The 121,896-nt window shown below is 40.9% G+C and overlaps 1 protein-coding gene across 1 annotated transcript; it reads right to left on the reverse strand.

The window, feature by feature from the left end:
• Positions 1–33,933: 33,933 nt before the first annotated feature.
• CD109 (CD109 molecule) lies at positions 33,934–120,591 on the reverse strand. Its single transcript, XM_050894440.1, has 33 exons — positions 120,515–120,591; positions 119,997–120,157; positions 102,822–102,850; positions 98,893–99,123; positions 98,622–98,747; positions 89,747–89,786; positions 89,020–89,104; positions 86,692–86,788; positions 85,483–85,618; positions 84,488–84,597; positions 82,534–82,773; positions 82,080–82,181; positions 81,923–81,985; positions 80,245–80,421; positions 77,218–77,370; positions 76,389–76,463; positions 75,883–75,943; positions 75,197–75,332; positions 74,316–74,433; positions 71,445–71,558; positions 71,013–71,231; positions 69,290–69,434; positions 66,144–66,320; positions 61,944–62,025; positions 59,802–60,030; positions 59,164–59,329; positions 57,839–58,029; positions 54,117–54,272; positions 53,965–54,030; positions 46,578–46,714; positions 42,221–42,377; positions 41,701–41,803; positions 33,934–39,241 (listed from the first exon to the last, which is right to left on the reverse strand). Exons 1-33 carry the CDS (start codon positions 120,589–120,591, stop codon positions 39,051–39,053), a joined length of 4,350 nt encoding a protein of 1,449 aa, XP_050750397.1. The 3' UTR covers positions 33,934–39,050.
• Positions 120,592–121,896: the final 1,305 nt, after the last annotated feature.

Below are 121,896 nucleotides of genomic sequence, written 5' to 3' on the forward strand. Positions count from 1 at the left end.
TGACTTCATTCCTCTAACAATATTTACTATGCAGATTTAAGACAAAAAGATAGAACACCAGAAGAGTTTTTCAGCATGTCAAAAAACCATTTTTCCTGGTCCTGCAAGACATTACAACGCTGTATACAGCACTGAGGCAGGTATCAGTTTATCTTGTGGTTGGCTGGGAAACTGGAAAAAAATTAAAGAGAAACTCCCAAATCTGAAGGAAACTCACAGAGTATTATTCTCTCACCTCTAACTAATTCTTCTTTTCTGTAATACTAATTTGGCTGCCTTCAACAAGTAAAGAAAACTTCAGCAAACTGACAGAACATTTAACAGAAAATCCATGGAAAGCTGTCTTATGCAAGTGGGCAGTTCAGTTTCCTCTCTGTTAATGCTACCTGAGGGAATCAGCTGCTTACTATGTTTTGACCTCATTGGATTCTCATGCAGTCGTGCTGTGAGAGCCTAAAACTTTAACATTGCTGTTCTTAATGGGAATGGCTTGTACTATATGTTTGTTGATGAATAACTACATGTAAAAACTAATGAGATCACAGAGCTATAAAATAACTTCTCTAATGGCAAGAAAAACAAAATTCAGTTTTGCCAAGTTGTGCATCTCACTATCTCAGATAAAAGCCTAAAGTATTTTTCATTTCTTATACAGTAAGATTCACTAAATAATGTCACTTTGAAAATGCAGGCACCTGACAACAAAAAGCTGTTAACAAAAACAAACAAACAAACAAACAAAGGCAGAGCAAATTTAAGTTTGCAGGGTTCAAACCCTGCTATTGTTGTACAAAGCAAACTCATCCTTCCTTGATTCTGCTAATAGCCTTTGTGAAACACATCAGCTTTGCAGGAGTTCCTGGAGGGGTAATGTCCTTGCTATGAAAACCTTTATCACAGTTATTTACCAGCTGCTGCCAGTCCTCCCATAATCAAATCAGAAGTCTGACTAAGCAAGGTTACACACAGGCGTGAGAGAGGAAAACAGCCACAAGAAGTGGAAGCGGAAAGGAGGACTGCTTAGAGGTAAGGACTGGGCTATTCAGCTCTCTTGGTAAATAAAGGTCAAAACATGCTTGTGACAAAGCTTGACCTGCTGTTTAGCCTTGAACAGTAGAAGGCATATTTCATAACCATTGCACAGCCATATCGTATGTATAGCCCTGATGCAAAATCCCAGTTGTCTTTGTATTGTAACTCTCCCAGCAAAGTAAGTACAGAAGATATAACTCCTAATTTGGACGCTGCAGATCTCTTAGTCTGCAATGAAAGAGGTTGGAGCTTTACTACAGTAACTTAGATTTGCCACAGGCTTAAAGCACATCCACAGAATTACTGTGGCTCAGCTGACTTGTAATAACTTGTCAAACTCCACCAATTTGGTTGCTTGTCTAAACCCTAAGGCTGCTCTGCTGTGACTTACCTAGTCAGGCACACAGCTTGGGAGGAGCTGCCACACCTCTCCTGGCACAGTTGGAAGGCCATTACTCAACATGAGCACTAAAAAAGGGGGGGAATACAACAACGTTTTGATTTTTCTTCCATGTTCCAAACAGAGCACGCTGAGAAAATCCCCTGCATAAAAACACAACTGACATACTCTATGAAATCACTTGGTATCCTGCTTACTTCTGATTTAATTAACTCAGCTGGACTTTGCCATCCAAATATGAAAAAATGTTGGGATTAATATGTTGGAAAGTGAGAATGAAAGCGGATGAAAAAGCAATGATGAGAACGCGGCAAAGTGCAAGCAGACATTGTCCAAACCTCCCTGCTCTGTCCCAGCAACACTGACTTGCAGCAGTGTGCCCTGAGGCTATCAATAATGATGAATTTTGGTATTCCCCTGTTATTTTCATATGGGCAAAACAATCCCATTCATTTCTTTTTGTGACCTTCTTGGAGCTTGTCACAATCTCCCATTCTGAAAAATCTCAGAAGGTACAGTTGATTCCTGGAGTATGTTCATAAAAGATAACCTTGCTAAACCTTGCCCCAGCACTGTGTTGTGGTTTAACCGCTGAAAGCAGGAGACTGTGGAAAATTCATCCTTAAACTCTTTATTACCCCAGACTACTATTATCAAATGATAATATATTCTTATTAAATATAATCAATATGGATAATCAGTAATACGGATACTACACATCTCATTTCAGGCCACATCTCAGACCTGAATGCTAACTTATATTCACACCTTGAAGAAGAATCATATTTAGTCTGCCAAGCATTGCTTGGGGTAAGAACAATGTTTGAAAAATCTCTCAACTTTGTCTTACATCTCTTAGGCGTCTTTGATGTTCAGACACGAAAGCTTTCCCTCTCAGCCTGACTTCAACAGAAGGTTACTGCTAGTCAGCCCCTTTTATGTTTCTTTCCAGCTGTCTAAAGGCAGATTGTCCTGGCAGAGCAACTTGTTTCATTCTTAAACATCTATCCAGATATTTCTACCTCCTTTTCTCAGTAAATTGATTCAAAGGGGTTTTGTAGTTAATATCTTAGCAGTGTATTACTGCTTTTGCACAAAATGTTCCACTCAGCTCCCCCACCTCTCCTTTCTGTCTCTGCAGCCTGCAGTATCACAGTGTCTGCCTGCAGGTACATGGCATTTCCCTAACCTCAGGCAGCACCAATTTGTGCTATTAGTCTGTCCAGCACCTCTGCAGAGTGCTCTGCCATCACACTCCCCCATCTTCCCTGTTTTCTGCACTCTCCCTCTGTTATCATGAACGAGCCGAGCAGTGCAAGCATGGCGCTTAGGACCTACTTGAGCGGATCAAGTGTTTTATTATTGTCTCTCTCAGCAGCTGCTCCAGCTCTCCAGCGATACCGTCCCTGTGTTTCCACCCATCTCTCATCTTTTTGCTATATGTCCTTTGTTTTATGCAGCCTTCATACTGGTTTTCTTTCTGGAGTTGATCTGAGGAACTGCTGCTTGTTGTGGCTGCTTTCCTCTCTCACACACCTATGCATTACTTTGCTTATTCAGACTTTAGATTTGATCATCTGGGGACTGCCAGCATTTACTGCAGAAGTATAACAACATCCGTCCAGTCCTTAGGGGTCTGGCCATTTTATTTACCATCCCAAGATGGCCCATCGTGACATTTCAGACAGCCCTGAGGTGGGGTCCTGGCACTGCGACAGGATTTTCTAGAGTGCCCAAACAAGTCTCACAGGTCCCCAAAAATACATAATGCAGCAGAGCAAAGATTATGTGTCCCGGTTCAGGCTGGCACCCAGTCATCTGTGTGTTCTTCAGGGACAGCTCTGACTCAGGCTTTCCTGGCCTCAAAAAGAGGGTCTGATGGCCAGCAGCTTCTCCCTTAGGAGCCCTCTTGACCTCTCTTGGTCTCCCAGTTTATCACACCAAGTCAAGATGCAGCATCTCAGGGCAGTGGAGTTCCTCCCCAACTTCTCTTATGGAGCAGATACCATTCTTGGGGCTTTGCAAATCAGCTTTTTAACTGCTGATCTAGTCTCTTCATTCACATTGTCTGCCAGTGCGTAACATTTCCTAATTGTCTTTTTTAAGAATGGTTTCAAGAATGGAGAGAAACAATTAGCTGCTAATTGGCTTCCACTGTAGAAGTGGCATTTCTCTCTCAGAAGACATAATTAATATTCCTCTTCACGGATGCCTCCCTAGATTGATTGAAACGTCTTCCCTTTTTTTTAGTCACTTTTTATCACCTTCCAACCAGCCACCTTTCCTCGGTGCAAGGGCAGTACTATACCTTGGCTTTCATTTCTGGACCACTGTTGTCATTGCAGGCTTTGTACTAACATTTTGGAGACCTGTTCCTATAATTTGCAACAGATTGCTTTGTCTTAGACTTCTCAGTCTTTCCTCTGCTTCCCAGTGCCTGTCCCAAAGAATTCTTCCACAACAGAGTCATTTTTAAATAAATTGCTACCTGCGGAGACTACATCCCTGGGCTGAAACACTTCTTGGGTTTCTGTACAAGAACATGATGATGGTTCATCTTTCTATTCACAGTTTGAAGGACCAGTGGGTCCTTCAAAGAAGGATCTTCACCTGACCCTTATTCTTTCATCTAAGTTGAAGTGGCCTTAGCATGAGGAAAAACCCACACCACATAGTTTCTAGGACTGTGGGAACATATAAGCCTTCCCATTATTTCAAGGACACCCTTCAGGGAGAGGGGAATCAGAATAAATCCTAAAGATAGGTTACATAGAGGGATTATTAGCAATATATTTTCTAGAAGATTCTTTTGATGTGAGTGGTCAAAAAAATAAAAAAAGCCTTGTATTTTTTTCTGCTTTTGTTATTAGGGAGCATTTTCAGAATGAAGTAAACTTTTCTGTACTTCCTAGCCCCAGAGCCAAATGTAAAAGAAAATGATGTAAAAGGAAGCAATACATTTTTGGTTAAAGGAAGAGCCCAGAGTACCTGGGTTGAGAAAGTCTTCTCCCAGATGATTTTACATGCAAAGCCTAACCTTGCCATCTAGCTAAAAAGGAAATGTGGCTTTGCAACATGTTGAACAAACTTCGAAGCCAAAAGCACTATTATTTCCCATCTGCTAGAGGGACCTGGACTATTAAGGGAGAAGAGTTAAAGCTTTCTGGTGACCCTCTAAGCTAGGGCTCGTGCAACAGTGAAACTGCACAGGGATAGAGCAGGGCTAGGTTGTCTCCCTTGTTGTTTTAACTGGTTGATTACTGTGTGTTCCCAAAGACCTGGGAGAAATAATTGTCACCAGCAGACAGTCTAATGATCCCAGACCAGCTGAAAAACAAAGAAGACCCACCTGAGAGGTCACAGCTCATATAAACTGTTGCAGTTAGAGGGAAAATCCCACTGACGGTTTGAAGGTAAGTGTTAGGCTAGAACAAATCAAACAACAGTTTTCCAGTGAACCTCTTTAAATACGAGTATGTTCCAACTTACGAATAACTACAGAGGACCAAAGGTGTTGTATCATATCTTCCAGCATACATCATGTGTTAAGTCTCAATAGGCAGATTTATCCAATTTTGTTTGATCTTTGCTGTCTGGAACACACTACACCTGTGAGACAGACTCCATGTGCAACGCAAGACTTGTAAATGAAAGCCAAATGTGGCTTGAAATAGTGCTTGCAAGTCAGAACACGTATTTAGCTAGTGCTTTCTCCCAAACTTTTGCTGCTGATTTCTTTAGGCTCCTTTTGAGCGAGCTATATGTGTATGGCTTCTCGTGTCTCGTTACTTACAATTTTCTTGGCACTAACCTCCAGTCAACACCAAGAGACTCAAACTACCTATTTACACCTCTCTGTTATGCCAGCCACTTCTCTTAGAAATAAAAACCAAGTTTAATTTGTACAGCTCAATCACAGCAGCTTCTTGGGGGAAGATGAGGCTTCAGTACTTGTAATCAAATGTGTTCCTCTCATTACCAGTATAAGGCCGGTGGCCACCCAAAACTATCCCTTGGTCTCTCCCAAGACCATTACTATGAAGCATGACTTGATGCCCACCACCTAGCAGAACAGGAGGGTATTTAATATGAGAAGGTACATTTCTCAATTCTCACTCCTGTATTCTGTAAGGAAGGTGAGGCTTTGAAGTTTTGTGACTGAGAGGGCTCTTTTTTTCTTTCCTATTTTGTCCAGTCTTGCAAACACAAACCTGATGATACACACATTTTTTCTTTTGCCAACTGATTATCTGTCTCCCAGTAATCCAGTATTAAAAAGCGTAGAAGTTATGCAAGCCCACGAAATTCAGCAGCCAGTACTGGGTGAAAATTAATTGTACCAAAAAAAAAACCTTCTTCAGAAAAAAATTTATAACTTTTCTTAAGACATAGAGTTTCTTCTAAGCATGAAGGAATCACAACTGATCATCAAGAAAAGACTTCAACCCAGATGCCCTAGCAGATTTTGTACTTAAAATGTTGCCCAGGTATCTCTGTGTGCTATTCAGAAAAGCTGGCTTATATACAAAACCCTCCAAATCTGAACTGCCCTTGTTACTATAGTTGTATGTACATGTGAAAGGGAGTCTCGATCTTCTGAAAATTCAGGTTCTAATTCGGCAGGGGAACTATGTGAACAAGCCTCCTAAAATTATAGTTTTGTAGCTAGGAAAGAAAGTACCATTCTGATCTGGCGTCTAAATAATTTCTCCTATTGTATTCCGTGCCAGAGGTAAATCCTACATATTTTTCTTGGAGCAGAATCAATATTGAAGAAGGCGCAAACAATACTGATGAAGATACAAGCAGCAGAATATACTGAAACAGCCCACCACCCAGACCACAACTTTTAGAAACTGATGGCCACATTTTCTCATGATACAACTGCCACAAATTACACAGTAGTCAATTTGGGAATGAAAGTCAACACAAGCAATTTACAGTATCACAGCATTTGTCACGTGTGGTGGGAAGAATATCCTTTTCTGTAGACTTTATCTCCAATGGCTTTTTGGCCTTTGCTTGGAACACCTGCAGCCCAAAATGAATGATTGCTGAGAGCAGGACAATCACAGAAATTTTTTTAAAGTTTCATGGAATGAAACTTTAAAGTTTATTCCATGTTTCATGGAATACACCCCGTTTGTCTTCACGTGTTGGTATCAGAGAGAAAGGCATTTACTTCAGCTATGTAAAATATTGCAGAAAGAAATTTTTTGCTGTGTATCCATACCTCAGCTAAATAAGGTGCTTGTTTCTCTGTCTCTAGAAAATCAGTAACACCACGAACTGAAGGGGGAGGCATGAGGGGTGGAAGAGTTAGGGGGGATTAAACTCTTTTTATATGCTCTTCAGAAGTTGCTTAAAAGTTTTTAAAGATCCGGCAAATCAAAGGTCAGTCGGGGGTTAGATGTGGTAGTGGAAAAATATCTGGCTGGCATAGTCCATGGAATGTGTTGCAATCACTTTGAAAAACTCTGGAAATCTAAAGCTGAGGAATTTTATAGAAATTAAGGAGTTATTGGCAACATTTTTGACAGAAGACAGCTCAGTGGAAATATCCTCATCCTGAAAAACTCCTGATGACATTTCTGGCTCATTTGTTTTTATTGCATGGCAATAGACTGACATCTAGTGGATATGGTCCTCTCAGGAATGCTGGGCCTAACCAGGACAGGGGAGAAATTGTCTGATCTAATTTTTTTTTTATTTATTTTATAATGGAAAAGTACATTTTTGACTAGGCAAAACCTTTCCTGGAAATTTTTCTCTTGCGTTTTCATAGGAAACCACAATTCTTTCATCATGTGCCATTTTGAAGCATTTCCCCCCAACATTTGACATTTTTGGCTGAAACCTAACCTGCAGTTTTCTTTTTTTTTTATTAAATTTTAATTTTTTCAGTTTCACATTGAAATTTTCCAAGCAGCTACGTCCCTGATCTCTGTCCCTGTGAGATATCCATTGCTGCTCTACCGTGTAAATCCTCTTCATTACTCTGACGGTTCAGGGAAACAGAGCAAAGGTCTGCTCCACCTGGAGGAGTCATGGCTGTATAAATGATTGTTTGCCTTTGCTTATACCCGCAGGCAATTTTGGTTAATATCCTTTTGGCTTGGACTGAGGACGCAAGTCCCAGCCTGGGTGCCTGTGAAGAGGGTGAGGATTTATCCCCCAGGGAGATGTTCATGGGCAGAGCAGGACTACGGAGCTCATTTCTTAGTGGCCGGTGTGTGGTGGAGCAGTGCCAGGGCACAGCATCCCCTGCGTGATCTCTGCTTTGTGGCCCAAGAAAAACACATGAAAATTAAAGCCTCTGTTGCTCTCCCCCCTCCCAGCAATATGTCCCTTCCCCAGGTGCTGGGTTTCTCTCAGAGTAATGACTTTATGAATCCTCTCATAATCAAAGCCATCTTTTTCCTTTGTTCTGCGCTTCTGATCTGCCATTCCCACCCCAAGGTGTGATTAATCCCTTTGCTTACCAAATGGTTTTCCCTGTCAAAGCCCTCTCCTGTGGCATGGTGAGGGGCTTGGCTGAGCCCCCCCAGCTGCCCCGCTGCAGCAAGGCTGGACCACCCCTGTGGCCGCCCCTGGGTAGGAGCCCAACGCGCGCCGTGAGGGTGAAGCCCAGCTTCCCTGACATCTGTGAACAGCAATGGTTTGGGGTTTCTTGTTTTCCGGCGAACATTTTCCTGTGTTAAACCACGAGAGAGACTAGGCAAGAGAAAGGGAGAGGAGTCAGCACGGCTGCAAGGTAAGAGGCTGGGAGGTCTGCGACCAGCCATGGGAGGATATTCAGTGTGGGATGGCAGGAAAGCCCTCCTCGTCTCCATGCTCAGCTCTAAAATGGGGACTATAACTGGCTGCCAGCTGTCTATTGGCTTGATCTGCTGGGCTGATGAGATACCTTTGTGCCTGACAAAAGAACAGACTAGTAATGGTCATCCCTGAATGACTGAAAGTCAGTAAGTCCCCCTCCACACCAGGGAAACAACACCAGCAATGACATCCAGCTGTGGTGGTGGCTCAGCAACGCGGTTTCCGACAGTACAGGCCATGAACCAGAAGACCCGAGTGTCTGGGTATAAAATAGGAGGAAGGCTGGTGGGACTGAGAGCTGCCTGCCATCCCCTGCATCAGAGCCACAGGCAGCGATCCCCGGGCACAGCTGCAGCGAGGGCTGTGCTGCTCGTTGAGAAACAAACTCGCGGGATGGCTCTTACCGGCTGCTTTACTCTTTTCCCATTGCAAACGCCAGCAATCCAGTATTCAATTGCCTTTACTTCATTGGGATCTGTGCTTGAAAGAAATAATATGTTTAACGCTGGGGTTGTAAAATATATACTCTGTGGGCTCAGCTGTTCACAAAGTCTGAGCAAAAGAGCTTTATTCAGATAGGAAACTGTGAAATATTGGTGAGAAGTTTCACTGAGTTTCATTCGTCAGATTTATTCAACTAATAATTTTATTCGGCAGACTGATTTGACTATAAGCCTGTGTTGTTTAAGAGCAGCTGGGACAATAAATCACATCATGTATAAGGGTTACTGTTCCCTGCTTTAGAGGAGAGTACAAACAAGACCTGTCTTAGAAAAAAGCATACAGACATTATACCAAATGACATGGTAGTTCAACTGTTGTAGAAAAATGAGTCTGGAAGAAATAATGTATACATTGCCAATCAAATTTGATTTGATTTGAGTACAAACGCACAGAAATTGCTGTGGTTCATGAGGCTTTTTGTCTCCTGCTTTCTGTACTACAGCAAATATTTTTCCAGGCTTGTTTTGATGCATTTTTTATAGTGTTATTTCATTCCTGGAACTAGAGGAAAAATGAATGAGGAGCAAATTTCCAGCGCTGCTGCAGCTGGGAATTTCACCTTGACGGTGAAAAGCGGTTGGATCCGAGCTTGGACAGAGACCGGCAAGAGGTCTAACAGGTGCTCAGCCACAGTATTTGTAAACCTTCTTTTCTTCAGCCCAAAAAAGAAACAGAATCTGTCCTGAATGTATTTTAAACCATAAACAAATGTGATAATACTGGAACGTTGCCACTTTCCCATTACTCATTGGTCCTGATAATTCAAGGTAAACCATTATATTCATTAGAATTTTCTGTGCTAATTACTGTTAGTGGTAGTAGCCATGATAACAGTTTGGGTATCTTTTAAGTACCAGAAGATCAAAAGTCTCGGTTGACAAACCTTCTTAAAATGTCCCATCATTTTCTCAGACGGAGGCAGGCGGCGGTGGCTGAGCGGGTCAGCGCAGGCTGGCACACTGCCCAGCCCTGGGGCCAGACATCCCACTAGCACTCAAATTGTCCTCCTGGCATTTTCCCCCCAGCCTTCGGAGCAGAAACTCGCATTTGATTGCATTCAAAGGCAGATTGTCTTTGCTGCTTGGCCCCAGTCCCTGCAGCAGCAGAATATCCTAATTATTTTTGCAGACTCAGAGCAGAGCTATTTTGCCATCGCGGCAGGCCTGATGTCAGGCTGTCTGAGGGGCAGTGCATAGGTTAAATAAGGCTACTGTGTATGCCGTTTTCCTTTCTCATCCAGGAGTAACAGTGAACATTTGCGATCTCATCCTCCCTGAAAGCTCAGTGGCCCTTTCACTGGTGGCAAATTCCTCAACACCAGTCTCATCAGGATCAAACAGAAACAGAGCTTTCTGGGCTCAGAAGAAAATAAAGACCAAAGCCCTGCCAAATGCTGTGTCTGGTGCAGTTCCTCCCTAAATCCCCATGGGAACAGGATGGGAAATCAAGTGAATGTAATGCCAGTTTTTGCACTGTTACTCCATCCTCCATAACTGTAAAATACAGATAGGATCCCTGTTTAGAGAGATACATAAGAAGCAAAAAGCAGGAAAAGCAAATTTAATATTCTTTGTTAAAGTGAAAGTCTATAAACAGGATTTGTCTCACTTCTCTTGCCTCCAATGCATTTAACTACTAATTTTTTAAAAAATCCCATCCGAGCTGTGCTTAAATCAGGCACCTATTTCTGGCAACCCAGTCTGACATCTCCTTTGCCTGTGGACACATAGCCCTCCACAGAAAATGATCCCCTCCTGCTTAAATATCCAGGCTAAGCAGATGAGTCTCATCTGCTGCACAGCTCTTCCCTGGGCCACACTTCCAGCAGGATGCAGCTCTGGAGGGCAGAGCCCCCGCCAAGGACAGCACCAGCCCCTGGGTGTGCAGCTCTGGGACAGCCAGCTCCAGCCCTGCCTGCCCCGCAGGCAGCGGCTGCCACAGGGTCTGCTCAGACCCAGCCTAGGGGGCTTGGCAGAGCTCTGCTATCATCACAAGTTGCACCCCGAGTTGCAGAGAAAGCCAAGGAGCTCCCACCTGCCAGCCCGGCTCAAAAGGCAGACCTGTCACTCAGAGGACTTTGAAACAGGCCGGGTTGTTGTTACTGTTGACTGGAATCAGCCTAGCATTGGTTTCTTATCGATGGTACAGAGTGCAAATGGCATTGGCTCTCAGGCAGGCCAGCCTATCCGCCCCTCATCGGATATGAACTGGAAGCGCATTAGGATCAAGTCCAGAGAGGGTCTTGGGTGCTCTGAGCCTCCCAAGATCTAAGTTTTAGGCATCTGGCTTCGGTTCACCACACAATGCATGAGGTGAGCTAGGCACCTCAAGACAGGAGCTTCAAGAAAAATCCAGCACTGAGTGGGAAACCAACAAATCTCACCAATAGTTTCAAGACAGGGCCTTCTGCTCTTCCCCCGTTGCTTCTGGTACTGCACCTTGATTTTTAGGATTTTCCCCCATCCATTCAGAAGTCATAACCCTAAAGACAGGAGCCTAAATATTTCTTTTTAAAAAAAGGAGCAACGAGTCACTTGCTCACCCCCTTTACCTCTGCTCCTCATTCCTACCCCTTTCCAGCGATGGAAGAAATGAAACCCAGTTGCCTCCTCTGCTCCCTTCCCACCGCACTGTCCTCTTGCTGAGGATAGCACTCTCATAAAAGAGGGACCGAGGTGTTGCCTTGCCAGCATTATTCTCAGATATGTGGAGCATCCGCAACTCTGAAGGCCTCCAGACTGCATTAATGAACAACCATGGGATGTGGCGAGGGCAATATACCAGTGACGGTCTGCTTTAAAATCACTGTTCCACTGACCAGAGCTGTCAGTTGCATTACGTAGCATTTTGGGACACCACGGGTTGGCTCCGGGTAGGTGATACTGGCTGTTTGTGCCGAGCAGTAGGAAGAGCCGCGCTTTCCGCTCGTTTCCTGACAGGTGTGCGCCTGCCTTCTGCTGTTTGGTTTTGCAGTCGGGGTGTCTGGTCAGCACCTCAGCCGCCAGGCGAAGATTAGCAACCGCTATAGCAAAGTTTGCTTTTTTCCACTGACCAGATGGCTAAAGGATTGTGCCTTTTTTTTTTCTTTTTTTTTTTTTTATATGAAATTTGCAACTGTCTTTTGAGCCTGTGTCAGCTGGAGATGAGATGGCGGTGCTGTGCTCTGCACAGGGCAATGGTTTGGCTCTGTTTGGAGGCTGCAGCTAATCAGCTCAGCCTCCCACTTCTGATGAGGCATTTCCCTTCATGAAGATACCAAATGTGGGCTCTCCACAGACTTGCACTGGCAACAGGCTGTCTGCCAGACTGAGTTTTTAAAACCAGTCTTAGGAAGCCAGGCCTTTCCTAAGAGATGTCCTCTTTTCCCCGTGGCAGCTGGTCAGAGCTGCGTTAGCAATGTGCTATTGCTGAGCCCCACTGTTGTAGGAGCAGGAGCTCAGCAGGAAATTCTCTATTAGGGCTCAAAGTCTTGGAAATTATTTCCTCCCCGAGCCACATGCAATCATTAGTCTCTGCGAGAGAATCGTATTCCTCGCCTGCAAGGAGGTGGGTGGGGAACCAAGGGTCATAAAACTCTGCAGATGGCAGAGGGGTGGATTCATTTCCTTCCTTCTGATCTAGCTGTGTTTTGGGGCTATGCTCAAGGAAATGCAAAGTGATCACTTTAACATACTTCAAAGTCTGCCAAAGGTGCCAGAACATTGGGAGTGCTTTCTATTACGAGCATCTATATAAATAAAAAGTCATACATGAAAAGAAAGGAGAAGCAGGTTCTCAAGACTTTTGAAAAATAGGTTACTACCCTTGCTGCTACTGCGACTGGCAAAAACAACCTGCTTCTGAATGCCCAGGTGAGAAATTGCAGCTCTAATTTGCACCAGTGAGCTTTATGGAATGAAACTGTAGGGAGATATTGTTTACACAGGAAGGGTAAAACATATCCCTAGTTTGAACTGCCATCCCAACACCAGTTTCGTTAGGGGCACAGGATGGGAATTTTGGGGGGTAAGAGCCCCTGTTGTTAGGGAGCAGGAGTGGTAGGGAATTTTGGGGAGTAAGAACTCCTGTTGTTAGGGAGCAGGAGTGGTAGGGGGGTGGTTATTGAAGTGCAACGTTGGTTTAGCTGTGAGACCAAAGCAGCACGATGGCTGATGTGAAACTTTTAAGAACAGGTTAGACAAACATCTGTCAGGCATGACAAGTGGTCATGGAAGCAATGGAAATAATGATCAGCTAAAGTTCCTAGCAGCCCTGTTTTCTATCATTTCTGGGATGCTCTGTGATTCTTTGCTCAAGCACGTAAGCACACTTTTTAATTATGACTGTGACAAATCTAGACATAACCAATAAACCAGTTAGGATTGTAATATTAGAGCTGTTTGTATAGCAATTGGCTAGAGTAGGGCTGGGAAGTTATGTGTGTAAGGGAAATATGTGATATGCCGGGTGGTCTTTGCTCATCCTCCAAAAATGCCTTATGTTCCTAATTTGTTAACTACCTCTATTAATTATCATATTTATTTGAAACAGTTTTAAAAGCATAAAGCATTATGTCAATGGAAAAAGCTACTAGAGGTCTGTTGGAATCTTCCCATTTATGCCTCATCTGTAAAAATTACATCAGACTGAGGAAAAGGAAAATAAGCCAAACAGAAAGGCATGCACAACAGGTGAAGAATAGAGCAGCACACTACTGATCCCCTCTATCAGTTACAGGACACACTGCAGTGGGCCCTGAAGGTCTGTCCTCGCTGATCTTGGACCACAGAGGGGAATGGCACTGTCAAAGGTCTGGAACTAGTCAAACTGATGGAAAATGCCTTTCCGTTTTATTTCCATGGGGCTCCTATCCACCTGCCTTCATTGCTTACATCTCCAGCAGCATAGCAATAAATGGGGCAATGGTATTTCAGGTGGGATCACTGAATGACTCCAAGCTACCTGAACTATTCTGGAGCTCATTTATTACCCCACTGTTATCTCTAAAGTGCAATTGATGGAGTCTCCATGTTACAAGCATGTCTCTGCCTCTGAGCCACTTTCACTAGCAGGCACGTTCCCATGTTCGCAAGGGCAGCTGTCCCCCAGAAAGTGTGTTGCGCTGCATTCATCCTGTGACGGCATTGAGTTGATGAGATGGGATAAAGTGGCATCTTAAGAGAAGACTCACTTCTGGCTGGAAATCAAAAGAAAAAAAGTGATCATGACAGACAGCATTGTTTAATTATTTAGAAAAAACTGAGCATCCAAAAAAGCCAGTAAAACACGCCATTGGTGATCACCTGTTCTTGGAGTTGTCTTTTCTGGCTGCTTTCTGCGGCCTAGCCCATAAGCATAACTGATAAATTTAGGCTGGATGTTAGGAGAAGGTCTCTAACAAGCAGAACAATGTGGATGCAAATGAGATTCCCAACGCAAGGACTAGATGGAGTGGGGGACAGCAAATGAAGTGGGCTCCCAGACTGTTCTTGGAAGAGTCCAGTCAGCTACCACTTTGGATTATCTAATGCAGCTGGCCTCGGGTCAATGATCTGGAGAGCCTCCTCCAGGGCTGTGTCCCCAGTATCCTCTTGGTCTCAGCAGGATCACAAGGAGGACTCGTGCTCCCGCAAGCCTCCATGCGCCTCTCCCCAGGCAGATATGGATCGGGCCATCACCTCCTCCCACTCCAACAAAAGGCAGCAGGAGCTACAGCAGTTCAACACTCCTGGAAATCTGGTCTTGAAGTCACCTCTGTGACTTTAACTGCTCTGGAAGCCAGCAGGTGCAATGGCTTTCACCCCTTTCTCCTTCAGAAATTAATCGTTCTGATTATGTCTTACTTGAAAAGGGACTAACACTTATCCTCATGGGGTCTTCAGGCTGATTAGTATTTAAAAAAAAAAAGCACTGCATAGCTGACAAGTATTAGAATAAATGGTGTGAACAGTAGAACAGCATGTGCTGGGAAAGAGAAGCATCCAGGAGGATTTTCAAGTTGGCAATTATGCAACTTAGCAGAGGATGCCGGTGACAGCACAGTAATCATCTGGTCCTCTTCATAAAAACAAGAAAAAAAAACCACACCATTTCAGCTGGACAAGGGAAAAGGAACAGAGATATATACTGTCTATACTTTCCAAAACCTTTAAATCTGAAGAGGATAGACTGATCTCAATTGCTGTAGATAAAAGAAGGGAAGTGGAGAATTGTTACAGATGTCTACTGCAAAATGCTAAGGCTTGCATTGTCTTCACCACAGATGGCAAAAAATGAGGAAGACAAAAGCCATATCTGAAAGAACCTAGAGAAAATAAGGACAATGGTCATCAAAGCACTGGCTACCCATTGTTATTTGTTCAGAGTCCTTCATATTTCCAGAGTAGCAAGATGAGTTACAGAGAAAAAAAAAGTGCAGTGAAAGAGATAAACAAAGATATGCTTTCCAATTATGTTCTAAAGAGAGTTAGAAAATCCACACAATGGAACTCAAAGAAAAGAGAGAGAAGAGAAGGAGAGAATATGAACTGCTGAGAGTATGCCAAAACATTAGTCATCCCTTGAGTCTACCCTGAAATGTTAGTGTTATTTTTAAGAACACATTCCTTTAAGGAAAAGAATAATTTCCTAGCAGAGGTAATTTCTGGATGGTCATAAACTCTCTCAAGGGAAGCAGAAGCACCAGCAATGAAGTCAACAAAAGCTAGGCAGAGGAAGAGGAGGAGGAAATCTGCACAGGAGTCCTCAGGGCAACCCCAAGAGTGACCTGCTACTGGAAGGGAAGAGATACGGAAAAGCCTGGCAGAGAGCAGCTGTTGAGTAGGTGAAGATCTGGGTGGGAAAACGGCTACAAAGGCAGGCAGTAAAAAACAGGTATGTGCTTCCTAGAGATCACCTCAGGTTAGATGGCAGTAGAGAAGGCTGACTCACTCGTTTAGTTTAGGTTTGCTTAATTTGAACTATATGAGATTTTCATGGGGGTGAAGAAGGCAGGCCAAAATGTGGTCACCTACCCTGTGGCCCACAATACAGAATTTGTGAATTTTCAGTTTTGAAAAATTTTCAGGGTATCTCTAGCAACATTTAATGAACTATGGAGACAAAAGAGTCACCCCCTCTGGCTCCATACCAGACTCCCAGGCCAGCGTTTTCTCCAGGCAGCCTCAAGTTGCGCTGGAACCTGACCAGTTCAGTGAAGAAAACATCACTGATTCTGCAAGTTGGAAACACCTTTTTCTTCATATTTTAATTTACTGAAAGACTATGTGTTTCATTGCTCTGGAATTGTAAGTGGCAGCACGTTGCCCAGGAGACAAAGGAAAGCATGGTTCATGAGCTAGATGGCAGGTCTTATCCATCCCTGAAAGAAAATAAGACTGTAAACGGAGCTCATCAGTCTGAATAAGCACTATGCCAGCACCTCATCTAGAAGCCTACAAGTTTCTGAGCGCTCCTAAGCCCCTCTGACATGCCTGGGAGTTAAGGTGGCCTAGCATCTCTGGATGAACCTCTAAGTACCATGACAATGTGATCCTTTGTCATCTGGAGAACACACCACTCTCCTCACTGAATGGCAAAGGCTGATACTTGGCTCGCTGGGACCACTTAAAGTGTTAAACAAGTTTTATTGCCAGGCATTCTTTAAAACTGGAAAAAATTAATAGGCTCAGTCATTCGATATGCTATGAGGTAAAGACGCTGTTTTTCAAGGAAAGTGATGACACCTCATATGAGTTCAGGAAGGAAGAAAGAAATCCTGTAATGTTAGTCTATAAATTCAGTTTATCAATTCTAAGTAATGGGTCATTGCTATAATCAATAGACATAGAGACTCCTGAAACAAAGTAGTTGTCATTCATCACAAAACTTGCAGCTAAATTTTTCTAATGTGTTCAAGTTTCTTTTGCTGTCTGCCTTCTCAATAGTTAACCTTCTCTCAGTGTGTGTTTCAGTCTATAAACAGCTGAAGGGAGGTACTATTTTACAGACAGAGTACATAGTGCCAAGCCCATTTTCAGCACATTTTAAGTATATTCATTTTGTGGGAATCAGTGAGAAAATCTTCTTTGTGCAAGGAAATAAGCTCCATTGCTTTAGCTTAATCCATAGGGTCAGTCCTGAAATGTGATCCATGTGATTCCTAGCATGGATGGAAACATTTTGTTGTGTAGGGACTAACTGGGGTTAGAAGCTTTAATTTAACACTACCTCATTCATGCTCTTGAGAAGTCAGATCATGACATTGTGTGATGTTGATACAACAAGAGAATTGAAACCAATTTCTAACGTACAGTTCATCGATAGTCTGACTGGAGCTGCCTATTGATAGCAATGTATTCATCTGCTCATATTAAAGATGTTCTTCACTGTTTTATGAGTTTGGAGCCATGAAACTGGAATTTTAAGAACTGATAAACACATACTAGGCCAAAACCAGCTATTTCTCCTTGGAAGGTTTTGGGCTTGGGGTTTTGTTTTTCAGGAGCTGTTTCTTCTGAAGCAACTATCTCAATATTGCCCCTTACCAGAATCCAAAGCTTTGTTTTAATTTGAATGCCACTTCTTCCAGTCTTCTTATGACTTTGGTGCAAGTCTTGATTTCTTTCAGGCTTTTAAGGACAAAAAAAATTTTGTATTACCATAAGGTGTGACTTTTGGCTTAACAGTTTTTTACCCAGAGCTCAGAAATTTAAAGAACTTTTTTGGGGAATAGTGTCTTTAATCCTCAATTAGAGTTTCTGGTCCAAAGAAAATCAGTCCATAAGAGGATAACAACAGCCGAATCTTGAGGTATTTATTTGGAGATGCAGGTTTCATGTGATGTAGGTCTTAAAACTCAGCCTTTTACGTAACAGGTGTGTTTAGGGCTCCATCATATCAGACATTGTCTAACCCATAATAAGAGAAGTAGGCACTACCATAACTGGACTCTTCTAGAAAATACTGTGAGAAAAATAGTATCTTTTTCAATATTATCAAAAGGGTACAGGGAAGTGCAAATACCCTCCCACCCCCTGCCAAGTTTCTGAAATATCAAAGACTAAATCAGTCTTGAGTTTAAGGTATTTTTATTAAATGAGATCAGGAAGATCATTTAAGGAAAACTATCACAACTCAGTGAATCTGGAATATTTGAATCAAATCTGAACCTTCCAAGCTTCTGCTAGGTGAGTTAGACTTCACAATTTTTCTACAATTCCAGCAATGTTTTATGGTCTTTTCCCTAACTTTATGGTGAATTACAACTTTTACAGAATGAAATCATTGCCATAAAGTGCTGAATGATGATATTGCAAAGATATGTAATGCACTCATCGTGAAACACTCTCAAAACAGAAATCTCTCAAGAATATCTTGGTTTGAAAATTCACATTCAGCATCAAAACTGAAAAGAAGAGAAAGAGAAAACCAGGAAATTCTGAGAAAATTCTGCAGGTGTCTCCTGGAATTATATCAACATGATCAATACTCCTTCTTTTATCCCAATGCACCGGCAATAATAAACCTCAGGCCAAAACAGCCATCTGAGCCATCTTGAATTCTTGAAACTGGGCACTCAGGAGGCCCTTGTGCTTGCGCCTCAGCTTGGCAGGTAAAACATGCCTTCTGAATATGTATGTCTGGGGATCTGCATCCACTTGCTTAATTTTCTGTTGTTTCAAAATTCAACCCTTGCAAACAAATGCTGAGCTTTTGTAACACCTTCTAATGGACCTCTGGGCTTGTGAAAAAGTACATAATGATCATAGCACCAACTGTTTGTCAAAAATACTATCTACTAGTTCCAGATGTTTATACACATCACAGAATCATAGAATTGTGGAATGGTTTGGGTTGGAAGGGACCTTAAAGATCATTGAGTTCCAACCCCCCTGCCATGGGCAGGGACACTTTCCACTAGACCAGGTTGCTCAAAGCCCCATCCAACCTGGCCTTGAACACTTCCAGGGAGGGGCATCTGCAACCTCTCTGGGCAACCTGTTCCAGTGCCTCACCACCCTCACAGTGAAGAATTGCTTCCTTACATCTAATCTAAATCTACCCTCTTGCAGTTTAAAGCCATTACCCCTTGTCCTATTGCTACGTGCCCTTGTAAAAAGTCCCTCTCCAGCTTTCTTGTAGGCCCTCTTTAGGGACTGGAAGGCTGCTATAAGGTCTCCCCGGAGCCTTTTCTTCTGCAGGCTGAACAACCCCAACTCTCTCAGCCTGTCCTCGTAGGGGAGGTGCTCCAGCCCTCTGATCACCTTCGTGGCCCTCCTCTGGACTCGATCCAACAGGTCCATGTCCTTCTTATGTTAGGGGCCCCAGAGCAGGACACAGTACTCCTTGTGGGGTCTCACAAGAGCGGAGTAAAGGGGCAGAATCACCTCCCTCGACCTGCTGGTCACGTTTCTTTTGATGCAGCCCAGGTACAATTGGCTTTCTGGGCTGCAAACGCATATTGCCGGCTCATGCTGAGTTTCTCATCAACCAACACCCCCAAGTCCTTCTCCTCAGGGCTGCTCTCAATCCCTCGTCTGCCCAGCCTGTATTTGTGCGCATAGAGCTGTACATACAGCATTCTGAAGTACAGCCAGATGAGCACATATCTTTTTTACCTATACAAGAATGTATGTTACCCTTCGCTCAGATCCAAATATTTCCCAGTATAGCTAGCTGATAAAGACTTTCCCAGTCCTAAAATACTTTGCTTCCTAAGCCCTTGCAATGAGGTCAACCTCTTGGAGGCATAAAACTGTTGGCTTTATTACAGTCCTCAACAGCATGTGTGCCTGAGACGCAGGAGCTCTCTGGAGCTAACTCTGAACTGAGCTGCTTTATCATCTGTCCCCAAGCTGCGAAAAGTCAAGTATTAAATGACTGGAGAAATTGTACAGTTCTGATATTTCCAAATTTCAGGACAGAAACTCGGAAACTTTAATGAAGTTCAGGTTTGATTCAAATTTTCCAATGTTATTAAATCTGGAATTCTCCCTCTCTCCTCACCACCCCCATCGTTCTTCTTGACCTCCTCCATTTCTGAATCACCTTCTGCATGGCAAGGCAGTTCCAGAATACCGTGGTCATCCTTTCTGTTTATGAAGATGGTATTTGCTGAACAGGAGACGAAGCCAGCAATTTTAGGGTGCTTTTAATTTCTTTCATTTCTCGGTTTCTTGTGTGATTTTTCCACTCACCAGTTCTGCACACAGAGGTGGAGCAGCAGTTATCCAAAAGGGAGAAAAGCTCATCAGGGGAGTGTCACTTCTATTTAATTAACTTTTTCTTTTAAAAAGCACAACAATTACATCTGCAGAGCTTTGACATTCAATTACATTAAAAACCTACTCTTTTCCACGGAGAAAATTGAATGCAATGATGAAACTTCTCTTATGGGTAACATTTCTTTTTAATCCATTTTAATGATATTTCCAGAATAACTAGTTACATGGGGGAGTAATAAAAACAAAGGAAGGCAATTTTTTTTAACTTTTAAACCAACGGCAATTTGTCACCCCCAAATTTGCAATCACTTCAAAAGTTTATAGCTGAACTCAAGTCCCATCAGGATTCTTCCTCTGACCCTTAAAACCAATCATGACACCACTAAGGGTCCTAATCAAAGCTATCTTAATGATCTTTACATGCCTTTAAAGTACCAGTCATGCAAAGCAGCATAAGCCCCAATCAATTACACAGTTAAAGTAAGTTTATATTTGTGGATGCTTTGTAGCTTTAATGAGATTCAAAGAGAAGATGCGAGGATCTGGTCCAGAATTTTGTCTACACTTGGGCTCTACCAGACACATACTATGAATCAAGATTGATCTACTTGCTGCTTTGTAGTTGTCTCACTATTTCCTCACGTTCCTTCATCTGTCCACATCCTTCTGTGTCCTCCCTGTTTCATGTGTTGATAGTGAGTCTTCTGGAGTAGGGACCATATTTTTGCTCCATGATTGTATGATGCCTGGCATAGGTGGGTCAGGGCCACTGAGAAGGACTTCTTAGCTGTCCCCGCTAACAGTAACGATACAGTCAGTGACAACTGCATGTGCACCAAGTCCTAACCTACCTGAGCATGCTGAAGTGACAACTGCTCCTCCACCGCACTTTTTAAAATTGGATATTGTGTGTGCATGCCTGAAGTTTCACATGCCCCAGGAAAAAGAACATGAATCAGCTGTTTAATGATCTGACTAGAACATTTTTGGTTGACAAGTTTTCAATTAGGTTACACTCAGTGAGGCTGGACACCATATTCCATTAGTTTAGCAGCTGAAAGGCTGTCCAGAAGGTTGATCTGAAGTAGAACCTGGTTTCTGAAAATCTGTTTAGGAAATCAGTGCATCATTTACAATCAGTTACAGGAGATTTTTCAAAATGCGAATTTGCTGCTCATGGCAGCTGGGGACTAAACTGCTTCTTGAGCTTTTGAAAATCTTCTCTTTGTCTGCAAAATCTTTATGCTTTTATAAAATCAGCTATAAATTCTTTCTATAATTACACTTAAAAGAAAATCCTGTTTAAAAAATCTTTGGGTACTGAACTGCACATTCTTTCTTTAATTAGGGGATCTAATTTTGTATCAGGAGTCTACACAAGACTTACTGAAATACTTGTAGATCATCTGGAAGCTTGAAAGGAAACTCGGTAAGTTCCTGTGGCTTTGGGAATCCTGTAATAGGATGGTTTGGGCATAGGATCCAGTGAAAAATGACAGTGGCTGAATGTGCATTTTCTCTAAAGTAGTGGCATTTCCCAAGTAAGCTAAAAAACTGGGATTTTCAATCACAAATTATATATGAACCTCTTCTGCTTGAGCATCAGCCTCCTTCATAAAAGATGATGGTACATAAACTTTGTATGCTCTGCTGTAAATAATAAAAGGAAAAAACAAATCTAACAGCCTAGTCATTTGATCTTTCTACCTCCTTTATTTTCTCTGCCTAACTTCATGTATGGGAAGACTTGCACAAAAACTGACTACTCTAATAAAACCAGATAAAATCCAATACAGCGTGCTGAGGAGTAGAACCAGAGTTACACTGGGCTGTTTGTTGGCATCAGGAGAAAGAATATTGAAAAAACCTTTTGTCACCTGGTTCTCAGACCCTGCCAGGCTCACTCACTAGGCATTACCCAAGTTATGCCAATACTGTATGTGCAGATTTTTTCATTTTGACTATTGGCAATGTTTTTTCCAATGTGAACATACCAGTAAGCTCTTATAATCATAGTTAGGTCACCGGACAGCAGTGAGCTCATTTTCAAAGGAGCAGATCACTTACAGCTCCCTGGGACTCTGGGATTTTCAGAAACCAAGAACTGAAATTCATCTCCATTTCTGATTCTGAAATTTTCAACATAAGTACTTGAAGATGGCCTAAAGAATCAAAATATGTGCAGCTGGCAGCTGAGCATTACATCCACACTTTGAGAAGGTGCCTCAGCTGAGACTTATTGGTGGCCTTCAAAGAAAATTCCACGCCTGGCTCTGTCTGTGCTCCAAGTGCTGCAAGGCATGCACCAATTTGTGCTAATGTTTAGATTACTGCTCTCACAAAGAAATAATAATTTTTAAAAAGTTAATAACACAGCAGTCGATTTTTAAAATGGATGCAATCAATTGTTTCCCAGATGGTAAAGCTACAATGGCTCGAGGGCAGCAGTTCTGGTATTTGCTCTGGCCCAGAATTGTGGCTTTTTTCATGGGCATCTGCACCCCAGAAGAATGGAAATAAAGAAAGTATCTGATGAGTGTGTATACCTCATCAACACTCATTTGGAGATGTTGAGTTGAACTCCTGCCAGGATATAAGACCTACATCACTGGGGATTTCACAGATTTGGGAGGATTTCAAATTTAAACTGTTTATACATGCAGCTGCAAGCTGTAGAACAGAAAATAACAAACTTCTGTGCTTCTATTCAAGCCATACACATGAGGATATGCAAAACTAGTAACTTGCAGAGGTCAAAAATCTCTCCCTACAGTTATCGCTGCTCCCATGTAATTCTGCAGGTTGGGTTTGGTAGATTTCTGCTCGACAAGTGTGTGCTGCCAGCTACGTTCTCTGTCATTCTCTCAGTCGCTTGAAATGGTGACTAGCAGCTCCAGCAAGCAGTGTTGCTGAACAACCAGGATAGACTTCCTTCTGTAAATGTTAATGCTATATTTGAAAAGAGAGAGTGCAATGCCACAGAATTTTTCAAGAGCTAAAAGTTTAAAGATGTTGGGACATCTCTATATCCTTGCTCGTTCTCTCTCTGAGTTGCCTTTATGGAGGTAGTGAGTATTCTCACCAGGAAAAGAGAAACTCCCTATTTGTTTTATTACCCATGTCATCAACCTCCATCTTGCAATTGCGTCTGCCTCCCAAGGAACAGGAGTTGTTTCTGTTTTGAATAATCAGGCCAATGCCTGTCAGCTGTCATTGTCAACAGCCGTGTCTGGCAGCCAGTGTCTCCTACCTAGATTGATGCCCTACAGTAGTCTGTTGCACGGTTGACCCCTTCAAGGTTCAATCCTCAACACAATCTTTCCTGGAGAACCAGTTTTGTAGATAAATATGAAACAACCACCCATTATACTGCACTTTCCAGCACACCAGTGAATGTATTACATGTGATAGATATTTAGTCACTTAAATAAGGTGCCTTTTTCCCCCATCACCTCGGTGCCAGGGAAGAGCAAGAGCCGGGCTACTCACTAAGAAAGTTCATGAGAACTCCTAAGCCTAAGATACCCTAGATGGGCCCTGACTCTTGGGATCTTGTGTAGCCCTCGACTCCTAAGGCACTTGCACAGCCAGTCACAGCACTTAAAATGTGGCAAAACCGTAAGTACAGCAAGAAATATGATAATAGGAAGCATTAGGACCATGCCAGCCTCATCTATAGATGCATTTTAAAGGTACCGGGCGTAGAGCTGAGCTTCTGCCTAACAGCCTGCCTTCAGCACACACTTAATTCAGTGATAAATAGTTCGTTTGTTCACTATCTGTTTGGACAAGCAAACATGAGCTCTCGTTTCATGGAAAAGTGTAACTAAAAATCAAAAGCGTTCTTGTTATCTTGGTTATCACAATCTTGCTTTCTGTGAGTGTTATTATGTGCCCAAGGTATATTCAGTATATTTTTTCTGGTTTTGTAACCTTTAGCATTTTGATTTTATCCTTGGGGAAGAAAATGGTGAAGATAGGAAAGTTCAGCAAAAATATGATATGAAGGACAAAGCTTGGCACAGAATCACAGCCACTAATGAAAACACTCCCCGGATAGCTTGCTCATACTCTGTAAAACTGAATCTGCACACTGTAATCTAACAACACAGCTGTAACCAGCACAGTCACAAAGACATCATTTAAATCTCTTTATAATAATGAGGAGCTGGGCTTTGAAACCTATAAAACCTATGATATGATTCAGCCTCACCTTAGGAACAGCCTGGGAGAAAGGTACCTAGTGTATGTTTCTGCAACTCAGATCTGTAGTTAGGTTGCCTGCTCACATTTATTAGGCATAGACAACCCCTGAAAGACTCAGAAATTCAGATCACTGTATCTGATACCCCTTCTTATAGGATGCCTGATCCTATACTTTCCAATGAGGCATTTTCAAGAGCGACTGTTTCATTCTGCAAATAGTGTGAACCCTGTTATAAATCAGAAGTTCAACGTACCGGCGGTCCCACTGTGCTTTTGAGAATCAGCATTGACTTATGGAGGGAATTATGGGCTAGATTTTCATTTACACCACGTAACCCCACTGTAACTCCAGTGAATTCAAAGCAGTTTTTCAGCACTTACCTTAGCATCAGCAGAAAGTTACACCTTGCACATCTCAGCAGGTCTCTTATAAAAGCTGTCCAATGCTGTGTCATTGCAGCAGAGCTTGCAGACATCAGCTCATAACAAAACAGCACTGGAAAGGACATCAAGAGATTACTTATTCCATCTCCACCACCTAGACAGACTCGTACAGACCCAAGTCATTATTAGGAGATGTTTGTCTAACTTGCTCTTAAAGAGTGTCTTGCTGAAGAAGCAGGCTGTCTCCCACAACAGCCTATCCCACAGTTTGTTTGTCCTATTAGTAAGGTTCTCCCTGAAGTTTAAACTGAAACTTTCTTTCTGCAATTTAATCACCTGCTTGTAATCTTACCTCTCATGGTCACAACAAACAAATTATTCTCCTCAGCTTTTCAAGAGTTTTTGATATAGCTAGACATAGTTGACAGAGAAACATCTTATCCCACACCCCTACCTCCAGGGGCTTCAAGCAACCCTAATTCATTTAACCTTCCCGTGGTAGCTGTGCTTTCTAGACAACCTTTGTTGTCTGCCCCTGGGAGCTCCGCAGCCAGACCACTGGTTTCTTGTCACAGACCTCAACAAAACACAGCCGTGGCATTCCCAGTAGCTGAGAAGTGAAAGGGCGTCACGTGTCTCCCAAGTGTACTCTTGTTTATACATCAGACTCTGTTGTTTGCGTTTTTCCACTGCAGCTTGACGTTGTTGACTCTTGCTGGGCTTGTTTATGCTAGCATGTCCTGTTCCTTGACATCCTTCACAGAGTGATCCACATTACACATACACTGCACATGATGTAGAGCAAGAGATTCACGTTCAGGCCAATAAAATGCATCTTGAATACATGTAGGGATGTGTTTTGCAACCTGTAAAACAGATCATGTAATGTCAGCCTGAAGAGTCAGTTTTGCTGCCGCTAGCACAGGATAAATACTGATCTATACATCAATTTAGCACCAACAGTCGAACATCAGCCTGATTAGTTTTGCTCCTCCTCCCTCTCTTGCTTTCCTTCTTCCACAGAGCCAGCTTTCCCTATGTCTCTCAGACAGACTCGCATCCCATTGCCAAAGGTATTTTTTGGCCGGTGAGCAGGCACTGAGGCTGGCTGCTGCCCCGGGTGGGAGACGGCCACTCTCATGCCTGGGCGTTGGGGCAAGACAGTGTAAACAGCAAGCGCTGCCTGCCAGGCTGCTCTTGCTCCACGCAGCCACCTTTGCTCACTGCCCCTCTCCTTGTCACCCCGTGCCTGCAGGCGCCTGGGCTTGGGGAGCACAAGGTGGCACTTGGCTTCGCTTGCAGTTCACATAACTTGTTTTCAATCACCTCCGGGGAAAAGGGCTAGGTATGAACCTCCTGCAAGCCAGATGTGCCCCACCAGTTGCCAGGCGAAATGTGCTAGTCTAGAGGGACTTGGGGTTTAGGTTTGTGTTTGAGAGTGTTCCTGTATTTGACCTTGTGCAGAGTTATCCCAGTCCTACTTATTGCAAATGTGGAAGAATAAAGTTATTATGAATAAGTGGAAAAAGAATGAAACTAGAGAAGCGGCTGAGGCAGAGCTGGATAGGTCACGCTAGGCTTTCGTTTCTGTATAACACACTGTTAAATGTTTCATACTCCTTTGGTGAGAGGTACCACTTTGAGACCACACGTTGTACTTCCTCACAAAGAATTCACACCTGGGGTTTTTTTGGCTTTGCTTCTCCTGTATTCTGTAATAAAAGTCTTCTAGACTGTGGTTGGTCTCTGTGTATTGGAAAAATGGTGGATGGAGTCGGGGAAGGAACCATGAAAGCTGTAGCATCCCATTTTAAATGGAGCAAGCAGAATATGTAGCAATGGCAAACTCACTCCTTACAACTGTGTCAATATAATTTAATGTTAAACATTAAAAGTGTTCATATTTTTATTATTCTAACTAAGATCCAGTTAAAACCAGGGAGGGAGAAACAACAGACCTAAGCTGCATGTGAACAACTGACCAAGGAAAATGATCATGCACAGGAACGAGACACATTAATCATATTGACTCTCATCTAACATCCAGCCAACCCATTTATCTTTAAATGATCACTATGGTGACGATGCATAGTTCATTCCTGAAATCAAACTGCAAACTATAAAGGAAAAATCATATGGCACCTTGCTGATACATCCTCTTGTACTGAACTTAGAATGCAATGTACAGAGAGATCTCTGGCTTAATTAGCTGCCCACTGAGCTAGAGTTGGCTGCTATCTTTTTTCTCCATATGAAACCACAGAGCTTTCTCAGTACATTATTTCCACATGTGCTTATATTACTATCCCTGCCCCTTATCCAGCATTTTAATAAGCATTCATCTCTAAAAAAAATACAAAGAAATGTCTATCCACTTACCTAAAGTATCCCTCAGCCCAATCCTCCCTTTCCATCAACGTGAGCCAGAAGAATCCCCAGGGAAAGCCACAGAGTCTCCCTGGTAGGCGGCTGTTGTGAACCAGATCAAGCAGCTCTTTTTTATATCATTTTGTTCCTCTTTATTAGGGATACAATTTCTCATTCTTCGCTCCAAACGTATTAAAATCCTCTCTTACCTAAGTAGCAGTGCCTAAGGTCTCAGCTGGTTTCAAGACATGAACACCCTGCTGGTGCCAGACAGACGTGTGCTACATCAGCACAGGGAACAGGACACTGAGGTCTGAAAGCAAGCACCACCAACTTGTGCTTCCTCTGCAACTGGTAACAGGTATTTTAAAGGTGTCCATGGGTCAGAAAAAATGAAAAGAATCAATGCTTCTGCACCACTTACACATGCATCTGCCTGACACTCCCAGGACTGCTCGTGTAGGAAAAGACGGTATGTTTACACCAATATTTACACTTAAACTCAGGCTCTGGTTGCTTCTACGTTTTATGTAGTAGCCTGCACCAAAACCACATTTCTAGGAACTGGTCCGTAGTCTAAATGTCTCATCTTCCCAATTTGCTTTATTTAGGGCTAATATCAGTATTGAAACAAAAAAAATCTAAATATAATGCTTTGATTGACTGCCAAAGTTGATTTAAGATGTTGTTCCATGTTATATTTATACAATCGCTCTTTTTGTTCATTTTTAATACAAAAAATATTTTGAAATTAAACAATTCTTGACAAAATTGAAATTAAAATTTCCATATAAGTGACTCATTATGGAGACCACAGTACCAAGTACCTCCCATCAGCCTGCAAAATTAACTTTCTGTTATCTACCACCCTACAAATTTTAAACCATCTGAAAATTTAACTGTATATTAATTTCTTCTTATAATAAAATATATTGAATGGCATTGTAATAAACTCAGTGGGTTTCCCTTTTCTTACATGCTGTCATGAACAGTGAATCAGTTTTATTGCATTCTCAATGACCGTAACAAAAGTGTTGGCCTAGAAGATACACTTCTAAATTTATTAATCTGTTCATATATCAGCTGGGAGATTATGGCAGACAATAGTGCATAAAACTACATAAAATATATTATAAGGTAAAACTACAAAGCAATGCTTGTAGTCAGCTTGGAAGGAATCAGTGGTATGGATTTCATAAAAGACTTAAAATTGAAGGCAAATGAAGAAAATAAAACAGGATACCAAACGCAACAAACAGTACCTAAAATACAAGACAAAACCTAAATGTAAATCCCTGGTAGAAATATAAACACAAAGTAAGTTTTGCATCCAAATAGGCCTATTCTGCTATACAACTGTTTATTCAAGCGCTTGCTATGGCCTTATGGAAGTTAAGCCAATGATAGGTTTCTGGACCCAGATAAATAAGTGTCAGGGACACTAAGAAACCATGTCCATGCATGTCCATGAAATCATGTCCAGGCAGGACTTACAACAGCTCCTCCATGAACTCCCACACTGTCTTACGTCAGCCTTTGTTAGTCTGCCAGTGCAGTACAGGCATTTCTAGCTCATTTGTACCTAACTGTTTAAAAGCCCCACCATCAGACTTCGCACTCTTTCAGTTGTCCAGCTACAAGAGCTGGATTTCATATCTTAGGCTTCCATGATATTATTTAGCCTACGAGCTATTTTCAGAAACTTAAGTATTCAAGATCCTTTGACTCTTTTTATTAATATCTACACTAACTGCTCCTCGCTGCTATTTAAATCTCTGTGTTGGGTTTGTGTAGCAGGGGATGGGCTGCAGGGGTGGCTCCTGTGAGAAGCCGCTAGAAGCTTCCCTGGCTCCAAGTCAGACCCGCCTCTGGCCAAGGCTGAGCCCATCAGCGACGGTGGTAGCGCCTCTGGGATAGCGTATTTAAGAAGGGGAAAGACTGATAAAAAAAAAGCTGCAGTGAAGGGAGGAGTGGGATGTGAGAGAAACAACCATGCAGACACCGAGGTCAGTGAAGAAGGAGAGGGAGGAGGTGCTCCAGAGCAGAGATTCCCCTGCAGGCGGTGGCGAGACGGCAGGCTGTCCCCCTGCAGCCCACGGAGGTTAACGGTGGAGCAGAGATTCCCCTGCAGCCCGTGGAGGACCCCACGCCGGAGCAGGTGGCTGGGCCTGGAGAAGGCCCTGACTCTGTGGGAAAGCCCACGCTGGAGCAGTTTGTGGAGGACTGCAGCCCGTGGAAGGGACTCGTGTTGGAGAAGCTTATGGAGGGCTGACCCCCATGAGAGGGACCCCACGCTGGAGCTGGGGAGGAGTGTGAGGAGTGTCCCCCCTGAGGAGGAAGGAGCAGCGGAGACGATGTGTGACAAACTGACCACAACCCCCATTCCCGTCCCCCTGCGCCGCTGAGGGGGAGGAGGTAGAGGAATCGGGAGCAAAGCTGAGCCCGGGAAGAGGGGTGGGGGGAAGGTGTGTTTTTAAGATACGGTTCTATTTCTCATCATCCTACTCTGACTTGATTGGTAACAAATTAAATCGATTTCTTTTTCCCCAAGTCGAGTCTGTTTTGCCTGTGACCATAATTGGTGAGTGATCCCTCCCTGTCCTTGTCTCGACTCATGAGCCCTTTTGTTGTATTTTCTCCTCCCCAACCGCCGGGGGGGAGGAGAGAGCAAGCGGCTGCATGGTGCTTTGTTGCTGGCTGGGCCTAAACCACGGCAATCTCTTTACTACTTTTACCATTATCATAATAACCTCTATGATAAACTGTTGTCACATTAACCTCTGCTGCCTCTTCTGTAGATTAAACCACTGTTTTCCTTACCCTCTTCCTCATACATCTCATCTGTGAGGTCCCTGATCATTTCGGCTGCCATTTCCCTTTGGAGCCCCTTGTCACTGGAGTGCTGTGCCCACGCAGGAGCCGCTACTCCAGCTGAGACTGCAGTAATGTTGGATGGAGAAAGCACTGCTTTTCAGACAACACTCCTGTTTACACAACCCGGCATGTTTGCTTCTTTTGCAATAGCTTGACAAATGTGGTCAGATGCAATAGCTTGGCCTTCATTCAGTGAATGATCCATTTGCATCCCGGCTTTTCTTCAGCAGAATTTCTACCTTGTTAGTCATTCCCCAGTCTGCATCTGTACAGCTCAGCACCATCTTTCCTGAGCACAGAGCTTTGCTCTTATCTCTGTTAAAGTGGAACCGATGTTTTTAGAGCATTTCTGCATTTTGTCAAGGTCAACTTGAATTCTGGTCTCTGCGGTGCTGGAAGTCCCCCAGTCTATTGCTGCCTGCAAATTTAATAAAGCTCTAGCTTTCCAAATAGGACCCCAATGCATGCCTGTGAAACTTGACTCAATGTAACTTTCCCTTCTGGGGCTTCAGAAGATAATCCTTCCTCCACTGCAACAAACAGTCAGTTATTTTAAGGCTTTCAAAGCCCAGAAGAGGATCATAAGCAAGTGGCAGTTCTATCCAGGGATCCTTGCACCAGAAGGACTTAGGGATTGCGTTATAGCAGGTAACAGCAGAAACACATCCAGCCCAGTCGTGAAACCAGCAGAGGATGCTTCCAAAGAAAGGTATGAAAATTTAGCTGCACAATACTTTTTATTACATCAAATTTATTCCTAATCTCTCACAGTTCAAGGCTAGCTTAAACTCTGATGCATGAGGTTTTAACTTCTCCTTTGCCCAGGTAAGTACAGCTGTACTCAGTCACAGTATGCTCGGAGGTAAAATCAACCCTGGAAGTCATGGCTGTGTTAGATTGCATTTTTTTTCACATGGAAAATATCTTAACCACAAAGGTGGTCACTGTATGAAGCAGCTCCATGTCTCACGGGGTATGTCTCGCTCAGGGGCTGCTCTACCTCTGACAGAGTCCCAGGACTTTCTGTATCATGCCCGGGACTTGGGTCATTCCCAAGAGAAGCCAAAGGGTGCGCTGGTGGTTCGTAATTAACCGTGTCTTCCCCTTACAGGTATAGTTCATCTCTCCCCCAAACTTATTGAGCTTGATAACTCTTAAGATACTTTCACTAGGATATCCATCTCCTTAGGCTCCCTCTATAGCAGAAGTGCAATAAATAAATAAATAAATAAGGAGATAATTTAGGTGCTCTGACTTACCCTTTTCAGAAACCCATCTCCTTCCATCAATTATTTAGACAGTATGGGAAGATTCACCTCCTCAGTTACTCTCCTAAGGTCACAGTCCTGTCACCTCTCAGGATTGTGCTGTGTTTACTGGGACTGCAGCAACATGCTAGCGACAAGGAGTAAACTCAAATGAAAGGAATCAAAGGGAAAACAAGGAGAGGATAATTTGCAGAGCACTCAAGCCTGCAAACAGCATCCACCATTTTATATTATTAGAAATTTATATTCTCCACATTCAGCAGTCACAGCCTGCTGCAGTTCTCATCGCCGTTAAAGATTACCACTCCTCAGTCCATAACGTGCTAATAATGGGGAGAAAGGAGGCAGAAAGGGAGCAAGAACAAATGGCAGACATCAGGCAAACGTTGGCTTGAGCGTAAGGGAAAATATTTTTAGAAAACAGAAAAACCATGAAACCATCTTCCACTTTGGGAAGTGCTTTTCTATTAAAGGAACATCAGCATAAGTTATGTGTTAAGGATAAGAACACACAACTAAAACATATGGCAGTAAGATTAAGCAGAGTATTTTTATTGCTTTATTATCTTCTCATACTGGGCAAAAAAAATATAAACCCACAAACTTGCAGCTCTTAAAGCAGTTACACACATGGGAGAAAAAAAGCAAAAAACAAGACTGAAGCATTCTGTATCTTTTATCATCTGCTGCCATCTGGAAATAGGTGTATTTTCTACAAGGTCTGGGGATTGCAGGGAGAGCTCTAGGTGAGCAAAACAAATGATAGAATGGAACTTTTTTCAAAGCTAACTAATACAGTAACTTTACTTCAGTGGATTCTTGATCTGTACAACTGAGGTATTTAAAATTCTATCAAAATAAAGTATTTCCAAATTTATACTCCTAAGCTTTACTGTATTTCCCCATAAAAAAATTATTATTGGGACACAGAGTGAGAGACCCTATTGCAACAAACTTGTACTGACGCAGGAAAAGGCATGCTTTACCTCGATGGCGAGAGGCTTGCAATCTCACTAGAAGGGAAGACGCAACAGCAGATACACACAGGCAGAGGACACAAGAAACTGCAAGATGTTGGTCATCGCAACAGCTCTCAGCTCCATGGGAGCATAAGGCTTGTCAGTGCTCACACACACCGTCACATGAAAAATCACAGCAAAGGAGACCTGCTGGAGGGGTTTGCAGGTGTACTGACCTGGCTGGGATGGAGTTCATTTTATTCATAGTAGCCCATATGGTGCTGTGTTTCAGATTTGTGACCAAAACAGTGTTGATAACACACCGATGTTTTAGCTGCACCAAGGCCGCCTCCATTCCTCACGCTGTTCTAGCAAGCAGGCTGGGGGTGAGCAAGAGGTTGCAAGGGGACACAGCCAGGACAGTTGACCCAAACTGACTGAAGGGATGTTCCATACCATATAATGTCATGCTCAGCAATAAAACTGGAGATACTTTCCAAAGTAGCTATTGCTCAGAGACTGACTGCGCATCGGTCTGCTGGTGATTACCTTTGCATCCCTTGCTTTTTCTTTTTTTTTTTTTTTTTTCCTATTTTCCCCTTCCTCTATTAAACTGCCTTTGTCTCAACCCATGAGTTTTTCTCTCTTTGCCCTCCTGATTCTTTCCCCCATCCCACTGGGGGTGGGAAGTGACTGAGCAGCTGGTGGGTGCTTAGTTGCTGGCCAACATCAACCTACCACAGCAGGAAAGCAGCGATACAGCTTTATAAGTGCATATAAGAGCATGCAAAGCATTATGCATGTATCAACCCCTGGGGTACGCCACCAGTGACTGCTCTCCAGCTGGGCTTTGTGCTGCTGATCACAACCCTTTGAGTTCAGCTCTTCAGCCAGTTTTCAGTCCACCTCAGTGCCAACCCACTTAGCGCATACCTCATCAGTTTATCTACGAGGATGTTATGAGAGAAAGCCTTGCTAAAGTCCAGATAAACATCCACTGTTTCTCCTCATTCACGCAGCCAATCCTCTCATCATAGAAAGCTATCAATCAGGTTGGTTAAACATGACTTCAGCTTCATAAATCTGTGCTGACAAGTGCCAAGTGTCCTTTATCCACCCTGAGTTCAAGTTGATGGCTATTTATCTGTAAGTGAGACCGAAAAGGATTTTAGTCTTGACAGGCAACAAAAGCTCTGAAGGAAAGGGTAGACCTGTGAGACATCAGCACAGGGATGGTTGCTGAGCTCATGGGTGAAATCACTGAGAGGTCAGGGTAAAAGAGGTCAGCAAGGCTGAGCAGAACCTGACCTCGAAGCTGAAATGGGCCAGGCAGGCAGGAGGAACGGTGAGAGAATTGTGAGGAGAATTAGATGGAGGCCAAATTTCTAAAGCATGAAAAATGACAATTAAAATAGCAGTTCACCTGAAAAAAAAATAATTTGCACATCAATTCAATAAGGTTTTTTATAAAATACTTTGGTATAAAGATTACTTGGAGCTCTTTTACTGCCACTTCAGGTCCCATACAGCAATAAGCTCTTTATCTGAAAGGTTTGCTCCTGTTCACAGAAAGTACAGTTCCTGAGGTTCTCCGTGACCATAAAGGGCCTGCCTTAACTGAGTTCATCACATAATCTTAGGTATACTACTTCTGTTGACGTTAAAGGCAAAGCTTCCAATAACTTCATGTTGACTAAAATAATATGCTTTTAAAATGTAGTGACCCCTAGTCGGTAAAGTCCCAAACAATGATCTGTAAGGTCGTGGTTAGCAGCCTGACCATGGAAGTCACCATTGCACCACTTCAGAATACAAGCTTTAAAACACGGGTGAGGCAGCCTCGAATACATGCTGAGGATGGGCAGTGGTTGACACAGTACAGAAACTGTGATCTACTACAGGTGGCTATATTGTTAAACAAGCAAACACTAGACATGTATTATTAAAAGTCATCTTTAATACAATTTAAAAATAGCTATTGCAAACTTTATTTGAAGAAAAATAAATCAATGACAACTTCCCAAAATCCTGTGAAACAGTCTAGTTCCTTAACATTTGTTTTATTATTTGAAAAGACAGAAGCAATTTGCATAGCTGGCATGTTAGTTCACCTCTGTTTGCTCAAAACAGCTCATAAAAGCATTCTTTTTCTACCATTTCTGATTTGATCAAAAGTGGAAATGCATATGATGATCCTAAACTAGATCAAAATGGGTATCTATCTGACTACATCTCAAGGCAGCCAAGAATTTTAGTTCAAATTGCTTAAGGCCTGATATGGAAAAAGAAGAGATGCAACAGCCAGTAGGACAGCTAATGTATGGTACATTACACCTGCTTATATGATACTTCCTTTGAGACAGCGTTTTTTATATTTTCTTCCTCATATTAGTATCCCACCCAACCTAACAATACTAAAAACGACAACAAAAAACCCAATGCATAATATAACATCGTAAGATCTGAGCAAGGCTGATGAAGCTTTTGGGTAACCACTAAGAAATACAGAAATAAAATGTATGATTTGAAATTAAAGAGAAACCTTAACATTGGAGTTCTGGTGACTCAAATGTAGCACATAAGCAATTAATGCTCATACACATCTGAAAATAACGAGCTATCCATTAGCAAAAATAATCACTGGATTGATCTAATACAGCACACTGTCAGGCTTTATTGCATAGAATAGCATTAGTGCAATGATATTTCCAAGTGGCACACAAAAATACAACAAACTGAATAAGAAACAACACTGAAGTGAAATATTTTGACATGGGGAAAAGGAGAATCTAATAATAACTCAAAAGACCTGATCACATAACTGTTGTTATATTTTATGGATAAATTACTAGTGAGAACATCTAATTTCAAAATCTTCTGTGTATTTAGAGGACTAAACACATAAATATAGTTCACTGCATAAAGATTTATGGTAGAAGAAGAAAGGCTAGAACAGAAATATTATTGGCCATTAGAATTAAAATTGAATACTCTTTCTTAGTGTTTGAGATATAGATAGAAAAATTATGCCATTAGGTACCAGTTGCTTTCCAAATATAATCTTTCCTAAACACTTAACTGTATATTTTGAAAAACAGAACATCACACAATGTTGTTGGTTTGGCCACTTTGTGAAGATCTTGTATGTTTTTAATTGCACATACATTGCACACTGTAGTACACTGGAGCCTACACAATGGCTATGTATATACATATGCTTTCTGCAGGAATCTGCTTAAACCAAATATTGTCAATATTCATACCAACCTGAACAACACATTTGGAGAAATATTGCTAGAATAATATTTTGAAAACTGAATAAAACCAATTTTTGGATCTTAGGTCCGATTTTCAACACTGACTTTCAAGGCAAAAGAGAGGCACATAATGTTGGATCTTGGCTCTTCTGTTTCTCCTGCACCAGTCTGGCCACTTCTCCCTTTTATCACATGCCATTGATGTGCACAAGCCACAAGCTCCTGCTTGTGAAGTAAATGGGAGCATGCTGGTGCCACACTGGGAACCAAACCATCCATCGAGCTGGCCCAGCATGCAGGCTCCGAGGTGCTGTAAACCCCTTAGGCAGCACTCGTTCCCTGTTCTGTACAACAGCGTTCAGTATAGAAGGTTTCTAGATGACACCCACAGAGAAACCTGTAGAGAAAACCTCGGCTAAGATCATGGATGACAGCAAAGGTAGAATGTGAGGGGGAGATCTTTTAAAATGCATTATGTTTTTGTTTTAAACTCAATCCTAAATAAATGACTATTTCCTACTGATTTAATAGCATATTAATGGCCCTGCCCAGACCATGTCCATTGACAGCATGTGGCTGAAAAGGGCACAGAAGTACCAGAGAATACTCAGATTTCAAAGAAACAGCAACCACACAGAAATGTTCAGGCAATGCAACAGGAAGACTCCATCACAAAATACCTTTTCCTGACTGCTTTTACCACTGCTCCTTAAAGCTCCTTAAAGATCCTGGTCCTAAAGAGTTCCTAAAAATTTTTTGCTAAAAGATTTCCTAATAACTTCAGTGGGAGCATGGCCCCTCGAACATCAAAACCTGACTTTACAGAGCAATGGGAAAATTATATATGCTGAGCATTTGTGTAAAGGTTCCTATATAATAACGAGGAAAACAAAAAAAGTCACTATGCCACATAATATTCCCTTTCCTCTGTTCCATTCACTACCAACACACAATACAAAATTTATCCTCTGCAACTTATTCAAAGCACTAGCCTCAACTGAAGGCATTGGTGTAGGAATGTTAAAGCCCACCTGGTATAAACATTTGTTTGAAGTCATACGATGTACACTGTTCCTTTAAAATAGCTTAGTACAGAGGCAGATTTGGATGTCTGTAATGATATGCCTGCTGTATAGAAAAAAGTAAAATAAAAGAGGATGTTTGTTCACTGACTCCAACAATTTCCATGACATGGTGCATTATGACTGATGCTTCTTAGTAGGGTGTGCAAGGCAGCCAAGAGTCATTTAAAAACATGTGTTGTTTGCCTCAAAACAAATGTAAGGGAATACTAATAAAAGCTGCACTGTCTGAAATTAGGCTGAGCAGTTTAAATTCATTTTTCTGAAGGATATTCAGGAAGCTGGGACTGCCTGCAAAATAAAACTAATTTATTCCTACTATCTACTGCAAAGGAGTAGTTTATCTCCAGTACATCTTGTCTAGAAAATAAGCCTCTTTATCCTAAGATTAATCAGGTATCAATGTCCCTCTTAGAAGCTCTACATATAAGAAAAACTGAAAGTATGTGAGCTTTGGGTTCTCGAAATTATATTAAATGGAGGCAAATGACACGTCAAGGCTGCTGTCCCCAAAGGCAAAAGCTTTCATAGGTCACAAATAAATCAAACCCACAGCAAAACACACCCCAGTTTAGAGCATGAATGTTTTCCAGATCATACACTTGGCACAATTCAATCTATGCTCCCATACATGGGTAAAGGATTTGAGATGCAAAGATGTGTTTCAGTTTGTATCTTGGTTTCTATTAGCTTTGGACCAGTGTAACCAAGGGCATGACTGACTTACAGAGGGTCAGATCCTGCATGCTATTGACTAAGTAGTGCTTTGGATTTCAGTAAATACGGTTTTACTTCATGTGGGTCAGAGCAGCACAGGCACTCATATTAAGGCACTAATCAGCTATTCAAGGGGCTAGATCCAAAGTGCACCAAAGACAAGTGAAAAGCGTGAACTGAATACAAAGAACCAGGCCTAAGCTCTGCCAGAGAGACAGAACAGAACCCCAAGTTTGTGAAAAACATTTTAAATTCTAAATACAGCTAAAGTAAAACAAATAACCCCACCTAAACTAGCTTTGCAGTTAAAAACCTACACCTCAGTATTAGACGGCACTCAGTTCAGGAAGTTCAGGCCTCTTCCCATGCTATCATCCACTAATTTCCTTTGTGAACAAGAGTATAGATGAGCATAAAATACAAAAACATACATTTTGAGCAGTAGCAAAATTTGAATAAAAATTAGAAATTTCTCTAGGAAAGTGACTGCAATATTATTACATGTGCACACGTACACACTCCGTCTCAAAAAGGTATGAAAGAAAGAGAATCAACAGCCTTAAAATTTCTACCTCTGTTAGTCGGCATGACAGCTATTAACTTCATTTTAGTAACTAGGAATGTTATCAGCTTGGCTTCCTTATCAAAAAGAAGTAAGCATTAGATATCACAGGCAGTGTTCAGAAAGGATAAATTGGCTGCCAGATAGGGAAGACATTCATACACTCACTCAGGAGGGAAGAGCTCTCAAGCTCACACGTTTCCACATTCATAGAGACCTGTAATTCTCCCCATGTGCAAAGAGCAGGTTTGGGTGTAAAAGTGCCTGTTGCTCTTCACCGTCCCTCTCCTCCATCCCACTTCAGCAAAGCACTTAAGCATACAAGGATGTGCTTAAAGTTAAGCAAGCATGTCAATTGTTTTGCTGGACTGAATGCATGTGCAGCCCACACCTCCTAAAAGCCTCTCTCACCAACCAACAACAGGAGTTACATGCACAGATGGCATTCAGCTGACATGGCACAGAGAGCAGTAAACAGCTGCTTAGGGTTATGCCACTTAAATCGTTGACAAGATGACACTGCAAACGCAAGACATAAATGATGCCCCAGAGTGACGTTTCTAGAAGACTTCCAAAAACCAGAAAAGGATCAAAGCAACCTTCATCCTGCTGGCCATAAATATGCCAGTGGACACCAGCATTCTCACATGGAAAGAGAATTAGGTTTGTTTCTGAATAACCCTGGAAAAATGAAGCCTCAAACGTAGACTCCATCTTTGATACATTTACAGTAAAGCCTTTCAGAGTAAAATGCATGAGAACATCCTGAGGCCTTATTTTCAAATATGATTAGCTTATGAATTGGCAAAAAATCCACCTAGCTTCTCTGTAACGATAAAAAAAGACTGACAATTTTCTGGAGCGTTCAGCAGTTTGTGAATGCAGCACTTTTGGCTCTTGGATCTGCTCTGAAGCCAGCTCTTTTTATTTTTCATATTATTCCCCGTGAGAGCATACAGCGAAATTCAATATTAATGTTAAGTGTCATGTCTGCAGAACAGAACAAAGTGAGCTCTGATACCAAGCTCCCAGTGCTCTGCTTACCAACACCTCAACGGAGAAGCAGACAGTGTTTCAGAAAAGCATGGTAAACTAACATACAACCCTAAAAAACAAGCACAATTGAAAGCTGGGGTAAAAAGGGAGTGGGAACATGGAGCTAGGTTTGTATTTTCTCAGACTGCTTTCTTGGTAATTCTGTGCTTCTTCAGAAAATAACTTCAGTATGAAACTAACACTTGTAAAGTTTTTCCAGCAGACACTTAAAGAAGTTTTCTGGCACAGCCAGAAATGTACCATATGGGCCAGCCCAGCTCTCCCTGAACGCAGCAGGAGTTTGGTCACTGTAATCACTAAAGACAAGCTGGTATCTGAACATAAAATTTTCTTTGGATAATTTATGGAAACCTTAGATGTGAAACACAATCTGTTTCCTTTTACAGCACCCAACTGCACAGCAAGTTTACATGAAGGACAAACAGCACACAGAACAAGGAGGCCAATGAAGAGTGCTGAAGCAAGGCTGGAGAACCATCTCGGTGGCAAAGACTGCAATCACTTTCACAGAAGTCACAAGGAGTTATACTTTGCATTACTTCTGAATTGTAGCTTCTCACTGCTCTTCTCCCTGTTCAGAAAGGTTAGTTAACATTAGTTAATGAACTTCTGAGAACTCACCAACAAATTAGCTTCACAAAGAAAGCATTTTTAAAGGATGCACTAAACTCTGATGCAGATCTCGTCATACACTGCAAAATACTTCCCAGAGTGGGTGTTTAAGCCTAGGCATTAATCTTTGTTCTTCTCCCAAAACATCAAAATGTTCTCAATATATTCAGGCAAATGCTTGGTGAAAGGCACACTTTCATAGACTCAATCTCAACTGCTAGACCCAATCTGTTCACAAACCTCAGTCAAACATTTTAAAAGGAATTTTGCCACAACCTACACAGCAACCCCCATGACAAAGGAATTCGGATGCTTTACCTGGCAGGTTACTGGCTAAGACATTTAAGACCTAGGTCTCTCATAGCTGACGCTTTCTCTTTCACTATTATGTTTGGCAGCTTCAGCTTCCTGAATCTGGGACTGCCCACCTCACCTAGCTCCTGCTCCTTTATTTTGCTCCCCTGTTCCCTGAAGGGTTGCTGCAGAGCCAAACAGACTAGAAGCCTGGAAAATCATATTCATTTCAAAAACATCAATGCATGGTAATTGCTCACAGAACAAGCTTTTGCAAAGTTTCATTCCCATAGTGGGTTTTTTGGTTTGAAGGTAGGGACACTGCAATTTCTTTTTTTATTATTAGCATTTTTTAACTGAAATGATATTCAGTTTCCTTTCAAGCCTCAAGATATTAAAAAAATTTTTTAAAAAGAGGTATCTCTATGGGCCAAAACGCTTACTCAACAGTGACATCCAGCTAGCTCTGAACAAAGGCAGGTAAGAGAAGCAGCAGTCATTTGAATGTGCTGAGTAGCCGTGTATATTAACCCTGGCAGATCTCCTTGCTGGCAGTGCTGTATTGGCATCCAAGCCAGTTCTTATACTTATGCCAGTTGTAATATCTGCCACACAGACATAACTTTTTTGATAAATGCCAGAGCATGAGGACTCCTTAGACATCTCCTAGTTCTGAATATGACATGAATCTGACTGTCACCATCACATAAAATATACACCTGCAGCTTAGGTCACCAACTATGAGTGTGATGGAAAATAATAGATTAAAATTAAAGCACATTCCTGTATTAGATAGAAGGAGTTCTCTCAGGAGAACTCAGAATCATGGCATACATATATATGTTGACCAATAATATGTCTATGCTACATGGTAATAGGAATGGTGTCTTGTAAAGTAATATTTGAAGCAATCTTTTTCTTAAAGTCAAAGCTTTCTATTGCAGCACTGATTATGTCATACAAATTTTAATCCTTAAGGATATTAATTCATATCTTTAAATTAATATTGATTTATTAATTGAGAATTTATGGATACTAAATGTATTTAAATAGAATAAAAATATTTACACATGTGCATTTATCTGTGACTTTTTAATACACATATTCATTAGCCTATCTAACAGCATTCTTATAAAAGACTAGGTCCTGAGCTAGGAATTGAAGCATGTGGAAATTCGTTTTGGCCATAGATTCTAAGTGTTATGCGTTTGTCTCAAATAAAAATTGTTCTAATTTGTTAAGCGACTAGGCCTTAAAACATGCTCTAGGTTAATGGACAGTGTAGTTACAGCCACTAATTTCCTATTTTAGTTGAAAATTCTGTGATTGAACAAACATTTCAGCCTACATAGAGTAAATGTGATCTTCATCTAGCTAAAGTAATACACATCATAGCATATTTGGTTGTCTTTTGTCTTGTGCTAAAACAAACCAACATGAAGAAAATTGGCTATACAACTTTTTTATGCCTTATCTCAAACCAAGCCCAAATCCTTAATAATGTTTCAGCTGGCTGGTGTAATGAAAACCTCTCTAATATCTTCTCCAGCAGCTTGTAATCTTTCTTTGCTTTTCATTTTGCCCAAGAGCTTTGTACATTGCTGCCTTTCTCTAAAACATACTCTACACAAAAAAAACCCCCAACCCAAACAAAAAAAACTTTGAAATTGTTTTTCCCATGTACATCTTTTTTACAAAACTATAGAAATCAAAAAACTGGCATTTTCTCCAGTGAAGGACTCTTAGTTTAAACAAGAAACAGATGGAAAAGCTACTTGAAAGATAATCATTAACTTGGTAAGTGAACCACAGTGAAGTTCCTGCTTCATTTTGGTAATTTTGGGAGCACAGTGGGTCAGATTGAAGCCAATTTATACCAGCTGACAATTAAGTTATGACAATTCACACTAGCTGAGGAACCAACCCATTAGGACAGTAAACATATATATGGGAAAACACTACTATTTGGCACGTCAATGTCCAAAAAGGCTGCAGTTCAATGAAAAAAGTAAATTCAGTTCGATGTGGTTTTCTCTTCACTAAAATTTGTCCTATTTCCACAAAAAGAAACTTTCTTTTAAACTTCTGAATCACTAAGATCCATTTGGAATGACTGACACTTACTAGGTTCATAGTAATCCACTATAGTCACTGAAGCATCTTGGATATTTGCCACTTTGAAGTCTCTCACAGCCGGAATATCCACACAAACCTGTGTTTCATTTAGCTAGAAAAACAGAAGAGAAACATCCTGAGAACCCTGATGATGGTGGTTTCATGGAAGAGGTAAGGACTTCTAGCTCAGCAGTACTCCACTTCACTTCTAAAGACTTGGAGTCAGGATGCATATAAAGATGCTTATCTCATTTGTAGGCATTTTGGCCAAATTCCAGACTTCTTGAAATGTCTGCCTTCTTATATATGATTTTTAAGAGGCCTATCTAGAAACCCCTTACAAATAAAACTGAGTTGTACCTATCCAATCAGTCTCAAAAAAACAGTGGAACTATTCATTCAATGTGAAGAGCGGATGTTGATTTCCCCAAAGAATACAATCATAATGTCTTTCCAAATTTAAACCAAACAATGGCAGAGTCAAGATTAACATCACAACAAACAGATTTCTTTTTTATTTTCAACTTACAGAGTCTAAGTATAGGTTGACTTTTCCATTGTCCTTTTCCATCTTCTTAACTGTATTGTCTAATGGAATGAAATCTGGTGACACAGAGAAACCACTGAGTAAGCCAACCTCCATGAGGACCATACCACTACTGGGAGCTGTGCCAGAACCCAAGTACCTTTTCAAAACACAGAGACAAAGAAACTTTTAGTAGAAATACAGTAGTCCACTCTCCAAAGAAACTGATCATTAAATCCCAACCATGGAAGCAATAATGCTTACGAATACTTGAGAAACAAATGGAACAAAATGCCAACAAGAAAATTTCTAATGATAAAGAGAAAATAATTGATTTCCCTATTATTCTGCCTGATAATTTCAACCACATATGCAAAAGCAGGTTTAGCACTGAGAAAACTACAGTCCATAAATCATATGAGAGACTACACTGACACCACCATGCCATATTGGCATCTATAAGTACAGGTTTACATCACAAGTATGCAGGAGATACTGCAATTAAACACGTTTCAAAAGAAGTAATTAAGAAACCGCTGTAGGAACTCTTGAACTGAAATATACATATTTCCTCTTATGGATGCATTGTTTTGCTTTTATTCATTTTTGCAGGGTGATAGAAAGGTATACACCAAAAAAGTCTCCCAAACTTTTTCATATTTCCTTCACAGAGACTGATGGTTCCATTAACAAAGTCATCATCAGATTATTTCTCAAAGTTCCAGTTTTAAAATGCATAGCTATGTTATTCATCCAGTTTTGGAAAAAGAACATTTAATAAGTTCCTTCTTTCTTCCTAAATAATGCTTATTACTTCATCTTCTTCCAATGTGAGAATCAGATGCTGGCCTAAAAGACTTTGCTCTGTTGAGCAAGCCTTACATACTATGGTGCACAACAGAACTATCAAAATATATTTATGGTGTTCTGTGCTACAAGCGATACCTAAATGACCTGCAAAAGATTGTATTGCTTTAAATAGAGCAGGTGGCAGAAGAGTTTTCCCCCCCTTAGCATGGAGGGTAAATGATTATTGTTATACTAGAACAGAAGTGTCTCCAAGCCTCATTTTGAAGGCCTGACAGTAGTTGAAAGTAATTGAATAAAACTATTTCTTTGTAGAGCTGGATGGTTTAAAAAAAGGGAAGACTTGCTCTCAAAGCAATGCTGTTAAGCCTGGCAGCATGGCTGATTGAACACAGATATGACTTTGAAAGAAATACAGCACAACTGCTGACTTCAGTTGGCTCATGAGATTAGAAACAAATGAAACCATCTGTTGGATGATGTGCTGTGCCAAAGTAGCTGCTATTGAAAACAAGTAACTGAATTGGAACTGGATGTAATTATTTCTGCATAATTACCAATAAGAGGGGAGGAAAATACCCAAGCTGTCTAGCCAGCCTGGGGTGCTACCAAAATACCAACAGGTAACCAAACCAGCTTGGTATTGTCAAGAAGTGAATAAGAAATATCCCTAGAAGTTATGAGGATCTGGCTGTCTTAACAAAGAAGAGAGACAGCCTTGGGAGTGGCTCCTGGTATCATCTCTTCAACTCCATGGTCTCTTAAAAAAGAAAAAAAAAATCACCATGCAAGACGAATGACCAGTAAGAGAAAGAAAGAAGACTTGAAACTTGTACCTGGAGAGAACTGAGAATATTTTGAGTTGAATTTTATGTTTCAGCTCTTCAGTAATATGAGATATGTGTGAGACCCTCTCATAGATGATGCGAAGAGGAGAAAACAACACCAAGCTACTGTAGGCAGAAAGCATAAACAAGAGAGTGAGTAGAACCATCAGCGATCAGTTTCTCATGCCTGGAAATGGTATGCAGGCAACAAGACTGACCGGAGAAGAAACTGGCAGCCCTGGGTATTTGCCTCCCAGTGAGTTAGCTCCTCTAACCAACAATCAGTTCAATTTGAATGAGACATCATCTGCTCCAGTGTCATAAATGATACCCAGCTGAGATGACCATGGCCAGTCACTATCAAGCTGGTTGAAAGAAGGTGGAATATTCCGCAGATTAGAGAAAGACAAAAATTGCAAAGCTGCAGTCTCCATTACCTGACTATGCATACCCACAGCTAGCTAAACTGGTTGAGATCAGCAGTCTTTCTGTATTTGTCTACTTTGGTTTCTCTACCAGAATGTTACATCATGTTGTAAAGATTGTAAGTAGACCAACTTTAAACTAATTCAGGAATTTAATATAGATAATGCATATATTATATGCAATATATAGGGAAAAAAATTAGAGGATGACTAGTCTATCAAGCCAAGCAACCAGAGACAAAGTCTCAGCCTAAAGAATAGAAACACAGACTCACTAGAACTTATACCAGTCCACTTTCCATGATAAGAGTTGATGGATCTTATGTTCCAAATATTCTCCCGGGGCAGTTTTATAACGCCACTAGATTTCCCCCTATCCTTTGAACACTTTGCAATTAAAACATCATCACCCTAGAGCCTTCCCAGAGAGATGAAGCCCTTCCTGTCTGTATTCCTGAGCCAAAGGTCTTAGCTAGAAAATCAGAATGCTAAGCCAAGACTTATCCCAGACCCATCATGTAAGCCCTTTACATGTCAGGAGTTTGTGCTACACTTTAGAAGCTGTTGACACTTCATAGAAAACTTTAAAAGAGAACAATCTCATTCTATTTCAAGAGCTCTCATGTATTCTAGCGTCCCTGCCCACCATCTGTATCACTGAATTGGTTACCAGAAACACATAAAAACAGGGCTCTGGCTTTGTGCCTGCTGGCTATTTCCCAAATTAAATCAATCCTCTCTGTACTGAAATCATATTCACTGTAGCTGATTATTTGTATGATGGTGTCACCTAGAGGCTCCATCTCCAGTCACAGCTCCCTTGTGGTAGGCAGAGCATAAAAATAGTTCTAGGCGTACGGTGTTTAAAGTTTAAATTAATAACAAAAAGAGGTTGTGGAGGAAAGGAATGCAAGAGAAATCACGGTGGATCAGGTGGTACTTTGCAAGTCTTGCATTTACAAGGAACCCATTATAATGTCACAAGAAGAAAACTGTTTCTAGAGGAAGTATTCACAAACAGATTAAATCCTAAAATACAAAGAATGTAGTCATCTCAACATCCTTGTAGATAATAAAAGATTGAAGACAAAAAACATAAATATATATAGATACCACGTCGTATAGGGTTTTCTGTGAAATATGCAGCGCTCTAACTACAATAAGAAGTGCATACTGAAGAAACTGCCAGAGAACAAACATCTTCATATATTTCTTTTAAATACATGTATAAACACTTTCACAGCAAGTAAAAATGAGGCAGTAAAGCAGTCAAAGAAACAACTTGGTTTAATGACTGGCTGCCCTAGGAATATGCAATATGACTATTCAATGTCACCTGTTCTCATCTGATCCAAATTCTATCCAGGTAACACCTGGTGGCTGTTCTGTGGTCTCTGAGATGATACTTCAGTAGTCTCAGCTCAGTTCTTAGTAGGCGCTTACTGAACAAGAAACATCATCCCCGATGCACCTCTCCCCTCCCTTATTCAGCAGAAAGAATAGAATTAGCCTGTCCGGAAAACTCATCACCTCTTTCAACTCCAGAATGCTGCTTACGTTATATTATATTACATTACCAAATTCATAACTATAAGACATATTGGTAAATGAAAGACCACAAAGATACTTGCACAATAAGACAAAACCCCAGCTGAATTTATCATTATGTAAACATGGATTTTGACTCCTGCCAAAATTGTTCTGAGCAAAGTTTATTAATAGAGATGACCAAAGAATGATTACTTCTATTTCATGGTGTTTTCAGCACTTCAGAAGTTCCTTCTCTCTTTACAAAAAAAGAAGTATCTACTTCCAGATCAAAAGCAAAGCATTCTGTTCATGAAAGGTAATAGTAATGGGCACTTGTCACAGTCTGCTACTAGAAGTTAGAATGTGGAAGACATTGGTTCAATTTTCAAGTCTGTCCACAGTTCTCCATATAGCTAAGAACCACTTGCACCAAAGAAGCCTTTGAGTTTTTTCTTGTATTTCACACAAACTCTTCCATACACCTCTAACATTTAGGATACCACCATCTTTATGCATACCAGCAAAAAAATATCACCCGGCCAGCAACAATTTTGCACAAAAGATCTATCACTATTTATTGACTTATGAATTGCTTCTTAGTTTAACTACTGCCATTTTTACAAAGTAATTCTTTTATTCTCTTTAGTTACACATTTATATCCCATACATTAGTAAATCCATACAAACAAAAGGATAATTTAGCTCATTTTAAATAATGTAAAAGCTGTATAGACAAAGAGGTGTATCCGATGCTCCAATTGAATTACTTACCTTGTGCACACATTCAAGGTCAAATGGTTTTTATCATCTTTGTCATCCTTTACATCAACATTCAAGTCAAAGGCTTCTTGTTTTCGGACAGATCTGAGCCTCTGATCAGTATGTTTTGTGTTGTAAATAACATTAAGCTGTGGATTGCAAGTAGAGACATTAGATGACATATGTAAAGCAAATCTGTGTGGTTAAAACGCTAAGTTTCTAACAGTATAATGCCAGAGGAATGCTCACATGAGACAGGATACATGGCCTTGTAGCTGACAGTTGCACACATGAGATTCATAGGAATTCTCTGAATGAAATATCCTTTCTGAACACTTTGTAATGCAGCAGAACCAATGCAATTAGCAGGACACAATTGAGGCAAACACAAGGGAGCTTTAGGACAACCAGCAATTTTCTCCCTAGTTGTTGTCTGTTGGTTTATAATGTGTGCAGCTACTTCCTGACAGCATGAAATGGGATGAATAAAGGCAAACTTCAGAGACCGACACCCACTGGGTTAAAAGAGATAGGCTATATATGAAAGCAGAGGAAGAGCAAATACATAGCGTATGTACAGAATTTGTCTTCAGTCTTCATGTCACAGCATTCATACACTCAAAACAGATGAGGAATAGCATGTTACTCCAAGCTCAGAACAACACAGTCTTCTTGCAGTTAAGTAAGTAGTTTCATCATCTGGTTCATCTGCGTAAAGACAAAGCTACAGTCTTCAGTCTGCCTCAACAACAGAGCTCTTGCCCTTTCTGCTCAACAACTGCCAAGATCTGCTAAGTGAGCCAAGTAAGGAAGTATGACAGGATGTCCAGTGCAGGACAGTCACATTAATAAGCTCATCTGTTAGGCACAGTTTGAAGAGTTTCCCATTCTTCTAGTGTAGACGTGTATAAGATGCTTGAAACAGTGGTAGAAGAGTGGTAAAACCAGAAGCCCTTAACAGAGGTCTGAATAATTAGGAGATAGCCTGATTATCTCAATATCCTATAAAATTACCAATGCCAACAGCCAAAGCAGAAATGCTGGAGCTGGAACTGAGCAACCAATGAGTACTCTCATGTTATCAGCCATGACAGAAAATCATGCAGTAAAAAACCAGACTGTACTGCCTACAGAATTGAACTTGATGAGGTAAAGAAACAGCTGAATCATTACCTGCAGTGTTTCTTTAAAATTGCCTTAGTACCACACTGGAGGATGATAAATGTGACAGCAATTTTTAAAAGAGTACTGGGAGTCTAGGAAACTGTGGATATCAAGTAAACTTGGTATCTGTACCAGAAAACATGGTCGAAACGATAATAAAGAGTCAAATTAGTGGACAAAGGAGTAAATATGACATGTTGGAGAATAGGCTGTTGCGATAAACTCACCAGCTACCTGAATCAAATGAAAAAATGTGGACAACAGAGCTCTGTCTAGTATAAGCTACCTGGATGTTACATTGGCATGTAGCTCTTTAGGAAGATTACTAGCCAAAGGTACCGGAACAAAAGAAGCTGCCAAGGGATAAAGGGCTGTTAGAAAACAGGAATAGAGCGTGGGAATTAATGTTCATAAATGAAAGGAGTGGAGTCCTAAAGAAATCTGTGCTGGGTGACCACCATAAAACATATCCATACATGATGTAGAAAACAGGGTGAATCCTGATGTGATAAAGTTTGCTGATTACACTAATTAATTTGAGGTAGCAAAGATGAGGATTACTGCAAAGAGTTGCAGAATGAAAGAATTTTTATGTACATAATAATGGGTTTTGAACTGATTACTACCAGATCTGTTTACCATTTAAGAAATGGTAAAATCGATGAAAATTCAGCCATAAACAGGTAAATTGGAAGAACACAGTAAAGGTCTACAGAATAATGACTTGCATGGGAAAGATGAATAGGAATGCAAGATTAAATTGTGGAATTCCTTCCCACAAGATGCTGCAGATACTGAACTGTACAAGCGTTCAAGGGCAAAATAGACAACTTCATGGAACCAAAATTTTCTAAGCCCACAGAAACTATCTCCAGCTGAAGGTCTCGAATAATACATGGCAAGAGGTGGAAGACAGTCAGGTAATATATTACATGTATTTACCTTCTTACACTCTCTCCTGAGCATCCACCTCTGGCTGTTGTGGAAAACGGAACACTGGGCTAGATTGAGCTTTGCTCTGACCCAACAGAGTCCCTCTTATGCCTTCTCTCCAAATACAAGAACTAGAGGAGCAGATTCAAGAGGAGAAAGAGGTAGTGCTTCTTCATGCAATACACCATCAGCTGCAGAACTACTTGCCGCAAGAAGCTGTGGTTGTTAAAAGTTTAGAAATATTTTAAAAGTTACACATGTACGGAAGAAAACAAGATCTATCAAGAAAATGTCTACCAAGCCAGAGAGAGCACACAGAGGTGACCTGTGGATTGGGAAGGCACTGTGTTGCAAATTGGTGAAGGGCAAGAAGGTATACCAGTGAGATATCATTTCATGCTTGCCCTGTTCTAGTAGCCTTCATTGGTCATCCTCTCTCTGCTGGCCGCTATGGGATACAGGATAATGAACAATATCAGTTGTGCCAGCACATCAGCTCTAGCACACTCGTGTACTTATACCCAATAAAAGACACCAACAATGAAATTTAATTTTGAGAAAACATTCTAAGGTGCTTCAGACTGATTAACACCCGATGCGATGTTGATGGTAACTGCAGCATGCCTTTGCTGTGGCACAAACGGGACACCACCTCTGACAGAGGACAAGAGAATGGGTCTTGTCCAAGTGATGAAGAGAATTCATCACTTCAGTGTGATGAATCAGGACACTCAACTTTCAAAACCCTAGGATGACAAAATCAAATACAAGAAACTAAGGAAATATTTACTATCAAAGAACAGTTGACATTATTTGGCAAAACAGTGATTTTCACCAACAACAGAACAGTAAGTTCGCATACAGTTTTCACATACAAACTACTAATCATTATCTGTTCCCTTAGTCATCAAGATAAAACATATGGCAGGGCAGGGGGGGATCATCTTCTTTGATTTTGGTAGAAAAATAATCAGAAAGTGGCTCAAATAACTCCCCTTGCAAGACCCAAACATGCACTTTGCTTGGCTAAGGAAAAGGGAATGAAGAGTGCTTCTGGAAAATCATAGTCCCTTTACAACAGTTTCTGGCAGCAAATGGAAAACTGTCAGTCCAAATTTAAAGGTATGACAGGGGGTTGTCCAAGTTACAGGTTAGCAAGTCAGTTATAGGCTAGCAAGTCTGTGCAAACAGAGGAGTCTTTATTTTCAGGTTTTTCCTTTTGCTGCTACGTCTCTCACTCCTTGATATGAAAGCTATGCTCTTTCTTTCAATTTACACACATGATTCCCGTTGCGCTGCCCTGCATTGCTGAATTTAGCTTGCTGTATGAGTACAGAGCCAATTCTGTACAGGCGCTCAGGACAACTGTGGTGCAACAGTGAAGATTTATCTTGTACAACTGCTCCGAAGGAGAAAGCAGTACCGCGGATGAAGCCAATCCAGAAAGCCTGCCAGTTAAAGGCATGCAGAAAGTTTGGTGAAGACAAGCTGGCAGTGCCTCAATGATCTGTCATCACAGAAACAAAGCTGTTTTAACTTTTGCCAGAAAAAGCTAATGAATGGGAATTTACTGCCAATGCAGGATGTCTGAAACCACATACTGAACAGGTCAATCAGCTAGTATTTTCATGGAATAAGTTATCACTGTTACGGTCTGACTTTCCTTTCCTGATTTCTCATGACAATGAAGGAAAAATCTTTTTCACAACACAAGAGTTTAATTAAAGCCTCCTTCTTTATACACTCTTACTTTGGGGACAGAAGGCTATTATACAGAAACTAGCATTAAATCAACAAAACAAGTAACTGCATTTCCTCTTAACCCTTTTAAGAAGCAGTTGCCAAAGCTAAAGGCAGAACTGGTCCAGTCTTGTCATACTGCAGCCAGTTCTGGTGAGAGGCCCAAGAACAGAAAACTAAAAGCTAATCTTCTGCATGAGAAAGGTGCTTGTAACAGTATCTGACCCAATCAACTGCACTACGTTTCAAAAAACATGACTCATTTACAATGCCCTAATCAATGTCTGTTTCCCTACCCTTTTTGTTCTTCAACTAGCAGCACAAATGTGCATGATTGAGGGCATGAATTCAATGAAATCATCTCCAATATTTTTCTGTCCCTTTTTGACTACTTAGTATCCACTCAAACTGTAATGGAGAAATATGTGTACATTTCACAGCGTACCTTTCTCAGTACCATCACACTGAATAACATTCAGTCCCTTGCCTAAGTCTAGTAAAAATACGCTGAGTGGAAAAAATGCTCAGTGCTTTTCAGTAACAAGTAACAGGTGATTCTCAGTTTTTTCCTCATTCCCTCTCTATACAAGACCAGGAGTTCAAGGAGATCTTGTTCACCTATCCACTTTGCCCATACTTATCCTCCTTGAGCCTGCCACCCTCCTCTCATTGCTAGTCCTGGATTTCAGTGGTATCTTCCTTCCTTCCAGAAGGCATGGGCCACGCCAAATTTCTGAGGCATTTGCCAAGCCCAGTTCACAGTGGTTCCAGACAGCAGAGAGCTATTTCTTCCAAGACTTTCAGCAGGCCACCTAGGGGAGATCGCTTCTTCGACTCCTTTCTCTAGAGAGTGCCTTTCATATACCCTAACCCTACAATCATCCTCTCTTTCCTCTTGCAAAGTCAGTGTCTTAGGTCATCGATACTATGTGCCCAGATAAGGAAGGTACGAGCTAGGAGACTTTGTTGACAGCAGGACCACAAAGCTACAAGTAAATGTCTGCTTTTGCAATTATACTATCCAAAATAAATACATTTTATGAGATCCTGCAGGGTCAAGAGTGAATGCACTGCCAACTCGCACACACAGACAGAGAGATTTCACAAAAAAATAAGATTTTTTTTTCTAAGAATCCATTCTGTTGGGAAAGCAGCCTTTTCCATTAATGGACCGAATCTTGCGTTTTGTGATATTTAAATGAATTACTGTTTTGACATGCTACATTTGGCCAGAAAGTCAAATCCCAGAACAGTAAATCTCACCACTGTACTTTGGCGGGCCTAAGACAATGAAACTCAGCTTAAGAAATGTGATCACAATGTCATATGCTATCTGATTTATTAAATGCGACCCAGATCTAGCTTGTGTCTGGGAAAAAGAGAAATCTCATTCAAATGGCATCAGTGCTCTTTCTTTTAGAATACCAGACCTGCCAAAGGAAGCAGAAGGAAAGAATTGATCCCAGCAAAGAAAAGGTTTTGGAGAAAGCTACTCTAGTGTGTTAAGTACAATGTTTTGAATCAAGTCACAGCATCTCTGACTCAAAGCTGCAGGGAAAAAGGCAACAGCACAGTGACCTAAATGAAGAAGATAATCCGGCATTGCTTCCTGAACACCAGTTATTTGGGAGCACATTTGCATGTTCATACAACAAAACAGGAACTTAAACCATGGTGCTGTATACCCCCAAGGAGCCCTCTAACCATGGAGTCAACTACTGGCTATTCTGGGTGGAAGACTTCTGCTCAGTCTTCACCAGACACGCTGGTTTGGGTGTGAAATTTTCCTGCTGGCAAAAATGTAATTGGAACCAATGTGCTTCCACAAAAGGCATTCATTTCAACAAATCAGCGTCTTCCAGCAAGAAACAATTTGCTGAAAAGTTTTTGATCAGCTCGCCTGACAAATTAGTTGACTTAGTATAAGGGAGTATTTCTCAACAATGATTAAGGTTAAGTAGTCTTAACTGTTCTGGAGCCCCACTTTGTTACATTCCACATACACACACACACACTGAAACCACAGATGTGTGAGCGCAATCCTGCTGAGATGTTCATTCCTATCTTGGCCTGCAGGTCTGAAACTAAATAATCCTCTGAAACTTTTGAACTTCGCTGTAAACTTCATTTGCACCTCTGGGAATTAATAAACACAGGTCATGATTTATGGCACTGTGGGTTTTGCAAACTGGTGCTGAATGAATGAGGTGTATCTCAAGCTGCTGTTCACTGCTGGTAGGCAGCTATGAAAGTTTCTTTGTAAAGGTCTTTTATCCAAAGTGTATTTACCAACCATCACCATACTTTTTTGTGTCCCAGATGCATAAGAACACTGAAGTGAAGGTCAGGTTGGAAGGAACTTGAGATGGAATCTGACCTGGCATAAAACTTCGAGACAATTGAAGGCAGCTTAAGTTCAGTTTTCCCAAATACAACTAGGAGTCTAATAGGAATTCTGTCTGGTTTTGCAATACACTCAGCAATTATGAGTTTATGCAGATACTTCCAATAAAATGAGTCTCTCATGCCCCGAGACTAATATTTCTGTATTATCTGTAGCTTTTCAAAGGTCTTCTCTTTCACTTTTGTGCTTCTAAGCCAGTATCATGGACAGGGCAGCAGGGAAGAGAGACCCATTAGTGGCTATATCAAATCAGATGCATTACTGTCTTCTCATATGATATTTCTTATAGGGTTAGGGAAAATCTTGGAGGCAGAATTTCTTCAGAACATAATCTCTGTTATGGGGGAAGAGCAAGCAGCTGAAAAGGCTATTTACGGTTTGCTAGTTCTAAATATAGTATGCGCTGATCCCAGCTTAATTTGTTTAAATATAAGTAAAGATGTTTGAATTTATACTACCAAAACACAGTCTTCTGCAGGACAGGCAGAGAGGGGATCACTATACCTCCTTCCACTCTTTGCCATGACCCCACTTTTGGCTGATGCTAAGCATCTATTACTGTTGGCAGTTTGCAGGATCCCTTGACTCTGTCTTTCATGCTATTTCAGAACAGTGTAAAAACTGGTGGAGAACCTGCCCATAATATTTTATTTTTAGCTTTTGCACTATTGTTGTATTCTACTTCAATAAAAGGAAAATAACTCTAACAACTAGCAATGTAATCTTGTTCTGTACCGATCTGTGCCTTACCATGGTTTACCACACGTTCCCAATGAGGCATTTCTGCCTGGTCCACATGCCTTTTTTACTCTGATCTTTGTGCCTGCCAAGGTACCACTGCAGTTCTTTGTCTTGCAAATGGACAGTGCATTTCTGCAGGAGGACAGGGCTGCTTTGATATGGTTCTGGCCCATGGAAGTGCCCCAAAACTGTCAATCATCCAGCAGTACTTAAAAGGCCAGGCCATCGGACATAAACAATCACATGAATATGTCCATTCACACAATATTTGGTTCACAGCATTCTTCAATTAGTAAGGTGCTTTGGTACTGATTTAAGACATTTCAGAAGATTGTTCTTATGAACCTGTTTTATAAAGCTTCCAAAATATACCTTCCCAGAGAGCATATTTTTAGCAAGAATAACTGCATTGCGTACCTGAAAGACAGCAAATCCTGTTCCCTCTGCTGCCACTGTAATTGTCATTGGTTGTGCAGGGGCAATCTGAAAGAAAGATGAGTAAAACAGTATTTTCAAAGTACTTTCAGTCAGCAGTACGATACGGAAGTATTCCTCACTTTCTACAGTACCTCCTTGGTCTGAAGCAGAAAACGGTTTTGAGTATCAATTGAAAATGTTTCTGGCATTTTCAAAGAAGGTGCTGTCACTGTTACATCGATTTCTGTTTTGCTTGCAGTAGTGAGAGTTGCGAATAGACTCAAGGCTTGCAGAGCCACCACCGTGTCCTGTTGAGAGAAACAAATCCTTCTGTATTAAACAGAAGAAGCCTGCGCAGTGAACTGCCTGTGTACAGGCCGTGCCTTGGGGAGCTCACAGTCCCTGCATTGTCCCATTTGTTGATTATGCTGGAGTCTTCATGCAGCCACCTCCACATCTCCGCTGGGATTCCACTGGCATGAAGGATCCCAGCACAGAAGAGGGACAGCAACACAGGACAACAAGTTAGCTACTGTGACATGCAATGGAGAATGAGGTAGGAGCCAGCTAAGGAAGTTTTCCTCTTGTGCAAGGTATGTGGAAGACCTGACATGCCAGTAGACACAACAGTCAGAGTCATACACCATGCGGACAGTGAAGAGAAAGCCAATGAGCAAAGTAATGATACTGCTACTTTCTAGATTTATTTAGTGACTATGCATTAAATATCCAGTACAGCACAGGAGTTATTCAGGGTACTTTGATCACCAAAGCAAAAGCTATAGGTCTGAAAAACTATTAACATTTATTTAAAAAAACGCCTGCAATGAGTTTTTATCAGACCCCCGGCAACAATTTCAAAGGGGTTCAGCCCAGTTTTTATACTCTATATTTGATCAAAAGGTTTTGTGCAATTGTGTAACCACTGCAGAATATGCTTATAAACACGTTATCATATATATATCTAAAATTCGCTTTTGTTTATCTTTGTGTATGACTGCAGGCTTAGCTCTCCACGTTTTGAACACAAGAGGCAGTTTTTGAACATTTGGTCCAGCACAGTTTAGTGAACGAGAATTTTAACATCCACGATTTTCTGGCAAAACATACAGTAATTAATTATATGTCTCTAATGCTTCTCAGGGATTTTTGCTGTTTGTATAGTTAATTTTGCACTTATTTTTAACCAGTGACAGTGAAGGAATTGGCCTTGCAGGCTTGGCATACAAAGGTGTTTTACTCATTCTTAGGTCACTTCTAGTAACAAAATTCTAACGTAGTAGAAGCTCATTAACTATGACATGGTGACTGTGCCATACCTTAAGGTACCAGCATGTGCTGCCTATTCACTCTAAATGATTAGAAACCACTCTCCTTCCCGTGCCGCATCCTTGTCTGAGATGACCTGCTTCACTGATTTCTTAAAATCCAGAAAGATCAGCTGATTAACAACAGTGCTAAAGTTGCTGGTACGCTCAGCCACTACGGCAGGGATCCCAACTCCAGTGCTTAAGGTGGTGTGACAGAATAGATGCAACTAACGGGCTACGGGAACATTTAATAGTCTGGAGTAAGTGGCAGACTTTTTCAGTAGGAGGCCAATATTTACCCTGAAAGAATGTCTGCGATTACTCCTTTGCAGAAGACAGTGACAAAGCATCTGAATGACTCTGCCGTTACTCAGACTACTCATATAGAATCATAGAATCATAGAACAGCCCAGGTTGGAAGGGACCTCGAAAGATCACCTGGTCCAACCTTTCATGGGAAAGGGAACCTAGATAAGATTATCTAACACCCTGTCCAATTGCATCTTGAAAACCTCCAGTGTATCTCAGTTTCTGATGAAGATCTACGGCTTGGGAGCCCAAACTTACAAAACTTCTTTCACATTGCAGTGAATGAAAATACAGTGACCTATCACATCTATATATCTGATCTATCTTACCGACCTAAAGAGCTATAAGATCTTGTTGGAGAATCCAATTTTAATCGTCTGAAAGCAGAAATATGCCTGCCTTTACCTAACTTGTGGAAACCAAGGAATACCTTGAAGCGCCTTCTCCAAGTCCTTACAATTACATTTCTCACATTTGCATTTCTCGCCCTAAATTCAGAGAGAGTTCAAGATGTCTAGAAATGCTATCTGCCATTGCTGAAGGTGACTTCAGAGCTCTTCCACACTCTAGGCTCAAATGACTCTCAGAAACACAGGCGAAAAACAAGAGGGCAAAGAACCACCTACAGAGAAGACAAACGTTCTCCTTGGCATGCTCTAAAGCAGAAGGCATACCCAAGGCTTTTCACCAGAAAACATTCACAGCTGAAGCACGAGGTGCACGGCTCAGTACAACAATGCTGTGTCCAATACACACCCTGAAAAGTTAGGGAATATGGTCTCAAGCCAGGCTCATAGGCCCCTCTTGCCCAGCAACACAGGCTTTGCAGAATTTGCTACTCTTCCCTACCATTTAAATCTACATCCATATATATGCTATTTTTTGTACAAATTGTATTCCTGTATATATGAAATATGTACATTTTATGCCCAAACATTAAAAGCTTTATAAAGCAAAATATACTGACTGCAAAGTCATAGTAAGCTATACCATGTATACAAATTGCAGTGAGTTATCATACCCTAACTTACAAAACATCACACATGCAACTGATTACTTTCCTCCTTATTGTTTAACAATATATTAAGTTTCTAATGTAATAAACTCATGGAAGGAAACACTCCAAACATTTTTTTTAAAGCAGTCTTAGAAGTTAACAAAAATTATGGGGTCATTTCCACAAATTAAAAAAGGCATCTAGAGAAACATTGGAGTAATTTTGAAATCAAAATAGTTTAGACTATGGAAGAACAAAAGGATTAAATTCATTTCTTAACTTCACCCTCAGGGGTAAATGGTACACTGCTGGATTTTCAAACTTGCAAGTAAAAATGGTTTCTGGAGAATAGAGAAAAGCTTTTTCAACTCATTTAGTGCTTCAATCAGCCTCTTCAAAATAAGCAAGAATTAACACATTAGGAAAATACTAGAACCTCAGGGGAACCAGGCTGGTTCTTAAATTGCATTTTATTTAGTAAAACTAATTTCTCTCAGATTAATACCAACAAACACTTGAAGGATATGTACAGCTTGGTACCAAGCAGTATGATGAAATGTGACATTTTACTGTGACCAGCATTTGTAGTTAATTTAAAAGCTAGTTTAAACTAATGCAATCCAAAGTGGTATATAAATTTTCTGGATGCCAGTACAGCTTACAAGATGTGGTTTCAATAACATGGAAACCTCCTGGAGATAATGAAGATCTTCCAAATTTCATGGCCCATCAAAAATCTACGCAATAATGAGGACAAAGTACATTATTAAGTTAAGACTAACCGCCAACAGAGGCATTAGGTTACGCTGTTTCTCTAAAACCTACTCCCCTTTCTTATCTTAGTTAATAGTCTTTCAGGAATTTGAGGACTCACATATGGAAAGAATAGAAAGACATTTCTCTCCTTGGAAAGAAAGTAAGCACAGATATTTGCTTGGAAAATCTGATTAATTATTTTTCCATGGGCATGACTTCTTCTTAATTTAAGATCTTTTGTTATTAATATTTTATATAATCAAAGTGACCCTCTAATTCTGGTTTTTATTATACTTGCCAAAATACTAAAACTGGTAGTCCAGGTTTAAGATGCCAATATCGCAAAGAATGCAAGCTTGCACATAACCAAGGCTGTTACAGCAAAACAAAATTCAGTAATTATTATGTAAAAAAACAAATGGTCCTTTTCTTCTTTCTTTTTTTTTAAATATACAGTGCTCATTTAGAAAGTATAACAAAGCCCCTTGAGACAAGATATTACCTGAGTAGATGAAAATCCCCCAAGGTGATTTCTTTGCTGACTTAACCATTTCATAATAGGGATCCCCTCTGCTAATCTGTCTTGATGAAAGTGCGAAAGCAGAGCATACGCTGCGAGTTCAATATCGATGGACCGTGGCTGCCATGAATCAGAAATTTCAGAAGCAGGTGTTATCCAGAAACGAAATTCTCCTGCAAAAGGAACCAATAATAACCTCAGATCCACAGACTGAAGTCTTTGGACTTCTGGGAAAGACTTAAGGGAAACCTCTTAATGCTTACATATGGGATCTAGCAAGGTTCTTTAAAATTGTGTTAATGTTGAGGGGCATGTCCCGTAAAGGACTTACTTAAGCACTTCCTCAGCAGTGGCTGAATCCAGATACAAAAAACTGGAGTCCAAATAGTCACACCCATTGATATCAGTGAGCTTTACATTGATCCTTTTGTTGTCAGCTTGAAGTGCTGACATAAAGGAGCCCTTGTGAAAAGGCCACCTTGTTGCTGGGGTGCTCCTTTCTCTTCAGGATTAGAGAAGGCACCTCAGGCAGCACGGCTGCTCACTAGGCTCATTCTTGAGTGAAGCTTTCCAAAAAAGTTACTTCTTCCTTTCCCAAAAGTGACTGTCCAAAAGGCCTAACTCAGTAAACACAGAGGGACACCTAAGAAGCTCCGTTTCTAGGCTACAACATGAATTCCTTCAGATTTTTCAAGAGGACAGTTACTATTTTAAGCCAAAAACTTCCATTTCTTATACTCCATATGGTCTGTTCTTCCCCCAAAACAGGGAACAAAATTCAGTCGTGCTGAACTCAGAAGAGGTTAAACATGATGAGATGATGGCTCCCTACAGAAAATGCAACAGACCTCTGTATTGTCTTATGAAAGTCCAATCCTTCAACTCTTCATTCCGATATTGATTTTAACTAATTGCTACCCAACACCCTCCTGATCTATCCAAACCACTTTGGAATAGCTAACCTCATCCATCTCTCTTTAACCAGGCTGATCTTACAGTGCACATAATAACACGGGAAAACTGACAAGTAATGTTCTTCAACAGCATCATGGTACTCCCATCAGGATCACGGTAACTGAGACTGAAAGGCCTAGCTTTGTTGTGAATTGTCATTCATTTATGGACACTTTTCATTAAGGCTGTCTTGGAAGTTCTTAGCTTATTCTCTATATCATACTCAAAACAGATTTGAATTCAGAAGGATTCTATTCATCTCTAATTCTATATGCAGCTGTAGATACATGATAGGTATTTTTAAATTTGTCAAAAATCCATCTATACAACTGTCTAAGATAGCTGTGCAATACCTTGGTGTTCTGCTCTCTGGTTCAGTATATTCAGTGCTTCCTTTGCTTTTGTACTTTTTGCCCAGGACAATGCATACGTTACAAGTGCCAAAGTGTAATTATCCGAAATGCCTTCTTCTAATTTATCTTCTAGAAAGTTTGTAGCACTCTTGATGACATAAGCATGCTGGAAATTAAGATCATATTGAAGAATATACAGTAAACAAAATATATATTGAAATATTATAACTTAGAAGAAAAATTTGTACAGAAACAGAAACATTACTATCACCAAACAACAACCAAGAAATACTGAAAATCTTTTTCAGAGTCACAGACACGAACCTCAAAGGCACACCTTTTGATCTGGCACTGTCTTCTATGAATATGAGTAATCTCAATGAAATCAATTGGAATGACTTAACATCTCTAAGGATAGTTCCCCCCATAAATTTTTTTGCAAGTTCTTGGACTAAAGCCATGACAATATTCTTGCTAAAAGCACTGCCTTTAGATTTTGCAAAGGCACATAAAATTGAAGGGCCTAACAGCACAACTTTGTATTGGCTCGGGTAGATAAGGGAAGTTTAACAAAATCAGGTTAAATTTTGTCTCTGTTCAGATGTCCCTCTATGAATTCTATTTATGAATTCCAGTACCTGTTTATCTGGGAACCCTAGGAGGGATGACATGATGTAAGCTGTGAGAGTGACTGGATTATTGGTGCCTCCTTGAAGATCACTGTGTAACACTTTCCCAGGCTCATGAAATTCTCCATTTAATTTCTGATGCCGGACAATCCATTTAGCTGTATCCATGAGTACATCTTGGTCAATATCTATAAATGGACGAGCTTGAAGGAAACATCTTAATACAAAAGCTGATAACCTTGGGGAAAAGGTTAATCAAATACGACAAAATTAGCAATGTATTACAGCTTCTTCTGTTTAACATGATGTAAGAATACTGATGTGTTCTACACACACCTCCCAAGCACAGAGGAAAACACATGCCTCACCCAGACAAGCAAGCAGACTAAGCTTAAGCCACCAAAAAATGAAGCTATGTGCTTGTTCCTAAAGATGACCCCTTTTGCAGCTGTTATGTTTCAAAAATAAATACAGAGTATAGACTCCAAGTCTGCCAGCACATATATGTATGTATTCAAATGTTGCTCTCCTGCCTTCTGCTGCTAGGCTAAAGTGGCAAAAATCATAGTTTACAAAGTAATGCAGTTATGAGCGTGATGTTAATTATCTGTGGTGGGTTGACCCTGGCCGGATGCCAGGTGCCCACCAAAGCCGCTCTATCACTCCCCCTCCTCAACTGGACAGGGGGAGAAAATGAAACGAAAGGCTCGTAGGTCGAGATAAGGGCAGTTTAATAAAGCAGAAACAAAGGTTCCGTGCAAAAGCAAAGGAAAACAAAAGATTTTATTCTCTACTTCCCATCAGCAGGCGATGTTTGGCCACTTCCCGGGAAGCAGGGTTTCAGTACGCGTAGTGGTTGCTCCGGAAGACAAACGTAAACAAACGAATGCCCCCCACTTCCTCCTCCTCCCCCTAGCTTTTATACTGAGCAGACGTCACATGGTATGGAACATCCCTTTGGTCAGTTTGGGTCAGCTGTCCTGGATCTGTCCTCTCCCAAGATCTTGCCCGCCCCCAGCCTACTAGTGGGGGGGGATGTATGTCTCTCCAATGTTGGAGAGACAGCCTTGATGCTGTTGGGAGCACTGCTCAGCAGTAGCCAAAACACCGGTGTGTTATCAACACCTTTCTAGCTACCAATACAGAGCACAGCACTATGAGGGCTGCTATGGGGAAAATTAACTCCATCTCAGCTAGACCCAATACATTATCACAATCATGTTGTGACATCATTGAAACAACCTTTGTTGTTTTATTATTAATAATGCCAAGTTCTGCTTTGACTCCCTTCTTTGCCAAACGTGCATTCATGTAACCTGTCACTGCACTATTTAAGTACCAGAGTTGCCAGTACAGATAAATTATCTTCATTTTCCAATCCATCAATATTGAGTCTAAAGCAAATCCTGCTGATGTCAATGAAAAATGCTCACTGACTCCAGAAGGAGTGACTCAGTCAGTGGGACAGTAACTGGGATAGTTCTATTTAAAGTCAGCAGCATGTACTGAAATACGTAAGTATATTTAAACTAACTGAACATGGGTTAGCTGAACAAAGTTTTGGAACTTGCCTCTGTTATCTATCTGGCTTCCACTACTATGCTCACGATGCTTCTCAGGGTGGAATACAGCACTGAAAAGGCTTTTTCAGTTGTATTTACAGTCTCAAAAAAAGGAGGTATGAGAGAGGTAAGTAGCACAAATGTTTACCACCAGTAACTCTGTTCACCCCCTAGGAAATGCCTCAGTCAGTGTTCAGCCTCCAGTATGGAGAGAACTGAAAATCTGTTGGAAGCAATGATGATCACATAGCCCTAAATGGTTTCAGTCAACTGCAAGAATAAGTCATTTAATTATCATTCTTCATTCCTTTGAGGAAAGCAACAGAAAAACTTTCAGACCAAGCTATTCCCCTGGCTAAAATAATTCATCATTCATCTTTTGCAAAATTAAAAAGCCTTGCCCTAATAATGGCTTTGACAGCATGTTATCCACCAGAATGACCTCAGAGTTGGCCTAAACACCTAATGAAAACCAGGCAGAAGGCTAATAAGGCTGGAAATTTTTTACCAGCTTCACTAAAAATTTTTAGTCGCAGGGAAAATATCTAAAATACTCAAATTCCACAGTGAATCTGGCAGAACTACTTACCATGTGCTCCCAGAGGGATCTTCATTTCCAAAGGCACTAAAAGAGCCATCATCCCTCTGGAAAAGCAGCTCTCTCTGGTAGCCTGAAGTGGAAAAGCAGAGACAGGTATTGAACACTTTCCTCTCATGTGGGTTCCAGCACAAACTGTCTGCTGATGTGAAGCAAGGCACTTTCTAAGGCTGAGAAGGGCAGAACTTGAGCTCGTATTTCATAACAAATCTCCCAAATATGTAGGAACACACAAAACCGCACAGAAGATGACGAGAAAGCAGGCAGCAGTAACACGAAAGATCCATCTACAAAAGCAGAACCAGAAGCTCCTGCTCCCGCTCATCTGCCACCCAAACACGACAGCGCGGTGCAGAGACACACGCTCCCACATAACTCGGTGGCTCCAGGAGCACAGCAGCAAGCACAGAGCAGAGTAGCAGCTATAGTTCAGTGCTTCGTCACTTTGGGGAGCTGGAGTTGTGCACCTACAGAAACGCTCTATCTTTCCAGCAGAAGGAAGGACAAGCAAAAATGAAGTATTTTTCAACTGGAAGGGCAAGGGTACAGCAAAGCTACAAATGCTGCTGAAAAACAGGCCCTTTCAGTAGCTTGCTTTTGCCAAATCAAAGGACTAGCTATCAGAAAAAGCGTGCTGTTCTGAAACAAGTGAAAAATTTCAAAAGATCTGAAGATCCTGAGATCCTGAGAAGGATCCATTTAAAATGTATCCAAAGATTTTTCAGTATCCAGAACAAGTGCAGCTTTCTCCTAACTGCTGAACATCTGTAATAAAAGGGTCCCAAGGGCTCACTAGCTGCTCACAACCACCAGCAGCATCCTTACTCAATAGCTGACTTCAGTGCAGAACCAATGTTTGTTAATGTTAGAAATGAAGAGCTTCCTATGATATGCTACTCACTGTAGTTTCTGATATCTAAAGCCTTCCTTCCCTTACATTTTGCTTGCCATTTGTGTATCCAGAACAATGATCGTATCTATTTATAACATTTCACAAGACATCTTTTCTTCTTTCCCTCCACCTTGTCTTTTTCCTTGGCTTTACTATTTTGGCTGTTATAATTAAGAAAGTATATCCATTAGTCTAACACCTGACAGATACAGACACAATACTGAATCAGCCAGGCAGAAGGAAAACCCTCAGGCAACCATCATTAAGTCCTACACAAATGAATTTACAAATACATCCCATAAGGTCCATCCAGCTACAACCGTTCCCCTGCAAAATGTTCCTTGCTTTCACTGATAAAGGATTAATCACCTGCTTACATGGTATCCTGAATATAGATACGTAGTGAGTGAACCACAGCCTTAATTACTGAGGAACAAATAGCCTGGCCCCTCAATCTAAGTTACAGTGTAAGATGAAATCCCAGTCAGGATCTCTCTATAATAGAAGAGATATAAACATGTGAATCTGAACTGCTACAGTATACCAGTGCACCTTCCCATATAAACTCTTATCCCAGTAGCATCAGGTTTAGTTTTTGTCTCTTTAGAAGAGTTTGAAATTACAATTTCCACTTAAATATAGGGTTTTTATAATGTATTTAGCACAACGACAGTGGTTAATTACATGATTAAAACTGGTGAATCTTTCCCATACAGAAAAATCTGTCATCTCAGTTAATGATCTTGAGGAGTCAAGCACTCTTGAGTGGGAGGAAAAAAGAAGGAATGAGTGGTATTTCTCACCAAGGAAAGCAAAAGTCACTGTCAAAGTTTAATCCTTAAAATAATGTGCTATGAGGAACACAAATATATGTGTATATACAAATAGATTGCTTTCTCTTCAAAAGTATCTGACTGCAAGGCCTGAAAACTGAGGTTGTCATCTTCTTTGCAGAACAGGCAATATACAGCAATGAGTATTATAATCACCACCTCGCTGGCAGTGTAAAAGCACTAAACTAAGACCAACAGCCTGCTTAACAAAGACTGCTGAGCAGCCCTTACACAGGGATAAATTTATCTCAGAATTTGTTCAGATTGGGAAGGATCAGAAAGATGAGCAGAACCAGAGGGAGGACGGAGCGATCACTCAGCCATTTCCTACAGTCTGCTTGCTTTCTTCTCAATGCCAACCCCGTTGCAGTCACGCAAAAGTCTCCAAACACGAGTGTATCTAACACAGGGAAGCCTGCAGAAATGCTGGAACAGGGGACCTGGGGGCTGTGAACCACCACGTTTGTTCCAATGGACACTCAATCAGACATGAAAAACGATACTTCAAATGTCAACACATACAAGCAGAAAGGCAAGGAAAAGAAGGATCCTATTACGAAGATGTATGCTAGTACTCCCAGAGGACTGGCTGGAACCCAAGAGATGTAGGAGGCTCGCTGAGTAAGGCTGAAAGAGGAGTGCATCAGGATGGAAAGGACTTCAGAAATATGTGAAAGACTGAAGGGTCTCACATTTCAAACAGCTTGGAAATGCTGCTCAAACTCGTTGCTTACTTTGGGTCTAGCACCAAAGTTTTCAGACCAACCAGGATTTTTTTTTGTTTCTGAAGAAGTGATTTCAAAATGGGATCTGTCATTCCCACAACTGAAGGAATTTTTTTAAAAAGCAACTTTTCTTTTGCTTTGCCTTTGCTCTAGGTAAATAATAACTGCTAAAAGAAAGATCATATAGCAGTCTCTGCTAGCTATATGATCCTTCTTCTCACAAGCATTTAGCCTTAAAATTAATTATATTTCCTTCAGATTATGAGGTCACTTTTTCAAATATTTAGTGAATTTTGACATGTGAAATAAAGTCTGTTTTAAATTAAACTTCATGACAATCCTTTCAAAAACTGAGCTTATAAAAGTTACATCTCAAACTAAAGATAAATTTCAAATTTAAGATTATATTTTAAAAAAATCAGTGCAACAGCTGAAATGAATTGTTAAAATACAGCAAAAAAACAGAATATTTTTAGATTGTGGTTCTTTTCTATCTTAAGGTTCCAAATATTTCAGCATACTTACTGTTTTGGCTACTATAGTGTTAAAAACATGTACCTAAATTCAAAGCCCCAGGAGCAAGTTACGTAACACAATGCTTTGTATCTAAGTGACATTTAATCCTATAATTTTCACTTGCTTTGAAATAACTTTAATAAATCTGTTACTGGAAAACTTCAGAAAATTATGGTAGCAAAACTCAGGCTTCAAAGAGTTGTAGATTGCTTACAAACTTCAGAGCAGCTGTTTACATAACACATCTGTTCCCCCCCACCTTACTTTTCAACTAAACCATGTAGGAAGGGCTTAAAAAAATCATTTAACTGCTTTTGACAGAAAATTAGGATCTCGATGAAAGGAAAATTTATTTTGAGCTATGTCTTTTCCAAGGGAAATGTCAACAACTTAAAAATAAAACCAAAAACAAAGACTTACAGAGAGCAAACAAAATTTGAAAATGTCATCATGGTGCCTTAGTAGGGGTGCAGCTCACATGAGGATGGCCTCATTCCTCTCTGTGAACCAGGCTCTCAGCGTGCAGACTGACATGTGGCGAGCACAGTACATCGCAGTTAGACACTGCCTGATCCAAAAGGCACAGAGAAGCATAGCACAACTATGTTCTCCGCACTTTGTGATGCCCTGGAGTATTTCCCGATTAAAATATGCAACAATTTCCAACTAAAATTTTCCAGCTTTTGACTTCCAGCACAGAGTTCACTTCTGATCAAGTCTAAAACTTGGGTGGGCGAAAGCCAGCCACCAGAGCAAATGCCACTCCTTGAGCTCTACAAGGACATGGCAGGATGGGGATGGTGTCACTGAAGACAGATACACACATGGGATGAATACAGTTCACTCTGCCCACTGACTAATTTTCAACCTCTGTGCCTCAAGCAGAGGTCAGAAAAGTTTGCTCACACATGGTTTTATCAAAGGAGAAATAACAACCACCTAGGAAATCCATATGAATTACCTTCTAAAATGCATTTCTCATCCAGAAAAAAACTATATAAAACCAACGTTTTTTCTGAGCAAACTTGCCCTTGTAAACAAAATCATTTGCTCTTTAATTCTGTCAGCCCAGAAGAAAGAGGAAAAGAAAGAGAAGATGGGCTTTTCTTCCAGTTCTCATGACACCAACAGAGCAGTATTTCAAATACCAAATGCAGAGTCACAGATATCTTTCTACTAGTAAGAGTTCTTAAAAATCTAACATCTTTCTTTTAAGCATACAGACCTTTTCTCATAAATGATAGAGCTTTTGATTTAATATCCTCTCTCAGCTGCCTGGTTTTAGTCAGGTATTGCAAAACATAAACATTTGGAGCAAAATTGATCATATTCTGTTCACCGCAGCCGTAAGGCATCTTAATCAATGATGACAAACCATTGATAGAAGGCCCAAGTAAATCACCTGAAAGATAAAATTTAATGAAAATAAATTAAAGCTTATTGCAAATAAATGCATACCTTACACATAAAGAGTGGTATCATCTAAACTGGGAGAAAATATGATACACTAGGAACGTGTGTACTAAACACTACTAACCAGGCAGAAAAGATATTTCACCTTCTGATCAACCTTGTGTCCACTGACCCATCTCCCCACAGACCTTTCCAAGTACAGAGTAATTTCAAACAGCCACCATTTAAAAAAAACCCCAAACAAAAGATACAAAAGATATTTAATCCAGGAAAATGTTTCAGTAATAGTACATATTTGAAACTTCCTGTATTTCTTCTCTCACCCGCAGTTATCAAAGCCTAGGTGTCACAAGAAACAACAGTCAGGTTTTAGGTTTTATTCTGCAGACAAGCAGAATTAAAACAGCATACTAGCAAACTTTGCAGGACCTTCCTTATTAAAATCCAACTCCCTCTCTAACTCTGAGAATGGATAGTCAATACCATAATATTGTAAATTAAATAAATTAAAGGAATAACACAATCCATCCATAAGGTCTTCCTATGCTTAGTCTAACGCATGATGGTAAATTATTTTGAATTAATGATTCAATCTATTAATATAGCAATTAAATAGGAGCTCCTGGACAAACTCAAACACAAAAAGGAAGCCTACAGAGGGTGGCAGCAAGGGCAGGTAGCCTGGGAGGAATACAGAGAAATCGTCCGAGCAGCCAGGGATCAGGTTAGGAAAGCCAAAGCCCTGATAGATTTAAATCTGGCCAGGGACATCAAGGGCAACAAGAAAAGCTTCTATAGGTACGTCGGTGATAGAAGGAAGACTAGGGAAAATGTGGGCCCTCTCCAGAAGGAAACGGGAGACCTGGTTACCCAGGATATGGAGAAGGCTGAGGTACACAATGACTTTTTTGCCTCAGTCTTCACCAGCAAGTGCTCCAGCCACGCTGCCCGAGACACAGAAGGCAAAGGCAGGGGCTGGGAGAAAGAAGAACAGCCCACTGTAGGAGAAGATCAGGTTCAAGACCATCTAAGGAACCTGAAGGTGCACAAGTCCATGGGACCTGATGAGGTGCATCCGTGGGTCCTGAGGGAACTGGCGGATGAAGTGGCTAAGCCACTACCCATCATATTTGAGAAGTCGTGGCAGTCCGGGGAAGTTCCCACTGACTGGAAAAGGGGAAACATAACCCCCATTTTTAAAAAGGGAAAAAAGGAAGACCGTGGAACTACAGGCCAGTCAGTCTCACCTCTGTGCCCAGCAAGATCATGGAGCAGATACTGCTGGAAACTATGCTAGGGCACATGGAAAATAAGGAGGTGATTGGTGACAGCCAAGATGGCTTCACTAAGGGCAAATCATGCCTGACAAATTTGATGGCCTTCTACGAGGGGGTTACAGCGTTGGTGGATAAGGGAAGAGCACCAGATGTGATCTACCTCGACTTGCGCAAAGCATTTGACACTGTCCCGCACAACATCCTTGTTTCTAAATGGGAGAGACATGGATTTGACGGATGGACCACTCGGTGGATAAGGAATTGGCTGGATGGTCGTACTCAAAGAGTTGCCGTCAACGGCTCAATGTCCGAGTGGAGAGCAGTGACGAGTGGCATTCCTCAGGGGTTGGTATTGGGACTGGCGCCATTTAACATCTTTGTTGGTGACATGGACAGTGGGATTGAGTGCACCCTCAGCAAGTTTGCCGACAACACCAAGCTGTGTGGTGCAGTTGACATGCTGGAGGGAAGGGATGCCATCCAGAGGGATCTTGACAGGCTTGAGAGGTGGGCCTGTGCGAACCTCATGAAGTTCACCAAGGCCAAGTGCAAGGTCCTGCACATGGGTCGGGGCAATCCCAAGCACAAATACAGGCTGGGCAATGAGTGGATTGAGAGCAGCCCTGCAGAGAAGAACTTGGGAATATTAGTGGATGAAAAACTGAATACGAGCGGGCAGTGTGCATCTGCAGCCCAGAAAGCCAATCGCATCCTGGGCTGCATCAAAAGAAGCGTGGCCAGCAGGTCGAGGGAGGTGATTCTCCCTCTCTACTCTGCTCTTGTGAGACCCCACCTGGAGTACTGTGTCCAGCTCTGGGGCCCCCAGCCTAAGAAAGACATGGACCTGCTCAAGAGGGTGCAGAGGAGGGCCACGAAGATGATCAGGAGGCTGGAGCACCTCCCCTATGAGGACAGGCTGAGAGAGTGGAGATTGTTCAGCCTGGAGAAGAGAAAGCTCCGGGGAGACCTTATAGCAGCCTTCCAGTACTTAAAGTGGGCCTACAGGAAAGATGGGGAGGGACTCTTTATCAGGGAGTGTAGTGATAGGATGAACGGTAATGGTTTTAAACAGGAAGAAGGTAGATTTAGATTAGATATTAGGAAGAAATTCTTTACTGTGAGGGTGGTGAGGCACTGGAACAGGTTGCCCAGAGAAGTTGTGGATGCCCCATCCCGGGAACTGTTCAAGGCCAGGCTGCATGGGGCTTTGAGCAACCTGACCTAGTGGAAGGTATCCCTGCCCATGGCAGGGGGGTTGGAACTCGATGATCTTTAAGGTCCCTTCCAACCCAAACCATTCTATGATTCTAAATAAAAATCAATGCAGTTCCCTAAAAACCTATAAAGCAACAGCCATACTGGGCAAAATCTTGTAAAGGTCCTTCAGCAGGGTCTCTGAGAGAAGCTCTGGCAAATCCTGCTAGGGTAGCTCAGGTTATTACACACCAGCCTCCATGCTCTACTTGACAGTTTACTACTACTAGTTACTACTGGCAACTGCTCTGTTCTTTAAAAGCCACCTATGCCTGCAGTGCAGAAAATGCCAGCAGCTGGATTATGGGCACACATATCTTAGATACTGAGTTCAACAAAATCCCAGCAGGCAAAAAACTATTTAAAAAAAAAATATATAGCTGACCAGTAAATAATAAAGATGGAAACAGAATAAGATAATCCTTACCAACAGCAGTGATCTGCACTCTCTCACTGCCACTTACAACATCAGAAGGAAAAGTGAAATCCAAAGTTTTTGACACTGCTTGTGGTTTATTCCCAGTCAAATCCAAAAGGACTGTCTGAGAATACGTCTGTTCCAATCCTTCAGCCTATCAAAATAAAGACAGGATTATTGTAATCTCCAACAGTTTGTTGCTTTTAGGACAGGAGTTGTGTGCTTACTGTACTGAGTGATCTAAAACACTGTCAGGTATTTCGTGCTGCTTGCTAACACATCAAGAACCTGAGCTATTGGCCCATCCAAACTGACACGGAAATGTTTTTCTTATAAAGACCTACCTCCACTATTTGCTTCTCAAGACGACGTGTTAATTACAAAAATACACCCGCAAAGTCAATGAGAGCATCTCTGATTCCAGTGAGCTCCATGCCAAGTACTGAGCTCCATGGCCGAGCACATGCCAAGGCCAGAGGTGGCACCTTTCGTGCTGTCTGCAATCCTACAGCCTGCATACAAGGAGGACTTAAACTGAAGTTAGGTACATGACCATAAAGGTTTCATTTCCTCATGCATGCAAAATCCCTTGAAAAAAATCGTCCTTGAAGTAGAGAAAATAAATGGGTTTCTTTCCTCAGCCTACACCTTAGTCTAACAGGCTTTTATTCTTTTCTGCACAACAACTGAACTTCAACAGAAAGGGCAGTAAGTGGCTCCACCTGAAAACAGCTCATAACCCTGCAGGACAGTGGTTTTAAGCGGTCTAAGGAGAGGCTGAGAGAGTTGGCCCTGTTCAGTCTGGAGAATAGAAGGCTCAGGGGAGTCTCATCAATGTGTACAAATACCTGTGTATTTCGTGTAAAGAAGATGGAGCTAGGCTCTTCTCAGTGGTGCCCACTAGCAGAATAGGAGGCAACACACACAAATGGAAATAGAGGGATTTCCTTTTAAACATAAAAAAATACTTTTTTAACTGTGAGGGTGTTCAAACACTGGAATAAGCTGCCCAGAGAGGCTGTGAAGTCCTTGTCCTTGGGGATATTAAAAACCTGACTGTACATGGTTCTGAGCATCCTGCTGTAGTTGATACTGCCCTGAGCAGGAAGGCTGGACTACTCCCTTCCAACCTCAACCATTCTCTGATTCTATGATCTTAAGCATTTATTTTAGGATGAGGTGTACAAATGTCTACCACCTTCCACTGAAATGGAGCCTAGTGTGAATCAGACTTAAATGTTCAAAGTTAGGCAAGTCTTATCAGTTATCAAACTTTCTGGTTTATCAGGAAGTCTGGGGGCTAAATTTCCGCCACTAGCAAAATACAGAAATGTTCATATAAAATAGGCTTTGAACTAAAGCCAGGTGTATGGCAAAATTGATTGCACTTATCCGTAACAGTTATTTGGTCCACTCTCCACAGATTATTAAGCTAGCTGTAGCACCAGGGGTTCACTGATGCACAAATATGTTTCACCTTGCTTTCAGAAGCATTTGACACACTATTTGTTGTAGAACAGATCTATGTGTTCATTCCTGGAAGGGGATCTAAAGAATTTTAAAGGAGAAATTATTTTAAAAGAAGTGTTTTCTACTTAAAGCCACCTGACCCAAAAGCAACCTTACAGAGCAAGAGGCAGACAAGTAAATTGGTTTGCCTTTTTGCTGCACTCTGTTGTCTATTTTAGGGAACAATTTATTTCCGGAACAAGCGAAGCTGCAGACTGTTTACCTTTACTAAAACTTTCTGGATGATAGCATCAGAAGCAGCAGATGATATTGCTGTCACTTTGATAGGAATCTCTCCCAGCTGTTTCGGTTTGATTGGGAATTGGACAGTTTTCCCATCTTCACTTGGTACAGATATAGACTGTTGATTTTCTGTACCATTTATTTCATTGGATGTTAGAATAATTTCAAAAGCATCGTTCATATCCAGGATCACAGTAACCTGTAAATACAGTAACATTTGCAATACAAATTGTTAATTTTGAAAAACTGCTTTTGTAAGCTGCCACCTTTTTTGTGTATAGAGAAGTAGCTTTATGGTCCACCCACTGAAGAAAATATCGAAGTTCTCACAAGAGAAAGACGTGGTCTACACCAGTGATGAAAACCCTGCAGTGTCTAGTAACATTCAAGTACAAAGAGATTGTTATTTTACCTCAGCTTCTTCTTTCAAATAATTAAAGATGTTCACTTCCAAAATGAACTGCTCTCCTCTGATGACAGAGTATGGAAGGTTCAGGAAAATGAAGAAAGGTTGAAAAGCTTCTAGCTGCAAAACAAAATCAGCAGTGAAACCCTACAATCAGATACTAGCAAAAAAATGACTACACAACTTGTCTTCTGATCACTTTTAAATTCAGATGACAGAATATGTTTACTTGTACTCTACAGTTAACAAAATGTATTACTGCAGGGCTGAAGCAGAAGCCAAAGATGCTTCTGGTCGTTAGCACCTTTGTGGGAACTCAGCGACGCCATTCAGATGAGAGCTGCTGACAGCTTTGACAGGGCAAGTTCCAACAGAGGCACCTGAATTGGGACTAAGTCATCTGGCAAGTTTGGAAGCTGTGATCTGTCCTGAGATCTTATTAAGGTAACTGTGAACTGTTTTGAGTGCACAAGGAATGGATGATTAAGAATCTGTCAGTTGCCCTATCTCCAAGTCAATACAGAAACGCATGTTGGAATACAAAATAACTAACTCCCCCAAATTCTGTAGTTCACCAACACCTTAGAATGATGTGCTATTTTGCAAGATTAATCTAGGCAGAAGTTCTTAGTTATATTTCTAAAAATACATCTTTTCTTAATTAAAACTGCAGAAATATCCCAGCAAGCAGTTACTTTTATCTGTGAACAGAGGTTTTTGGATGAAGTCTTGGCTCTAAGAACTCAGTGGTAAGCTCTCATCAAGCTGAATGGGATCAAAATTTCACTGTTTATGAACATCTGTACAATAAGAATGGCTGAAGCATGATATCTTTTATTATTGAAATGTCAACTAAAAATGGTTTTAATTTGGTTTTCATTTAAAAAATTCTTCCAAGTGTTGAGTTGAGTTGCAGATCCAAAAAACCCCTCAGCTTTCTTTCTAGCTTGCAAATATTCCAACGTTTTCTTTTTAAAACTTTGAAAAGTTGTTTGCTAAAGCTTTCAGTGTCAAAAACTGTTTTAGATATTAGACATCAGAGAAGTTCTGATGGAGAATTTTTGGTTAGTTCTTAGTCAAGGTTTTCCCTATGTACCTATTTTCTTTGTCTTTTTTGTTTTGCTTTTCTCTAAAACTCTTGTAATACTAAAGTTTTACACTCAGGAATATTCTGGTATATTACAATAAAATACGATAGGGTAAAATTGTCAATGCTCTGTGTAGTAGAAGTCAAATAAAAACAAGATGCAAAGCAGTAAATGACATTAAGCACACAGATGTCACTTATTTATTTCCCCATTACGGTTTTCATGCATTTCTTTTATTTGCCTCTCTGTATGGTACTGATTAACATGTTTCAGCCATATGGAACTCTAAGTGCAATCTAAACATCTCAACAAGGGTGAAGTACTGAACAGTGCATGTGGGTGATTATAGTTAAATAATAATCTCAACATCTGTTCTACTTGCAGCCTTCTCAAATTTGAGGATGAGAGGCCAAGTATACATTTTCATACAGTTTGAATCAGAAAACTATTCCTCTTTCTGTCCCATCTCTGCCAAGCTGAGTGAAAGAAATGAGAATCACGATTCCAGTCTCAAAGGACCCTTAGCCGCAAAATCCAGATCGGGCTCCAAATTCTGTGGGGGAGTTATGATCAGGATGTTCAAAGCACATGTTCTGTGTCTGGTGTAGCAGCCAACTATGAAATCTGGACCTAGATCTTGGTTTGGATCCCTAAAGTTGCCCCTCCCCAAGAATTTGAGGACATGAGAACTTAAATGGGTAATTGGCTGTCTCCAAGCTATGCTTGCTGTAGTCCTGGCATCAAGTTGGAAACCCATGACCCAGTACTGCACAGTTTCAACCTTTCTAGCCTTAGGCACTTAAGTGGAGTTGTCTCAGTTATAGGAACATAGTTTCTCTAGGATCTTTACATAATGAATGGAAGGAGATAACTACCTTCAGAGGATTATTCAAAGTATATAAAATACCAGCTAAATGAGACTTCAAAAAGTAATTCCTATTCTAAACAGGCTAAATAACTCTCTATAAGTAGCTGTTTCCATGAATACAGAGTGAGCCTAGGACAACTGCACTTGTACGTTGGGAATCTCAGGTTAGAGATCTAACCTGAGGAGTGCTGAATTTAGCTTAAATTGCTAAACTCCCTGAACACTTGGAAGCACAAAAAGAGCCTCAGGAGACAGGAACTTGGCAGCAAAAAGCATCTCATCCCACCACTGGCTCTCAGTGTCCACTCTTCTCCTCAAGCTAAGTCACCCAAAAAGTAGCACCTATGTTTAGTCCAAGACTGGTTTTGACAGATAAATGAAAGCGAGGCCAGAATTTAGTCTTTAAGCAATTCTCCTGTCCTCCCTCCTGGGGTGTTAGCGGAGCAGCGCAGCAGCATGATCTTTCCAGCAGACAACATGCCTCTCCCATCCCAGCCACCTCTTCCCAGCTAGTCTGTGCAAACCTCCCTGCATGCACTATCAACTCATGGAAAGCCCTCTTGGCAGAGCCAAGAAAATATGGAAACACGCTGTCTTCAGGCAGTCATTCCCCCTTTCTACATACGAAGATTCTGAAGTGGGCACATCACGACAGTGCACTAACAAAACAACTGCTCCAACAGAAGTAGGCACCCAAGTGTCTGTGTAATGTCTGAGATATTTATATGAGCAGGAAGGGGGGGGGCAGATACAGTATCACATATGTCTTCAGTGATGATGTTTTCTTTACAGTTTGAATACAGATGGCGTCTCAATCACTTTATTAGTATAAGGAGATGGTTGCTGTTAGAACTAAAATACGCTTCCAGTAATAACCTACAGTGTTACCAGCATTTAAAGAACTGTCTAGTGCCATGGTACCTCCACCGGAGCAGTCGTCACTCCAAGCCCGCTGTTTTCAGACATCACAAAAGCACTGGCTACCCAGGATGTGATGGTATCAGGTACCATGACTTCCATTGTGGTGTCTGTGTCAGATCTGATGGCAGAAGGGGAGAGCAGACTTTCAAAAGCATCCATTTACAGACATCAGTAAGTGGACACGAATGTTTAAAATGCATCAAAAATTAAGTCCAAACTCTTGGCAGGAAAAGCTGCTTACTATCTGTTTTTCTTTTCCTAATCATTTAGAAATATTTGTGATGGGATCAAAATGATTAAAAAAATTTTAAATTATTTTAAATTCCATGAATTGAAGGTAATTACATTGAATCACATTACATGTAATCAACTTTTACAGATCCTTTAAAACAATCCCAGATGACGGTTGCTTCCCGAACTTCTCAGCAGTGAAAGAATACAAGATTTGTGCTTCACAACACAGGTCAGATTTCGCCATCATTCGACAGTTTGAACTGCCCATTGAATTAGGTGCAGACAGGAACAGATTTCCCGTTCTGGGCTAATCACCATCTTCTCAGGTACTGTAGAGAAAAAGACTGGGTCTACCTATCTGGTATCTTCCCATCTGTAAAAGGAGGAGAGTTTCTTTTGTCTCCAGGATTTTTATCTAGTTTCTATTGAAACTACAAGGCCTTCAGTCAGGCATTGCCCTGTTTTGTGCAGTTGTACAAAGCCTCATTTGGTGGGTCTCCAATCTCACTTGTGGCCTCTAGGTGGTAGTAGAATATAATACTACATTTTTAAGCAGTGTTCTTCAGCACCAGTGCAGAATGCTGCTGAAACCTACAAAATAACAATGGCAAGTGTAAATCAGTTTCCATTTGCTTCTAATCTTATACCTAGTTTTAGTGTCGATCCAAAGCCAAGTCTCTGGAAAATGTGTCCTCACGTAGAGATTACTGAAATCAGGAGGTCCATTTTTAGATACTGGCATATCATCACCGAAACCATCCTCTATGGGTATCATTCCACCATCTACAAAATAAAAAATATTGTCCTACCTATAAATATCTAGGTTTAAGAAAAATCAAATTAATACAGTTAAGAAAAGTTAAATTAATACAGTGTTTGGAGTATAATCTATAGCTGTGTAACATATGGTAACATTACTCCATGACATTAGGAACTATTTATTTTTCTTGCTTGTTTTTTTTTAAGAATAAAAAAAGTCTCACACAAACTTAAATTTCTACATGGCCTCTCTGGAGTGCTTATTGAACTGGTGTAATATGGCTACACATGACAAAGCACTGCAACATACATCAACTGGAACTACAAATAAAAACTCCATTCACCCTCAGGCCTTTAAGGGGTAGTGTCGCTCAGGACAGCAGCAAAAAGGAAGTTTTTAAAATACTAGTCATATACATTTTGTATGTCTTGAACCTTGGAAACAGTAATGGTCTGCAAGGCTGGATGCAGCCTGTACACAGTACAGTAAGAAGACCTAATAGGGGCCCTAACCCATGGACCTCCTTCCCCACTCAGTAAATTAGATTTGGCTACAGTTATTTTTATTACTTACAAAGAAAATGTTCCTTATCCTCCTCAAGAATTGCATCAGTTGATACCCAAAGGCTGCATTTCTGGATAAAATTTATACAGTATATCTCAATATAGGACATTCAGGACATCAACAGTGCTTATCTATTTTCTTTTTCTTTTCTTTCTTTTTAAGAAAATAAAGTCATCATAATAAAGCAATCATAGAACTAAAGCAAGTAATATACAGGAACCAACAAAACTAAGATCATCTGAATCTGAATATTGCCTTAATGACTTGAAACTTTTCAAAGGAAAGACAATATCAAGCATAAAGCAATCCATATTCACGAAAGTATAAACGTATTTCTTTGCAGAGTATTTACATATTGATAAATTCCACAATTCAAAACCGATATAAGCCATGAAAACAGTACATAGTCTACAGTCCCAAACTTTTAAAAGGGCATTTTTTTCTAGCAAGTGATGGGCAAATCACTAAGCAGTAAAAACCCCAGCTTAGAATTAAAAAAAAAAAAAAAAAAGTACCTGAAAGACACCAAAAGAACCTCTGACCAGGGGGAAATACTGCACTGTGCTGTATAAATTGAGCTCATGGAAGACCTAAGACAAGAAAAACAAAATCATCCAAAGAGTGAATGCAAACTCACATTTTTCAGAACTTTCACTGTTGTAGATGCTAATTCATAGAGCTGTACCTCAAGTGGTAGCTTGCTTAGCTCTCATGTCAAAGAGAAAAGAATCCATGACAGGATGAAGGAGATTAGGCTGCAGTGGTTTCATGATTAATGGAAGAGTGACCAAGACTATATAAGCCTAAAATAGGAGCCTACAGCCCACTGATATTCTATGGCACTTAGGCGATGTCATTTGAGCACTTTAGGAATGATGTATATTGTCAGCTCTTTCAAATTGTTGAGGCACTAGAGCTTCTGCAAGTAAAGGGAATTCAAAGAGATTAATAATTTATTCTGCTCTTCAAAAAATAAAATTCTGTCTTTATCTTATATCACTAATTTTAGAAAGCACAAAGCACAAATCATTAGGGAGTTTTTCTGACTTTTTTGTCTTTCCTGAAAGAAGAAACTGCCAAGTGTTAACTGAGCAGTTTATCAAATGGAAGAACAATAAAGTATTAATTGGAATTATAAATGCTGGGCCTATTACCTTGTAAGCCTTACAGTCTTTTCCGCTCATATTGATAAACTACTTGCAGAAGTAAAAAATATTTGCATAATTAAGGACTAAAAATCCTGCCCAAAGAACATTACTCGTTCAGCATATAAACTGTAACATTTCCATAAACATACATCTTTCATACACACACTAATGAAAACCTTTTTTCCCATTTACTTACAGAATCTTCTGTTATGTCACTACTTTCTCCTAGAAGCTTTGTACTTTTATCAACAACTGCAAGTCCAATTACTGATCCTGGTTCTGTTGTACTGATTTTAAGGGAGATTTTCTCAGATGGCTTGACTTTATCTTTGCTCCAAGAGATTTTAATCTAGAAAAAAGTAAAAAATAGCACTGGTTTAAATTATACAGTGATATTTACAGCCACGAACAACTCCGAGGAAATATTTTCTTAGCTTAATTGGCTATAATTAAGACTCTGGATTTGCTTTTCCTACCACCTTTGGGAAAATACTATGGCATTCATTTTGCTCTCGTGCTCTCCCAGCTCATCAGTTCCTTGGACTGATCAGTCACTGGAAGTCAGCATCAGGTTCTATTGTCATTTAAACCAGCTCTTAGTACACCAGCAGCAATCTCTTGAGCCACAAGGATACACCAGTTTCTACAGCTGAGGGCAGTAAAAGGAACACATTTGCTGTTTATCAATGCACAACACAGCATGTAACGTATTTAGGGAAAGATTATTTTGGGAAAAAATTCAGCCCTCAAAGATTACAACTAGGTGTTCCACAATGAGATCAATACAGAAAAGGGATATATGTAATAGGCACATGGGTAAGGAAGAAGGAAATAAACAGGCTAATACAGCATCAGTATGCCTTCCCCAGGGTACTGAAGAGAGGAAGGGTCATCTGCTGTAAGGTATTTCTAAAGCATCCCATCTCCACTGCATCAGATGACAATGCAGAATTTCTGTTTAAATGAACAATTTTACTCTTTTCCCTCATCAAAACACCACTACTGCAAAGTCTTGAGGTGGAATTCAGCTCCACACTTAAGTTACCTACATTTAGCTGTCCACGTTTCAGTTCAGTGTTTAAGCTCCCATCACACACGGAGTCAAAAGAAATAATGGAGACTACATAGCAGTTTGGCTCACCATGAAGCATAAATCCAAGCGGTGGTGAATAAAACAGTCCTACAGGCTCCACTGACTGTACTGGCTGCAGGTGGGATTCAGATGCATAAACATTGGCACTTAGTACCTTTTAAGACGTTCAAAGGTATCCGAGACATGCCCAGTGGTGCTGCCAGACAGGAGACATAACTTACCCTTCTGGAGCAGGCACTGAAGTCCAGGAAGAATAACTTCAAGCCACACTCTTTTGAGGCAACTGATTCTCTGGAAACTGAGTTTAGACACATAACTCACATACAGAGATGAGACTCAGTCACCTGAAGGCAGCTGGAACCACTTGAGATGTCCCACAGCACGCTGTCTGACCCTCAGCTTCCATTCCAGAAAGGGATAGGTCTCCCATAGGACCTTTGAAACATCCACCCGTCCCATGATGACATCTTGAATACCCTGTGGCCTCTTGGAGGACACTAGATGTCTGTGCTTAAGCAACTGAATCCTGACCCTACATGTAAATACACGTATTTAGATGTCTGAATCTACAGCCTCATCATACCCTTCCTCTGATAAATCTGTGTAATGGTATCTTCCAAGCACATTCAGTATGAAAATCACAAATCAACAGCAAACACACTAATGTTGCCAACATAAATGGGACTAGCACCATGTGCTTCACTGTCAATGGGCATCAGACGGATTCACGCAGAAAAATGGTTTGTTTCTGGGTACACTGTGGCACTGCAGCTCTGTGTATTTGATTTTATCAACTCATTTACAGAAATTCAACGCTTGGAAAGGCTAAAAATTACAGAGAAAGTAGCCTACCACAGTACTGAATTAATGTCAGTGGCTAGCGTTGAAATGGCGAAATGGAAATAGCTTGAAATTTTGAAGCCTTTGAGATCAGTTCTTTCCTTATCTTACATTTTTTCACTATCCAGTGAAATATAGTAAATACAGAAAGGCTGATATTAAATTCTCATCATTTATCATCTCACTTTTTCAACCTCTCTGTATATACACTAGGATCGTGTTTTTCATCCATAAATTACATTTAATCAAACTGGTATTTTCAAGACCAGGCCTTACCTCATTGCTACAAAATATAATGCGACCTTATTTGTGGACACTGCAATCAGTGGAAAGATTTCAATTTGTTTCCAGAAGGCTGAACCAAACTGCTATGCCTTCCTCATTAGAAATATCTTCCTATATCTACCCTAAAACTCCCAAGTTTCAACTAAATTATCTTATTTGTTTTCTATTTATTTAGATTCTTCAGACACTGGTACATGATAACTATAATCAACAAACGTGTGCCTGCAGCTCCCTCACCATCCTGTCTCTCCACTTCCTTATCCTGTGATAACAATGCTCATATCCTGAGTTTGGATAAATCATGAAGTGAATGGAGAAATTTTTCATGCAGGAGTAAGACAAACAGCCTCCCTACTGATGTCTGGTTATAAGTGTTAAAGTTTCCATAGGGGAGGAAGAATTTGAACCCATGGAGAGCCTTTGGGTGGTCTCATCTGTAAAAAGTCACAGTGAGGCTTTTATTTGCACAAAGGACCAAATCTCATCCTGCTAAGTAAGCTGGAAAAATCAATTCATTGCTGCAATAGTAGTTTTCCCACTCATCTTCAAGCTTTTTTGAGTTAAAGTATGCATGGTCACATGAAACACAAACACTGGTCACCTTCACTGATGGCACACCAAATACAATGTGACCACTGCCTGGCTAGAACAAGGTCTTCATAAACGTTTACAGTTCCACACTTGAAGCGCTTATGAGTACCTTTCCACTATATTGGCCAGAGCAATCTTTGGCTCAGTAATTGACCAAACTATTAAAAACACAAGGAGATGCTGTGCGTCTGTTTGTGTGGAAAACATAGGGCTAGTAGAAATTTTTCAGATACACAACAGCTGGACCCTAACTGCACTGGTATTGTCAAAAGTTTTTCCAAGGACTTACACAAACCTCAGATTAGATCCTCAATGAGGAAGTTTTTACATTTACAATCCTATGATCTAAAATACTGTTTACCATGCAATAAACAGACAAAAACATGGTCTCAGACTCAAGTTCAATATAGTTACCTTGTCATCCAAAACAGGCTGAACGGGGACAGTGAGAGCATCATTTACAACCACTCCAAGCTCATCAACATAGAATACAAGTATACATGCCAAAGGAGCCCAGGAATTTTCTGCTGTTAAAGTGAATGTTTTTGCAGCCTTTGTACCAAAAGCCACAATTTGTTCCTTAGATAATATCTGAAAGGGAAAAATGAAACACTCAATCTGTTGGTATCTCAATATGTCATAAGCTCTGCAATTCCTTCTACAGATAGCTGTTAAAAGAAGAAACATACAGCTGTGATTTTTTTTTTTTTTTACTAAGTGGTTGACCAGTTCTATGAGACTGGGTTTGGAACAGGCAGGTAACGTAATATTTAAATATTAGAAATAGATTTTTTCCATGCTTTAATGCCTGTATCACCATGGACAAGTAAAGAACTACAACGATGAGTGCACAGCACAATATATGTATGCTATGAGAACATAAAAATACAACAGTAATACGGCTGGGTCATGTGGATCATCTATAATAGCATTTAAATTTGGATCAGGAATACAATTTTAAAAGCAAATCTCCCAAACACCCCTACTTACCACACTTTGGTTTGCACCATGGAGAGTGTGAACTGGGGCCCACTAACGTGTTCCAGTTAAAAACAGGCGTTCGTTTTACCAGATGAGATTAGAGCTAGTCTGAAGGCACTAGTCTGAAGAGTTCAGGCCCACGGCATCAACTTTTTCACTCTAAATCTGTTCCTATTGGACCATACCATTTACTAATGAAGACAGGGTCATGAAGGGCAGTTGCCTGCCTTTGACTGCATGGACCTGATTTTTTTTAAGTCTTCTAGAGAGCATTTCTATTTTAGAAAATACACATGAATGCCCACATTTTATATTGTCCTAAGGTTTTCCTTATTCAGTTTACTATTAAAGTCTCTGAAAGAAAAAGAATTGTACTTATCACAATCATTATGGTGTAGACTGTGCACAAGACAGGCATGTGTTAAGGACAGGATGGGAGACTGATGATGGTATATATAATAAACCCTTCAATCCAGATGTTGTAAGATACAGTACAGCAGCTGAGCCATTAAACAAGCTATTACCCAAGCCATTTATTTTAAAATGCTTCCTATGAAGTTCCCTCGTTAATAATGCCACCCTGCCCACTGGACCATCTGTTTCCTCAGCAGGCAGGTCTTCTCTGCACCCTGTGCCTGCAGGCTCAGCCCTGATAGTCCTGAACCTGCATACAGGCTCCACCAGCCCCCTGCTTCTACCTGCATCTGCAGGACCTGCTGACAAGCCCCAGCTTGGGCTGATCCTTGGACATCCCGGCCCCTTCTCCTGTCACAGGCGCTCTGCACAGTCAGAGACAGTATTGCTCTCGCAGTTGCGCCTTGTCTCACACATCTGCAAGCAGAGATAACCCAACACCCAAATCAGAGACGTGCTTCTCCCAGAGAGCACCTCCTTACAGTGCCAGGGGCATTTCTGCTAAGTAGCGAAATGGAGACCTCTTTCAAAAAGGACCATCCTAGTGGAAAGGAAGTTTTTGGGCCACCTCTTTCACAAAGCACAATAAAAAATGCTGAATCTCTCTAATATTCAATCACATTCCACTCACTGGGGCATTTCTCAAGTTGGTAAAAGTCATCCTGGATTGTCCCCATATGTAAAACCAGTAACTTACCAGATAGTGGAACTCTCTCACTGGCTTGTTGCTTGCAATGCTCAGCTCAAAAGGCTTCCCAGCCTAGGAAAAGCATACGATTCATATGGATGAGTATGGAAACATGATGAGTAAATTGAACGGTTCTTATCTTGGCAAGTTTTGTCTCAGACTGTACCTTTATATCCTGGCTCTTTGTTTTAACCTGGAGATAAGTGTGGCTGGGGGAGCTGAACACATCATAAACACCTATGTCGGTCCTACTGCTGAGGAATTCTGCCTGTGAGACAACGCAAAACAAAGCTCTTAACAAAACAGCAAAATCTGTGTGATGTTGACATACACAGTACTGTTTACAAGAGCATGGTAGCCTTAATGGCAGTACAGGACCACTTTACTGCTTGCTTTGGGTATCTGTTTTGGTTTTTTCCTTGCTATCTTGGTGCAATTATTAGATCACACTTAGACAGGATCCATCTCTTTCTTTCCAGCTCTAACAGGAATATGAGGTAAGGAAAATAACAGCAGGTGACATATCAGCTGTTGCAGATGGCAGGAACAGCATATCATTGATCACAGCCCACTCAATTTGGTGTGTCACTGCTCCAAAGCAACATATTACAAAGCAATACCTGAACTCTCAGAGTTTTTGTATCAGACAGGATTGGAAACTCAATATCAATTATTCCATTTTCTGGGACTGTGTAATTCAGGACATGGACTGTCAGATTTCTCTCCTCTGTTGCCTCATTCTCAAGGTGAGAAAGTGAAGAGTGGTGAAAAAGCAGGTCTGACTGTTGTGCAGTGATTGTGACAAGATTCTGCCTCTCTTCAGCTGTCAGCTGGTTGCTATCAGAACGTGTCACCTTTAGCTAAAAACAAAAAGAAAGAAAACACCCATCGAACAGGGTAAAGCTAAAATGCACAATGCATAACATAACAATATATTTGCACTCACATCATGTCAAAAAAACAAGGGCATCCTCAGATTTCTCACAAATCAGTAACTTTATTTTTAACCCCTTGTGAGCACTGCAGGTAGGCAAGTCAGCCAAGAACAAAACTATTCATAACTCCAGGGAGTAAAAAAATCAAAAGCAAAGCAGATGGAACTGAAAGGCAACTTGCCTTTCAGCTCTCCCAATTACTCTTCTTGTTGAAAATGCTTGTCTCTCAGGCAAATTATACATATCCCACCTACAGCCTGAATATTTAATTTTATCACTTGTATTTCACCACCACAACAAAGGACAACCTGACATTACATCATGTGCAGAAAAATTGTCAGATGAGCAGAGATGGTGTTGAGTCAGATGTCTTTATGGATTCATCAAATGAGCTGAAGAAAAGACTTAAAACAACCCAAAATTGACAGTCTGCAACTTCTTTACTCCAGCTTCCATCAATCAGCACTACAACTTACGTCAACGTTTATTCCCACATTCAAGCAGATTCTCATCCATAGTAAAACCATTCTCCTTCTGCATTACACACTCCAAAAATTCAACTTCTACATTTAAAAGCACTGAACTAATGTTTCCCTTTTCTTTTTCAATCCAGAGGTCTGTCACTCCATTACCTCTCCTCCTCTGCCATTCTTTTACTAACCTCTCTCTGTACAGCATATGCAGATCTCCACTTACTAGTAACAGCAGCAGTTGTTCCTTCACACTCCTCTGGGACCATAACTGATACCTTCTCTGCCAGCTGCAAGCATTGCTAAATGCCTCAGCTACCTCTCACTCAGCTTATCTTTGGAAGAGGAAGAAGCAGGTCAGAGCTGGAGTCAAACTGGGATGCTGGCAAGGAAAATGAAAAGGACGAAAACCAAGGACCCAAACGATCAGGCTAGCTATGGCTTGCACCAATCTACTCTGAAAGTGTATATTCAGCCTATTTTATTGGTATTTAGGTCTGATTTCTATACAGTAAAGGCTCAAGAACTGTAAAGTCAATTCCTCTTTTCAAGCAAAATGCAGTGATGCAATATGCAACCTCTGCTAAATGTAGAAATACTGAATGCAGACTATGGACAGCATGAAGAACATGAAATACTTCTACGAGAGGACTGCAGCTGGTATGAGAAAGACAGGACAGAAGGCACAAAGACACTTTCACTTGAGAGCAATGAGGTTTGATGAGTTTTACTGAATTTTGTAACAGCTGCTTAATTATATATATGCATTATATAAAGGATATATTTGTGTGTATATATGTATACACACTTCCATATACAAATATTAGGAGGGTTGGGACTCAATAACTACTCTATTGTTTTAAAGCACAGTCACCTAATGCAAAACAATCAGCCAGAAACTGAAAAGATTTCTCTTCCATAAGAACGCTGACAAACTATACTCAAATATATCCTGTCACCACTACAGCATTCCCTGCCACTTTATCCTTTTCTAGAGCAAATGCCTCTAAGTTTCGTATTTGCCGACATGTAGCATGAAAAAGAGATAATTTGAAAACAAATCTGTAAATTATACTTAAAAATCCGAGGCAAACTTTGGCATCTAAGCAAAAATACAGAAATCGTCACATTTGTTTATGCACAGATCATAATAAAACAAAAGAACTTACAGTAGCTATGAAGTTCAGAGATGGTTTTATAACTCTAGAGTAGTCCATAAATTCAATAAAATAGTCACTTTGCTTTGGAAATATGATGGTACTTGAATTTTGGGAGATTCCTGTTGAATAATTGTTTGTGTTCAGACAACATGCTTTTAACATACATATTCCTTTAGCAGTAATACTATTTACTGTCCATGGTTTTTAAATAATTCTATCATATTTTTCACCATTTCCACTCCTATCGCTCTTCATCCTTCCAGCTAAGGATCAGTACAAAGGTGGTATACATACAGGTACTGTCTTCCACAATGCTAAATAAGCCATACCACGTAGTGCTCTACTCCACGCAGACTACGTCAGAATGACACAAGGAAGGAACTTATGAATCCCAAATCAGCCGGCTTCACCTTGCCAGGGTTTCCACAGAAAGTCTGTAATGAAACCTAGTTTCTGGGACAGGCAGAAATTTTGTACAAATGATTTTTTTCTAATATGCAAGGTGCAGTGGAACGTGAAATCACAAAAAGACTCAGTTTGCAAATCAGCCGGTCTAGAAGAGGATAGACAGTGGACAACATGGGCCCAGAGAACTCTTTCTACTGATGTGGTTTACAAACAAACAGGTAAGGTAAGTTTATGATTAAACTTAAGTTTGTAAGACTCAGGCTAATGCTAGTAATTCTTTATGCCTGCTCTTATCAAAAGTGATCAGTCATTGACTTTAAGCCCCCATCTGAACAAATTTCTTGGTTATTTAATAAATCATTTAGCGTAGAACTGTATTCAACTGAGCTAACAGCTGGTTAAACTATTTTATATCTAGGCAAGCAACAGTTCAGATAATATATTTTTTCAGATAATAGATTCGCATGTAGATAGTTCATACTGCCATCAGCACATGATGCTTTTCTAGCACTCCAAGCCCTTCCACATAGTGGTAAGCTCTTCCAGCAACACCTACTCTTTGGATTTCTCTCAGAAGACATCACACAGCCACATACCTGTGAGTGACTCGGTGACCACTGCGATAATTTCTATTGGCTCTGTGTAATCACTGTCACCTTGGTGCCACGACTGATCAGCATTCAAGTTTTGCAGCATAAGCTTGTTACAGGTTACATTCACAGATCCATTTATCTGCAATGTAGAAAAAAAAAAAAAATGTTGAGCCAGCAAAGCCGAGGACACCTTTCCATCTACAACAGCTTATTTCTGGTTAAAAGTCCTGCAGCTCTCCCCACATACAAGTTCAGCAGTGTCAACACCAGAAAATCATGAATGCTGACCTTTATTTTTTGCTTTCAGTAGTCATTTTTATTAAATCCAGTAGAAGTTCATTACTTTTTAGAGTCAACAATGCCTTATGGAGAAAGTTACTTTTTTTTTTCCTAATATCTAGAATTATCCACTTCTGCATGGCCAGAGCAGTGGTGCCTATGCTTTACAGAAAAATACAATGAACAGGTCCCTGCCTGAGGAAGGGGTATACCCTATCCAACATCCCTGAGCTCAGAGTTTCTGTAGGCTTAGTGCTGCTGAAGGCACTGAAGTCAGCCAACAGAAAATGACAGGCACACCATTTGGCAGAAATTGAATCTGTTTTAAACATAGTCCAAAGCTCAAAAGTAAAATGTCTGATTTCGCAAAAGGATCCCATGAATCTATAACCACTTTTACGTCTTCAGATCAAAACTGCATGCCTTTTTAAATTTCATGCTCTAGGTTACAACTAGTACAGTAACTCCAATGTAATTACTAGGCAATTAGTAGGCAAAACACTTTGGTCTCTACCATGCTAGAGCTCCACCTACACAATTGCAGCGGTCTCCTCTGGCCTTGTAACACAGGGTTGAGTGTGCAGGGGCACACACGGGGCCAGGGAGCATTCCTGGGCACGGGTCCTCCATCACCTATGCTGCTATAGCAGCTCCTCGAAAGTTTTTCTACCTGGGCCAACTAGCACTCTCCAAAATAACTTCCAGGCACAGTTCAAGAGACTACAGTGGCCAAGTATCATTCCCAACAAGCAGTCTGAATGTAGACACTTTATTCTGGAAATCAAAGAGAGTTTAACACTATCCATGCAAGTCACTCCATAGACCATGCCAGCTGAGCTCAGCACTCGAGAATGGTCCCAGACATATTTAACCTACAAAAGGAGACACAGGCTTAAAGTCTACAATGCTACAAACTGCTAACAGAAGACTCACCTCCATTGTTGTTGTTATATTTCTCTTGTTTGTCCAATAAGAGACAGAAAGGCAAGTGATCGTTACAGTTCCCTTTACTGGCTTTCCATACGTGTACCTGAAACACATCAGTCAAAGTCAAACAACACACCACCTCCAGGGTTTGGGCTCCTGAAGAGCTCTCAAGGCAAAAGATCCTACTAAAATATTTTTCTCTGGCCTCAAACATGGCTAGAACACATCTGTACTTTGAAACACGGAGTTTTCAATACTGAGACCAGTTTATCGACACTAAAGTCAGAAGGCCAAAACCTGGAGAAGATACACAGTGCTGCTCTTTCCTGCACATGAGCTCTATAAACCTATTACTATTATTATGGGCTGTACAATGTAGGAAAATTAACTTTATTAAGCTAAGCTGGAAGCAAGTTATTGAATAGAACACTAATGTAGCATCATAACTAATATGCAGTAGAGTTAAAATGGGACGTGGGAAGTGCAAGTGTTTTGCTTCCCAAATGCTGCTAACACAAAATGAGAGATCTCAACATATTTGTACTCAAATTATTTAGTCATCACAGTCCAAAGAAATCATGGCATTATTACATGGCAAACATAATTTGCAGCTGTGGCAAATCTGAAAACTGTAACATAGTCACTTCTTAGAATGCCATTAGCAACCTGCAGTCAGTGAGCAGTAATAAAATAAAAATTTTGTATAAATGTTTCCAAGTTATACATTAGAGAAACTGTAACATTATCAGATTCAGACAGAGAAGTGGGGGGGCGGGGAACCCGATATCATACTAGTTCATCAGTAGTAATACATTCAGATGTGATAACTTTAAGTACTTGAAATCATTATGGATTTGATTGGCAGCCACTTAAGAAATATCAAAGCTGAAAAGCAGAGGGAATGAATAATCAAATAGTATAGTTACAGGAAGAAGTCTGACAACAGTGTCTTGCACCTGAACTCAATCTTTCCAAGCAGACCTAATTACAGTAATAAGCTGCCATTAACCTTGAAATGATACTGCCATTGGGTAGCATCCCTGTACTTAACGTAATCTAATAATACTCCAGAGATGAGAAAGGAAGAGTTTTATGACATCTACAAGTGTAAGGGACATATAAACTCTTTGTATACAGAGGCATTATGCCTATGAAAACAGTCACCACGAATGAAGTCATTCCCTATAAATAATTATGACGTATCAGTAAAACTTTGGCACTGCTGGGATTCAATCTCAAACAATTCACTGGCGTCCAAGTCTGGATTTATTGCAGCAGACAGGTACACTTTCAAATACCTTATGAGTATACCTAATGAAGGAGCCAAGTACCCTGTGGAAGACCAAAACAACTTAGGAAACCAAATTCACATTGGCATATAATGGACTCCAAAAGCAAAGCAGAGTGGGGAAAAAAAATTGAGGAAAACCTTTTTAAAAAAGTGCCGCTTATGAGAAACCTAGATGGTTTATAATATCAGGTTGCACTGCCTCCAGGAAAGGAAGCTTCTTCTCAAAAGTCCAAACATTTAATTTAAATAGCTTGTTAAACACTCATTTCTGCATGTCACTTATAAATGGAGTGCTTGTTTAGAAGTTATGTATTTTATGGCATTAAATAACCCAGGAAAGACTTTTTCTTTCAGGTCTTCTTGAATGGATCTATTAAGTAGCTCTATCTGGCTCTCATCTTCCCAAAATAAAATTAATTTCTACTTGAGATTAATGCATACTAAGTTTTTTGTCTAGATATTTGTTCAGCTGAAAAATAAAATATTATTTATACAATAATCTACAGTGAAGTCTCTTCTGAATTTCTCAAGAGTTTTTAATTCTTCGCCCATTTACAGGCATAGGTATTTTGATAGGCAGGAGAAGCCTTTACTTCAAATCCACACTGTGGATAAATAGGATCAAGAAGGATGTGCACAGAAGTTTGCATAATTTTCCAAGTGGTCTAATAAAATACTCTACCTACAGACCTTGACGTGCTAAGTTGGAGAGCACCATAAAAGAGCCATAAGAACAAAAAAATGCCTCAAAATATACATTATAAGCAAAAGACTCAATAAATTTTCTGAATAAGGTAGCTAATAATGTCTTGGCTATAGTCTAGAAATACCTTTACCAGACCAAAAAAACTATCTAGAAGTCTGAAGATCTATCTAACATTGTTACAACAAAATCCAGTAACTAGAAATGGATGCTAGCCAACTAATTTTTACTAGAAGGCACTTTTTTAACATTCTAAATATAAGTTTTCACGTTGATACTTAGAGACCCACAATAATTTTCTTAAGAGTGAGGGTGACAATGGTATCAATGATTTACTTACTTTGCAGTGACAACACCAGTTACGTCTTTCTCTCTCAAAGAATAGTATAATGGTGTTGTTATCATAACATCAAATTTTGGTAAAACTAAAAAACCAAAAAAAATTACAGAAAGCATTAAATTCACACAAGAAATAATATCTTTTTCTTTTTTTAAGTAATAAGGGTAGAACACGTAATATGATAAAGACTACTACAGTTTCCTAAGGAATATAAGGTAAGATATATTTTTAACCCAACCCTATGCATGCCCCAGACTAAGACTTTTTGTTGAAAGGAGAAGAACAAGCATCATAAGAGCAGCCTGCACACAAGCTTGTAAGACTGAAATATAAAATGTTTAGCTTCTTCAGCCTTTACAGAATCATCAGCAAGCTTCATGATCAGACATTATACAGATATTTTGGGATGAACACATTGCCTGCATGATCCTAGAAAAACAGGGACAATAACTGCATCTCATAGGCTTAATGTAAGTATTTTAAAGATTGCATGACATCCAGCCACTACAGTAGTACGTCATTAAAACTACCAAAGATAAACAGGGCAGCTGATAAGATGATGTTTTTCCCAGGACACAGAGTCAGTCTCAGAGAAGCAAGAGATTTGGAAATTAGACTTTCTGGGAGTATTCAAAAGGTTCGTGCTAGGCAAGGGAAGCTAGTTTAAATTAATGGAGAATCAAGTACCAATTTTGGTCACCACTAAATGGCCTTAAGTAATACTTACCATATTCCATCACTTTAAACCTTTGATAATGTACTTGACCCTATTGAAAAAAAATTGTGAGAAAATACATACAATTGTGGTTAGATGAGCAAATTTAACATACCTTCTAGGCCAAATCCCACCCATATTCAAGTTAAATTACAATTTCTGACATGATGTGATTTTAAATCATGGCTCAGCCCTTATCAGCTCCTGTTACGGAGCTCCTGTAGGAACCAGTAGTATGTATTTGCACCACAGAAGGACACAGAAGCTTACGTGGCAGATTGTAATATATATAATGAAGAGCTTGTGGAGCTTCTGATCTGCAGACATCTACATATGCCTGGTTTCTGTATAAAAAAACAAATATCTGAGCTAGCTAGAATAAAACTACCTAGCATAAGTACTCACACTTATCATGATGAACCATGACTGACCTACCAGCAGTATCTTTACTAGCTCATTTAAAATTAACTCAAGTATCTCTATACAAAAGAGAAGCTCCTACAGCGTCTATCTAGAGGACAAGACCATTTCAAAAGCATGTATAATCTTAAGGTTCTTCATTTACTCAAAAGGCAGCTAAAATTTTGTTACAGCCTACAGCGCATACTTACTTCAGCAGAGATACTCTTGGGTTATATTTTCCTGTCTTGTTTATTTGTTAGTTAAAAATCAGTGGAAGAAATAAACAACTATACAATGTATTGTTACTTGTGTTCTCTTCGATTTTCCTATTTTTCTAATTTTTCTCTTATTTCCTGATTTTCCTCATGAGGGAATCTGAAAGCATATTCTGGCATATATTTGAGATATGGTACATCAGGCCATATATGGCACATCATTGGGAAATCAATTTTAAATTTTTTTTCACTCTCTGAACATTAAAAATTCAGCAGCTATTTTTGTTCTTCGGTACAATGACAGCTGACCAAAAAGTCATGGTAGTAAGACACATAAATTTTGCTTTTTGTTGTCTTACTTGATTGTTCTTCCTTGCTAAAGTGCAAGTAATTCAAGTTGTGCCAGGGGAGGTTTAGATTGGATATTAGGAAAAATTTCTTCACCGAAAGGGTTATCAAGCATTGGAACAGGCTGCCCAGGGAAGAGGTTGAGTCACCATCCCTGGAGGTATTTAAAAGACATGTAGACGTGGTGCTTAGGGACATGGTTTAGTGGTGGACTTGGCAGCGTTAGGTTTACGGTTGGACTCGATGATCTTAAAGGTCTTTTCCAACCTAAATGATTCTATGCTTCTGACGAAGCATGTACGTCATTTGTCTGCAGGCATATAACTCTCGTTCAATCATTTTCTTACAGCATCATACCAAAAGCTGCTATCAGCAGGGAAATGCCATGAGGTGATTTACCAGCAGCGCCTAGAACTAGAGCTCTGAATCTCAGCTGATCTGCTTGACACAGGGATTACACTGGAGCAATGATTTTCCAAGAGGAAAATCTGAGCTCAGCTGGGCTGGAAGAATGGGCTGAGAAACGAAAGGAGTCTCCACTTCCCAAAGGACAGGAAGGGAGAGGCTCCTTTTGAAAGCCTATTTTGCCTCTTCACTTAAGAGTCTTCTGGGAAGTAGGGGAAAGATCAAGAAAGACAACAGTCTGTCACTAGGAGGTGGCTATTTTGAAAGGTTACTATCGCCAGCTGCTGCTCTATTGCATGATGAGGTTACGTTGATGTGGAGCTCAGAAGTCTGATTACTTTGATTATTCCTGAGAACAGTGACACCACTACAAGTTATCATATGTGCTGGAGTATCTCAGTGAACGTGGTTTGAAATGTGGGGCAAAGGAGACTGAATATGGATAACCAATTGTCAGGTAGCATCAAGATATGTCAGATGGGAATCAGCATCTGTGGCACGAGGGGATAAACTGAGAACTCCTGGAGGAAAAACCCTAGGACCAGGATCCATGTTGGAAACAATTATAACTGATCTCTCTTACCTGATCAACGACTTTGCAATTAAGCATCTCAGACCAAGCCCCTTATACCTCTATATTTACACTTTTCCTAGCAAAAGACTTCTATCAAAGTAAAAATCAGATTGCTACCAATTTCATTATTAAGTCACTGATCACCAAAATAATTGCTGTATTTATATTCCTAGGTTTGAAAAGATATATGCGGAATCTGCTATTTTCACAACATTTGTGCAGATCATAATCCTTACAACAGAAAATGCTACAGCACGGACATGCAGTCCACAATCAGATTACTATCAGGTAATCTTAGGAACAGTTATCTTAGGAAAATGACCTGTAGTGAATTTATCATCTCATGCCTGGTTCTCCGTACATCTTTTATTTCCAGTGTTAAGCATATATATGTCACCCTTGCCATTAAGCAAACTATGAACAGAACGTTACCCCAGCTGGCAGGATGAAAAAGCATCTCCCTTGAAAATGAGATTTTGTTTCACATTACCTTAGAAGTCAAAAAAAAAAAAAAAAAAAAAAGCTAAGAGAACTGTAAGCAGTAGAAAACAGAGATTAAAGTGAGACTAGCGCTCTTGGCTGCACCTTCTCTAAAATGACAAACTTTATGAAAGAAAGCAAGCCGTGCTTCACAGGGCAGGGAAAGGAAAAGACCCTACTAGGTCATATTATTGATTTGAACACCAAGCCAGATTTTCCACTAACACACACTTTTCAGCCAAACTGGTTTGGAATAGGACAAGTAACAGCACTTCAACCACTCCATATCATTTTAGTTCCCCAGGGCAGGGCTGTCTCTCTGGCAAGCATTGTTCAAATATTTTGGAGTGGAAGTTGTTAAACCAGTTCGCAGGAGTGGTGGCTTTTGAGACAAGCAGTTAGTTATATATACAACTCAAGAGAGAGGGTTGTTTGTTTTTTTTAAGATAGGAAAACAACACCATGCCTATTCCACTTGTTTCCAAAGCTGCTTTATTCTAGTACAGTTCTTGTCTTCCAAGTCTTCTCCTGCTTCTTAAACACACTCGCCCTTCCAGACTATTAGCGTTTTGCTCTAAACTGCAAAACATCTATTACATTCTGTACACATTGCCCAGAGTATTAAGAAAACAGTGCCAAAAAGACATCCATATAAGTATTCTGAGATCGTGAGGATGATGGAGCCTTTCTGCAGTTGAGCCTTAGATGCTGTGGATGCTGACATCTAAGAATCACTAACAACTACAGTCCGGATTTTTCTCTGCTGTGATGAACCAGTCCTGTTTGAAGTCATTTGGGTCTAATCCAACAACTGAGATCACACGAATTGTTCCCCCAAATTTTTTTTCTTCTTCTTTGGCAATCGAAAGTCCCTGAAACGAATCTGGCCCAGGTCCATTTCCTTATTTGTTTCTCACATTTACGTGCGCCACAAGTTATAGCATCGGAAAGACTCTGGGTGTGGTCTCGGGGCTTTGCCCCAAAAAGGCGCAGTGCTGGCACCGGCTGTATTCCCGTGGCTGCACCGCCGCCTCACGGCCCCTGTCAGAAACACTCCTCTGCTTCTGCTTTGCGGCTAAAGAAAATAGATTTTTATCTAGACAGAATTAACAGAAGCATTTCATGACCACTTTCGTGCTCTATTTTCACATGCAGGAAATATACAGAATTTTATTTCGGGGTTTGAATTCCCAAACTTCTGTTCAAATCCACCAGCACAGTCTCCAGAAACTAGGTGGAGTCCCACCAATGTCACCAGTATTCACACTATCAGATCCCAATTAAATATCAGTGCTCATTTGCAAACTACTGAATACACAGCCAATTCCAAAGGTTTTACGTACAGTCTGATTTTGAAGGAAGGTGACACTTTTTTTAAGTAATGATATATATAACCTCAAACTCAACGGATCAAATGTGAAATTTGTAGCTGACCTAGCAGTAAAACATCACAGAATTCACTGTGGATACACTGTAACATACATAAAACATCAAAAGTTAAAAAATTCAAAGTGTAAAGTACACAATCAACCCCAGTTGATTTTGAAAGGTGCTTTATAGCTGAAGCTTTTAAAAAAATATAATACTCTTAAAAAATATTTTAGAAAGCCCTCGTTGCACCTGAAACATTACTACTCTTCAATATTTGATCATAAATTTCCAAATAACAACTTCCATAAATTAGACTTATAACTAGGAACAACTTCTGGTTGGAGATGCCTACTACTAAAACTCAGCAACTAAAAGCCTTTCAGCAACAGGCTCCACAACAGGAAATATAAGATATCCAACTAAAATACAAGGTGGAGACTTGGGAACCAGACTGTAATTACTCTGTCTTGAGTTTTCTTGGAACAGCTGTACTAACACCTGAACTCTTATTAAAAAGTACTACAGGATGTTTAACAGCAGCAAGCAGCCAGAACCTGATTTAAAACAGGATTCAGAGGCAGTACTTCCAGGAATCCAAACTCGATACACTTGGGAACTTATCTGTAACCACTAGAAGGGAAATGTTATTTACTGACTTAACACTCTTTAAAGACAAGAGGGAAACCTGAGATAGAAAGGCTGGACAGCTGACTATTTAACTAGAAAGCTCAGGTCATGGCATGAGGATACCTAAGTCATGCAGAGATCAGCCTGGGTTTGCCATCTGAAGATGTTCCTAAAGCCCTGAGTAGATCCATAAGCTGCACTGGACGCCATGCGGACCCAGGGCTAGCAGTACTAGTTAAGGATAGGTAGGCATATCTATTAAAAATGCCTGACATATACTAAGTATTCCTTAGCAGTAAATCCATGCAACTTTATATATGACAGAAAAAAACCTGTATCCCCTTGGACAGCAGAACAGCTGCAGAACAGTGAGGAATATCCAGGCAATAGCTAGGAATATCCACTCGGAGTGATCCGGGTCACTCACTAGCTTTCACTAAACACCAACTAAATCTCCACCACATCACCTACACAGAGACATCCACATGTCTTAAACCTCAAACTGAATCCCATCCCATATGACCTTATATTTCAGGGCGTAAGCTCACTTGTAATCAAGAGACTCAAAAAGAGTTTCCCATCAGAAAAGTTCTTTTCCTTTATTCTGCAAGGCTTCTTGCATGTTTCATTAATCCAATGGTATGACACACGATCAGAAAAATAACAGTGTGTGAGACAACCTACTAGACAGACCTAGTGTAACAGTGTGACTATTGCAATAGTTATTTAATTTACTCTGCATATGACAGCTTTATCCAATGTCAGATGCTGTGTAGGCACATGCTACAGAAATAATTCATAATGCTCTGTCATTATATTCTTTTAACATAGATTTTGAAAATTAAAGCAGAGCAGGTGTGAACAATGGAGGAAAAGGAGTCTGAAAGTAAACAACATAAGGTTCTATGTGTGGGGCTTGGGGTTGCTGTTTTATTCCCACAGGATAAGTACTGTAAGAATAGCCAGGTTTTTCTGGACCCCAAAGCCTACAACTTTTTTTTTTTTCCATAATATACTGTTCTTTTTCTCCTCTATTTTAATTTTCAATTCAAAGAGTTTAATGTCAGAAGGAACCGTTTAGCCTGACCTCCTTTTATCCCAGGTTTGGTTACCCTAGTATTCAGCTACTCCAGCAATCTGCATTATTATAATGCATCTTCCAAAAAGGCAACCATTCCTGGTGCTAAAACACCAAGTAATAGAGAAGCCCTCACTCCCATTTGTTTGTTTGTTCCAGTGATTAAGAGCCTCATTGATGAAAGACATATATATGCCAAAGAGAATTTGCCTGGCTTCAGTTTCTATTAGTTGGTTCATACCATGCCTTTCACCACTAGATTAAAAAGCCTTTTAAAACCTGTAACAGCATTCACAGACTGTAATCAATAAATGCATTGATTCATTTGATCCCTTGATATACAGTCAACAGATGGGACTTCTGCAGTCTCCCACCACGGAGCTTTCTTCCCCAGCTCCATCCGCAAACTCTGCCATCAGTTTATATTAGAAAAACCCTGGTTGATTGCCCAAAAATCAATCCCCCCTTCTTTTAAAGACTTTACATACATTGCTGTTTTTCATTAGGATTTTGTAAAATGAAAAGCCTTTACAAAAATCTGTTACATCAGTAAATCTACCTTATTAACCAAATCCATAATAGCCTTAAAGAATTTAATTCTTTATCAGTGGAATCCCAAATCACCTTTGTCATTGTTTTTCTCATGCCAGATGACAGGTCTATGGTTTACCATGTTACCTCACTTACTCTTTTCTGTTAAGGACATTCATCTTCTGATGGTCTTTTCAAATCTCCCCACACTGAGATTCACTTAACCACTCAGAACCATCATCCCTATTAAATGTTTCCATCTCTGCCACATAATTACTGTTTCCTCATGTTACTGGGCTCTGCCACCGGAACTCCTTTTGTTTCTAGCAAACTTTAAAAACTCTTTCATACTTTTGTTAACCATCAATTTTTCCTTGGGTTCTTTAATTTTCCTACAAATATGCAAGAGTTCAGACTTTCATTTATATTGATATCTATCTCCTAGTTCCTCTTTTTTCCACTTATTAAATGCAGTGTTTCTTAAATATTAACGGTTTCCTCTGTCAATGAAAAAGAATCCCGCTTCTGTTCTGCCCAAGTTTATCTTTTCCCAAGAGAGCACTTCGTTAAATGTACCAAAAGCGTTTTGCAGTACTTTCCACCTTGAATTGTCTCCTGTAACAATGGTGAACAGAGAAAGATATCCTAGAGTGATGAGCATTATCCCTGCCCTTTGATATTCTTCATGCCGCTGAAGCATTTAGAGCTCTATTAAGAACCCCAAACACTCTATGCTAAAACCCTAAGTTTTAAAAATTTAATAGTAGGGAAAATGAGACGAAAATATGATAAAGACAACCTAGGAAAGGTTGTACCCCGGTAGATCTAACATGAAGGCCAATGTCCAGTCTTTGGCAGCAGAACAAGGTTCAACACCCTGCATCAACCAGGGTAGCCAGCAGTGACACTGTGTCAGCTCAAGCCTCAGGGCTTTCTAGTTAACAGTTCTTAATGGAGTGTACTTCTGTGAATTTGTCCAGGCATTTTTTGATCCCACCCGAGTTTTCAGTATTCACAACACCCGCCAGTGCTGTGCTCTATAGTTCAGTTACGCTGTTTTAATTATTTTGAAATTGCTCTTTACCTCCTTCACCTGGTGCCCTCCAGCTATGTATTGGAAAAGACAGTGAACAAAATGTTCCCCATTTACTTTCTCCTTATTACTCATGACTTAAGAGACATTCCCACCATGTCATATGTTTTCCAGGCTCATTAACCTTCTGTGGTAGTACTGAATGGCTAAAATTTAGAATACCATCAACTACAGTCTACTACGATTTCAATTCATTTGTCTGTTTTCTCACAGCTGTTTCATTAGCCCAGATGAATCTATAAGGCATTTTTCTTTCAATTTTACTTTTTTTTCCCCCCCTTTTCTTTTTGGTTTTGTTTCAGGAGAGAGTGGCACTCATTTTCAGATCCTGAAAACAGCTGCTGCAATTCCTTTAGCAGTGTCCTCCTGACTTCAGATTACTCAAGACTTCGCAGAAAGCCCAAGCAAAATTTCACAAATGCTTTTTCATCTGGCAAGCAAGCTGTTGAAGGAGCCCAGCACTGTCACCAGCCTTTGCTCCCATGTCTGAGCCACACTTCCCCACCTCCTGAAAAGCACCTATGCAGCTGTGAGTGGGGCTGTGCTGTCAACCAGATCAGTGAACTGGTCTGGGTTAGGCAAAGAAAAACACAGATATGCTTTTCAATCTGGGTCACTTCCCCAGCGTGCTTTAGATCTCAGCCTTACTACAGCTGCCTCAGCGTGACTGAGAAGCTATTGAACAGCAGTGCAGGGATGGGAAGGAGCGGCCGAGCTCAGGGACAAGGGCAGGAACAACTGAAAACATTTTTCCCATCAAAGACAATAGTAACGACTCCACACCCACATGAGAACGCGGTCGAAAAATCCAGTCCTGACACTCACTTGAGCACCACCCTCACCTACCTCAGCCTATAGAAATCTATCAAGCATATAACTGGTACTGGTAAATATTACTCCCAAGTAATACATGATCACATGAGTTTTTCTGCTTTCTACCCCATCATCTCCCTCATTAGGGAACACTAAGCAGTCCTGTTTGTACTTGCTAAATGTCTCTGAACAGCCACTGCAAGCCAAGTCGGAAATGCAGTTCCCAAATTACAGGCACTTAAAGCAGGCTGAATAAACCTGACACACAGTTTTGAACAGCTAAACCTCCAGCTATTTTTGCAATATATTCCACAGTGTATGAGGAGTGTACAGCTGAAAGGACTGGACTGATAGAACTATTACCAATAGCAACGTGCAAACTAGATCATACCAGTTTTGTTATGCAATAGTTCTGCTTTACTATTCATCCTTTCTATTCTGCATAGTTATTTTTTCCTCAGTAACTCCCAGTCATTGTGAATTGCTGAAACACCCCTAAAACTAGGCAGAGATTTGTAAATAGTCTTTGATTCCACACCCCTTGAGACAGGGACTGGCTGCACAGCAGGGCACAATGAATTTCTGTATATTCGCTTACAAAATAAACATAAGGGTGTTTCACTTCAAAAAAAAAAAAAAAAAACTCCATAAGATCTTTCTTTTATATTAATATTAAAAACCCTCACTTTTTAAATAACATTTGTATTTCAGACACAAGACCTTAGGATAAAATATGTATGCTTTTTTTTATATCTTTCCTTACAAAACCATATACTACTGAAAATCTTGTGAGGTTTGCATAATATCTTGGGTTTGCCATGAGGGAAGGATTTGCTCATCTCATGGTCCATGCTTATTTCTGGTTTTGCTTCATCAAATTAAACACAATTTTATTCACATCTATCAGGAGAAATGAAATCTCTCTGCGATTTGGCAATGTTAATACTCACGTTCACTTCCACCTCTATGGACCAGTCTCCTAGTGGAGGATTCATTGATAACTGAAATTTTTTGGAAACTACGCCCAAATCACCCTCCTCCATCAACCACTGCTGAATCAGTTTCTTCCGAGGGTCCTAGAAGAAAAGTCAGGCTCCATGTTAAATGCAAGTGGTCTTGCTAGCAAGATTTAGGTAGCAATATGTATGATCTTTATTTGTCACATAAAGTTGGAACATATGACAAATTCCAATGTATAACTAGGTTCCTGTGGACACTTACTCGGATATATATATTCAGAGACGCCTTGTAAGGTTTGAGATCAGGATAGACGGTGACAATCCGAAACATCACGTCTTGTCCCGGTTTATACATAGATTTATCAGTCTGGATGAATACGGAGATGCTCTTTGACATGTACATCAAGCTGGTACGGTTAGAGAAGATGCGCCGGCCATCAGCATGGCCTTCCACCAGTAATTCATAATTCCCAGAAGCACTGTTCAAAGGCAGCTAAAAAGAAAATAGTGACTCTCTGTTAACTATCCAAAATATTCTTGAAGATACTATTATTCCAAAAACATTTGACATAAAGATCTGACATATTCCTGAACTTGTCAACTTATGTAAATTCTCAAAAAGAGAAAGAGGATTTCAGGGCTTTAAAGTGTCATTTCAACAATTACCTGAAAATGTGTTAGTACAAGCATCTTTTCAACATATTTGCATCTAATTTTCAGTAGTAATCATGTTTTCAACAATGTAAGTATCTGTATTCATACACCATTCATAGACTCACACACTCACACACACACACACATACATTGTGCTCTCTCTTTTCTTTTCACAGCTATTTAGAAATTTCTTGGGTTTGATTTTGGGGGCCAATTTTTTTCTGACTTCATCACTTTTTGGTAATGAATTTTCCAAAAATAAAAGAGCTGAAGAAGCTGTATGTGAGCAAGATGAGTAGGACAGTAAGAAAACCTTGCACTTCTTTTTACAAGCTTTAGCTCCATGTCCTATGGGGTAGAAAAATCAAATTCAGAATGAAGACCTCATGAGGTGAGGTACTGTTTTTCAATAGAAACCTCACTGATTTTGCCTCATTTCAGTTTAATGATTCATAATTACAGCACATATTGTGACTCATCTAGAAAGTAAAATAATTATTCTTCCCAAAATATTAAGGAATAAAGGAAGAGACATTTTACATGGTTAACTTATTTAGGATAGACATTGAAGGCTCCTTCAGTGCTGGCAGTAAACACAGACAGATATCACTAGCAAGGAAATTTAGACCACCTAAGATCAGAATAACCATGCACAGGTCTCTCTGTCTCTCCAGTGGACAGAGGAAATCTAGAGCTCATAATTCAGATGCATCAGTTCGTTTCCTAAAGTTAGGTGGGAGGAATCCCAGCCACAGGGGTCGAAAGGCTCGAAGCAGAGCTGCTGCAGCACAAGGGAATTTCACCTCGAGCAGAGCCTACACAGACAACGAATAACCCCAGGGACATCCCAGCCCAGATGCTGGCTTCTGTACCACTGTCCACTTAGGAGTGTCTCTTTGAAGAGGCAAAAGGGTTTTAACACAACACACAGCTCGTTCCAACAAGTAGCCCTGCTAAAAAGCTTAAGAGTCACATGCTTCTGTTTGCAGTCACAACGGTAAATCTGGAGTAAAACCTCTGAAGTCAAGACAATTAAAACAGACAGGCTTGCATTTTTCAGCATAACATATGGAAATGAAGCACTCCTCTTGCACTGGTAATGAAAATTACAGCTGTTAACTCACCAGGCACAGCACTTCAAAAGTATCCTACCAAGCTCTATAATGAAAGGCTGTCATGCTGTCAAAACTCATTTTAAGAGTGCACAGTGAGGTAACGGAAATTCCCAAACAGGGAAAAATGTCACAGGGTGACAAATGAGCTGGATGCAAATGTCTGTATCGAATATGCTTCCTTCTCTGTGTGTTTACCTATCAAGAGGAATCAAATACAATTTCATCCCTCTCTGTTGACTTTCTGTTTTTAAAAATAAGCCAGCAAAAAAAAAAAAAAAACAGGAAGGGGAAAAATAAACAGGCTCTCTTTTTTCACCCACAAGCAGACATATGATGACACAGGAAGAAGAGATTCTTCCTTTAAAATCTGGACTTATATAACTAAATTTTAGGTACAAAGCTCCACACTGAAATGGATTCTGCATTTTCTTCAACTGCAGGTTTTTGTATACACATTGCCAAGAATATATGATTCACATATTTCAACACTCTCCAACTTCCATGCCAAGTATTCTGGAATATATTAAATATGAGGAACAGCCTTAGTTACTGAATCTGTCAAATATTACCTCAAAATTAATTCATTTACGAATATTATCATTTACTAAAGAAGGTGTATTCCCTACAAAGCAGACAGGATTCCCTACAAGAAGTCCAGGAAACATTATAAACACTCAAAATCAAAATGGGGGGAAAATAAGCTTGTTTTGTCTCATCATAGCAGTGAATTGTGCTCTTACAGCATTATTTTAACATACTTGCAAGGCTCGCCTTTGATTTCTTCTTTAGAAGTCTGTAAATGCTATTTAGAGACCTCAAATATTTTTCTGTATCTTTTTCCTATTATGAATAATGATAGATAGCATGGGTTGCTCCCTTGATTTTCATATTTTTTATATTTCAAAAGATCTTTCCTTCCTGCAACATGGTGACAAAACTGCCTGTTGTACCCTTCTTGATGTAAAAGCCAGAGGCAATGAAGTTTGCATTGCCACGGCAGTGTATTAGGACAGCTGAGGTGCAAAGTAACCCACCTTCTGGTTCACACATCTATGCTAACAGAAACTGCACTGACACAGCACTTCCAGAAGGTCATTGCTACAATAAAGGTAACTATTTACCTCAGCCCCACCAACTCCTTCTCTAAAGGGTTGTTTCTCAACCCAAATATGAGCAAGGCAGCTTTTAACAGTAGGTAGTAGGAACTTGCTGTGAAAATATTTTATCTTAGTCAATACATCCCCCAAGTGAATGGTATTACTATCCCCATTTTGGCACTCCTAATGTAAGAGAGAAAAAGGCCATCTCACGTACTTCTCCTGACCGCACCAGCCACCGTCACGAGCACCTCAGACAAGGAAGCTACTGTTTCCTCAGGAAAAGATGACGGCTGAAACCAGAAACTCATTACCCACCTTCTGCTACCAGCCAACTACACTTTGGGCAAAACATAAGTCTACTGTGGCTACACAAATGAAAAAAACATCTTACTATTAAAAAATGAGTCAATTTTCATCACTTCAGATAGTGGCGAGAGAGGGAGGAATTCACCTCGCCTAGTTTTAGGTGCTTGAACACTTTAAGATCAGGTCAGATTATATTAAGGAACTTGTTAATTTAATCTTTTTTTTTTTTTAACTTAATTTTCTATGTTTAATAATTTACAGTTCATACAAATGCATTTCAACCTAGTAGTCTTCATAATGTTGAGCTGCTCATTGTCATTGATTATCCATCTATCAAACATTTCCAGATTATTTCATCAGATATCCAGTTTATTTGAGATCAGAATTTAAACCCACTGGATTTAGGGATACTCAGACTTACGGATGTTTAAAAAAATAAAGACTTTGGTAAAACTTTTTTCCTGACACAAATACATAATTCTTCAGGTCAGATTTTCAAGATGAACATCCAGGATTATAAATTCAGGATTCATACTCAACACACAGTTTGATATTATACATTTTTGTTGACTAGTTAGCTTATTATGTACTTTCACTGAATGTGCATTTCCAAATCCTTAAGAAGACCGTATATAAATACATTTTTATTTTAGTATTTCTCAATTATTGCTTTGCACAATTCTTTCAGCTCTTATTAGCCCTCATGGTGTGTCTGAAATAGAGATGTAGGTATCAGCCAGTCAAAAAAACCACAAAGCAAAGTTCTGTGTTCAAGTTTTATGATAGCTTGTGCTGATGCCGGAAATCAGCTCCCAAATCCTGTAATTACTTGGAACAAGCTGCAGAGCACTTGATCTGAAAACTCCTTGGCTTATTGGTCAATAAATACATTCATCTGAGAATGTGAAAATAGCTAGGATCACATACAAAATACATCATCTCATCAACACCAACTGATGAAAAGTTACAGAGAGTCAACATTTTCTGAGGAAGGAGGAAAGGAAAGAAATACTTACTACTGGAAGAACAAGAGTCCCAAAGGAATCTGAATAAAAAAGAAGAAATACCACACTGTCAGAAACCTTATAAAAACTTACCAAAACATCAACATTATCAGGTTAATTAGAAGAGCAGTGCTCCTCCCCCATTCCCACACTGCCCATAATACCCATCGGACAACCAAATTCCCTTGATGCGGCTACTCGGGAGCTCAGGGCACATGGACCATCCAGCCAACACACATGCAATGGCTGCGACCGGCTGGCCAGCATGCATACACTTATTGGCCAGCTGATTGCTGCCAAACACCGTCTGGACATGAAACTGAAAAATATACAGCCTGGAGCACCTGCTGCATTAGTCAGTATCGACATACCATGTTTATACTTCATTCAACATCTCATTCCCCTCATTTATTCCTCCCAAGTCCTGTCAAGGCCACTGTCAGCCACCATTAGGTTATGGAATAAGCAGCTCATCTCCACAGACACATGAAGGAGCACGAAGGAAGGATGGCAGGTAGGGGAATCCCAGTAACACCAAGCCCCATGCCAGGGGAGCACTCAGCCCATCACACACCCATCGCCACAAGCCCAGAGGCACACCGGCAGGGGGGAACCCCAATACCCCAGTCAGAGACATGATCCCCCCACCATCAGGCTACCAGATTCAGCAACTCCCTAACAATCACTACCATCCCAAATCTGCTAAATGAACCAGCCAGAGCAGAACAGCCCAGAAAAACCGAAATGCAGTGCTCCACTTAAATAATGGTCTGAGGGTGCCAACAGTGTCCCAGCTGGGAGCTACCTGAACAAGGAGGGTATGGTTTGGCACTGCTGTCCTTGAGAACAACTCCCCTCTCGTGTACCACTGCCCTAAGACCAAAGCATCCCTCTGCTTCTGCAAAGAAGTTGATTCTGCCACTCCTTCACATGTAAGAGAAACCCAGAATATTTTGTATTAATCTCCTCTGCAGTTTAGTAGGCGGCTACTTTTTGTAGTCAATTTATCAAGATTAACAACTTTTCTAGAAGGAATAAAAAAGGAAAAGACTTTAAACTACACGTTGTTAGAGAAAGGCAAAATGGCAAAAAACTGCCTTAATCCTGGCCATTCCCTCTAGCGGTAACCTCCTACCCAGTGGTTTCACTGCTATGAAACAAAGCCAGCAGTGTGGAAGTATGTCTATGCCAAGCCATTACCTCTACAACAACCTAAAGCTACTTCTTCACTGCGCACCAGCTCTCAGCCTCCTCTTCACCACATACATCCACTCCAGCCCTTCCTCCCTTACATGATTGATGGAAGATGTGCAATACCTTTTGCAGGGCTGCAAAAGTATGAACTCCAGTCTACAGCAACATTACTTCTCTGTTTGGTGGGGGCTGACATCCATGTTCTCCACTTGAACATTTTCCTTTATATTCACATAAACTGAAACACCTTTACAATCTATTCAATCCCCTACTCCACCCGAGTTATTATTTTCCATTGATTCTGCAGCTCAGATAAAGGCTAAAATTTTCAAAACCATGCATAGGATTTACCACCCTTAACCAAAGGAGCACCCAGAATTAACCATCCTCACACTGCATTACATCACCACGGGAATAAGTAACCAACATGTTAATGTATGTGGGTTAATATAACTTCTTATTTTAACTATTTTAGATAATGTGGCCTCAGATATTTTCAGAATCCAAATAAATGTGCTGTTAAGCTCGTGGATATCATCACATCATGGAGCCGTTAGTGCCACAGCTTTTATTTTAATTATGAAATGTATTTTAGAATAGAATAGAATAGAATAGAATAGAATAGAATAGAATAGACTATTCCAGTTGGAAGGGACCTACAATGATCATCTAGTCCAACTGCCTGACCACTTCAGGGCTGATGAAAAGTTAAAGCATGTTATTAAGGACATTGTCCAAATGCCTCTTAAACACTGACAGGCATATCACTGGACACCAGGGAGAAGAGACCAGCACCTTTCTCTCCACTTCCCCTCCTCAGGAAGCTGCAGAGAGAAATGAGGTCGTCCCTCAGCCTCCTTTTCTCCAAACTAGACAAGCCCAAAGTCCTCAGCTGCTCCTCATAGGACATTCCTTCCAGCCCTTTCACCAGCTTTGTTGCCCTCCTCTGGACGCATTCAAGGACTTTCACATCCTTCTTAAATTGTGGGGCCCAGAACTGCACACAGTACTTGGGGTGAGGCCGCACCAATGCTAAGTACAGTGGGATAATCACCTCTCTTGACCAGCTGGTTATGCTGTGTTTGATGCACCCCAGGATGTGGTTTGCCCTCTTGGCTGCCAGGGCACACTGCTGACTCATATTGACTCATATTTTCTTTTGCTGATTCCATTCAGTTAGACTTTTTTATATCTCCTAAAAAGCAATGGGTTTATACCTATCTTTTACTCATTTGTTTCATGGAGTAAGCAAAAAAAAATTAATTATTTATTTAGTTTATGTCCTTCTTGATCCTGGACATAAAAGCATTCCAAGATGAAACAATCACTTGACCTTTGAACTCCAATAGATGTTAATTTTAAAAGTCAAGGAATTCTTTCCTTTGACAGTGGCAAACAGAAGGAAGTCTCGATCAACTGAACACAGGTTGTCCCGGCTGCTGCCAGAGTGCTAAAGGAAAAATCCCATCCAGCATGTATCATCTATTCAAATTATAAACTGGGTTAAACCAGATGACTCACATCCCACAAATGAAGTTTGTGGGTAGCACACTCCAGTACTTCATTCTGGTATTCAAAAGCTTAACAGGGATGGGTGGCATCGGGCCCTAAGCAACACAGTTCTTTCCACAACATGTTTATGCTACTGTTAAAGCCACAATTTTTTTCCTATCATCCCTCTCTCCTCTTCACTCGAGAAGCAGCCCATGCAGTCGTTGACTCTGAGCAACCCCACCAGCGTTTGAGGTTTTCCAGACGGGAGTCTCAGGCAAAATACACACTTCTTTTCTCAGTAGTCAGCAGAGAGGGCATCCTGTCCCACTGCACGGTGGCAGGGAGCCCCACACTCGGCCAAGCTTGCTTGGCACACAGGGCTACAGGACAACCGCCAGCTACAGGAGAGGAATTACACAGTCCTGCAGAGTACCCAATTTGTAGGCAATGTAAACCCCTCTGAACTCGCCAATATATTTATTCCCAACATCTACCCAAACAACTCCATGCCCAAGCAATTGCATTAAAAGAGACATCATTTTAGCTAAAGGAAACTTATGTCTTCCTAACTCAGGAGAGACGGAGTGACTTTTTAGGAAGAATTTTTTTTAAGGGATCATGATATTTCACTGGTAAAGAGGCTGGATGTAGGGTAACTAGTAACATCAGACATGGTATAAAGTTACCTCCTGAAATTTCTCTCAGTTGTATACTAAAAGCCTAACCCTTCTCTAGTTCCCATTCCTCTGTGAAATAAGGCTGTGCTAAAGCTGGGTTTTGTACGACCACAACCCACGACACTGTGTCACCAGAAAAAAAAACCCCTTTGTCACCGCTGATAATCTGTTATTAACAAGGAACAGGAAATTAGTTTTATTTACCACACGCTTCTGAGTGGATATGCACATCATAAGTATTGCTACACTAGCTTTAATCTATCCAACACAGCTAATTACAGCAACGGCTATAGCAGTGACTTCAGTACGCTGGGAGACACCAAGCACAAATCTGATATTCATACCATAGCCCACACCATGGGGTTTCTATTTCCATCTTTACCCACACCAATGCAAACACACTAGTACACATGCACCGCAAGGGCAGAGCACCGAAGGGGACTGCTACACATCGCCCTGCACAGCATCTAACAGCTTTCAAAGCAACCTTTCACATAACAGGGCAGGTACTTTGAAGCTTTCTCATCAAGGCAGTGCCTGCTTGCCTCCACCTATTTTGAGAACAACTAGCATGCAAAAGACAGAAATCTTAAGGTAGAAATACTGGGTTTCTTCCATGCTCCCAGGCCTGGAAGACCTAACATCAGGTTTGAGCCAGATACACAGCAGTGATGCAGAGGGGGAAGCAGTTGGGGAGGAGGGAGATTTAAATCACAGTCACTTCTCCTTTGTGCAACTCGGAAAGCATTTACCTTCTGAGGCGGTGTTAGGGAGCTACAGCCTCCCTGGCTGCCTTGATAAAGCCCAGAGCGCCGTCTCATTCCCAGCCAGTGAAAATTGCAAGAGAGGCTCCGGGGCATGAGGTAATCTTCCAATTCATGTCACTACGTAATTATTTTGTTAGGAACTGAGCAGCCTGGGCAGATCCGAAACTCTTTGGCGTTGCAGTGAATTTCCCTGTCATGCAAGATTTTTCCCATGTTCTCAGAGACTACCAAGCTGCAATCAATTCCCTGGAGCTCCGCTTAGCTACGCCCAGGCATGGCTTTGGATGCGCTCAAGCGAGAGCCATAGGCAAAGTATTTCCCTTATGCCAATGCTGAATTGCTGAAATTCGCCACATTTTTCTGTCCACTTGATGAATTAAAGTTATATTTAATCATATAGCAATCTCAGGTTTATAAGGAGTTAACCACGGTCCAACAGCTAGCATGTGGCACTGCTCTGCTGGAAGCTCTGCCATCATGCAGCTGGACACTTTTACCCACGTGCAGTGTGTAACACTTCCACATGATTTACACATGACATCAGTCGAGTCCACTGTCCCCAAAAACGGCAACAGCTGTCATCCTCCTTCGGCACATCCCTGCAAGGGATCCCTTCAGTTATTAAATACAGCTCCCAACGATTACAGGGAACTAACTCCAAGCAGTAGAAGTAGGTTTAGAAAGGAACCCAGAACAGCTATACTACCTGCACCAAGCATCGCAGACCACAAAACCCTTCCTCCTGACTTGTCGTGTCTGCTCTCCACAGCAGCGGACTAACCGGCACGACTGCAACAGGCCATGGAGGGGAAAGACCAGGCAAGAGCACGGGTCCCTGCTACCGCAAGGGATTAGTTAAAGAAAACTCCCAGCTGGGAGCCATGCCCTAGCTGCAGGGGGAGGCAGGAAAAATTCAGTGGACTGTTCCAGACTAATCTTGAGGAAAATTAAAAAACAAACAACAAAAAAAATCCCCATGGAAGTCACATGATCCTTCAAAAAAAAAATCCTTCCTCGTCACTCGCAAAATCATTTCTCTCACAGAATTCCTGAAGCTTGTACTGTATTCATTCAATAAATACTGCATTGAGGAAATACATGGAAATACTGTGGAAACAAACACCACATTGTCCTGCCTCCTTTTCCTCAGAGTCCTTGGCATTTAGGACAGTCCAGCAGAAGAGGAACCAAAGGCAGCATGGTAGTGACATGTCACCAGTATAGACGGCAGTGGGAAATTAAGTCATCTTTTTAACGTACCTTGCCACCATGCCATTATTTGTAGGTCTAATAGTATTGTTATCAGCAAAGCAAATAGGAAAAAATTCTACAGAGTCAAATACATGCATATTTTTTTAGACATATGGAGCGCTGCACAAACAATGGCATCTTACGTTCTTCCCATTGCATGGGCCTGACCCAAAACCAGAAACTTATGCTACCCCTTCTTGAGCTGACACCACCAGCACTAGGACAAGACGTAAATGTTTCAGCTTCCACTCCCCAAAAAGGACAGAGGTTCCAGAAAAATGACTGTATGACTTGGCACAGCAAACTAGAGCTTGTGCCAATATAAATCAGTACAGCAGCACTTCAGTCTCTAATTAATTTACACAAACTCAAGTCTTGACTCCATATTGTAGCTCATGTGGCAGGTATCACTACAAACAGACTCTCTCACTTAACCTTTTCTACCTACATCCTCATTCCTTCTTAGTCCTGTGTGAGAACGGAAAAATATAACTGGAATCACTTCAGATTGATTTACTGAAATGATGCCACGTCTTTCTTCTGGCAGCTGTGTTCACATATCCATGCTTAGGAAATGTTTACAGAAAAGCATTTTCTTTGCAGTGGTAAATGGAATTTTTTCTACTGCACAGCCTATTTCAAAAACTCACATCAGAGAACTAAAAAATAATGTTCTTCAATGTCCTTCCAGATTTTTCTTTCTATCCAAAATATCTACTATTTTTGTGTTTTTAAAAAAAAAAAAAAAAAGGAAGTATAAATACAAAGGCCTAAACTGTCCAGGGAGTGAAAAATATTTTTTCTTCATAAAAGAAGGCCTGCAAATCTGTCAAGTTCATGGTTTTCTTTAAATGTGTTATACTCCTCACCTATTATCCTAAAATTAGCACCCAAATTAGCACTGGTTAGTTACGCAAGTAGCCTAAAATACATAGTGTGAGCCACTGCTGTTAAGTTATGGCTAAATTTGGGCCAGACGATAAAAAGAGGGGCAATACAGCACCCAAACGCATGCACTAGGGATTGCTAGTGGACATCAGCATACGGGCTGACATCCAAAGCTAAATGAAGCCAACAGGCCTGTAGCAAAGGGATATATACTTGCTCCACAAAGCCTCCTAAACCCTTCCTGCCTGCCAGCACTACATACATATCCCTCCACAGCCACTCATTACCTTACTCCCATTTTCTACCACCCCTTATACTTCTCAGTCTTTTTTGCAATTTTGGAGGCTAGAAGCACTCAGAAATTATAACGGGAGAGAGAGAGGCAGGGAAGCAGCGCTGCCTATGGAAAAAGGCGTAAAGGGACAGGAGCAATAATCTGAACTGGATCAGAATTTATCACCTCAGGGTCTGGTCAAGAGACAGGGCACTGCAGCTCTGGAGAACAGGAGAAAGGCAACATGCACAGACATCTTTGCAATTAAAGCCACGTTTTACCAAACCCTGCAGTCGCTAGCAAGTACTAGCTTCAGTCTGCAATGCAGAGTGTAGGGATATTTTCCTGACAACCAGGACAATTCATGACAAAAAAACCTTCTCCAGCTAAATCCAACAGTTTTTCCCCAATCTGCTTTTACTCCACTATCAGAAGAGTGGTGGAAACCCAACTATAGAAAGCACAACGAGAAACACTCATGGCCAGGACAGAATAGATACAGATTTACCAGAAGGTATGAAGAGAAGAGGTGCTGTCCTTCCTCTGCTCTGCCCCCTCAACATGGCATTCCCTGTGTCTTTCTGCTTCACATGGCAAAGGAGTCATGGTACCTCCCTGCTTGTCCCTTTTACCAGTTCAGCCCTTCTTCTCTCACCAGCACTGTTAGATCCAGCCCTGAGGAAAACCACCATCTCCCACCCCCTCTAGACAGACAGCCAGACACTGCCAATGCTGGGCGACCCTTCCCTTGCCCTGCCGCATCCACGATCCCTTCCACAAGCAAGCACCAAGTTTCCTGCAGACTGGCCCTTCTAATTTCTTTTTAGACTTAGGTCATAATTCAGACATTTAATTCTCCACTCAGTCTTCTAAAGTAAAACAACCAACTCTGTGGATTATGCTATTATTACCACTTTCAGCTGAGTGGTCAGAGAGCAGCCAGCTGCAAGAACACAATACTTAAAACGCTCTGTGGTTTATCATCTGAGACACTGCATGCTGGGTAGGAAAACAAAACGGCTTCATATTTCTAAAACTAAATCACCTTTTTAATCAGAGACCTTCTGACGGCTATCCAGCAGCTACCATCCCAGATGCTTAAACACAAGTATAGGCTCTTTTCAATTTTTTCCAGAGACCAGCCTCTAAGAGCCACCCATGGACTTTTTGTCATGCGCATGACATTATCACTGCCTACCATATCCAAACAACTATATTTGCATGAATTATAAATTTACTACTATTGGCAAGACAAGTTTTGAATGCTACAGAGAAAACTTTCTTGACATCAGATCCAGTCTATGAAACTACGCAGACAATTCAGAATAATCTCAGACTTAAGCCTTTTACACAACTAAATGGGAAATTCATTTCATTCACTTAGTCCTCCTTTGGTGACTATACACAAACGCACAAACTCACAGGCATCTGCACATCCTGCTTTCAAGGCACTATTGGCCATCATTATTATCCATTCTGATACCCATGAAATAAACACAGACAAAGCCACTATTAGTGCAATTTAAAGCAGCTGCAGTTTTTATTCCCACTTAAAACATAGGGAAATCATACTAGGACAAAATGCAGCTAAGCCTGTCTATGCCAGAGATTTGGCGGTATTAATACCACCCTCGTTGCATCAATTGCTGCAACTGGAGCAAAATTCCAAAGTCAAGTCACCGCTCAAACTCATTCACTGCAAATAAAACATTCAGGAACTATTTAAGTTTCCTCTTAGAGGGAGTGAAAGAAGGTTTGTTTTCATATTGGTTTTCTTCCATTTTCTGGAATGCATTCAGAGTCTGTGGTGACAAAGCCACATAACTTTTCTGAGATCACAAAATTATTTAGAAATATAAAAATATTACCGGAGACTTCCTTCATTGGTAAATAAAGGCAATATAAATCCCTAACCACGCAAAATAAGCATCTGGACCTCACAGCTGCACCTCCAGGAAGCTGGAGAAGTTGGGGAGAAGGGGTCTGTCACTCTGGCCACGTTTTCTACGCACGTACTTATTTGGACTGCAGTGAATCTAGGTTAACCAGCATCATCTCTTGCCATGTGCTATTCAACCTCTGCAGATAGGATCTCAACTCTGCCTTCACAAACAGGTAATCAGAGATAGCAGAGCATGGGAACCAGCAATGCTGTCAGTGCAGATAGTCGTAAGAGTCTCATGAAAAGAGAAGTCACCTGTGTATGACTGGAGACCCATGAATTTCCCAACTGCTTCCTGCCTCTGCAGGTACTTCTTTAATCCTCAACACTTCTAGCTTGGATCTCTTTCTAATTAGACACCACTAAGGACATCACCCTAGATCCATCTGGAGATCCACTGTTAGCTCCCACTCCTTTCTCTTTAAAGCTACCTTTTATGTACCTGAAGGGTAATAACCAGGTGCATAGCGCATTTCTCCTGACACTTCACCCCAATTCCTCCCATCTCTCCTCAAATGCTTTCCAGAATGTAGAAGAGACTCCCAGGGTCAAACCAAAAGTCTGTTTAGACCAAGGTCCCGTCTCCAGCAATGGTCAAGGACAGACATTTGAACAGCGTAAAAACAGAACAAGTACACAGTGACCCTTCCTTGGGTACTCTTCCTAGCCTATGCAATCTGAGGCTTGGGGCTTGAAAAGCCAAACTTAGTGTCTTTATACTGGACCAGCCCTTGATGGACTTTTGTCTCATGAATTTGTGCAATCACATTTTCCATCCACAACAGCTGGGATACAGAGTTCCACAATTTATTTCCACCTCATGTGAAGGCCCAACTTCTTCTGTCTGGTTTGAACTTGTTTCCTGAGAGATCTCCAATCTTTCCCTCTGCTCTACCTGGAATTTCTCCAGTTGGTTCACAGCCTCCACGAGGAGTGCCCCAAATGAGGCACAGCATTCCCCAGGATGCCTAATTAGAGCTGTGAAGATTACTAGAATACTTTCTCATAGCTTACAGAAAATATTTCTGTGTATACATTTGAGTACAGCATTTGCCTTCTTTTTTGAGCACCGTAGTATTACTTACAAGCTTTCACCTTGTCCTGGTTTCAGCTAGGATAGAGTTAATTTTCTTCTTAGGAGCTGGTGCAGTGCTGTGTTTTGGATTTAGTGTGAGAATACTGTTGCTAATATGCTGATGTTTTAGTTGTTGCTAAGTAGCGCCTATCTTAAGTCAAGGATTTTTCAGTTTCCCATGCTCTGCCAGCAAGCAGGTGTGCAAGAAGCTGGGAGGGAGCATAGCCAGGGCAGCTGACCCGAACTAGCCAAAGGGGTATTCAATACCATAGAACATCATGCCCAGTATATAAACTGGGGTGAGCTGGGCGGGAAGAGCAGATCGCTGCTTGGGCATCAGTCAGCGGGTGGTGAGCAATTGCATTGTGCATCACTTGTCTTTTCTTGGGTTTTATTTCTTTTTTTTTTTGTTATATTCCTTTTCATTACAATTATTTTTATTATATTATTATTATTATTCTTAGTAGTATATTTTATTTTACTTTAGTTATTAAACTGTTCTTACCTCAACCCAAGAGTTTTACTTTTTTTTCCTCCTCCCCACCCCACTGGGAGGGGGAAGTGGCTGTGTGCTGCTTAGTTGCTGGCTGGGGTTAAACCACCACACACCTTTTGGTACCTTTAAACCATCACCACCACCACCCCCCCACCCACCCTTTTCTGCAAGACTGCTGCCTTACCTTGTTCCCATCCAGTAAACACACGCTCTTTTATTCCTCAACAAGAGCAGGACTATGCAGTTGCCCTAGTGAATCACACTCCAGTTTTTCCCCTAATCATTTCCTGTATTCCCAAAATGAGTTCAAAATCTAATCCTTCCTCCCAGCATCTTTGCCACCCCTTCACTAATCTAATAAACATTCTCCCTTTTTCATCCATGTCAGTCATACTGAACAATACAGTTTCAGGGCAACCCATTTCCAGTTTGAGAGTGAACCACTTAGATCTACTTTGTGAATATTATTTTCCATCCAGCCACAAATGTATTTAATAAGAGTTCCATGCTGTCCCCACTTCCCCAGCTGGCTTGTCAGAGTGCCATGCCAGACTATCAAAAGCCTTACTAAAGTCAAAATATAACAATATCCCGCTTCTTCTCCACCTACAACCCCTGCCAGTCCATGGTGGACCACATTTTACTTGCAGGTTTTCAATCTTCCAGAACCTCTCTCTTCACTCATGCTCTCAAAACTTCACTAGCAGTTTTAAAATTATTTCAATCAATTCTCTAAATATTCTACAGGCAATTTTATCACGCCTAAACATCTACTTTACCAAAGTACTCTTTAACTTGTTGCTCCCCTTTTGTTGCCTTAATTCTTAACCCTTTTCCATGGCTGTTAGTTGATCCTGTTAGTGAAGGCTGAACACTTACTGCCTCTCAGCATCACTGACAAATGCCCTTCTCATCAGAGTGATTAGCAAGCCACATCCTTTGCTAGCTTTCTTGCTACCAATATGATATTTTAAAATCCTGCCTTCTTACCCTTCACATTCTTTCCTACTCATGGTTTGGCCTTTCCAGTTTTGTCCTTTCTTACCCATGCTACTCCTTCAAGCTCAACCTTTGTAATCTGATCTCATTTTCAGTTTATACACACGGTTTTCCTTTTTTCTGTTGTTTTTTTGGTCAGTCATAAGATCATGTTTAGTTACTTTATTTCCTATCCTTCTGCTGTGTTAGGGTAATGTGTACTTATCCCTTTAATATGAATCCCTCAAGAGCTTTCTCCCTTGGCTTCCCTTCCTTCTTGTTTCTGACAGCATCTTACCTCCCAATTCCTGTCTATTGGCATCACTTCCCCCCCCCCGCACAAATTCACAGACTTTTTCTCTCTCCTCCCTTTCCTAAAAGCTGTAAAGCCCCTCCAGTTCACAGTAGCAACAGGGAACCCCACACTGGTGCACGTAATATTCCCTCCTCTGTAAGAGTTGCCCCACTGCCACCATTTCTGCTATGAGTGTATTATTCCACCCTTCTCAAGGTACTGTGAAACAGCCTGTAGCACTCGATCTGCCACACTCTCCTTGGCTGCATATCGGTGAAGAACATGGTGACCAGAATGACCTCGCGTACAGACACGTAAGCCTTGAGCCACAAAAGGACTCTTTCTCTCAAATCTCAAACAGCATCCAATCAGTAAGATAAAGCTCAAGTACTAGATGGGATTGCTACTTCCATTTTTCTGCAAACTACTTAATGGGCCTGTTAGCAGGATGGATTCAACAACAGGCACAGAAATCTGTTTTTTTTCTTATGTGTACTCCAGTAATATGAAAGCCCATAACAGAGCGCCCTCTTCTCTGCTAGCTCCCTTGTCTCTGGATCCAGCCCCAACACCTCCTTCCCCAAAACCTTTCCTTCATTCTGATTTTGCATAGGTTATCTGCATGTGCTGACTATTTAACAAGTTATTTTTCATGAGACACAGTTACACATACGTTTGGAGGTGGAGGTTATGGATGCAAAATCATGGGACTCCTGCTCTCTTGCTGTTTGGCTTTTTAGGCACTGATGCAGAATTAGGCAGAAAGGAGCTCTTCCACTAAACTCCCAGAAAAACCCTTTACCCCACAGATTTTCAGCATAGATTTTGTGGTCATCAATGAGTCAGTCACTTTATTCTGAAATAAGGTACAGAGGCAACTCAAGGTTAACAAAAGGGACTGGCATACTTAGGCCATTCATTCCCATTTAGCTGTTACTTTACAACTTACTATTCCTAGTGTTTTCCACTGTTTCACATACAACGCGGTCCGAACCATATTATTAAGTATGCAAAACATGCCTTCTGGTAAAAGCAGATTTTTCCATTGTCTATATGTAAGATCACTACGTGTCTGAGCTTGACAGACGTTCTCACAAACTCTATCATGTTTCGTAAATCCTAGCTGAGTATTTACCATGCTCTAGTTCAGTAACCTCTGTTAACAAGTACATTTACTCCTCTCTAGGAGTACAGAAAAGCAGTGCAAATTAATTAACATGTACAAGTAAATTGCAGGGAACCCAAACTACCCATGCTATTGTAAACCAGATGATTCAGTTCACAAAGTAGTTCTCACTCACTGTGCCTTAAATTATGTTGTTTAAATACCAGAAGCTCTAACTAAATCTTATTCTTAAGAATTAAAAATGTTCACACAGTCAGGTAAATGATGACACCTCATTACACATGAAAGCTTTTCTTAAAACTAGTTTGTTTTTTCAACTTACATGCTACTTACTCTTTCCAAATCATTCTAGCACCAACAAGGAAAACACACTTTTCAGAAGCTCTCGCAATTAAGGTATAAGGTTTGTCATACACTAACACACACTGCAATGTCTGGGTAGCAAACCCTGTAAGACAACATTTCTTGCCAATTCAAACTACATCTTTATTGATCAATGACTGGATAAATATGCATGGCAAGAGTCATCCTTCACTGTAATCACTGAAAATCAAGCCTTTCATGCATAAAATTTAACTTGCCTGTCTGTTATTCCCATCTTTTGTTGTTGTTGTTGGTTTTGACCCAGAAAACCCAACAGCTCAAATTCCACATAAGCCATTGTTATCTTCTGCAGTCGTTTTCAATCAGGGTGAGGATCTGTCTGAGACTGCATCTCCACAGAAAATGTGTCAAGGCTTGATATGATGCACAGAAACAGCTTTAGTTAGTGCTTTGTGTTTTTCTGGAGTCCTCTGCAGACAATGGAAACCTATTCTCTCCTGGTGACGCACTGACTTTTTTTTTTGGTTGTGCTTGTTCACACAAAGTTTACCTGTAGCAGCAACATCCTGCTTGCAGACATTCAGTTGGTCTGTTTTCACTACATTTAATCTAATTAACTTAATTTCTGTACCAAAGCATTGGTCTTAAACAATCTCCCTTGCTACAGTACATTTGGATTCTGGAATATTGAGCCAAGCTCAAAATATCAGCACTTCTTCAAATGAGTGTGCATGCACACTTTCTCCCTCACTCCAAAGAATACAAACTAGCCACTTATTAATACAGATACTTCTTTTCCCTTTGTTATACGAAAAGCACGATAAAGATGTGAACCAACCTCCACTGCTAAAGCCTTTCTCTAATGGACAATTTCCCAAGAATGACTCAGATATCAAAATTCCACTTCCAGTAACATTAAAACAGTGAATGTTTTATCAACCATCAGAGGGCAAGCACTCTATTTCTTACATAAAGCAAGAGTTATATTATATAAAGAAAAAATAACTGTGCCTCTAATTGAACAAGATCCTTTTACGGAGCTAACTCAGAAATTTAGACCAGTACATGTACCATACTGAGCTGCTGCTGGAGAACCAGAGCGCATCCTTAACTTTAAGCAACTGCAGATGCACTTCGCCAGACAGGTATGTAATAGCTGTTACACTTAGGTACTTGGCTGCACTCAGCCTGCAAGATTAAACAGCACTAATAAAAATGGTGTCCTCAGCCTGTCCTCTGTCCCCAGCATCCAATTCCCAACTCTGTGCCCACCTCAGTTCCATCAGCACAAATGTTTGCACACCAAACCAGGGAACCTGTCTGCCTAAAAATATTCAACAAAATAAAAACTTTATTTTTCAGTCAGATCAGTTTCTCAAAGCAGTTAATCCCCTGCTTTTGCTGTCACCATGCAAGGAAAAATACAGAGCACAATTGAGCCAGCTTAGACAACAGTGCCACTGAATTTGCAGCCCAACCAAGGTAGGCAATCAGTTCCAGCTTTCTGGATATTCAGCACAGTCAACAACTTCAGCTACACTCTGCCTCCCTAATACTTATTTTGCATAGACATATGGCAATAAAAGCCATCAAACTCATATACACCACAGGAACAGCGATACCACCATATTATCCACTCTGTGTAACCTAATGGGCCCAAGTAACAGATAAAGCAACATTTTCTGAGCACTAACATATGCAGCATTATGTCATTTAAAGGAGATTTTGTGCGCCTGGAGATATATTTGGGTTTTTTTCCTTCAACTGCAACAGCTGGCCTAATAAAACCTCCCCCAGTCTTCCTTCAGTCACATTCTTAGACTAACACAGCTACAACAATATCGGTACATATTTTATCTTAAGGTTGTTCTGTTCTTCAGTGAAGAATTCAAAGCTTTAGAATCTTATTCTGACAAACCACTTTCTCTCTGACAAACTGCTTTCTCTCTGAGTAACTCTATTGACATCTGATCCCCTCCTGTAGCACCTTTGGATACACACCTTCAACACTACATCCTCTGTTACAGGGCAGTTCCCTTGCTTCTGGCCCATAATAGTTTTGCTTACATATTTGTTCACAGAGAACAAATGACTAACAAATTATATAACTTGACTTTAAAGAATGGATGGCCACACACTAAATTTTAAGATTTTTGCAAGAGGAAATACAATGCATGCTCAGCACCTTTTTTTTTTTCCTGTTCCATTTATCAAGTAAAAAAGCATGGAAAATTCAAATATATATTTAAAAGACAGGCAAAAGATTAAAAATTAACAATAAATCCATGCACTTCAAGTAATGCACTATAGCATTTCTCCTTTTTCCTCACTGTATCCAGTCTGATACAGTGTCATACCTGCTCCTGATCACCCACCATTCCCTCTGACTTCAGCAACTCCCAGTGTCAAGCATCGTTCTGTGTGCTGTGCTGTGCAGATAGAGATATCCACATATTTTCACATGCTTGGAATTACCAGTTGCTTGTCTGCTTTTTAATGTTGAAAAGGACAACAACAGACAGGTTGAAACTCATGCAAGGCTCAATGAACTTGATGTTAAGCAGAACAGAAGCAGGAAATAAAAGCCAGTATAGTTAGAGGAAGAAAAGAAGACAGTTTTTCTTTTAAAAACAATGAATCAGTTGGTTTGAGTTTGTTTTGGTTTTGGTTTTGTATCAAAATACTGCCAGGAAAGGCTTGAAGAGGAATTGTGAACTTAAAAAGGCAAGCTTACTACTAATAGCATAATAAATACATCAAAGTTATTTTCTCCACAGAATAAGAATGTTCCTTTATCCACTGCTGAATTCTCCGCTATGTCTAGTCCAACAGGCTTGGTCTGTACTTCTGAATAAGCAAAATCTAAATATGGCATGCACTGTGTTACGGAGACTTAAGATTAAGGACTGTAGGCATGACAGTCTGTTTTACTTGCATGCAGATTTCAGGTGCTAGCAAATCCATCCTCCTAAAGTAATTGCCTTAGGCATACATCACCACAACTATTAGTGTTAGATCTGGACACTAACAGATCAGGTGTATAAATCTGATTTAAATCAGGAATGAACACTGCAATTATTTTTTTTTTTAATTAGCCATAACACTACAGGAAATTTGCCTCAGGTTTATGCTTTTACACTGGCTGCTGGAGGACATATACCTGACAACAATATAAAATTAGAGTGGATAGACAATACCCAACCTGAAGTAAAACCTGCCAATGCATAGTTCTGGAAAACTTTTTCAGAGTATTTGAAATAGCAAGAAGAGTTTTGATCAGATATGCTTTTCTGCATCATGGGCCATGAATTTTTTGGTCTGGTCAAATGCACTCCATCACACTCAAAGCCTCAGTTTTCTCTACAGGTTGTGAAGAGAGGTGGGCTTTCATGAAGGCTTTGAAATGAAGCTGTGATGCTTCCAATTAAAGCACCTACATTAACTATGAGACATTAATAGAAAAATTAGTTGACACCAACAAGAATAAAGTGCATTATAGCAGGGTAGATTTTTCTAGGACCTCATACTGCACCCAGACTCTCTACTTTTGACAAAAAAGGAAGCTAGAGTTTGGGTGTCATTTATATTGACTCATACTAAGAGCAGTTTGAAAGCTGGATTATCCAGACAAAATATTTTCTTTCTCATGAGGGCAAATCTCAGGTAGGACATCTCTATGCTTCTGTTCCCAGCTGGCCTTTATGAAAAGTAGTGACCAGGATATCTCAGTTCTCCAACTACTCAGAACTGCCACCACATGCTCTACTGCTGCCCAGAGGGCATACATTAAATCAGCCTGCTCTAAGATTTACTTACCTTCAATCCCCAACCTGTCCCACGATTCAGTTCTTGATCCTTAAAAATTTCTGTTTCTGCAAATGTACAGAGCTTCCAAGTAACAGTGTCCGACATGGTCATCTCCACTTTCGTATTGTCCTCATGTCCTCTCTTTCTTAGGGCACGAGAAGCAGCCAGCTCCAGATGCTGTATCACCTTATTTGTTCCACCCTTACCATTATCCCACTTGCTTTCACCTTGCACCTTAACAACAAGCCTACCCGTGAGCACCTCTTCCTCTCCTTCTTCTTCAGTGGCCCCCCTACATTGACCAGAGTACTTCCTGGCTCCTCAGAAACCCCATAGCTGTCACACTTCACTACTATCTGATTATTTTCAGAGTTAACAATGAGTTAGCACACCCATGCAACCACTTGCTATCCAGCTCAGTCACCCACCTGCACACAGAGCCAGCAGAGTACAAGATTATTTTCCCATATGTGACCTCTACTTGGTAAAATAAAGTTCCTATTTTAGTACCATTTAGAAGCTGTGATATTTTGGGAGCAACAAAATATTTGTGGGAGAAGGCAAATCTAAATCCTTCCAGGCCAACTCCATTCTCTTACCTGGCTCAAAGACCATTTCCCTGCTCAAGATGGTCTCGTTATCTCTGATCACTTCTCCCCTTACGGTAACCTGTGCTGGGCTGTCCGGCAGTAAAGCTACCCCAACAGTCACGTTTGCTCCGGGCCTGATGTTCCAAGGAACTGCCACCAGGAACGTAGGTCTGCAAAATCCAAACGGGCAGAGGGAGAAAGGGCAGGGAGTGAAATACAATCCCCAAAAAAGTAACAGCGTCCACATAATAACGTACGGTACATGTTGCAAAGCCCTTCTGTTGCACTCCGCTGCGGGGGCTGGAGGTGATGCTCACTCGCCAGGCGCTACCGAGCGCACCCAGGGTCTGCAGGACGGGGAGAAGGCAGCACTGCTCTGCCCGCTTTCCGGACAGGCTGCCAGGCGGGCGCCGGGGAGCCCCCGAGGAAGCGCCCCGCGGCCCCGCGCAGCCTGCGCGCCGGGCGGGGAGGGGAGGCGCGGCGCCCCGCGCACCCGCCCGCCCCCGGCCCACCCGGCCCCCACGTACCCGGCCGCCGCGGAGCTGCAGAGGAGGAGGAGGAGAAGAAGGAGGAGGAGGCGGACAGCACCGCAGGTCCGCGCCATGGCGCTCCGTGCGCGCTGCCCCGCGACCGCGTTGCCCGCAGCCCGGTGGGTCCGCCGCTGTGCGCAGGGCCGGGGCCGGGGCCGGGGCCGGGGCCGGGCGGGAGGCGCCTTGGCGGGCGGAGGAGGGAAGGGAGAGGCCGCCGCTGCCCCAGCGCCAGGAACGCTCCGCCGGCGGCAGCCGCATGAGCACCCGCGGGGGCGTTCCCGAGGCCGGCCCGGGGGAGAGCGGGGGGGGGGGCACCCAAGCAGCGAGATGTACACATATACACATCTATATCCACGGGTGCATTTCTGCTCCCCGCAGCCCTCGCACCCCACATCTTCGGGCAGATGCAGCTGGGGAGCGGGTGGGATTCTCAGACGAACACAACATCCTACAAAATAAACACCGAGAGTAATGTTTTCTGCCTGCAGCACCGAGCAGAGCGGCAGTCTGTTGTCGGGAACTGCCCGTTTATCGATAACGCTTTGCATTGCGGAGACACGGAGAGACGTGGAGAGCCCGCCGGGGCGCGCTGGCATGGGGCTCAGGCTTGGAGCCGAGTCGGGAATGGTTCTGGGTCTGAACAGGGAGCACGATGCTGGCAGAAATTCAAGGAGCCTCGTAGCTACTTAAACGTGAACCGATTGGTAATGTAGCTCTGGCTGGACTGTCCTCTGTGCCCAATACCTGCAAAATAAGGTCATGTCTGCATACGGATCTTAACCCACTTTCAGAGTCCAAAAAATGCACTGAAGCAGCTTGGGTGAGATACTGCTCCTTTAGCATGTTTATTGTAACTGTGTAGACTAGACACATCTAATGATGTTTTGATTCATCTGAATTCTTTCATCCCTGTACAAGTCTACTACATTTAGAACTTCCACTCAGTTCTTGAAGTCTGCCTCTTCACAAGTGCTGGGCTGGCATCCTCTGCATTGTGTTACGCAGACAAAATACAGTCAGTTATAGCCCTGAATAGAAGCATCATGCTTTGTTCTTATGAAAATCAGATATGAACAGTAAATGTACATAAACATTGTGCTCTAACAGTATCCCAGGCAGTCATGCAGTCTTTTCACATCTTTTAAATTTGCTTTTGTAAGTTTTCATACGTCTGCTGATTCTTTTTGGAGTGCCAGTCTGTAGTGACAGGAGAGAGGGTGCCATCTCTGTAGCCTAGGGAAGGGGTGATATTACAGCAACCACAGCTGATGCCTGGAAGGTCAGTCTTGGCAGCTCTTCACCTGCAAAAGGTGCATGATGAGGCAAAGTTTGGGAGATGTTTGCTGTTGTTATTTGTAAGTCCTTAACTTGTTGCTTGT

This window comes from Gymnogyps californianus, chromosome 3 (assembly GCF_018139145.2).
Source record: "Gymnogyps californianus isolate 813 chromosome 3, ASM1813914v2, whole genome shotgun sequence".
Classification (NCBI taxonomy): Eukaryota; Metazoa; Chordata; class Aves; order Accipitriformes; family Cathartidae; genus Gymnogyps; species Gymnogyps californianus.

Excerpts from the sequence above, each read along its gene's own strand:
- CD109 (XM_050894440.1), bottom strand. The coding sequence starts at position 120,591 with ATGGCGCGGACCTGCGGTGCTGTCCGCCTCCTCCTCCTTCTTCTCCTC. Across the intron at positions 59,330-59,801 it reads TAGGGTTCCCAGATAAACAG|CATGCTTATGTCATCAAGAG; the intron begins GTACTGGAATTC and ends CTTAATTTCCAG. Across the intron at positions 39,242-41,700 it reads AGTGGATTACTATGAACCTA|GGAGAAGAGCAGTGAGAAGC; the intron begins GTAAGTGTCAGT and ends CTTTCTGAACAG.